The sequence below is a fragment of the Anabrus simplex genome, chromosome 9 (genome assembly GCF_040414725.1).
Source record: "Anabrus simplex isolate iqAnaSimp1 chromosome 9, ASM4041472v1, whole genome shotgun sequence".
NCBI lineage: Eukaryota > Metazoa > Arthropoda > Insecta > Orthoptera > Tettigoniidae > Anabrus > Anabrus simplex.
Window position 1 is genome coordinate 7,218,754 of NC_090273.1, and position 144,179 is coordinate 7,362,932.

A 144,179-nucleotide genomic window follows, 5' to 3' on the forward strand; every position below is an offset into this window, starting at 1 on the left:
TGTAGGGTTTCCCGGCCTGCTTCCCATACATCCTTTCTCTAGTTGTCATGTTGGTTATCCTGCGTCGCCATGTGTTGTTGAAATTTAAAATGTTTTTCTGAGTGTATCTTTGGCTGACGTTATTCTTTCAGGTTTGTTATTTTGGATTAATAAATCATTACTTGTTTTATATATACCTTGTATTATGTGCTCTTTTCTGAAAAGGTGGGGGGGTTCACTTATTATTTCTGATTTGCCAGAGTCCACCATCGTTTATTGGTCCATAGACTTTTCTAAGTATCTTCCTTTCCCATCTCCGTAGCAACTCATCACCTTGTGTCATAGTCCAAGTCTCCGCACCATACATCACCACAGCTCTCACTACCGTGCGATAAACAGTCAGCTTCAGTTTCCTACTAAGATTCCTTGCTTTAAATACCTTGCCTAAGGCAAAGTAACTCCTATTACCAGCTACTATCCTAGCATGTATTTCTTCCTTCATATCATTGTCTTCAGTTACCATGGACCCTAGATATTTAAAGCTTTTGCAGCGTTCATATTCTTTCCCATTTAAATTCACATATTTTTCTGCTTCATTATACTTTTTCCTAGACATTAGCATGTACTTAGTTTTTGACTGATCACTGATCAGTCCCATCTCAGCCCCATATTTTTCTAGTTTTCTCAACTTCTCTTTCAGCTCCAGTTTCCTCCTGGATAGCAAATCAATATCATCTGCATATGCAAGGTCTTGTGTCCCTCGATTAAACAATGTTCCACCCAGGTTGCTCCCTTGTATTATTCGCATTACCCTCTGCAAAGCAATGTTAAACAGATGGGTGGAGAGTACATCACCCTGTCGCAATCCTTGGTTAACTTCAAAAGCTTTAGGTAAAGTACCCTCAACCTTTACTTTACATACTGTTGTCGCTAGAGTCATTTGGACCAGTCTTGACAGTTTGTTAGGTATGCCTGCCTCTTTCATTGCCTTCCATAACTGATCCGTTCTGATACGATCATATGCTTGTTTAAAATCAATAAACTGCTGATGAACATCAATGTTATACTTGTAACATTTTTCAAGGATCTGTCTGATAGTAAAAATCATGTCCGTAGTAGATCTGTTAATTCTGGAGCCGCACTGGTAATCTCCTAGATATCCTTCAACATATGGTCCCAGCCTTCCAGCTATGATTTTGCTAAGATTTTATAAGCAATACATAGCAGTGCTATTCCTCTATAATTCCCACAGTCTGCTTGATCATGTGTCTTATGTATAGGGCAGAGTATTGCTATATTCCATTGCTCTGGCATTTTCTCCCTTTGCCATATCTCTACCATAATTTCATGCAAACACCTTGTTAGTTTCTCGCCTCCATATTTCATCATTTCTGCAGTAATGTTCTTCAATCCACTGTTTCTCAAATTCTCTCTTTTTCTTCCTACATTCCTTGTCCGCTACCTTTCTCTTCTCTCTCTATTCTTCTACAGTAGTTCTTGTTCTTCTTTCTTCTCTATAACATTCTCCTTCTTTCCACATTCCTTTCTTCAGTCTTCTTCCTACAATCTTCATCAAACCAGTGCTGAATCCTCGATTGTTCTTTCTGCCCAAAACAGTTTTGGCTGTTTTGTGTATTATACCTTTAACTCTTTGCCATCTTATTTCAGTACTCTCTTCTGTCCAGTCTTCCATTTCATTAAGGCTATTTGTCAAAACCATTGCAATTGCTGTGCTATATTTTCATTCTTTCTTAACTTTGCATCATCAAACCTGGTATAAGAACTTTCTTAATCTCTCTGTAGTGGCTATCCTTTGTCTGTATTTGACTCTTACCAGATAATGATCACTATCTCCATCTGCGGCTCGACAGCTATCCACTTCCAGGATATCTGAAGCATGCCTTCAATTTGGCTGTTTGTGATCCCATCAGGGGAGCACCATGTTACTCTCATATTCTTCCTTTGCATCCATGTGCTTTTAATAAGCATGTTATTACCCGTAGCAAAATCAGTCAACCTTATACCATTATTGTTTGAAACCTCATGCAAACTCTCCTTACCATCTGTTTTGCTGTAAGCAATTTCTCTTCCCACTTGGGCATTAAAGTCTCCTATAACCACTTTAACATCATGCTTTGCCACTAGTGATAATTCTTGTTCCAGTTGTTCATAAAAGATATCCTTCTCTCCTGACTCTGCATCTTCTGTTGGTGCATACATACATATGAAAGATATATTGAAGAAGTAGGCATTCTATCATTAATGGCTTAAAATTCAGTATTACACTCTTATATGCATTATCAACAAGGAACCCTGTATCTCCGTATCCTCTGTTTCCACAGCTATCGAACAAGGTGTATGTCCCAATTGCAAGTACTCCACTTCCGTTCCATTTTACCTCTTGTATTGCTACCACCATCACATTATATTTCTTCATTTCATTCTTCAGGTTCAATAATCCTCCAGGTTTATTCAGCGTTCTTACATTCCATGTCGCAAAATACCAATTCATATGCTGTTTCCGTTGCCAGCATCGTTTATCCATTGCATTCGTCCGGTTTCCTTTGTCCTTTGGTTCTGTAACGACAGTTATTTTTCCGGAGTAGGGTTGTTGACCCCACACCCAACCCCCAACTTGGAAGACCAAGGTACTGCTCTTAGTCTGGCCCATCGCCTTAGACCCGTCCCGCTTGGGCTGCCCTACCAGGTGCCGTAGCTCCCGCTGGCATAGCTCTAAGGGTAATTTGAGCACGCAAGTCTCCAAAAACACCCGGCAATGCCATATTGCCTTCGTCAAGGTGGCAGTACCTGCGGGAGGTATCAGGAACATTACAATGCTCAAAAACAAAATAGATTTTTGACAATGAACCAGCATATGACTGATTATGGACATTCTTTTTCATCAGTAGAGCAAGACATGAAAATCGTACATCAAACCAACAAAAGTAAACTCTTAAAATACAAGAACATATACGTCAAAATAGAAAAAAGAAGAAACCGCAACACTGATTACAATCTGAATGAAATATCACATAAAATCAACATTTTATTAAAAGTTGTTTTCAATTACAATTTTAAACGACACATACCATTCAGTATTGAGCTGCAACTCTCACTTCACTGCCCCATGCCTTTTCTTTTATTTACATTTACTCTCCTTAAGAATGTTCTTAATTTTTCTTTAAAAATTAATTATTACAATTCTCTCATTCTTAGGCCTTAGAATTATGAAGACTAGGCTCATTTCTACTTATAAGATGATCAGTTACCACACCTCTTTCTGTACTTGTCAGTAGTAACTAAGATCATTCTCAAAAGCAAGATAAATGGTTTCTATTTTAAAATTAGGGAGTCCAGTTGAACTGTACAAGCAGCGTTTTTACTATTTATTCATACTTTTAACAGGACATGTCAAGACTATATTTTAACAAATTATGTAATTTTAATATCAACACTGAAATTCTTCAAAGGAGACTTTTTAACTTATCATGTTGCCAACCATTTTTAATATCATAATATAGATACTGAATATCAAAAGTGTAATTCTTCAGAGGAGACATTTTAACCTATCAACTTGTTAATTATTTTAATGTCTCAATTTATGCAGTGATGTTGGCTCAATAGAGCTCAAACATGCGTACAATGTTAATGTAATTTTGATCAATCTTTTAGGTTATATTATATAGTACTGAATAAGGTGGACAGTCAATACAGACCCATCAAGATGAATTTCATCTCTTGCAATTATAAAATGGTTATAAAATAACAGAAGCTGTGAGTGCAAGACTCGTTTATGATACAGGTTATATTTAATCTGTGCTTTTTCTAGTCTGCAGGGACAAAGGAAAAAACACAAAGAAGAAGAAGCAAAATTGAAGCAGAGGCACACCTCGAACCTGAGGTGGGGTGCTGACCACTCCACTGACGGTATTGTGGATACTTGCCTGCAAATTGCCAACACGTCTGCAGGCTGTTACATTTAAAGGCCCAATGGCTCAAACTGCCAGACACATATGTTCATTTTTTATGTAGATCGACCTCCCTAAGTTTGAACAGCTTCGGCTTTCCCTTGCGAGTTGAACAATTACCTAAAAAAGAAATCTATGCACTTGGTTGACATATTTTATTATGCCTTATACATTAAATACATGTTTTTGTACAAGACAAAGCTTTTCCATGAATGATGAATCTAGTTGAATGCAGCTGAGTCCATCATTACAAACAGAGATTTCTCTCTTCTTCATTCTAACTCATCAGATGGTTCTTCAGTTTGTGGTTTTACCTCATCCTCAAGATCCGATTGTCCTTCATCTGAAGTATCTGCGACTTGTGTACTTTTCAGAATGACATCCTGGAGAATCGACCGCACTTCTTCGATGTGTTCCTTGGACTTGCTACTCCTGTCAATCTGATCAAGAACTACCGAGAACTTCTCTTCCAGACCCTCATTTTCTTCTAAGGGAACATTTAGTTCATGTATGACATCGTCAAGAATGGACTTAACGTGGGTTTCCGCTTCTGTTGTTTCTAGTTCATCGACGACTCTATCAAGAAATTCAGGAACATCTGATTCTATGAATGGAATACTCTGAATGATCTGCATTATTATGTCATCTACTGGAATTATATCAGATTCCTCTTCTGTATCTTCTTGTCGTTCTTCCGTGACTCCAGGTTCAGGAAGGTATTGTTCTCCTTTGTCAGCTTCCTCTTCTTCTTTCTCTCCCTCTCCCAGTTCCTCCGTAAGTATCTCTTCTACTACGAACTCCTCTCCGAGAACCATGGTGACTGACACATTCTCCTGATCGGGACCGAGAGGTTCGAGGGTGCTACTTACCGAAGAAGACTCTTTCAGTAGTTTTGGTGGCGGTTGGGGAGTCTTACGTACGAGGGGAGGGGGGCCCTTGGTCTTCAGACTCAGTGTCTTAATCTCTTGCCTCAGGAGTAGCATCTCTTGGTGTTGGCGTTTTATACGACGCTGCAACTTATGCACCTCCTTCTCGTACTTGGAATCTGTATCGACCGTTGGCTTTGGCTAAATTCAGAGAAGAGAAAAGATTAACCACATGTTAGAAATTTAACAGTGTTGCAAGCTTTTTCTTACCTTTCTATACACATCACAATGTTTATTTTAGGTGTATGAAGAGAACAAACAAATGTCAAATAAATTCAGAAAGTAGGAAGATGATGACAGGTCAGTGTGGCAAGGGGAGATGGAATCTCTTCATCAATGCTAATTTGTCTCAGCCCGCAAAGAGCTCATTTCTTCTTCCCGCGAAGGTGCCAACTTCGAAGTGGGTTATCGGTAATCACTAAGGCTCGGAAGTTCAGGAAAAATCCTTTTTTCTTTTTTCTTCTCGAGTGTCCGAAGACGAGGCCCAAAATAACATAAGTTCGTTCTGGGTCACTGTAGGCTAGAAAATGGTGGGTTTCATTTGTCTTTTTTTGTTGCTGTTGCTTTTTTCAGTGTTTTCTGGCTTATTGCTCCTTTTGTAGGTCTTGACCTTGGCCTTAATTAAGGTACAGCCTCAGCATTTGCCTGGTGTGAAAATAGGAAACCACGCAAAACCATCTTCAGGGCTGCCGACAGTGGGGTTCGAACCTACTATCTCCCGAATACTGGATACTGGCTGCACTTAAGCGACTGCAGCTTTCGAGCTCGGTCGTCTTTTCTGTAGTAGCATATGTGAAAAGAGACAAAATGAAACTATTGCTTGAAAAAATCCAGGAGTATCACATTATGTGCAAGATAAGTGAAGTATTCTGATGTGAGTGGTTTTGGAGAGGAAGGTCATACTGGATTCAAGTATGAACCCTTAACATCTGTTGAAGTGGAGAGAAGTTTCGCAACGTGCCGTCTGATATTCGACGATCCTAAGAACGCGGAGCTGACTGTTGTGATATACCGCAAAGCCAACTGAAGTCCAGTTTCTGTAACCCTCGTGTGGTTAAGCCAAATATGATTTCAGTTATACTAATTTCAGTTTATTTCTCTGGGATGTCCACTGCGGGTTCATTGAATTCATACTAGGTGGAAAAATATATTTCATTCTAAAATCTGCAAGCACTTTTTTAACAAACATGGGACTCCTTTTTTAAATTGTGTTAATCTAAAAATATATACTGTGTGAAAGAACTAGTATTTCATTGATATGTTTTTGTACTATATGTTGCATAGCACTAGAATTTTACATTTTTAAACATTATGTTCCTTCATTAAATAAAAACTAAAATTATGAATGAATTTGGATTGCATTTCTACATCCTTTTTGCCAGTTTTAGGTCCTTTTTAGGCCATGGATAGGTCTTCAACTTCCGAGCCCTCAGTCGAGTCCAAAGCATGCTCTTCCCTTCTCGAAAATGACACCCCCTTTGCTCTTCCCGACAACAATCTATTTTAAAGCTATTACAGAATAACATTCACACACTACTCCTTAATTCAAAGATAAAACTTTATTTGTATCTTGTTTCGCAACCAGCAGCTGCTTTTCAATGTAGGTTTTCTTGAAGCATCCTCCCCCCCTGTGATGACATTTTCGTCTTCTGAACCATGTTCGATTCCAAAGTAGATGTGCCTAAATTCTGTCTCATTTTTCTATCAACTGCCAGGTACACTTAATACTGCAAACACAACATTACTGAAGGATTTATAGTGAAGAGCAGAGTAAAGGTCCTTCATTCACAATGAATTTCACAATGCTTAAGTTATGGATAGCAAAAGGAAGTGACGATTGAATAAGTATCGTTGGCAACTCATAAGTGTTGAAATGAGGAGGAATGTGCAGAAATGCTCAAAAGGCGTGAACATTTTTCTTTTTTTCTGTAGATAATTATTTTTGCATGATGATGTCACTTTTCATTTAAAGTTAAAAACTTCATGATTGTTCCGTATTGAATAGAGAAATAAGAAGATGTACAATATTATAGGGAAGGATCCACCTTTCAATACTGCGTAGTAAGTTGAACTAAAATGTAGTTACAACCTGTTTATTGGGACCGGTTTCAACACATTTCAAGTGTCATCATCAGCCAATTAGCGAAGATCTTAAAACAACTAATATATTGAACACAGGCAAAAAATTAACATTGTATCATATCGTAGCAATTCAGTTAATGTTCAAAATACAATAATCACAGTCAAGAGAGTAAACAGAACATCACTATCTTGCGCCGAAAACAAATATAGTTGAAGTTCATAAGCAGATCAAGTATGCACTTATGTAAAGTCGTTGCTAGGCAGGTCTTGTAGGCATTTGTTTCTCCGGCCGAAGAGTAAAAGGTGACGTGAATGAAGTCTTAGGAAAACAGTGTAGGATTTAATTTCGTCAAATTCAAAGTGGATATATAGGTTTAAAATAATTTAAAACGTTAAAAAAGAATAAAGCCAAATAAAAATATATTAAAAAATAGGAAGAAATAATGAAAGAAATACGAGGTTCAACTCTAAACAACTTGCCGTAGTAATTGAAAAAGAAATGATAAATAGAGAAAGGGGGTGGGGAACGTTTATTAGAGGGTGGTGATGGTGGTGGTGGTGGTGGTGGTGGTGGTGGTGGTGGTGGTGGTGGTGGTGGTGGTGGTGGTGGTTATTGTTATTAGAGGAAATACAATTGGGCAACAATCCTTTATATAACACTAATTCGAGGAAAAAAGAGAAAGAGAACCGACACTTCGAAAAATGAAGATATCGGTTAAAGGAAGAGAAGAGCCACGAAGGGCGTGAAAATGAAAGACTCTCTAGCCCTCGCAAACCTAATAGCATCGGGGTCGGAAAAGAACAAGAGTTGACCAAGGGAGGTCGGACAGGATAGATGAAAGTGAGGAGCCTGGCACAAGTAAGTGGAAGCAATGCCAGGACTCAGCTAAGGGCCCCGTCGTCGCCAACCCACGCTCCGAAGTTCAGAGCCCCTGGGGGATGGAGGGTGGGAAGGAAAGTAAAATGGAAGGGATCCAATACTTCGAAAAATGAAGATATCAGCCAAAGGAAGACAAGGGCCACGAAGGGCGTGAAAATGAAAGACTCCCTAGCCCTCGAAAACCTAAAAGCGTCGGGGTCGGAAAGGAACAAGAGTTGACCAAGGGAGGTACAGGATAGATGAAAGTGAGGTGCCTGGCACAAGTAAGTGGAAGCAATGCCAGGACTCAGCTAAGGGCCCCGTGGTCGCCAACCCACGCTCCGAAGTTCAGAGCCCATTGGGGGGGGGGGAGAACTAAGGAGGATCAGGGGGGGTGTTGCGGAAGGGGGAAGTGGCATGAGAGGGTATTGTGTAAATTGTGAAAGATTGATTCCTTATTTGTTGACTTCAGGTTATTTAAAAAGGAGATGAGAAAATCGAAAAGGGCATTGGGTTTCTCAGAAATGTCATTCAGATTAAGATTTGGATTGAAAAACTGGTCAAGGTGAACACGTTAATGCAATAAAGCACAACAGATTTTCGGCAGTGGGACAACACATACATGACACAAAACATGCTTTCACTACAATAAACCAGGATATTGAAATTCTCAGCACTCTAAATAAAGGCCCTCTCCTAGACATCACCGAAAACTGTTTTATACACCTTGACCAGTTTTTCAATCCAAATCTTAATCTGAATGATATTTCTGAGAGACCCAATGCCCTTTTCGATTTTCTCATCTCCTTTTTAAATAACCTGAAGTCAACAAATAAGGAATCAATCTTTCACAATTTACACAATACCCTCTCATGCCACTTCCCCCTTCCGCAACACCCCCCCTGATCCTCCTTAGTTCTCCCCCCTCCCCCCCCCCCAATGGGCTCTGAACTTCGGAGCGTGGGTTGGCGACCACGGGGTCCTTAGCTGAGTCCTGGCATTGCTTCCACTTACTTGTGCCAGGCACCTAACTTTCATCTATCCTGTCCGACCTCCCTTGGTCATTAAAAGAAATAAGTTTCATAATGATAGATCCGTATTGAACTGTGATTACAATAGAGTAAAATAATATATTATTATTGGTCCACCTTTTCAATACAAAATGAAAATTACATAGGGACTAGTTTCGACCTAGTAATAGGTCATCATCAGCCTGAAGTAAATTAAAGCGTAAATATCGAAGAAAAACATAAACAATGTAAACACAAGTACAGTCTTTTTAAAGGTACATACCATGTGGGAATTTGAGTAGAGATATATTAAAAAATAATAACTCTTCCAATTGACGAAGCACTGAGCGGAAGTTATGTAAAGTTCGGTGCGCCGTATATTATAAAAGACCACTGTGCACTAAATGATGTAATAAAGAAGAAGAGTAGGTTGAATGCTGGCTTCTTCTTAGCTGTTGTATATACGTCGTATTTTGTAAGGTATTGAAAGACGTCAAAATACATGGATGTTGGAAAGGCTCTTGTTCCTTTCCGACCCCGACGCTTTTAGGTTTCCGAGGGCTAGGGAGTCTTTCATTTTCACGCCCTTCGTGGCCCTTGTCTTCCTTTGGCTGATATCTTCATTTTTCAAAGTATAAGATCCCTTCCATTTTTCTTTCCTTCCCACCCTCCATCCCCCAGGGGCTCTGAACTTCGGAGCGTGGGTTGGCGACGACGGGGCCCTTAGCTGAGTCCTGGCATTGCTTCCACTTACTTGTGCCAGGCTCCTCACTTTCATCTATCCTGTCCGACCTCCCTTGGTCAACTCTTGTTCCTTTCCGACCCCGACGCTATTAGGTTTTCGAGGGCTAGGGAGTCTTTCATTTTCGCGCCCTTCGTGGCCCTTGTCTTCCTTTGGCTGATATCTTCATTTTTCAAAGTATCGGATCCCTTCCATTTTTCTTTCCTTCCCACCTTCCATCCCCCAGGGGCTCTGAACTTCGGAGCGTGGGTTGACGACCATGGGGCTCTTAGCTGAGTCCTGGCATTGCTTCCACTTACTTGTGCCAGGCTCCTCACTTTCATCTATCCTGTCCGACCTCCCTTGGTCAACTCTTGTTCTTTTCCGACCCCGATTCTATTAGGTTTGCGAGGGCTAGGAAGTCTTTCATTTTCACGCCCTTCGTGGCCCTTCTCTTCCTTTAACCGATATCTTCATTTTTCGAAGTGTCGATTCTCTTTCTCTTTTTTCCTCGAATTAGTGTTATATAAAGGATTGTTGCCCAATTGTATTTCCTCTAATAACAATAACCACCACCACCACCACCACCACCACCACCACCACCACCACCATCACCACCCTCTAATAAACGTTCCCCACCCCCTTTCTCTATTTATCATTTCTTTTTCAATTACTACGGCAAGTTGTTTAGAGTTGAACCTCGTATTTCTTTCATTATTTCTTCCTATTTTTTAATATATTTTTATTTGGCTTTATTCTTTTTTAACGTTTTAAATTATTTTAAACCTATATATCCACTTTGAATTTGACGAAATTAAATCCTACACTGTTTTCCTAAGACTTCATTCACGTCACCTTTTACTCTTCGACCGGAGAAACAAATGCCTACAAGACCTGCCTAGCAACGACTTTACATAAGTGCATACTTGATCTGCTTATGAACTACTACTATATTTGTTTTCGGCGCAAGATAGTGATGTTCTGTTTACTCTCTTGACTGTGATTATTGTATTTTGAACATTAACTGAATTGCTACGATATGATACAATGTTAATTTTTTGCCTGTGTTCAATATATTAGTTGTTTTAAGATCTTCGCTAATTGGCTGATGATGACACTTGAAATGTGTTGAAACCGGTCCCAATAAACAGGTTGTAACTACTTTTTAGTTCAACTTACTACGGAGTATTGAAAGGTGGATCCTTCCCTATAATATTTTACATCTTCTTAATGCCATTTTTCAGTAATAATTCCCCCTTCGACCGTAATGCCGTAATCGTAAGGTGAGATCTGTAATAGTTGGCACCTCTGTTCCCAACTTCATCAGGAGGGCCCATCTATTTATTGTCTCAGTTGAGGTTAAAAAGAACCACCATCACAGGCGATCTGTTGGTTGACATATGTTCAATGAATGGGGGATGTAATCGGAAATGCAAGCTTTCCTTTAAAAAATCATTACAACCATAGTTTGTGAGTTAATGCCATGACATTTTGTATGTACAGCGTGGCGCACAAAATGTCATACATCGGAAATGTTTTATAAAATGTGTAAACCTGGGCTCACAACCATGTCCTTTCGTGAACAGAAACCTTATTTCATGCATGATCCGACAGGCAGCACCAGATGTTGCGCATACGTACCGGCTGCCAGTTATACAACATGGTGGACAATGGGAGATTGACGCGTGAACAGAAGGTGAAGATAGTGTTGTTTTAAGCGGAAACAAAGAGCGTAGCTCGGACACAGGAAAGGTTCGTGTCCATTTCTGTACTCGGTGGGCTCCTTGCCGGCAGACGGTATGCAATTTGAAAGAGAAGGCAACATACTGGAGAAAACGGCCCCGCCTCAAGCCGGTCCGCTCACACAAGAATGTCGCTGCTGTGGCTCGGAGCCCCTCCAAATCCACCAGAACTGCATGTGTTCAGCTGGGCATCTCTCGTCGGTCAATTTAGAGAATACTGCAGTCTGGCCTTGACGTGTTTACATATAAAATGACAACGGGTCATAAACTAACGGCGCTCGACAAGCAACGGCGAGTACAGTTTGCTGCGTGGGCTATTGCAGAAGGTGATCCCGTATTGCACAACACATGGTTCAGTGATGAGGCACAAGTCTATTTCAATGGTGCAGTGAACAAACAGAATGTCTGGTTTTGGGCGAAAGAACGGCCTGCTATTGTGCACGAGATTGAAAGTCATGGTGAGAAAGTGTGTGTGTGTGTGCTGCAATTTCCAGTGATGGAATTATTAGGCCAAACTTTTTCAATGACACAGTCAATAGTGCGCGTTACTTGGACATGTTGACAAACAATTTCCTTGCAGAACTCTTTGCATCACGACTACCAATAGAGCTCGTCCGCACATAACAAATGTTGTTCTGGACTTCCTGAATGAACATTTCGGGCCTTGTGTGATGTCCCATCAATATTCCGAGCGGCTCAATCTGGCCACCGCGTAGCCCCGATCTCAATCCCTGCGGGGATATTTGAAAGAGACAATCTACCGCCATAAACCAGAAAATGTGCAGCAATTGCAAGCGGTCATTGTGACTTTCTTCCGAGGGTTGAGTGAGGACTTGTGTTGTAGAGCGATCACGAACGTGCGGGTTTGTCTTGAAGCTATTGTACACCGAGAAGTTGGACATATTGAACATGTCCTGCACACGTACTAACTATGCACATGCCAGTGAATGTTGTAACGCCATTTTGTATTCTATATGTTGTATATAACATTTTCTATAAACAATTTCCAGTGCATGACATTTTGTGTGCCACCCTGTAGATAGATAAATAACTGTAATAAATGAAAAAGATATGAGAAACCTAGATGTAAGGCATATACATTAATATCATAAGGCATTTAACAGTCATGCCTTTTTGCATGAAATCCAGAACAGGAATTCTAATGATGCAATTCCTTTGAAATTTTTCTGTATGAAGCTATCACTACAGTATGAATACTGAACTATAATACATTACATATGCACATTAGTGTTTTTTACTTAATTGTTTTGACTTATTGTTGCAGAAATAAGACATTTTTTCATCACATAAAACCCTATAAATAAACATGTAAATAAGTAATGATTACAATTATAGTTCTATATATATTCCACAACGTGTAATGAACACCTCCTGAAAAAATCATAGCTCTGCGATTTATAGTTTTTGAGAACAGGCCTCAGATTCTACACAAAGTGTATATTAGAGAAAAATGCATTTAAACATTTGCTTAGCATATTCAAATATGAAAAATACTTATTTGTTTTTTTAAATCACCCATATTCATCCTCCAACATTATTTTTTGCCTGGCTTCCAGCTGAAGATCAGACATCCCTTTCTCAGCTTTCCTGAACGCCTTTATGGTGAACACTCCTGAATTCACACCAAGTCTCTTCAGGACTGCAATTCTTCCATTATTTCCCTCATTGAAACACAAAACAGCATCATGGACATCAAACCCACAAAATGTTCTTTTTGAGCATCAAATGCAAACTAAATTGTTGAAACTTTCATTGTTATTTGGGTTTTGCCATGTAAGCACTTTCTCAGCAAATCAGGTTGTGCCAGGAATCCTGATGGCATGCATGACTGATTGTGAAAGTGAGTGCTTATGTTTGTGTTGTATTTACAGCACAAATAGTGCACTGGGTTTTCACAGCTCATTTCATTGCCTCTAAATTGTTAGTATTTTCTCTTATGGCTTTCCCATAATACAGTTGAAGAGAATCTATTTCTTTTAGTGTAAGTTTGCCTCTTACCCCTAAAGATTTTCCATCCTCAAGAAATTTGACCTTTCTTTTCTTTCAGTAAACAATGAAGCCTGCATGTGACCAACACATTCCAACATTTCAACTCCAGCTTCATATGGCTTGCTGTCTACAACAGTCCTGAAAGCAGATACTGTACTTTGTGTATCTCACTCCATATTGCTCTACATCTTCACTACCGCTGCAGACTCCATAGCCCACTTGAGCCAGTGTAATTTTTAGAACATGATGCTGCATGCTTTTCTTGCCACAATCTTTCATCTATTTCATTTTCACATTTCATTCTAGTTGCACAACTGTGGCAGTACATAGACATTATGTCTACATCCAGAACTTTACCAGAATCAATGTTGATTATTGATGCAACAACATATAAAGAGGTACGCCACCTTTTCATCCAAGTCCCATCTACAGAAATGCATAAATCAGTGGCATTTTCAGTACTTGTACCAGCCTGCATTTCCTTTCCAGCATCAATTTCCATCTGCCTTTCGTCTACAACTTTTTCTACCGCTTTAGCCATTGATTCTTTAGCAATGTCACAGACAGTATCTGAAAGTTCTTGCACCACACGACAGATTACCTCCCTACCTACCCTGACCTATGCTTTCCAGTCGATATGCATATCTAACATTACTTTCATAAGTACCAGAGTCAGTTTTCTTTGAAGAAAAAAATGAAAATTCATAGGCACATAACCTACAAACTAATTTGAACTATACCCACTTGTCTCTCTTCCACCATATCTAAACACTCAGTGTTTGTACATTTAGAACATGAACACTTTATAGCATAACACAAAAGTTGTAAGTCAGTAAGTCTGAATCCTGTAATTAATGCACACTTTCCTATACTCTTCTCCATAAGATCCAAGTCCGCTCCAATTTTTGATGCAGATTCTTCATTCATTCTGCTTGCTCTTCTTTCTTCGTAAAACGATTTCCATGAAATTTATGTTTCTTAAAAACACGTTTACCACCACCCATGATATACAGGGAGAATAATTTAAGTGTTCAGACTTCTGCTCGCATGCCGTGGGAAGTCCCGAGCGAGCGCCATATGGCTTCTGTCAACATTGGCGAGATAAGAAGTGTTCACTGCCAGTGCGCAGCTGCTTAGCACTCTGTCCCTCAGTTCGCTAGAAACTATTGGACTTTTAAGGTGTGTTGTGAGGTTATTATCACGATGGTTAAATACACTACACAGCAAAGAATATTTTTGGTCGAGTGTTATTTACACAAGAAGAAACCAGTTAAAAGGTGCCTTCAAAAATTCCGTAGACAATTTCCCGGTGCGACAGTACCATCAAAACGTTACATGCATCAGCTCGTTTACAAGTGGCGTTGTACTGGCTCCGTTAGCAATAAGTAAAGGAAGCGAAGGAGAACAGCTCTAACACGGGAGAGGTTACACTGATACATTTACGATCTTATCGGACTCATTCAGACCATAACATACTGCCTACAGATTTCAATGCAAGAATACGATTTTGCAATTGGCTAATGAATAGTGTCCACGACGGTATTGTGGATCCAAACTTTCTTTTTATGAGCGACAAAGCCTGGTTTCATTTGAGTGGACATGTCAATTCACAGAACAATAGAATCTGGGATACAGACAACCCGCACATTTTACAGCCGAGACCTCTGCACGATGTGAAGGTGGGTGTGTGGTGCGTTATCAGTGCCCGACGAATTATCGGTCCAATATTTTTGCAGGGCACGATTACTTCTGACCGTTATATTCACAACATTCTGGAACCATTTTTTGCTGAACTGACTGAAAAGAGAAAAGGTACGGCTATTTCCAGCAGGATAGTGCAACAGCCCATATGGCGCTTAGCTTTATGCGATGGTTACGGGAAATGTTCGATGATGATCACATCATCGGTAAAGGCTTGTGATTTTTATCTATATGGAAATCTTAAAGGAAAAGTTTTCAGGAATAATCCTCGAACTGTAGAAGAATTAAAAACTGAAATTAGGAACATTGTGCTTTCTGTCGGTGTCCATGAACTACAAAGTGTGTTTCGAAATCTCATTATAAGATGTGAAGCTTGCATTGTAGCTGAAAGAGATCACTTTCAGCATCGTTTGTAAATACTGGTGAGTTCAGATTAATTTCCTAGTTGATTTATTTACTTGTTTATTCATTTACTTATTTGTCCAGAGCATCTATGTAGCCGGTGAGTTCAGTTTAGTTTAGTTTCTATAGGCGTAATCGTGCCGCTTCTGTGAGCCGACTATGCCTGCTTGTCATGGTGGGCACTGCGCTCTGAACTTTCAAATTAATCACCCTGTATTTCTGCTCATTTACACAACTTTCTTACTATTACACACAACTTTTTCAAAATCTTCAGAAGGCCTACTAAATTCAAAACAAGTGAGTTTGACTGACACCTAGCGGATTGTGGAACTGTTAGCATAGAGGAAGAAAAATGATACCACATTCATGGAGATAACAAGAAAGAAGCAGTTATAATCACAGAAATTCCATCGAGAAGATGCCAGAAAAAGGGGTGTGGTGGTATAGGTGCAGAGTTTGACATTTAATGTTTTTTAATGGACTTCCATGGCTCCGATAACATTTATACACAATGTAAATTACACTGTGTAAATTACAAATAACGTTTCCAAAAGGTTGGTTTTTGACATAACATTCATTACAGCACCCCACACAGATATTATATCATTTAACCCCGTTTGAGGTTACATGATTGATCTTGCAGGACAATTGATCCTGAGGGGAAAAAAGGAAAGATTGTTCTATACACAGTTGATATCTATAGAATTATTCATTTGGAATTAGTAAATAGCTACTAACCTGCAGTGTCTGTAGATATCCTTCCATTTTTTACTCAGATTAGGGCCTAATTTTGTTGGTGCCAACAATGCCGTGAAAACCTCAGGTATGTAGAAAATACAAGGGGACTGTGCTATACAGAGAACTGAGGGGAAGCTAAATGCTCCCACAGCAAGTTGACAGGAGTGCCATTTTCACTGTGAATTGAACAACAGAGCACTAACATATGAACTAGAGTAGATACTCAAACAGTTGGAAACAATTTTGTACATACACCATGAAAGCAATGCAGTGACTCTTACCACTAACCTACCACTCCCCCATCCAGCACTCCATGCATGTGCCGTGCTGTTTAGGCACTGTATTCTTGAAGGAGAAAGAGCCCAGTTGGATAAAGATTGAATACGCCCATGGCACTCATCGGCGTTGCCTTACAGAACAGTAGCACAGTCGGTAGAGGTCTGCATGAGACCGTCCTGGTGTCAGTGAAAACAACGTGCTTTGCTGGCAAACAGATACCAACAAGGTGATTTGTTGTAAGAGTCTGTGCTACATATCCTGAAGGACTGTATCATAATATGTTACGAACCATTGGATGGAATTGCCGGAATGACAACAATATGATGTTGCATGAACTCACTTGGAATGCTGTGATTATGAAAGGGAGACTTTCGTACGTCAGATTATTATGCTGGATGAGACACGAGTCCAATCGTACAAACAAAAAATGAGATGTCTATCGAGCGAGTAGTGTCCTTATGAGTCCTACGATCGAGCTCGATAGCTGCAGTCGCTTAAATGCGGCCAGTATCCAGTATTCGGGAGATAGTGGGTTCGAACCCCACTGTCGGCAGCCCTGAAGATGGTTTTCCGTGGTTTCCCATTTTCACGCCAGGCAAATGCTGGGGCTGTACCATAATTAAGGCCACGGCCGCTTCCTCCCGCTCCTAGCCCTCTCCTGTCCCATCGTCGCCATAAGACCTATCCGTGTCGGTGCGACGTAAAGCAACTAGCAAAAAAAAAAAAAAAAAAAAAAAAAAAAATGAGTCCTACGAAAATCAGCAGTTTGCCAGAATCCCAGTAATGTGAAGGTGTATGACTGTGATGGTGTTATCTCAAGGAGACATGAATGTGGCGCAACAACTGGAAAGTGCTCCACCATCTCCCATAATCTCTACAGTTAAGCCCGTGAAGTTCTGATTTGTTTCCGAAAATATCCATTTCTAAACTGCTCCATTTGCAGCATTGAGAGAATAGTTGCTGGTATTCGAGGGAAAATTTCATGGTGGCAGTTTTAACAAGTATCATTCCTCTTATTTGAGAGCACCTCTCACTGCACAACAAGTTACAATTACATTTATGATTCAGAAAACGGTTTTGAAAGGAACGCCTTGTCCAAATTATCAAATGACCTATAGTCGGAAAGAAGGAAGGCTGCTCAGAGCGGCCTTTAGCCATTGGGAGAGACAGCTAAGTCAAGACAGTGGAAGGACTTCTCGCATGTCCGAACCTGCACCTGTGGTCCCTACAGGTGAACTGTCTTGACCAGTGACGAGGAGTATGACACGTAAAAGATTGTGAAAAGTGAAGATTTGTGAAGAACTATGATTTGAGTTAAATTTTTTCCAATACCGTAGCTCCATTGTGGTGACTAGCTTAACTAATTTACTAGTACAATTATTAAATATTGAAATTATGAAATATTTTACTGTATTTGAATTCAGAATCTCTGTAATTTGTTATTGTTTATACCATTATCACTGCTATGTTCAATAAAATATGACAGAGAAAGCTAAATTTGTGAAATTGTATTTTCTATCATAACGATGTTCTTCCTCTGGGCTTTTCCCCAGTTTATTGAGGTTGGTATTTCAGGTTTACAGCCAACCCTATGGTGTGTTGTGTGTAGATAGAACACAAATACTCAGTCCCTGAGCCAGAGTCCTGTAAACCAAAGGCCAGCCAAGGAGCCGGACCATTCCCAACAGTACTTCTGCTTATGATATTTTCTAAGACAATTTTCTTTTACTGGCGTTGCAACTATGATATGCTCCAGAGATGTGAAGTCGAACTATTATGAAGAAAAGAATGGCTGGAAATGAAAACTGCACAGTGAGACGCCAGGGTGACATGATTTGTTTCGTAGCTTCACATTATTTTGTATCTTTTCGCTATGACTGTAATCTCCTTGAAATAATTTCATACAAAGGTTGGCGTGTTTTTCTTCTTCTTCTGGTCCCTATCCATTCCGGATGTCGGCAACCATCTTGGCTGTGTCTTCTCTGTTGTGAGCTGCCTGGAGGAACTCTGCTGATGTCTTGAGAGTCCAGTCTCTGAGGGTTTTTTTAGCCAGGGGATTCATCTCCTGTCAATGCCTCTCCAGGATTTCTTGCTGTAGATGGTACCTGCTTCTGTTTCTCATGATGTGACCGAGGTATTGTAGCGTTCTCATTTTTACAGAGGTCAGTACTTCTTTATCTTTTCTCGTTCTTCGAAGGATCTCTGCATTTGTGACATGATCTGTCCATGACACTCGTAGCATTCTTCAGTATAGCCACATCTCAAAGGCCTCTAATATTTTGCTGAGCGACTCGTTAAAGTCCATGTTTCAACACCGTAATAGAGAACGGAAAATACATAGCAGCGAAGGAGTCTCATTTCTATAACTAGTGCTAAGTCACGGCTTTTAAAGAGTTTTCCCATTGTTGAACACAGTCCTAGCTCTTCCAATGCGGGACTTCACTTCAACTGAATTATCCCATTGATTATTATTGATGGTGCCGAGATAAGTGTATTTCCAGACTTGTTCAACAGGTTTATGGTCAATTACTAGATGACATGCAGGGATAAAGTTTTTACTTATGACTGTAACTTTGGTTTTCTTTATATTAATGTCAAGACTGTATTCATGGCTAGTGAATGCTACTCTTTCAGTGAGATATTGTAAACTTTCTAAACTATCTGCAAAACTTACAGTGTCATCTGCATATCGAATGTTGTTTATCCATTGTCCATTTAAAAGCATTCCCATTTGTATATCATCCAGTGCTTCACTGAAGATATATTCTGAATAGATGTTAAATAGCAACGGAGACATTAAACAAACCTACTGTATACCCTGTCTTCCGCATTTTTCTCTCCCAGTCTAATAGAAGCAGTGTGATTCCAGTATTTCTTAGATCCTTATCATCTAGACCAATACTTCTTAATATTTCAATCATCTTGTGATGTTTCACTCTTACAAAGGCCTTCTGATAGTCAATAAAACAGGCATAAATATCACAATTTTTGTCTCTACATCGCTGAAATAGTACTTGAATGCTAAATAGAGCTTTCCATTTGCCAACTGCATTTCAGAAACCAAACAGTGTAGGTGAAATTTGATCTTAAAAAAAATAAATTATTTAGCTAATATATTTACAACCCGTGTTTCACCTACAGGTATATCACGGGATATTTATAGTTATGATAACATATAAATAAATTATTGAAGTGAATGGAAGATCTTTTTGAGGAATTCTGTTACTTCAACAGTGTTCCAGTGGTATTTCACAATCGTTGGCAGGGGAGTTGATCATAGCGCGCTGGTCGTTCTCTTGAGTATGTGGTGCATTCAGTCAACAGGTGTCGAGCAGTCTGTGGAGATTTTTTCAGGCAGCTGCAGAGTGGTGAATCCATTATGTTCATTTTATGGAGATAGGATTTAAAGCGACCATGATTTGTAATAAACTGGGTGGTTATGAAGTTGGGCCAGATAGATGAGGACAGTCTGTGTGGTATAGTAGGAATTGATAATTTTGTATGGAAGGAATCTTCAGAGCTGGTATATATGGAGTTCCAGATTGTTGTATAGGATTCAGTTAATACTTGTTTGGCATGAATTAGAGGTGGTGATTTGTAGTCTATTGTAGATTTATAGCTGGCAGCAATCTTGGCAAGATAGTCAGCTCTCTCGTTCCCCCGAAGTCCTGTGTGTCCTTTAATCCAGTGAAGAGTAATTTTGTTTGTTTTGTTGAGGGTAATAAGTTTGTCTCTGATTTGAGTGGTGAGAGGACGGGTAGTCTTCTTATTAGTTAGGCAAAAATTGCAGCTTTTGAATCAACATGAATAGCATAAGTTGAAGTACAGTTTTTATGTAGTTCTATCCATTCCACAGCTATGATGATGCCTAATAGTTCGGCTTGGAATACCGAGCAATTGATATCTAACCTTTTTATTCCAATGAACATTTCCTTCAAGTTTTTCTCGACTACAATTTCTGCAGGTTATAAATTTCATTTTTGTCCGTATTGAAGATCTACTTGTGATAAAATTTCTTATAATTTTGTTAAATACCACCTATTCAATACAATAATAATACTGTAGGGACCCCCTATCCTCCACCTGGGGACTCGCTCTGTAAGGGTCAGGTTCCCCTGGTTACTTATTGGAAGTTAACCCCACCCACAAAGGCTGAGGTTATTTGCAGAGGTCAGCCACTTCACATTGTCCTCATTAAAAAGTTTAAAAAATTCTGCATTGATGTTGTCTGGGCCTGAGGCTTTGCCTTCTTTAATTACCTTTATTGCTGTTCGTACTTCCTCTACTAGAATACTTGGTTCTGATTCACAGTTTAGCTGTGGAGGCTCTGGTCAGTTGTCCAGAAACAGTTGATCTATATATCCCTTCCATGTATGTTTGATTTCTTCTAAGCCGACTATGACTTTTCCTTCACTGTATATCAGCTTGTTTGCCGTTCTTGTTTTGAATTTTCCTGTCAGCTCCCTAACTTTATGATGAATGATGAAACCGTCATGTTTTAGTTTATTTATTTAATCGTATGGTGATTTTATACAATATATACACACAAGGTAAAATCAAACTTTAAAGTCCATCCTTCTCAGCCATTCAGATAAATCAGGTGTGAGAGCGAACAAATCGTCAGGAGTGCCAGGGTACGAATGAAGAGGACAGCGTTGGACCAGGTGCTCAATCGTCTGTTCTGCTAGATAACAATCGCACATTGGTGAACTGATCCAACCCCACTTGTACCTGAAATAATTGCAACAACCATGCCCAGTCCTTAACCTGTTGATACGGCACCAGAGGTTTCTCGGTAGGTCAAAACCGTTTAGCTTCTTTGAGGGCTCAAGATGGTGGGCACTTGTTCCCAATGTTTTTGTTGACCACTCATGCTTCCAGCTTTCAGTTAGGTCAAATCCATCTGCAATGAGTTGCCCTGCAGTGACACTTGCTGGTCTTCTTGATTGAGGTCGCTGCTGTGACGGATGGCAGAATTCATGTTGGAGTGGCAAAGAGGGTGATGCAAAGATTTTCTTAGCTTCCCTTAGTAGAGCTTGCTTCCGTCTTAAGTGAGGTGGAGGGATGTGACACAGCACAGGTAACCAGTGACATGGAGTTGATTTGATGTTTTAGTTGTAACGCTTCTATTTCAGCACATTTTCCCTGCATTTCGTGTTCTTTAGCATCTCTTATTTTATTCCTGATATCTTTATTAATGTTTTTATATTCATCAGTGTTACGATTTGCTATCCTCCTCCTCTCCATTAATTTAAGGATCTCATCAGTCATCCAGGTCTTATTTTTGACAAAATTTGTTTGCAAATGTTTATCTTTAATTAATTCCATTGTGTATTTTAATTTTTCAATTTTCACTTCAGTGCACGAATTATTAGGTACAGTGCTTAGTATGTTATTGAGTTGTAGTTCCACTTGATCTCTTGTGGAGGGTTGTTTAAGTTTTCGTAAATCATATTTTGTAATCACTTTCTTTAAAGTTTTCTTCAACCTAATTTTAAAAACACCAACTAAAGGATTATGGTCTGAGTAAATATCAGTGCCAGGGTATGTTTTCACTGAAGTACAACTGTTCCTGTATGTTTGGTTTACCAGGATGTAGTCAATCTGGTTTCTAACGATATATTCAGGACTCTCAGTGACTTCCAGGTATACAGATGTCTGGGTGGAAGGGTAAATAATGTATTTGTTATCACAAATCCATGTTCTCCAACAAATGTACTAAGCTGTTCAGCAGCTAAACAAAAATCACTTGATGATTTCAACACTTTTGATGTCTTTGCTTCACTATAGCAGTGACCTTCTAGGAAGATAGACTCATTTCATGGAATAAGGTGGATGATACTATGGATTAAATTTTTAAGTGGATAAAATATATTTCTTTTCCACCTAAGAAAAAAATCAGGACTTTCTGGACAACCAAGAAGATGTGTAGCAATATTGAAATGAATGAAATTTCGATTAATGGTGTACTTCCTCTTAAAACAATAAGCACCACCACTTATTAGTGTAGCAGGCTAGAGGAGCAGCTACAGTGAGTCTTAAGTCATGGTGGGGTCTCAGACTTTCACAATATTTACATGCCGTGCAGTTGGGAGATATTGGGTTCGAATCCCACCGTCGGGAGCCCTGAAGATGGTTTCCATTTTCACACCCGGCAAATGCTGTGTCTGTACCTTTATTAAGGCCACAGCCATTTCTTTCCCAATCCTAACCCTTTCTCATCCTTGTGTTGCTGAAAACGTTTGATGTGTTAGTGCGACGTTAAACCACTAGTAAAATAGAAACAAAGGACAGTACGTACACTGCATTGAAGAGTATGTCAAAAGACGTCCAGGTAATCACAGGATCACATTATCTTCTCCAATAAACTTTACGTCTGATGTGTCTCAGGGTAACGTTATTGGGCCAATTCTTTTCATGCCTGATTCGATAAAATCGGAAGTGCACCCCTTTGCTGAGGATTGAGTCATGTATCGGGAGATTCTCCAATATGGATCAGTGTGCTGGGATCCATACAGGGTAGGTTTAATAAATCCCCTTGAAAAAGTTCAAACAAGAGCGATGCATTTAGGATCTCAGGGAAGGGGCGGGGAGGCGGGGGGGGGGGGGGGGGCAGTTTTGAACAAAGGTGTGGTTGAGAAGATTTATTTCAGTGAGAGTATTAAGATATTTACATATAATATACGGACACTGGCACAAGCAGGAAAAGTTAATAATGCAATCCAGGAAATGAAAAGAATGGGGATTAAGATCATGGGAGTGAGTGAAATGCGATGGTCGGGATCAGGTTATTGTCACATTGATAAAACCGAATGTATTATTCCGGAACACCTGGTGTGGGGCTTATAGTATCTAAATCAGTTGCAGTGTTTGTTACTAATTTTGTTGCAATCTCAGAGAGACTCATGTAGTTAAAATAAATGCCAGACCTGTACAAGAGAATATCATCCAGGTGTATGCTCCAACTACAGATGAGAGTGACAATGAAGTAGCAGAAGTGTACTCCCAGATTGGGATTCTTCTTCTTCTACTGCTTTTTCCCACACCTGTGGGGTCACGAGTGCAAACTGTGTCGCACATGTGGATTACGGCCGGATGTCCTTCCTGATGCCAACCTTATATAGAAGGATGTAATCACTATTGCATGTTTCTGTGGTGGTTGGTAGTGTAGCGTGTTGTCTGAATATGAAGAGGAAAGTGTTGGAACAAACACAAACACCCAGTCCCTGAGCCAGAAGAATTAATCAAACACGATTAAAATCGCCGACCCTGCCGGGAATCGAACCCGGGACCCCTCTGAACCGAAAGCATCGACGTTGACCATTCAGCCAATGAGTCGGACACTCCCAGATTGGGGATGTCTTGAAAAAATTATCAAAACGTGATCTCACAATCATAATGGGGGATTTCAATGCCAAATTGGGAGAGGTTCTGAAGGAGACTTCATAGGCCCATATGGTCTTGGTGAAAGAAATGAGAATAGGAGGAATACCATTAATTGGGAAAGTCTTGAATCTAGAAGAACTAGAACACGCCTGTGTAGTCTTTATAAGAGCTACACGAGAAGGACTGCCTGGAGTAGTATTAGGAATAGGTTGGAACCTCCTTCGTACTTATTGAGAAATGATCATAAGCATAAAATTAGGACCAGAAACCAGCACGCGGACATGGGCAAGTTTTCCTTTGTAAGCAGGACCATACGGGATTGAAATAAATTACCTGCAGCAGTCTCTGATAGATTCCCTTCGGGTATCAAAATATTTAAGAAGATCATTAGTTTTAGAGTAAAGTGAAAAGTAAAAGTTTTAAATGACAGACACTGAATTTATGATTTTCTGCTGGATTTAGAACGTTAAACTAGTAGTATTTCTTGTAATATTTTCATTCCATGGAAATGCTTGTAGTAAGAGTAGTAATAGTTGTTGTTGGGTAATTATGTTTTAAGTTTAATTTATTATCACACTACTGTAAGTGACCATTCCCACCAGGATATTTCCCAATTGCGTTGTATTTGTTAATAATAATAAAAATAACAACAACAATAATATTAGCCATACTGTAAATTACATTCTGGTTTTGGACTTTTGGATTATGCTAACCCTGATGTAAACACAGGGTGGCTTGAAAAACCTCTTGGGCTGATGACCTTAGATGTTAGGCCCCTTTAAACAAAAAGCATCATCATCATCAAGAAAAACCTCTTTGCCTGCCACCAGTAATTATGTTCATGCATGAACATCATTACGTCTGAATGGCGACTTTGTGTGAAGGAGTTCTTCAACAGAGGAGAGTAAAACATATTTTCGAGTTAAGACATACCTGAGTTCGTGCCAGGACATTCTCGGCGCATTCCGCTCTCAGGTTCATTTCTTCCAGCACAGAGAGGCAGTACAGCTTATCTGTGTTCTCTTGTAACAATCGAGATAAGTTATCTCGATGAATTCTTTTCTCAATCTGAAAATAATGAGTAAAACTCACTTTACAATATCTTTTTATATAAAAAATTAGAAAGTAGTAATTTTTCTTTCTATATTTCTTCAAACAGCTTGTGTCTAAATGAGATTGTCCACAGAAAGGGTATGGGTAGTTGTGTTTGTTTTGAATTCAAGTCACATTTATAGAAACAAGCCTGCCTGATGGCCAAGACACCGTGGTTACCATCAGAATGTTGGCTGTAACAGTACGACCTCCTTCAGTTACTGCCACCTTGATGATGTCGGGTGTTCATATGACCCAAGCTGGATGGATCTAAGGCAATGAGCCAGACCAAGAGCAGTACTCTGCTCCTACTGGTTGAGATCAGATCAGCAACCCTACCCCAGAAAAAAAAAAAAAAAAAAACACACTATTTACGGAACCAAAGGACAAAGGAAACCGAATGGATGTAAGGGGTAAGGGATGAGCGACTCGGGCAATGGAAATGGCTCACGAGTTGGTATTTCATGACATGGAATGTAAGAAGGTTGACTAAACCAAGAGGATTACTGAATCCTAAGAAGGAAGTACAAGTGCGATACAAGAGGTAAAATTGAATGGAAGTGGAATACTTGCAACTGGGACACATACATTGTTCTATAGCTGTGGAAACAGAGGATACGGAGGTACAGGGTTCCTTGTTGATAGTTCGTACAAGAATGTCACATTGAACTATAAGCCCGTTAATAACAGAATTTGTGTTCTACTAGTGAAAGCCCGCTTCTTGAGTATATCTTTCATATGTATGTAAGCACCATCAGAAGATGCAGAGTCAGCAGAAAAAGATATCTTTTATGAACAGGTGGAATAAGAATAAGAATTATGGAAGACTTTAATGCCCAAGTGGGAAAAGAAATTGCTTACAGGAAAACAGTTGGTAAGGTGAGTTTGCATGAAGGTATTAGGTTGATTGATTTCACTACAGGCAATAATATCCTTATTCAAAGCAAAGTAACATGGCACTCTCCTGACAGGATCACAAAAACCAAATTTATCATGTGTTTATAGATAGACAACATGCTTCAGATGTGCTGGAAGTGGACAGCTGTTGAGGCGCAGACTGAGGTAGTGAGCATTACCTGGAAAGAGTCAAATACAGACGAAGGATAGCCAACTACGGAGAGATTAAGAGAACTGTTAAATGCAGATGTGATGAAAGGATGAAAATTAGCACAGCAATATTCAACGGTATATTAATCAATTTACCCTTATTTAAAGTTTGCATTTTCATCAATCTCAATATAAATGTTTTCTAAAATATTAATCAATCTACCCTTATATAAAGTTTGCAAAATGGTTAAGCCCCTTTCTATTGTCGTAAAACTATGATTATATTCAGTTCCCTAATTTTAATGTGAATCCTGTTTAATCAACTTACTAAAAACAGTGTATAAACCAAATGCTCCTCGAATGATCTTGAAGCGATCTCCAGGTCATCAATGTAAGTAATAACATAATCACTAGTCTCAGGTCCTAAGGCAATATCCAATGCTCTAATTAACCCAGATGACGAAGTCTTGGTATCAGAGGGCATGCGGCAGAACTGATAAAATCTCCCACGATACAAAGAGGCAGAAAGTGGCCTGTCTTCTTTTCTTAATGGGACTTGCCAGAAGCTTGAACTCAGATCCACTATAGTCAGCCACAGCCTCCCCTGCAACCTCTGCACAAGCTCCTCTGTGATCTCAGGTCTTTCATGATTTGCTGCCGTTCTTTTGTTTATTTGCCTGGTGTCTAGACAGATGTGTACCGAACCATCCTTCTTCCCTATCACAGCAGGAAGATTTTAATACTGGCTCACTGACTTCTCGATGATGCCATCTGCCAGCATTTCCTGGATTAAATCATCTACTACTTTATCACGTGCCTGAGGTATCGGATAACAATAACTGGTAAAACCCGACCCTTCTGCAGTGTCGAAACTGTGTGCATACGAATTAGTCGTGCCTGGTTTATCAGAGAATACATTCAAACATTTCATTAAAACTTCATACAACTTCTCCTTTTGGTCACTCTCCGGACCAGTCCTATCAACAGTCTCCCTTATCTCTACTTTCTTATCTTCTTTCCCGTTGCAGTTTGTGATGTTTACAACCTCTTTTGCTTCTTCTTAATGCTCTACAAAATTCTCCTCTGGAAACTGGATATGACATGTCTTGCACAAAAACACAGAATAGACCAGCTTGACAGGCTTCTCACTACCTGTAGACCATTAAATTACATGACCATTAACATAGTCTAATTTACAACACCTCTCATTAAAAAATCTGACCCTAAAATCATGGGATAAATCAGATTTGGTACCACTAAACAGGTGTGCTCCATGATTACTCTCCCCCCCAATAACTATCCGATCCATTATTTGACTTCTAATCCTTTGAGACATATTACCAACTGCAGACATAACAACTTCATTGGATACAGAAATTTGATCAATTTTACCCCTTTTTGTCTTAATATGTTCATAACGTTTCAAACTTATGCAAGAACGTTTACTTCCAAAATCTAGTAATTCCCTTAAATCTCTCTCTCAACTTCTGTTCAACAATAGGACTAATTAAAATTTCTCCGACATGGGCCTACATCATAACTCCCTACACTCTTCATAACATAAGTAACAACAATCAGTGTGCGACCCTTCACACATGTTCCTGATGGTGCGACCCTCCTCTACCTGGGTTCTGACCATCCTGGAACCTGTTTCCAACTTCCCTATAATTTTCTACCCGCTCAACATGATTCCTGTTTTCTGGTTGTCTCTTATCACTCCCTCCCCTATTGTTTAATCCTCTTGGCTGATCAACATTCCTGTTTTGGAAACCCCTATTGTTCCTTCCCGGCTCATACTCCCTTCTCTGAAAACTCTGATTATTTTGCCTGCGGTACCTAAAATTTTCTCTTTACCCCTAGAGTCTCCCACGATCCTCCCTGTTATATTGCGGTGTGCACAGAATCTTTCCAGCAATTGCTCCAACCCTTTAGCAGTTTCGACATGCTGCTAACCTCAGTGTCTCTAGAAAGTGATCTAATAATCTTCTCACTTCATTCTTCTCTGATGAGTCTTGTGTCAACAACACATGCTCCAGAAAATATTGTGTCATTTTGACACCTCCTTGAGCCCTATATTATTCAAAATTAATTTTATCTTTGGTAATGCCTTGTATATCGCTGTTCCAATATTTAGCGAGAAAAGCTTCTCAAATTCCCTTAAACAAGTAATATCCTCCCTATAAAGATCATGCCACAGCTTGGCTTCTCCCATTAAGGCACTGGGTATCTTGGCCTCCCAAACCTTTCTCATATCTTTGTTTAATCACCGTAAGGAACTCGACTACATCAAACGACTTGTTGATAAATTTAGGAAGTTTAATTTCTCTCACCAGTTCTATTTGTCGAGCCTGCTCCATGACATTAAACACACCTGACTTTAATTTATTCACTTCCATTTCCAGCTTAAAAGTTCTTTCCCTAATTTCACAATCAACACAAGTTTTGATGCCTTATCTATATTGGACTAACATTCTCTACTTCCTCTTCAATTAACCTTTGTTAGTTCAACTTTCTCATTTCTCATCAGTGTACCATGATTATTCAACTGAGTAGTTTGGAATTCTCCTTTCTTCTCTAAGACTTCCTATCTCACTCTCATTTCACTAACTTCCCTTCAGTAGCAACCTTGTGATACTTCAATTCCTGACTCAAACAAGAAATCTTTCTTCTATTTTCTTAGTTAACAACTCCCCCAAATTTTGTACCTCCTTCTGCTGACTCAATTTTTTTTACTTAATTCCTTCACTTCATTACTAATCTCCACTAATCCAGTACCGTATTACTATTCTGCCCACTTATTTGAGCCATACGATGCATTAAGAGTCTCATAAAATCATTATTACCCCTCCATACTACTACGATCTTCATCACTACTCTTTCCCTTATCTTTCCTCACTACAATCTCATGTTCAGTTCCAGGAGAAAAGTTATCAGACTGACTACTACTTCCTTTCTCTCTCTCCATCCCTGAAAAATGCTTATATGTAGACATCATTGCTATTTGTTTGAGTTCTAATGGAGCAGCTTGGTTTCTATTGAGCAGGAAAAACTCCTCTATACCTTGGTTGAAGTTTGGTAAGGTGTTGATAATAAATGTATTATGAGGAGTGTGAAATGAGAATAGAAGAAAAAGAGAGAGAAAGGAATTTGTTGAGTTGAAGAAACCTTGTTATAGTGTTGGGGATATTAGAATGTTTCAATTACTCACCTCCCCGCTGATCGTGTTCACTCTTGTTACGCATGTGCTGTCTGCTAACTGAGTGTTCGCATCAAGCAGCTGATCCATGGGAAGGGAAATTAGGAGTGGTGTTGTGGTAAACAGAACTTGTAATTAGTGGGGTGTCTGTGTACTGTATTTTTTTAGTGTGTGTTTTAGTGGCATTTCTTCATGAATCTAAGTTTGAAATTTCATCTAGGAGCATATTTATGTTTTCTGTAATCTCATTAATGTTGAAATTAGGGTTTTGTTGTGATCTATTTCTATGTAAATTAATTTGAAGATGTTCACCAGATTCCTCAAATGATTCACTCTGTACATGTGCGTTTAAGCTATTACTGCCACTACTTCCACTCACAGACATTATTCTCCTTTGTATTGTATTTGAATGGAGTTTTTAAAAGTACCGTAGGTCTTTATATGAAGATAATGTTTAAATTCAAGAAATATTCGTTTTTAGAAATAACTGGAATAATTTGCCAAGGGAGATGTTAGATAAATTTTCAACTTCTTCAAAATCATTTCAAAAAAGACTACGTAAATAACTGATAGGGAATCTGTCACCAATGCAGATCAGTGGTGAAAGATTCATGTAGCACAGACTAAAAATACGTGGCCTAGGCAATCAGTAGCCCTGTTTGGCATTTGCTGGACAGTTGTGAGCAGATCTTTAGGAAATGAACATCGTAAAATCATAAAGGAGAACTCCTTAACAGACATTAGCCTTCACATAGCTACTTATGAGGTAACCTTTAAAACCCAGGGAGGTAGTGTGCATGTTGCAGTGTGACAATGACTAAAAAAGACAATTAAATGAAAAACAAGAGAATAAGTGAGTACAGATGAAACAAAAATAGGCCTAATACTAAACTTCTTTCACTCATGGAGACGGTGTTCACAGTCCACGTCAGTACGACAAACATTCTCCACCTCGAGCCTTTCTTTGTGTTGAACAGGTTGTATTCACAGGATAGTACATTATTAATTTATGACTTCAGTGATCGATGTATTAAATCAATGGTAGAAGCTTATCAAACAGTATGCCCAGCAGTGTGTCTGTAATACAATGAGACTGGTGATGGCATTTCAAATACTTCTTGTAAGTTAATCAACAGAATGCATTTGAACTAAATTTTAGCAAATAACATTCCAGCTTAATGAGACATTTCCTGACCCATGTTTGTACAACATTTTTGTCTCCTTCAGAAATTTTACCATGTATTTTTAAAATGCTCTGTATATTTTTAGAGGTTACACTTTATTCACATAATTAAATATGGTCTAGAGACCTGTACCATTTCAGGAAGTGATAGCAGTAGACTGGAAGGTGTAGGACAACAGTTCAGAAAACACGACAGGACAGGATTAGGAATGATAAAATTCTTGAAGATGCAAAGATAAAGGAATCTCTCTTCAAACGTATTGAAGATCAAGTCTACAATGGTTCAGCCATATCACACGAATATCACCTGATAAAATAGCAGGAGTATGGCTGGAGAGAGATGTGGGGGGCACCAGACCAAGGAAAAGACCTAGAAGAAGATGGTTCAATAAAGTTAAACAAAGCACTAGAGTGTACAATGGTTGACTTGAGATGGTCCACAATGACACTGATGATGAATGAATATCCTGTTATTTGTTAAGATGGAGGCCATGTTTTTTAGTGTTAATTTAGTTAATGTAGGTAATCTTAAAGTTTTTCAGTATGTATTCCTTTTTGTTTTCAAGTATCTTCTAGTCTTTCATATGTTGTGTGTGATAGTCTGGAAATGCTAAAGGTTATATCAGACATCAACTGTTCATTTTCACACAACTCCTCTTACCTCACTCAGAATTCTACATTAAATTTCTTCTTATGTAAAAATAACAACAGTCAAACATTAATTTAATAAAAATATGGGTACGAACAACATAAATTGTTTTAATTATAGGCTATTGATGAGCTATATTCAGTGAAGTTCCTCTTAACACTAGAAATGATGGCCATTTTCCCTGAAGTGACAGATGTTTTCTAGCTATGTTACAAAAACTTTTAGATGTGAAAACCAAAGGTAATTATAATGAATTTTATCATTTTACTCAGAATATAACAAGTAATCTACCTGTGAATCAAAACGTGACTTGTGTTTATATCGCAAGGATAGCGTTCAAGAGAACTGATTAAAAAAAAAAATTCTCTCCAAACTTTAACTTGAAAATCCACAGAAAAAAAAAACACAACTAGAACAGTAATTTCAATATATACAAAAAGTACACAATTTTATACTAAATTTGTAAAATAAGTGCAAGTTTTGGATTATTTGAACTCTATAATTTTTGACTAAATAAAAGCACAGCCATTGTCTAGCAACTCTGAAAAACTAAATAAAAACAATTACCTCCAACTTCTTCAGTTCCTGCTCATAATTATGGCCTTCCACATGAGCTTTTGTTCTCACTTTCTCTAGGGCACTCACAAGCAGCGCTGTATGACCAAGTTCTACGGGGAATACAGCGCCAACTGTTGCAATCATTTTCTCCTGCAGCTGCTGTTTCCTCTTCAATAGTTCACGCTCCAGCTTACGGTTCTCTCTCCTCATTTCCTCTAAATCCTCTTTATCTTCTCTGCAAATTGAAAAACATATCTAGTGAATCATATCTAAACTGTTGTGCCAAAAGTAATGGGATAGCAGTGTGTAAATGTACCATGATCTACCTATGTCAGTTGTGGTATGACATCTCGAGATCTATGCTATTCACGGCAAGGCAATGTGAATGGCACGATAGTGGCAGATTTGCACTAAAGATCCTGCACTTACAAATAGCAGGAAGCAGTGGCTCAACATCTTTCTGCAAATGCTTCGACCACATGTTCCTCCCATTGGTGGGGCAAGAAGAGGGCCTACACCGTTGCATCTCTACTGCACAGGGGGCACACACTGTATTTTGGTCTGCTGGGGACTAGCTGAGATGTGTCCTACCGAGCATATTGAAATATCCTTTTCGCTGAGAGTTTAGGCTGTTGGTTGGTTCTTACATCTGCTGATAACTATCGAAATATTCACAAAACATGGAACTACATGTAGTGTTCTCCTCAGAAATGTTTGTCAGCTGGGTGGCAGGAATGAGCAGCCGGGCGGGGAATACTACATTAAAAAAAAACAATATGACATAATTTATTCCCCTCAGGGCATTAGCAGTAATATCGGACAGGTAATTAACTGCAAAACTGAACTATTTTAGTGTTATTATCACAAACCAAACATAAGAGTATTCTGAACTTCTAGTATTCTACTGCTCGTTCATAACATGTAACACCGGAGCTTACCACTCAGTTGCTGTGGAGTGCCATGAGGGTTTGAAACGTTCTGCAGAATCAAGCGATCGCAAGCAATTCCGCGCTAATCCAGACACCGGTCGCGCATGACACTACGTGATAATCGAAATAAAGATTTCAACTCCGATGAAATTGATGCAGTTATGCTGACAATAATGAAGATTTATCATTTAAATAAGCACTTCTACAGTATTTTCATTTTAATCTGGAGCACCCACTGACTCAAATATGTATTAATATTATATAACTACCACATATCTAGGTTATGTTAGCTGGGTGGTCTGTAAAAACGGCAGGGTGGTGCGCCCATTAAAATGGTCCTCGGGAGAACACTGAACACTATGGCGGACTTCATGCACTGCTTTGCTCTTAAAAGAAAAGTTAGTTGCCTGTGCTGGATCAGTTGGCTTGGCAGGGTTGTGTTTAATACACATTCCATATAATCAGAATTCTTGTACATTTTTAGTCTGTTTCAAGGTTTTTTAACAGGTAAGTTCTAAAATGTTAATAAAGTCCTAATAGCCTACTGAGTATATAGTAATGGGTTTTTGCCATAACCTTATTTTTTAAGTTATTAAGATGCCAAACTTAAAAGTAAACAAATGTTTTATTTTGTTGTTCATGGTTTGCCAAATGTTAATTGTTACAGGTTATAATCATAGGGATATAGAGATTAATGTCTCTATGGAGTTGAGGCTGCAGTACACTTACTTTTACATATTCCATAAAAGAATTAGCAGATACTAAGAGGAAATATTGACAATATAATGTCGAATGTCTGAATTATGGATGTGTACTGGCACCTACATACAAGCAGCTACCAGTGTACTTGATAGGTGAAAGAGTCTTTTTTTATGAGACTATCAAGCCTTGTAGAATAACTGAACATTTGAGAAAGGCACATTCTGACAAGAAGAACATGGATTTAAGTTTCTTTAAATATCTCTGAAATAAATTTGAGAAGCAGCCCACTGTTCAAATGAATAGATGCAATAATCAACCTTTGCAATACAATATATATATATATATACAGACTAGGATATAAACTAGTAGTACATGTTTCATCCTTTCATTAATAAGTGTATTGACAAGGCAGATTCAAATATAACTATTTTAAATAGTTCTGTAATACATTTCAGACTAGTCAATACAGATCAATCATCCATATTAACCTATCCTGGTTAAGTTTATCAACAGTAAAACATACATACATACATACATACATACGAGGGCCACCCGGAAAGTAGTACCCGTTAGCGCCGCATGAAGCGCTGATGACTCGGGTAGCCTGCTAGGCAAGGTCATACTGCGTCAGTGGCTTGTCTGCCTGCTCTGTGCGAGGTTGCGTGATGCCTGTGTTGTGTCTGTGATTGTTTAAAATGTTTAAACAAACAGAGAACCCCACCAGTTGTGAAGTGAGGGCCGTGATTAAATTTCTTAATGTACAAAACGTTTGATCTTGTGATATTCATCGCCAATTAATGGAGGTGTATGGAGACACTGTGATGGACGAGTCGTCTGTTCGGCGCTGGTGTCGCAACTTCAACCTGGGGAGGAGCGTTCAGGGAGACCATCTGTCATTACAGACCAACTGCTGAGCGCAGTAGACGAATGCATGAGGAACGATCGGCGCGTCGCAATTGATGAACTCTGTGAACATTTTCCTAATGTGTCTCGAACAATTGTTCATGAAATTGTCAAAGACCATCTGTATTATTCAAAAATCTGTGCAAGGTGGGTCCCTTGCATGCTTACAGAGGAGCATAAAACCAAGCGTATGGCTGCAGCACTGATGTTTCTGGGACGTTATTCCGATGAAGGAGACTCTTTCCTGGCTCGCATCATTACTGGGGATGAAACATGGGTTTGTTATGCATCACCTGAGAGTAAATGACAGTCAATGGAGTGGCATCATGCTCATTCACCAATCAAACCAAAAAAATTCAAGACAGTTCTGTCCACCAGGAAACTCATGGCAACCATTTTCTGGGATCGCCGAGGTGTACTGCTCATTGATTTTATGTCCCGTGGAGACACAATTAATGCTAATGCGTATTGTAAAACATGGCAGTACAAAATCGACGGTGAGGTCTATTGTCTACAGGCGTCATTCTCCTTCATGACAATGCCAGGCCTCATGCAGCTGCAATAACACAACAACTTTTGCAGCAATTCAAGTGGGAAACCTTCGACCATCCCCCGTATAGCCCGGAGTTGGCCCCTTCGGATTTTCATCTCTTTATGAAGCTTAAAGACTTTTGGCGGGAAAAAGATTTGACAGTGATGAAGAACTTAAACGAGCTGTGACTACGTATCTCAATACACTGGCGGCGGAGGACTATGATGCTGGAATACAAAAACTCGTCTCACGTTATGACAAATGCCTAAATTTGCTTGGAGGTTATGTGGAGAAGTAGTGTAAAGTATGCTCTTTCCAATAAAAATGTGTATATTTGTTAATATTTACTCCTGTGTCTTTATTGCACAAATGGGTACCACTTTCCGGATGGCCTTCGTACATACATACATTATCATTAAAGACTGTTATGCCTTTCAGCAATCAGTCTGCAAGCCTCTGTGAATTTACTAAACAAGTGATTACTTTCATTTTTACTGTATTGAAGTTCAATTATTAAATGTTAAACAATTAATTTATTGAAACCACCTATTCAATACTAGTAAAGTCGGGACTATAACATTGTCATTATATCAAGTTTAAGTATGGTACATGTTTCACCTCTCATTGCAGTCTACCGCCTTACTGACTATCAGCAGCAGAAGTTAAACATAGGCAAGAAAATTAAAGGCAACAGCAAAAATAACTCATTACCATCAAACACTTACCGCTACCTTAGTTAAAACAATCAGTTACCCAGAGACCATGAACCAAAATAATTGTTGATACGGCAGTAAATTTCTAGTCTACAATAAAGAGAACAAGTTTTACATAATGAACATAACTTACGTATTTATTTATTTTCTTAAAAAAAGGAATTAAGCCATCATTATCAGGGAAAACGTCCAAAAAAGAAAAAACCCACCCAAACTGGGTTACAGAATTAAATGTAGAGATAAAACCTTAATGTACCGTCCGGATGGAGAAATAAAATTAAATGATACATTTGCATAACTTCTAAACAACCAAACTTCGTGTGAAATTTTTAACATGTTTCATGCATCGCGTCTTCCAGAAATATTTTCTTTTCACAATATTTATTTAACTTGCTAACATTTTCATTACTCAGAAAACACCTAGATCGATCACCACGGAGATTTCGCACGGCCCCCAGTACTTGCCTCGCGGATGAGAAAATAGCAGACATAAACCGGCAGAAGGCCAGAAAAATATAAGAAAGAAGAGGTATGGGGATAAATAAAATTACATTTCAGCAAGGATAACTAAATGAAAAATCCCAAAGAAGCGGAACAATATCCGCACACATCTTTAAAAGAATCTCAACGCCACCAAACAACATCAAACAATCACCATCACAACCGCGACCAGTTATCACGGTGACGTAAAAACGCCAGGAGACCTTGGCAACCCCAAAACATGAACCAAAACAACACTGGTCCAACAAGAAAAATATGAAGGTTAAAAGGAAAAACTACAAATACACGGTCAAAATTAAATAAGCAGAAACAGAGGTAAACAAGAAATTAAAACGAATCAAAAGACTGGCACCCAAGTGAAATCTCGCGTAGTTTTAAAATTATACACAGAGTAGTTTCATAGTTACTCAATAGGATTACTAAATAAATTGTTTTTAATTAAGCACACTTTTTTTTAACCAAACGGCTTGGATGTAAAACTAGGTACAACTTGGAAACCCAACTTAGAGAAACCTAAGGTAACTAAAAAAAACAGGACGACATAATAAATCCGAGACCCACGACGATACTCAAGATGAAAGATTTTCAACTCATATTTCTTCATGCAACAGGAAGCAGATCCAAGACAGAAATGAAGAAGAGACTTACTTGTATTGTTGGAGTTTGCAGAAGTATGGTAGTATCCATTACTCATGTAAATGAAATACACTTGAAGTTACCCGAGTTCGATAAGACAGCACTAAAGACTAAATCCTTATGCAGATACACTGTTATCCAGTATCCATGTGGTAAATCGGAAAGCGATCCAGAAGTGAAGATGAAACACGTCTTGCCTCCATCGTACTCCAGCGATTACTCAAGCATGGCATCTCAGGCCAACACCACCAACGAACGGAAGGGTGAGAGACTCTCCCTCAAGATGACACTACAACTAAGGGCACGGAATCGTACCAGACCAAGTTTAAGGATTCCAAGAGAAAATATTAATGCAATATAATCTCATAGTTACAATGACGAAGATGGTATCAAATAAATAATGTGAGCAAAGCCACGTAGAAGGTACTAGTTGAATACAAGGCGGAAATAATTTCCGAATGACACCAATTTCTATAGCACAAATGCAGTTTCGAAATATGGTTGGGGAGAGCTAAAAACTCGTCACCAACGTGACAGCAGGCATCGTCAGCCAAGAATTCTAACTCCAAGTCAAAGCTCTTGAGTGGAAGCTAACTAGAATTATTCTAAAACATTATTTTTTATAACAATTTGCACTGGAGTACAATAACATTAGGTCATATTGGAGGGAACAAGCTGTTCTTGTTTAAAAGTTCAAATGTGACATCCAACGTAAGTTCACATCCAATGGAAATAATATTAACTGTCAACTCTCATGTGCCGATAATGAGAACAGCGTGATATGAGTGGGATTTAAAACATCTGTACATTTTTACAGTCTATTAGGAGATTAACTTGTACTAGAACTATTCTTAAAAACTATTTTTTTAAACACAATTTACACTAATATATACAACATATGGTAGAATTTGGAAATGAACTTGCTGATCCCATCGTAAAAGCTTCAATGGGACGTCCTAATCATGTCCACGTCGTATGGGGATAGTACAAAATATCAACACACATAATGCCGATGCTGGAATGGCAATTGTAGTCTATTGGATCATAATATTTAAACATTTCTTTTTACATTAGTGGGAGATCACACACATTTAGCTTATATGATTTTGGGTGGCTTAAATGTTCTATAGTAACATCACTTCCTTGAAGAATGAGAATCGCTATTAAAGTGGAGTGCCGGTTGGATGGCAAGAATGCTGGTAGAGAGCTTGATTGAGTTTCATTAAATAACGGATTATTTCATCACCATATGAACAAGCTGTATGTTGTTTATGTTGTCAAGCTTTTGAAGCCTGAAGAGGAGTTCAACTGGATTCTGGACGTAAGTGTGCGTCTAGTGAACATGTTGAAATCTGTGGAATAGAATGAAAAAGTGTGTGAGTGCTATATTAGGATGGTTTATTAGTGGATTTAATATTCTTGACACTTACCCTTTAGACGTTAGGAGGAAGTCCGGTTGTGTAGCTTGTGTGAGGTGGTCTGAACAGTCGCTTTATCTCTGCTTCTTGTATTGTAGGGGTGTGTCATCGTTGGCCGGTAGTGTGTTGGGAGGAGTGGGTTGGGCGGGGCGTTAAGATCGCTATTGGTGCAAGTGGGGGAAGGGGTGTGGCTGGGCGAGGGGGCAATGGCTGCTGTTGATATATGGGTATTAGCATTGGATTTATAGTTGAAGATTTAAAAAAAAATTATTACTGTTTATTTTAAGAGATGACAATAAGTTAGGAATTTGTTCTACGATGTCATTTAGATTTTTATTTTTATTGAAGTGTTGGTATAAAAAGATGTAGGCATTTTCAAATTCAGTCATTAGACTACCTTTATTAATGATCTTTAAGATTTGAAGGTCCTGGTCTATGGTAGTGAAGTTATGCCCAGTTTCTTTCATATGAATACTAATAGCGGAGTGTTTGTTGTGCTTAAATGCGTTGTAATCCTCTAAATATCTTGTATGAAAACTGCGTCCAGTTTGTTTGTCCGACATAAGAAAATTCACATTGGGCGCATTTGAGTCTATAAATTCCTGAATTGGAGTATCAGTCGTGTGTTGAATTTACTGTATGGGAGTTACAGAATATATTTCTATTAGTATTACGGGTTTTGGATGCAATATTGATGTCCTGTTTCTTGATTGGGTTGGTGATCTGATATATAGCCAAATTTGTGAAGGTATAAGTAGCAAAACTTTTTTTTTTTTTTTTTTTAGGTCTTTTCAGGGGTTAGGTTAGTAGCAGTTTTTAATTTAATTTTGTTCATAATTTTATTAACCGTGTTTGGTTTGTAGCTGTTAAGTTCTTTAATATATTGTAGTTCTTTTTTTCGGTTGTCACTGGAAAGGGGAATTTTGAACGCTCTATGGATTAACCTGTAGAAGGTTGCTAATTTGTGAGAATGCGGGTGCATAGATTCATTTCTTATAGTCAGAGGGGCAAAAGTGGGTTTTCTATAGATTTGAAATTTGAAATTTAGATGACTTTTAGATGAATCTATTTATGGTTACATCTAGGTAATTTAAAGAGTTGTTGGTTTCATCTTCCTTTGTGAAGGTAATGTTATTGCTGAGTCCATTAAGAAATTCTAAAATGTTGTTGCTGTTGTTATGCCGTTTATCAATGATGGCAAACGTGTCATCTACGAATCTTATCCAAAGGTGGAGACCGTTGATTTTGTTTACAATTTTGTTAGCTTCTAGATTATCCATGACCGAGCTCGATAGCTGCAGTCGCTTAAGTGCGGCCAGTATCCAGTATTCGGGAGATAGTAGGTTCGAACCCCACTGTCGGCAGCCCTGAAAATGGTTTTCCGTGGTTTCCCATTTTCACACCAGGCAAATGCTGGGGCTGTACCTTAATTAAGGCCATGGCCGCTTCCTTCCCACTCCTAGCCCTTTCCTGTCCCATCGTCGCCGTAAGACCTATCTGTGTCGGTGCGACGTAAAACAACTAGCAAAAAAAAAAAAAAAACATCCATGAAAATGTTAGCTAGAATGTCCGAGATGGGATCTCCCATTGCTAGTCCTTTTTGATGGTAGATTTTGTTGTTGAAAGTGTTGAAAGTTGTTGTTCAAAACAAAGCTCTGTGATTGAATAAAGTCATTTATTTCAAATTTGCTTAAATTGCTGTGTTTGGAAAGGTTCCTTTGATAATATTTATAGTATAATTTATAGGGATGCTGGAGTACATATTAGTGATGTCATATGAGACCATTATATGGTTAGGTTGTAGTTTAAATTGTGTTAATGTTTTGCAGAAGTCATTGGAATTTTTTATGTATGCTTCATTGTTAAATTTGAAGTGTTTGTTAAGAAAATAGTGTAAAAATCTTGAGACTTTATATGTGGGACTGTTTCTGCTGTTTATAATAGGGTGCACTGGAATTTCTTTTTTATGGATTTTAGGTAATGCTCTTGCAGTTGGCAGTTTTGGATTCATGATAGTAAGTTTTTGATGTTCTTGCTCTTGCAAAAGAAAGTATCAATTTTTCAACAAAACCTTTCATTCATGTTGAATTTTTGGTGTGGGGTCTTTGTTTACTATAGTGTAGGTATTATCGGAAAAGGAAAGTTCTGTTTTATTGACATAACCGGCCTTGTTTAATAAAACAGTTGTGGATCCTTTATCAGCTTTTGTAACAATTATATCGTTGTTCCTAATCTTGTTTTATAAGTTGATTATTTGTTTTTTTAAATCTGGTTGTGGGTTACTTTTCAATTCATTGACTAAAGAGGGAAGTTTCTTTTTAATTTCAAATCTAACTTTTTTTTTTTTTTTTTTGCCTCAGTAGCGAGTTCATTAATTTTAGATTCGATTTCGGCAGCTGTGGTGATAAGCTCGGCTGCTTTGTTGGGATTCGGCCAGTTGAATTTCATGCCCTTTTTAAGAAGATCCAATTCTTTGTCTGAGAAATAAGTTTTTGATTAGTTTATAGTTTTAGGGGTGTTGTCTAGTAGCGAAGTATGTGTGTTCATTTTTTGGGAGGTTTGGTTAATTTCTGTTTAGTTTCTTTTGAAGTAGCTAGTTTTTGTCTAGTGTTTCTTGTGTTTTGTTTAAAACATCTAACACCTTGTTGTTCACGAATCTTAGATATGAATCCCATTCTAATGGGTGCATGCTATGGGCGACTTTTAGATGAATTTTGTATAGTTGTAGGTTCAAGAGCGATTTCTTTTTATAAAGAGACTTGATCTCGCTCTTTAACCGGATTTCATTAATCTTTTGTTGAGTATTGTTGATTTTTGAAAAGGGAATGTTTTTTCTTTGTAAGTGTTTTAGAAATTTAGGTACTAATCCACTCTTCAAGCATTCTTTCAAGAAGTTAATGTCTCTTGAGATTTTGCTAACTCTGATTTTGAGATTCAGGTATCTATTGGATTTAGCCTGGTTGGCTACTCGATTACAAGTGATTACTTTCATTTTGACCGTATTGAAATTCAATTATTAAATGTTAAACAATTAATGTATTGAAACCACCTATTCAATACTAGTAAGGTCTTTAGGACTATAACATTGTTTCTTTTTAATTTCAAATCTAATGTCGTTATGTTTGTCGGTAGCGGGTTTATTAATGTTAGATTCAATTTCGGCAGCTGTGGTGATAAGAACGTCCGCTTTGTTGGGATTCGGCCAGTTGAATTTCATGCCCTTCTTAAGAAGATTCAATTCTTTGTCTGAGAAACAAGTTTTTGATAAGTTTATAGTTTTAGGGGTGTTGTCTAGTAGCCAAGTATGTGTGTTCCATACCTGCCAACTTTCCCGATTTAGACGGGAGACTCCCGATTTTCGACAGTTTTTCCCGCCTACTGATTATTCTATTATTTCTCCCGATTTTAGCTTTTTTGGTGAACTTTAAACATTTGTTTTCAAATCCTGCAATTTCAGATTTTTACGCAAGTGACCGGAAGTCCTCGACTCATTGGCCACTTTCAAATGAAATATCGACGTTTATCAATTCGAGAAATGCGCGCGAATGTGCAATGTTTATTGATACCTGTATATCGCGACGCGTATATCGATTGTCATCTCTCGTTCTCGCGTGCTATGTTTGTGTTCGTTCACATCAGTCTAGTCGATTCTAGAGACTAGTCATTAGATTTGGAGTCCTTTTAAGTAATTTAGTGGCAGAATTTCAAAGATAGCAACTAGTGACTTTTCTAGAGATTTTAGGAGCCATTTGGAGACAATTCTGGCGAATTTTAATTTATTACTTGATAAAAATAACATTGCGCTCGCATAATCACGCGGGCGCGTAATGCAATATATTAATGAATTTGCTAAGTAATGGCATCTGTGTGCATGTCTGACTCACACGTGTGGAGCATGAATTCATACTGTTTTCAGAAGACTTATCAGATACGATTATCTCACATACTTCCTGTAAGGGAATAGAGAAGTGCAATTTTTAAGCCTTGTAGCCTCGTATAGAAACCGTCGTGTTTTGAGACAATAAGTGTTATAATAGAGTCTACCACAGTACTTCTGTATTGCGCAAGACATGTAGAATAATCATTTTTGACCAGTTGTATCTCCTGATTCCTCCCGATTTTTCCTGATTTTCGAATCTAAATCTCCTGATTTTTGGTTTTGTAAAGTTGGCAGGTATGGTGTTCATTTTTTTTTGAGGTTTGGATGATTGTATAATGACGATGTTATAGTCCTAAAGACTTAACTAGTATTGAATAGGTGCTTTCAATAAATTAATTGTTTAACATTTAATAATTGAATTTCAATACGGTCAAAATGAAAGTAATCACTTGTAACTGTAGGCCTTCACATTTAGATTTCTTCTGACTTTATGTGATTAGGGGGTCGAATGTACAGTGGGTCCTCCTTCCTCTTTCATAAATCCCTATTGCCTTGTTCTTCAAATAATTGTTCCTTCATGATTTTTTTCTCATTTCGATGGTCATGTTCACAATTTTTCTTATTGATATGGGGTGAAGACCATGAGGTTTATCACCTTAAAACATTCATGACAAAAACCAACACCAACATCAATTAACACGATTGAACGATATTTCCATGTGTGTGAAGCTTAACGTTGATATGGGCTAAGCAACACATGTCTAAATTCATGAATATCTCTGTTATACCTGGTATGGTAAAACTCTATAAGACAAATTATCTGAAATTATATTCTCTATAATTTTTGTTATGTAGTATTCATCACTAAGCCCACTAATAACATATATATTTGAGAATTAAATTTAAAGACTTCCCCTAAACTAACATTTTACCCAGACTGTAGTGCCTTATTCTCTGACGAAACATACCAGGATTTTTAAATCCTGTTCACCCATTTTCTTGTGGCTCAGTGCTGTTATAGACTAATCAACAAACTTTGTTATTATAGCCGATGTGGTAAAACTGTGTAAGACGTAAATGATTGGCAATTGTATTCTCTATAACTTTTTTATGTAGTATTTATCTATAGGACCACTAATAACACAGATATTTGTGAATAGAATTTTAGGCCTTCCCCTAAACTACCATTTCACTCAACATGGATAAAACTATTTATAACCTAAAGTGTAGTGCTTTATTCTCCAACTAAATACTGATCTTCATTTAATTCTGTTTAGCCATGATGCGCATATATACACACAAACATAGAAGATGGAAAATTAATTGCATTTTCTTCATACTCTGGACTTGACTGATACAATTCTGAGCAATGTACAGACAATATGTATGTTTTCAGAACAAAAGTGTATTTAAATATGGTGGCTGTCAGCTAACATTGCATTTCACAGAGTGACAGTTTTCAGTCTTCAATTACACTTTAATTAGAATATTTTAGACATCTAATGCACAGTGAAGAGTAGTATTGCATTCTGCAGTGAGTAATGCGAGAGAAGATCTTTTGGGAGAAGAGGTCACAACATCATCAGCACATTTTTTTGGTTGGGTAACCGAAATACGATGGACTGCAATTGGTAATTTCAAATGAGAACACGTAATATATTACTCAGGACATGAGGAACAGAAAGAGCGTGGTGTCATTAGTGCCCCAACAGCTGAGCTGAAGATGATAATGTTGATGTATTTTATGAAGCAGCTCTGTTACCTGTGATTGGAGATTGGAATGCCAAAGTTGGGAAAGGTAAAGAGGGAAGTGTTGTGGGGTCTCTATAGCTTAGGTGATCAAAACGAAGCTGGAGAGCGGCTTATCAGCTTATGTGAATCGAATAACCTTTTCACTGTCAACACTTTTTTAAGCAACCAAACCGTCACCTGTGCACCTGGACGTCACCTGATGGGAAATACAGGAATCAGACTGATTACATAATTGGGTCTAGAACGTGGCAAAGTTTCTTTTCAGCAACAAAAACTTGGCCAGGTGCGGACTGTGGATCAACTCATGAATTGCTGATGTATAAGTTACACATCAAACTTAACGCCTGAGATACAACTTTGAAAACCTTCCCACACTATTTAAAACAACTATAAAGAATTGTTTTGAGATCTTAAATCTCCTTGATTGGGAACCAGAGGAACTTTGGTGTGAAGTTAAAGACATTGTTCATAATGAATGTAACAAAAAATTGGTGGGGGTTGAGAAACAAAGAACATCACATTAGATGAAAACAGAAACTATAAAAACAGTGAAGAGAAGGGAGGAAGCCAAAATTCTGAAGGATAGGGAATTCATGGCTGCTGAATAGAGATTACCAGAGAAATGATTCCAAAGATAAGCAGCAGTACTATAACAACATCTGTACTGACTTGAAAGAGGAAAACAAAAAGAAGGTAACAAGAGAAAGGTTTTCCAACATATATCCACCTTAAGAAAGAAATTTTAACCAAGAATTAGAATGGTTAAGGATGCTAATGGAAAAAACGATCATTGATGGTGAAGGGATCAAACAGAGATGGAAAGAGTATACAGAGGACTTATATAATCAAGAGATAAAAACTGACAACTCATTGAAAGAGAACAACTTTGATCTGGAACCTCTTGTGTTAGAAGATAAAGTCAGAATAGCCCAACAAAAGGTCTCAGGAATAGATGGAATTGTAGCTGAAATATGGCAAAGCAACAGAAGAAACATCATTACAGATTATGAATCTCATTGTTGAATCCGTATTGACAGTTGAACTTCTTACAAAACTGTACAAAAACTGTTTTAGTCCTAGTCAATACTATATATTTTTCACGTCCGATTACGACTAACTTTCGTAATAGTCCAATTAAGACGAACTTAGTATAGTATAGTATTGACTAGGAGGATCAAAACAATTTTTGTACAATTCTGTAAGAAGAAGAATTACCAGTTAAAATTTTAACTGTAATATATTAACAGATTTGGGAAAACCTCAACTTGGACCACAGATTGGAAATGAAATGAAATGGCGCATGGCTTTTAGTGCCAGGAGTGTCCGGGGACATGTTCCGCTTGCCAGGTGCAGGTCTATTGATTTGACTCCCATAGGCGACCTGCGCGTCGTGATGAGGATGAAATACTGATCAAGACGACTCATACATCCAGCCCTCAACCCAGCAAAATTAACGAATGATCGTTAAAATTCCCTACCCTGCTGGAAATGGAACCCAGGACCCCTGTGACCAAAGGCCAGCATGCTAACTATTTAGTCATGGAGCTGGACAGATTGGAAATGATCCATTTTCATTGCCATACCCCCCAAAAAAGGGAAGTCTGTGGGACTGCTCCAACTATCACACAGTATCTCTGATACCACATGCCAGCAAGGTGATGTTGAAAATCATACAATAAAAATTAGAACCATATATGGAGCGTGAAATGTCTGTTACTCAAGCTGGTTTTACAAGAGGTAGACTACAGACATCATTAGTGATATACACTGGATGATGAAAATAGCAAAGGAATACCAGAAGGAACTGTACATGTGCTTTATAGATTTCAGGAAGGCTTTTGATAGTATAAGTCACGAGAAGATGTGGAATGTATGCAGACTCGCGGCAAGAAGCCAACGTTAAAACTGAGTATGGTGAAAAAGAATGGTTCCTTATTAGAAAAAAGCGTAAGACAATGCTGTATAGTTTCTCATTACTGGTTCAATCTGTACGCTGAGTACATCGTGAGGAAATCTGGATTGGATTGGATTGGTGGACTGAATATAAACAAGTTAAGGTATGCACTTTGGTTGCTGAAAGAGCTCGAGGACAGAGAACATGGGCCTGTACCTGAAGGTTTACCATCAAACATTAAGATAAATAATGAAAGAGATGAATAGTTTCTATTTGTTGGGGTCAACCATTGGTAAAAGTGGCTCAAACAGTCCAAAAATTTGGCAAAGACTTGCCCTTGGAAGAGCGGCATTCAAAGATCTTCAAGTGTTCAGATGTACCTCTGCATACTAAAGTCAGAATGGAAAGGCATATTTCCCATAGCTACATATAGTTGTGAAAAATGGACCATAAGGAAGCATATTCATGGATTTGAGCTCTGCTTTTGGAGAAGGATAGTGTGTATCCCTTGGACAGCCAAGAAGACAAACACAATGGTCATTCATCTGTCTCTCGAACATTCATTACAAGATTACAACCGTCACATTATAATACTGATATTAGCTTTACGTCCCACTAACTACTTTTTTTTACGGGTTTTTGCAGATGCCAAAGTGCTGGAATTCAGTCCCGCAGGAAGGTGGAGGACTGATAGACTCGATCAAATCCAACATGAATATGAAGTATATGGTTGAAGACCAAAACAGCTGGAGGCAGTCATCATCATCTAACCTTCGTCAGTTCGAGTTGATATCCGTGGTGCTCTTCAAAACGGCCTCAACACAGTCAGATAGCCAACATCTGGACCAGAAACAGCATTGAAAGAAGAGTTACACTTATTTCATTTATAATTACTTGAGAACTAGAAGGAAGATAGGAAAAAGTATATTAGTAGTATGGCACTAATCACCTCCAAATCTTTGAGAGGAAGATTTTCAAAAGCCCACCTCGATAAGTCGTTCTTGCAGGTACCAGAGTATTTATTATTAAGGAAAGAGCGCACAAAAGTCCATACATTTATTATACAATGATCGAATAGATACAAAATACATTATTCTTTGCTATATTCGTTTAGATATAGTGATATCGCTCACACACTTTGTTGCATAAGCAGTCCTCACTTGGGTCATGGAACTGTTTTCATGCATAATTTATGATGAAATCTGTGTACAGATAGTTTCGTGATGGCACTTCGCAACACCTGGTTTGGTCCACTCCATCTTTGGTCTAGCATTACCTCTGCTATGAAAAATTCCGGCCATATTTCTTGTTTTTGTCTTCTTTTCCTAAGGACTTCTTCTGCTTGTGGCGTAGTTGGTAGCTATAGGACGTACCTCAAATCCTTTATGAAAAAGCGTTCTTTTGCAAGCACATGTGCTAGTCTTGACGGTGCTTTTTTGCTATCCCCAGTATTCTTTTCAGGAATCTGACTTTCAGTCTTTCTAGGGTTTCTAAGTCGGTCATTGTAAGGTGGTTCCAAATGATCTGAATACCATAGGTAAGGGTAGGGAGAATTTTGCTGCGGAAGAGTAGCAATGCTGTTTCTAGCGAGATCATGGTGCGGTTTTCCATGTTGTAGATCCCTCGTATAGCTGCTGCCGTTCTTTCTCGGATGTGTATTCTGTAAGAGGTTCCATTAGATTGAAGAGTGATGGGGATGTATCGAAAATTACCAACTCTTTTCAAGGTCTGTCCTGAAAATGTGATTGTGTCTTCTGCCGCAACTCTTCCTCCTTTTCAAAATGTTATGTAAACAGTTTTGTCTTTATTTAACTGTAGGTCATTTTCGTCAGCGCAGATCTGTAACTTGTCCATTGCTTCCTGGAGGACCTCCCTGTTTCTAGAGCCTATTATCATGTCATCAGCATAGGCCTATAACACAACTGGAGAGTTCTGTATTATCTTTGCTACATCTGCTGTGGTGATATTGAATAAGATTAGGCTTATTGGATCACCCTAGAGAACTCCATTTGTCTGTGTGATGGGGGACAAGATTGTTACACCGTCTTCGATTTCAACGAAGTTGAATGCTAGCAAATTATTTACTGCAGTGACCAGAGGGTTATTTTGTCCAATCTTATGTTCTAGCTTCTTTATTAACTTGACTATGTTTAGGAAGTCGAAGGCTTTTGTATAATCAATGAAGACAACATGGAATTTTCCTCTTCTGTGTCTTAATGCCTCGTGTATGTCGTTTAGTAGATTTGCGATTGTGTGCAGGGTCCCTCTACCTTTTCTGAATCCAAATTGCTCTTCTGCAATGTGGATTTCAGTTTCCCTCTCAATTAGCCGGTTGAGAATTCTTGTATAAATCTTGGAGTTGCTCTCTAACACTATTCCTTTGTATGAGTTTTCATAATCGGTTTCTCCTTTTCCTTTATAGAGGATTTTCATACGTGATTGCCCCCAACTATCTGGGATAAAGTCGGTTGCAAGGCATCTATTGAAGAGCTTTGTCCATATGGGACCTAGTATTTCTAAGGAGTCTTGTAGATTTTCAGTATATATCCCATTGGGTCCTGCTGTCCTGCAACCTTCTACTTTTTCATGGTAAATACAGTCTCTTTTACTTCTGTAAGGGTTATTGCAGATATTGTTGTATTGTTCTGTTCTCTGATGTCGAGAGCCTGGGGTTTGTTTTCTTTGTTGGGAATTGTTGTGAAGTGGTTTTCCCAAGATTCAATGGTTATATGATTTGATTGATTTTGGTTTTTTTTCTTCAAGGCGATGTAGGGGTCTTTCAGAGCTTCCTTAGCTTACATCTTTGTGTGATCTTCAATATATGCTGATTTCATGAGAGCTAACAGATGCTTGTAGAGTTTTCTTTGATGGGCATACATTTGAAAGTTTGATTTGTTCGTTTGTTGTCTGGTTGAGCGCAGTAGTTGAAGTGTTTTCCTTTGTTCTTCGTAACACTTGTGACCAAACCAAATTTTGGACGTCCGTTCTGTTTTGGGTATCATGATGTTTCTAATGTAGTGGTTGATAATTTCTAGAGCAGAATCTGTTTGCCCTGCTTCAGTGAGCTGTGATGCTATTTCTACCTTCGTTTGGTTTGCCTGTAGTTTATCGACGTCTAGTTGTCTTGATCCTGTTTGTGATTGTTTTTCCTTGTGTTGGCAGTTCTTTCTTATTCAGAAAGTCGCTTAGATTGGTAAATGTTTCTTGAATACTGAAATGTTTTGTCGTTTTGCTACTTGGTGATCCATAAAGGTGATACCTTTGCCTTTGTAGAAGATGAGATCGATAGTGCTTGTGATACCTTTGCCTTGGTAGAAGATGAGATCGATAGTGCTTATTCCATTCAGTGCGATGTAAGTAGTTTCCTCTTTTTTATTGATCAAATTGTATCCTTCCACTGCTAAGATTTCCAAGAAGAGATCCGTTTTGCTGTTCGGTTTGTTGAGCCTGCAGTTCAGGTCGCCGGTCATTATAACGTTTTCTTCCCTTGCTATACATGTTATTGCGCTAATGACTTGTTCTACCCCGTCATTCACTGTTTTTGCAGGGCTGATATAAATTCCTGTGATTGATAAGTTTGCTGTTTCCACAACAGTTGTATTTTCTTCAATGTTGACTTCTTTGATTACTCCTATTTTATTATCACAGAAGCAGGATACGCTCCTTCTGGTCTTCCCCGGCCCTTTTGGGTTGCGAGTGCATGTTTGCTGTAGTAGTGAGGTATGTCTAAATTTTCTGTGATCATTGTTTCTGTGGTAATTATTGCATTGAGTCCGTTCCATAAGTCATCAGGTATTGTTTCAATTAGTTTTCGTAAGCCTTCTACGTTCCATAGCATGACGTTTATTTCAAGTAGACTCATGTTCTTAGCCTTTGCTGGTTCATCTTATGTACTGATCGACATGTCAAAGGAAAATTGAACCTTCTATTACTCCTTTTGGCCAGGAAACCTGGTGATTTTACTTTGTTGAGTTCTCCCAAGGAGAGGCCAAGTTTAAACGACTTATTTATCCCTTTGGTTTCTGGCATTTCACATTGAATGTCGTTAATAGTCCCATTTTTCCTCAGAAAGTTTACGAGAGTTTCTTCTTCCGCGCCGTGGTGAATGCTTCCTACATATAGCCATGCTTGTCCTGATTTTAAATTGAAGTCCTGATCCCTATGATGACTGATCCATTTCTTCATTGTCTAGTTCCTTCTCTTTGGTGTTTGTCTTTAGGTATTTCAGTTCTTTCAGATTCCTTAATTTGTATTGGGTTCTGAATGACTGTTGGATGTGTGCTCGTTATGTCTTTGCTTGTTCTTGAAGTTTGAGAGACTGCTCTGGCATAGTTTAGTTGTTTCCTGTTGCTTTCGAAATAGTCCACTAGTTGGAGTTGTGCTTCTAGGACGAGTGCCATGTTACCCATCTCGTCGATCTTTTCCTTCAGCTCCTCACACGACGTCTTATTTTCTGAGATAGCTTCTTTTATTTCTTTGTTAGTTTCCCTTTCCTGCGGTGAGGTGAGTAATAGTTTACATTTCTCACATAGCCAGAGGAGTTTGCAGTTTTTCCGTTTTAAAATATCAAATTCTCCCATTGTCAATCCAGCACAGTCCTTGTGGTGCCGTCACACTGAATTGATATTTAATCGTGTCTGACTTCTTGGTCATAGGCACCCCAGAATAAAGCTTGGTGTGTCTGTCATGTTTCACTTCGTGTCTGTCTTTTGTTTTTCAAGATGTCTTCCTCTTATGTCTGAGACGCTACTGTTTTCCTCTAATATAGAGCAGTCTACAATAAGTTTCCTTGTGGATATTATTTCTACATGTTCTTCGTATGATTTAAGTGTCTGTATTAAGTTTCTAAGTAATTTTATCTGTGTATTATGTCTTCCGTCTGGTCAAACTTCACAGCTCTCTGACTTACAACTTCATATCACTTCCACAGAACTTATATCTATACCAGGTACCAGAGTTATTAACAACTCATCAAGTTATAATGTAGCAAAAGTTGTGGCAGAAATTTGAATTTTTAAATGTGATTTGTTACCTTTTTTGCTAGTGGTTCAAGGTTGCACAAACACATCCAAGGATCGGGAAGGTTGTGGCCATGGCCTAAATTAAGGTATAGCCCCAGCATTTGCCTGGCAGTGGGATTTGAACCACAATCTCCCAAATGCAATGATTTGTTACTATTTGCATCCCTGTTAATGAACCAGACAGATAGATGGGATTGTGCCAAAATTTAGCCTTACTTTATGTGAAAAGGTGATCAAAGCTTGGTAGTTGACAAATAGATAGTTTCTTAGATATGAACCTATGAAGTGGGCCTTAAAACATGTAGGTTTCATGTCCATGTACCCCTAAGTGATGCTAAATGGAATTGGGAATTAAATATGATAGGACAGGAATGAACAAGTGAAGAGACAAATCAGAGGATCATAAAGGTAGTAACGGATATGATGAAAATAAAGTCTGCCTACTGGATGTAATCATTACCACATCAAGTCTGACCCTTTAGTTAGCCGGTTCGAATTCTGTTGGCGGAGAAAAATTTCACCATCAGAATGTTGTCTGGCAAGATAAGAGAGATGGTGGTATACAATTCCTAATCACTAGATTGCACGCAAAAAGCCTGGGTTCAATTTCAAATCTCTCTCCAGAGCTTGTATGATGCTGTTGATGGTCGGATGGAGACATCACTTGGTGTTATTTGACAGGGGTAAGCTATGGACCCTCAGCCTGTGACATAGAACATGCATTCATAACACTGGACATAGAAACACATGTTGTATCCGTCATTGGACCATGGCTATAAATCTTGTTGGTGGCTGCACAGAAGGGCAATAAGCCAGGACATGCAGGGTCTCCCAGAACCTCTCCTCCTCACCATCCTTCTTTGTATTAGGAGGCTGTAGGTTTCTGGTGCCTCATGATATTGCTTCTTCATCTTGACGGCTGTACAGATTGTACCGGGAGGTACACCTCAACTCCGCACATTTAAAAGAAGCGCCTTAAGGAATTCTATCTATCAAACAAAACGTGAAACAGCTACTGCACGAAGTTGGGGCATTAATCAGAAGATGTCACTCATAAATAACAGTGTAATGTGTTATTTTAGAGTTTCCTAAACTGACTGGATATATTTGTTTGGTTTTGGTGTACAGCAAGTAGTCTGAACTTTTCTCCATAGATGTCCTTACAAAAAACTGAGGTAATGCACTCTGGTGAAAGGTGGAAGAATGAATGATTTAAAGAAGTTTTTGTTTATAGGTTTTCGTAACTAAATCAACTTTCATTATTTTGATATTTCAAGGTTTGCAACTCTTCCTTCTAATCCCACCAGCTTTTGAATCTGGCCAATTAGAAATTTAATAAATTCATAAACATAAGAGGACAAGCTCTCTCGTATGTTATGAAGAAAGAAGACACGATACGAGACCAGTATAAGCTGCTCAGAGGGCAGACTTGTCTCCGACTGGCAAGACCTTGTTCTTAAGGTTATACAAACATCATTCACTGCTCAGAGCTCTTATAGCAATGTCCCGTTTGCTGCTCTCCATAGTATAAATACCCCAGGAGTGGGGCTGTTGGATCTCCTGCAGGTTATAAGAGACAATCTTGATTATCCGCAGGGTTCCCCCGGACAGATACCCACTTTAAAAGTGACGACACCAGAGCCTCTGTGCATGTGCTGTGCTGCAAGCTGTGAGCACCAGGAAAGCACACAGTGTTGTCCGGGTCTTCAAGAGGGGTGGGTTGGTTGGCTGGTAACCTGTGACCAGCTTTGTGAAAGAAGAGGTGACACTTTCTGCAGACTCTTCCCATCATTTAGCAAGACAGGAACATGTGGCATAACCAGAGGCTGAGTTATATGCTGGGGCTGGAAAATGTTCTCCTATCTCCCATACTGTCCAGACTACAGCCCCTTGTGAATTCGATTTGATTTCTAAGATGAATAAACCGCTTTGGGACTATTGTAGACATTTATACTATCAAGACACTGTAATGAATATACTATGGCTTCTGGCAACAGGTTGTACACTGTACAAATATTGACCACTTCCAAAGTACAATCCATCGCAAAAAATGTAGATGAAGAATATTCTCATTAATGAGAGCAAGTCTGCAGCACTTGTCGTCAGTAACATATCAGAACTGAACCCTTAATGAGACGATACTTAATTTCAGGTGGTTTTATCCCAAGTCAGTCTGGTGGTATTTGATGGTGCATATATACGTCAGCCTCGTGAGAGTAGATTTACTGGCATGTAATAGAACTTCTGCGGGACGAAATTCCAGCACCGTTCCTTCTCCAAAAACCATTTAAAAAATAGTTAACAGGATGTAAAACACTGACTTTACAGAGAACGGTTTGTTAGATTTCATCACTTAAAAAAAGACTGGCTAAACAACTGATCCATGAGGCACATTACCTGTACTTTTCTTCTTCCTCTTCAATGTGTTTTCTGATCACATCTTCTCTCTGCCGTAGTTCCCACAGCTGCTTTGAGCTGACAAGCACACCCTCGTCTATGTCGAGAGTCTCATCGGGTCGAGGTATCACTTCCGTCTTTGAATCCTTGCTCTTCTTCTCTTCACCTTCTTCCTCTGCCTGTTCATCTGCCCATTCCTCTATCTTTTCTTCTACTTTTTTCTCCTTAATGATCAGCTGCTCCTCCTCGTCCTCAACCTTCTCCTCCTCCTCCACAATTTCATCTTGTTCTTCCTCCTCCACCTGGAGGAGGTCGACGTCTAGAAAGGGTCCGCACTCTGCCCATTGGAAGTTGTCGTTGTACACCCTAGCATCAAACTGCTCCAGTGTCAGAGGGACCACGGACTCCACGTTGTCCAAAGATGACCTCTTTGACCTCTGGAATATGAAATAAGAATTTCCATGTACATGCAACACTTCAGTACTTACCCCACGCAGATATTTTTCGTGCACTGTTACATAATGTATCATCTTTGATGTAGTTTCCACCTTTCAATACATTTTTATTATTATTATTCTACAGTTACACAGAACTAGCACTTAGCTTAACATATATTTTAGGACATGTTTCGTTTCACCTGCGGCATATCTCCAGCTAAAAAATGCATTAAAAATTTACACAGACAACCAAAATGCATTGCAGCAATTTGAGATCGTTCAAAGTTGTTGAACACTGATAAAATGTTTGTTTATAGATAAAAAATTCATTGTAACAACTTTATCCTTAAAAATATATTATACACGGATAAAATGCTTGGTTGTGTCTTAACGTCTTCTTCTTCTTTCTTGTGTAAAACAAACTGTTACAGTCTTTAGTACTGCGCGGTGATATGATTAAGATATTCAGATTAATTGGACGCTTATATGTAGACTTAACTGCTATTTGTTTGAGTTCTAATGGAGCAGCTTGGTTTCTATTGAGCAGGGGAACTCATCTATACCTTGGTTGAAGTTTGGTAAAGTGTTGATAATAAATGTATTATGAGGAGTGTGAAATGAGAATAGAAGGAAAAGAGAGAGAAAGGAATTTGTTGAGTTGAAGAAACCTTGTTATAGTGTTGGGAATATTAGAATGTTTCAATTACTCACCTCCCTGCTGGTCCCGTTGGCTCTTTTTACGTGTGTACTGTCTGCTAACTGAGTGTTTGCATCAAGCAGCTGATCCATGGGAAGGGAAAGTAGGAGTGGTGTTGTGGTAAATGGAACTTGTAATTAGTGGGGTGTCTGTGTACTGTATTTTATTGGTGTGTGTTTTAGTGGAATTTCCTCATGAATCTAAGTTTCAAATTTCATCTAGGAGCATATTTATGTTTTCAGTAATCTCATTAATGTTGAAATTAGGAATTTGTTGTGATCCATTTCTATGTAAATTAATGCAAGGATGTTCATCAGATTTCATTCATTTAAGGTGTCGGACAAACAGGAAGAAACTTTTTAATATGATATCCAGAGCATATTAAAGCAGGAAAACAAAATCAATATTCAGCCATGAGTTTACATAACGATAGAATCAAACCACAAATTCACCACAAAAGACAAGGATCTAACAATTTTACACACAAAGAAATGCCACTTGGTTCATGCGTTCATAAACGTACCATTTGTTGATAACTTTCGCTGTTTTCGGTACCTTTCCCATTTCTCTAAATTTATGTTACATGCTGTTCTTACCTTATTTACTTTTTTCGATCTGGCTACATTTCGTTAATTGATTATAAGTTTCCTTCGACGTGCACTCATGTTACAAGCTTAACGAACTCTGTTCGTATATTTTCTTTCACTTTTGCGCTGCCCTACGTCATTCCTTCTTGGGTTTTTGATTGGTTGCAGCATTTTAACATGACTGTTTACGTCACTGGCAACTTTTCTTTTGATTGGTACCGAAAGTGTATCCTTCCGCGCTTTCTTGTCCTTTCATTGGTTCCTTTCGTTATTTGTATTTTGTACTGATTATATTTATTAATTGTAAACTTTTAAAGATATTCTTTCTGGGTTCCCTTTTTCTTACTATTTAGTTACTTTTTGTTAAGTTTTCCATGCACAGTTTGTAAATTACTTATGTTAGTTTTGCAGTACTATGTTGCGTCGCATCTGGAATTTTCCTTGGTGCTATTTTAAGCGACATGCCTGCCTGTATACTTCGCCTTATCATTCCGGATTTGGCCGGAATCGCCACTGGTGTTCTGCAGCAGCTACTATGCTGTATTTCTAAGAAACATATTTACTTCGCATATGGACTAGCTACTTTTCTTCAGCGTGTCTTCCTTGCTGCAGTCAATTCGAGGTCATTTACCTCGCTTTCTTGCACAGGTCTGGTTCGCTCCAAGTATGACTGCCAGCCTGCTAACCGCACTGACGTGGCCCTGTCGGCCTCGTACCTTACATTTGAACATGAAAACAACACCAGCTTAGGGTCTGGTTCTTGCTCCAGGATCTACTGAATTATTTTCATGACTGTTTTAGCTCATTGTGTCCATAGACACATTTTATCCAAATGTCGGCTGGATCGTCTACGAATTTATTAACTGCGGCTCTTAAATGATTAATGGAGTTACTGAACTAAAGGTCCTTTTTTTTCTTCTTTGAACTCGCTACTCCCCGGCGGAGGATTGTGTGCCAAAATTCAATTCCAGAACTGTCCTGCTACAGTGTAAATTTCTCATCAAAATTTCCTACATTTAACTTTGTTATTTTGATAGCTTTAATCATATTTGTTACCGTATTTTTGTGGTAGGTAGAGGTGAAAGAAGGTGCGGGGGTGAACAGGTCTCAAGCTACGAAATTAAAGTTAATTTAAAATTTAACAAGGTTATATTTTCTTTCCAAAATTCAGAAAAAACACGAATGGCAGGTACAGAGTAGCAAGGTAACAAATTACAAGTACAGTATTCACAAGATTTGGGCTTCGAGCCCCTAACTCACAATTCTTGGGCAATTAGCCCAACTTTACCCCAAAACAAGTTTCAACAGAGGGGCAGAAAACCCCATTCATGCCCAGGAGCACTTGCTCCAAATTACACAGTAAGGCCTCCTTGAGGCGCGCAGAAAACAAAATTTTCAAGAAAGAGCAACTTGCTCTCAAAATTTAAGCCTGTCAAAGGCCACACCAAATTCCACCTTCAAGCTGTCCTCTAAGGACATATACACAGGGGTAAAATACCCAACCTACTGAGGTCTATTAAGTGAGAAAAAGGTTAATTACATGACCTCTAAAATAACAATTTGAGAGGAGGCGATCTGCACTCCTAATACATTTTGTTTAAAACCTAATCTGGCTCTAGGCCGCTAATGCAAGGGCTAATCCCATACTACGGAGGTGACTTTAGAAAAGAACAATTTACATTACATTAAGGAAGAATCGGTTGTGAGAAATAAGTTCACCTCAAAACAATATGAGTGGGAGCTCGAGAGGGTTAAGCACTCTCTATCCCAATACGTAGCTTAAAAGAGAATAGATACTAAGAGTCTTTACATTTTAGGGAAAGGTTACATGGTGAAAAAGCTTCGGACCCGCCCCGAGAGTTAAACTGCTGAGCTAGCAAGAAAAGAAGTTATTATACGGCCATTACCTGGTTGTTGAACTGCTGTCCGAAGAAAGAGGCGCTTCCCGCCCCCTGCTATGTACTTTACACACTGAAAGACGGTAGAGAAGTGGCGCAGAGACCCTAAAATCAGCAGTTTATATACTCTCGCGGAAAGTTCGAGGCGTTTCAGGAAAGAAAACACCCGCCCACAATCATTTATTGGTTAGGGTTAAGCAGCATATCCAATTTGAAGAAGAAACCCCTTATTGGTCGTAAATTAATTAAAGAAATTCGGGATTGGCTAAATTCAAAACAAGGGGAAAGAAAGGGGAATACAGCCAACTTAAACAATACCAGAAAGAAATTTAACAAGAAACAAACTTTTGAAATAAAAATTTCTCCAAAAAACAGTTCTTTCACCTTGCACTAGGGTGCACTATTGTAGTTCTTCAGTAGTGTCCTCTAGAAGAGAAGGTTCACACTTCTTACTACAGGTAAAACAAAAATACATCGAAAACGACCCAGTTCAGAAACTTCAAAATTTCCAAGTAGTGACATCTTCTGAGAAACTTGAAAATTAACACCATAAATAAAGTTCAGACTTCCTCCAGTAGGGGAGTTTCAACTGGCGCAAAATTTGAATTAGCGGCGTGGAGGTGTACCGCCCGGTACAATATTAATTGCTCATAATTATTCAACTTAATCGGTCTGGTTTTTTAACCAGCCTTCAAGGTAATTTAAGCATTCAGATATTGTACTCTGATTTTCACAGCTATCGTAAGACAACAGTCTTACTTATTTACTTTTTATTCGCACAGCCGGTGGCAATCTTTCGCTCAAGGCCAAGTGTTGAAATATAATGTTACAATGTTAATTATTGTTAAAATTTTCTTAATTATTGTTGTTATTTCTATATCATTTATATAATAAATTTGTAACTGCTGATCTCCTTTCTTATTTCCCGAGAAACCTTGGATACCCCTTCCGGCTTTTCCACTGTTTTGTCCATTTTGGTGCCGAAACCCGGGATCATCAGATTTTTCTTTTTCCCTATTTTGTACTAATTTTGATTCCTTACTGTTTCAGAAGATTCTTTTAAAGTCACTTTCCACAGTTCCTGATGCAGCCTGCAGTTGCCCCAGTTAATCCGGATGCCAGCATGCCGCCCGAGGACAAGCTGATACGAGCTCGCGCTGCCTACAAGGGACAGTTAAGCCTGTTTCGTAAGTTCCTTTCCAGTTGGGAAGACGAAACTTGCAATGTTGACAATCTTGTCCAAAGGTTGAAAAATTATGAAGTGGCGTATAGTCGTTATGATGAAGCCCAAACGAATTTAGAAATTCAATGCCCGGAGCAGTCTGTAGATCGGGAGGAGGTTGAGAATCTTTATTATGAAGGGCACGCTCAAGCGGTTCAAATCATTAGACGGCTTACTCATTCCTTGAAGCAGGAAGAGTTTTCAAATTCCACACCCCGTTCAGGATTGCTAAAAACTCCTGACAGTTCTGCTCAAGTTTCTTTGCCTAAGATTCAGCTTCCGCAATTTTGCGGTAATGAAGACAAATGGGATTCCTTTTTTGAATTATTTGACTCTTTAGTTAATCAAAATGAGACACTTCCTGATATTCAAAAATTTCATTACCTTCGTTCTTCGGTACAAGGTTCCGCGTTGAAACTCATTGAGTCTCTTTCGCTTAGAGGTGATAATTACAAAGTTGCTCTAGGGTTATTGAAGGAACGTTATGCGAACCCCCGTCTGAGGATACATTGACATATGCAAGCCCTATTTAATTTACCTGCTACTAGAGTAGATAAGGTTCAAACATTCAGAGCATTATTGGATGTTGTCGAGTTGCACGTTAAGGCTCTGGCGATTTTGAATCAACCGGTTGAACACTGGGATACGTTTTTAGTGTATTTGATCTCTTCCAAATTTGATCAGGATACTTTAAAAATCTGGGAAAATGAAATTTCCAATTCTCAAACCATTACTTATAAAACTATAATTCAATTTTTAAGGCAGAGATGTCAGATTCTTTCAGCTGTTGATTTTCAAATGAATGGCCAGCCTGTAAAATTGACGAGCAAAATTTCGCCGCCGTCAAAGGTTTCCAAATTCAAATCATTTTCAAAACCTCAGGTGTTGAATGTTCAGACCGAGCTCTCGAAATGTGGATGTGGTTCAGAGAGACATTTGTTGTATTTGTGCCTTAAATTTAAATCGATGTCCATAGATGACAGGAGGTTATTTCTTCAAGCGAATAAGCGTTGCTTTAATTGTCTATCCAGCAATCATTTGCTAAACAAATGCAACTCTACTAATTCTTGTAAACATTGTGGCTCTAAACATCACTCTTTAATACATCGCCACAACAAAACAAGAGCTAATACTTCATTGACGGACTCTGCTCAAGATAGTATTCCATCTGCTAGTGCACAAACTTTTACTCAGGGTTCATCCTCTTTGAGAGGTTCCGAAGTATTGCTTTCCACAGCTGTTGTACAAATAAAGGATTCGGGAGGTCAATGGAACTCGGTTCGATGTCTGTTGGATAATGCCGCCACACACGATTTTATTAGTGAAAATCTGATAGAGTGGCTGGGATTACAAAAAATTCCTACTGATGTGGAAGTTACAGGCATAAATAACAACAGAACATCTTCCACTAGTTTTGTGAGGATCTGTATTAGGGCTTACTGTTTAATTTGAATTGTTTAACTATGAAAGTTATCAGTAGTAACACACCTTTGATATTAAGGACTGGGCCATTCCCCCTCAAGTTAAATTAGCAGACCCTAACTTCTTTCAGAGTGCACCTATAGATCTTTTATTGAGTGCTGATATTTTTTGGCAAGTATTATTACCTGAGAAGGTACAAATTATGCCTAATGTGTTTGCCCGTAAAACTAAACTGGGTTGGATTCTTACTGGGCGTCTTCCTAAGAATTCTATGACTATTAAACCCCAATGTCATTTTGTTTCCGCTCAGGATCAATTCAATTTGGAAAGGTTTTGGAAATTGGAAGAATGTTCTTCAGATAGCCTTCAAATCTCTGAGCAGGAGCAAGTTTGTGAAGAACTTTATAAACAAACTACTTTTCGTAATTGTGATGGTAGATTTGTGGTTCATCTTCCTCGTGTCTCCAATCCCCCTGCCTTAATTAATACTAAGCCTCGTGCTCTTAAGGCCTTGATCGCTATTGAATCAAAATTTAAGAATGATCCCTCTCTCAAACTTCAATATACTCAATTTATGGAAGAGTATGAAGCTTTAGATCACATGGAAGTTGTAAGGAAAATTGAAGACACTAGCGTTGTAGATTCTGTCTATCTTAATCATCATCCTGTTTGGAAGAGTGAAAATGAAAAATCTAAGAAAATTCGAGTTTTTAATGGTTCAGCCCTGGATGATCAAGGAATTTCTTTGAATGATACTCTTTTGTCTGGTCCCTCTATTCAAGTTGATTTATCTATTATCTTGTTGAATTTTAGATTATTTCCTGTCGCGGTGATGGCCGACATTCAGCAGATGTATAGACAAATTCTGATTGACCCCGCTCAATGTGACCTGCAAAGGATTCTCTGGCGTGATGATCCTAAGAAGCCGCTAAAGGTCTTCAGGTTAAAAACCCTAACTTATGGATTAAAACCCTCTGCTTTTTTGGCGATCAGGACTCTTCACCATCTTGCCGAATTGGATGGTCATCTCTTTCCTCCTGAGGTAAGCCAGGCGCTAACTACGTCCTTTTACGTGGACGATTTCTTGTCTTCTTTTCCTTCAATCTGAGAAGCTACCCAGGTTGCTAAGGGTTTGGTTCAATTACTTGAAGGTGGTGGATTCGTATTACACAAGTGGTGTTCCAATCACGACAAATTTTTAAATGTCTTTAAGAATAGAGATCTGATTAATAGTTGCGTAGAATTGTTTAAGGAAGAAACTACTATCAAAGCTCTCGGTGTATATTGGAGTCCTAAACAGGACATATTTACTTATAAATTGACACTCTCCGCAGAGTCACCTACCACTAAACGTCAAATCCTTTCAGAAATTGCAAAAATCTTTGACCCTTTGCAATACTTAGCTCCTATTATTGTCTTAGCTAAACTTTTTATGCAGGAGTTGTGGACATTGAAAACTACTTGGGATGACATTGTTCCCTCTAGTTTTCTTCAAAAATGGATTAAATATAGAGAGAGCCTTCATGAACTTTCTAATATTCTCATACCTAGAGTTCTCATTAAGCATCCCCCTGCTGATATTTTGGAACTTCATTTGTTTTCTGACAGTTCTGAAAAGGCGTACGGGTGCTGTGCGTACCTTGTCTCTAGAAACGAACCATTGTTTTCCAATCTTGTATCTTCGAAATCCAAGGTAGCTCCTTTGAAGGTCGTTTCATTGCCTCGGTTAGAGCTTTGTGCTGCCCTACTCGCTGTAGAATTGTCTGTTAAACTACTTCAGAATTTAAAGGTCCACATTTCTCAAACATTTTTCTGGACTGACTCGACTATAGTTTTGTCTTGGTTTGCTAAGCCTTCATATCATTGGCAGTCTTTCGTGTCCCACAGAGTTGCTAAAATTCAGGAACGAACTTCAGTGGACTCCCGGCGTTACGTTCCCACTTGTGAGAATCCTGCTGATGTGATTTCTAGAGGTTGTAGTCCTAAGCGTTTAGCTAACCTTGCTTTATATTGGCATGGTCCTACTTGGCTTATTCAATCTACCTCTTCATGGCCTAGCCATCCTAATTTAGAGTCTATTGAGCAAATTGAAGCTCGCAGGACTTTGATTTCTGCGCATGTTGCTATTGCTACCTATCCATTGCTTCACAAATTTTCCACTTTTCGGGTAAGAGTTATGGCTTATGTTCTAAGATGGAAATTTTTTGTGTTAGATCAACCTTTAAGGCCTCGAGAATTTCTAACTGCTTTGGAATTGAGAACAGCTACTAATAAAATCTTGTTTTTAGTGCAACAAGAAGTATTCTTGGAGGAGTTTCGATCGCTTAGTAAGGGCATTCCCTTGAAAAAGGGTAGTAAACTTTTGGCGTTGCCTCCTTATCTTGATCACGATAATCTTTTACGAGTAGGTGGTCGCTTGTCTTCTTCCATTTTATCAGAGGATAAGAAGCATCCCATCATCTTACCCTCTAAACATCATGTTACTAAGTTGATTATAAGACAATTTCATTATCAGCATTTGCATGCCGGTGCTCGTACCTTGCTGTATCTTATTCGTGAACATTACTGGATCATTAACGGGATTCATGAGGTTAATTCTGTCATACGTAAGTGTGTAAGATGTTTTCGTGCCAATCCCATCCCTTCATCTCAGCTTATGAGTGATCTACCATCATTTAGATCTCAACCTTGTCGCCCTTTTGAGTATACCGGTGTGGATTATGCAGGACCATTTTCTTATAAAACCAATCCTCTAAGGCCTTCTTCTAAGACTTTAGGTAAGGCTTATGTTGTTTTGTTCGTTTGCATGGTTACTGGAGCTATTCATCTTGAACTTGTTACCAATGCTTCTACTTCCTATTTCTTAGCTGCTTTCTCTCGATTCTCTTCTCGTAGAGGGCTGCCCTCAGAAGTTTTTTCTGACAATGCTAAAACATTTTGTGGAGCTTCTGAAGAATTAAGGCGAGCTATTGCTTCCTCTTCAGCTCAGCAGGAAATTCAAAATTTTGCCTACTTAAAAGGATTTAAGTGGAATTTTATTCCCCCATATGGACCCCATCACGGAGGCCGATGGGAATCCTGTGTTAAGCTTCTTAAGCATCATTTAAAGAGAACTTTGAATTCATCTTTTCTTTCTTACGAAGAATTTAATTCGCTACTTGTTTTGATTGAAGGTGTGATAAATTCTAGACCACTCTCCCCTTTGTCTCAAGACCCCCAGGATCTTCTTCCCCTTACCCGTTCACATTTTTTGATAGGACAATCCATGGTCTCCTCCGGCGCTGCTCCGGAGACTTGATTTACCTTTACCAATTTTGTGGAGGAAGGTAGAGGCTGCTCGTGACAGATTCTGGCAACGCTGGCGCCTGGAATACCTGGGGCGGCTTCAGGTAAGGAGTAAATGGAAATTTGAGCAACCCAATACAAAGAAAGGCGACTTGGTTCTTTTGCGGGATCCAAGTCCTCCTTTAGTATGGCCATTGGGCAGAATTGTTCAAGTTTTTTCTGGACAGGATAAAAGGATTAGGGTGGTAAAGATCCGCACTAGTAATGGATTCTTTGTTAGGCCCATTACGTCAGTATGCCTTCTACCTCTCGATAGTTCTTGACAAGTTTGTAATCTTGTTATTGTAAGCCCCGAAAGAATATTTTTTCTTTTTCTTTTCTTGCCCTCCCCCCAGTATGGTTCATGCGTTCATGAACGTACCATTTGTTGATAACTTTCGCTGTTTTCGGTACCTTTCCCATTTCTCTAAATTTATGTTACATAAGGTTAAGTAACCTTATTTACTTTTTTCGATCTGGCTACATTTCGTTAATTGATTATAAGTTTCCTTCGACATGCACTCATGTTACAAGCTTAACGAACTCTGTTCGTATATTTTCTTTCACTTTTGCGCTGCCCTACGTCATTCCTTCTTGGGTTTTTGATTGGTTGCAGCATTTTAACATGACTGTTTACGTCACTGGCAACTTTTCTTTTGATTGGTACCGAAAGTGTATCCCCGCGCTTTCTTGTCCTTTCATTGGTTCCTTTCGTTATTTGTATTTTGTACTGATTATATTTATTAATTGTAAACTTTTAAAGATATTCTTTCTGGGTTCCCTTTTTCTTACTATTTAGTTACTTTTTGTTAAGTTTTCCATGCACAGTTTGTAAATTACTTATGTTAGTTTTGCAGTACTATGTTGCGTCGCATCTGGAATTTTCCTTGGTGCTATTTTAAGCGACATGCCTGCCTGTATACTTCGCCTTATCATTCCGGATTTGGCCGGAATCGCCACTGGTGTTCTGCAGCAGCTACTATGCTGTATTTCTAAGAAACATATTTACTTCGCATATGGACTAGCTACTTTTCTTCAGCGTGTCTTCCTTGCTGCAGTCAATTCGAGGTCATTTACCTCGCTTTCTTGCACAGGTCTGGTTCGCTCCAAGTATGACTGCCAGCCTGCTAACCGCACTGACGTGGCCCTGTCGGCCTCGTACCTTACATTTGAACATGAAAACAACACCAGCTTAGGGCCTGGTTCTTGCTCCAGGATCTACTGAATTATTTTCATGACTGTTTTAGCTCATTGTGTCCATAGACACATTTTATCCAGATGTCGGCTGGATCGTCTACGAATTTATTAACTGCGGCTCTTAAATGATTAATGGAGTTACTGAACTAAAGGTCCTTTTTTTTTCTTCTTTGAACTCACTACTCCCCGGCGGAGAACTGTGTGCCAAAATTCAATTCCAGAACTGTCCTGCTACAGTGTAAATTTCTCATCAAAATTTCCTACATTTAACTTTGTTATTTTGATAGCTTTAATCTTATTAATTGCTCATAATTATTCATCTTAATCGGTCTGGTTTTTTAACCAACTTTCAAGGTAATTTAAGCATTCAGATATTGTACTCTGATTTTCACAGCTATCGTAAGACAACAGTCTTACTTATTTACTTTTTATTCGCATAGCCGGTGGCAATATTTCGCTCAAGGCCAAGTGTTGAAATATAATGTTACAATGTTAATTATTGTTAAAATTTTCTTAATTATTGTTGTTATTTCTATATCATTTATATAATAAATTTGTAACTGCTGATCTCCTTTCTTATTTCCCGAGAAACCTTGGATACCCCTTCCGGCTTTTCCACTGTTTTCTCCACCACTAAAAAAGACATCAAAATTTACGCAAACTCCTCACTAATTACAAGTTCAGTTCCCCAGAACTCCACACCTACTTTCCCTTTCCACCAATCAGCTGCTTGATGTGAACACTCAGCAGACAGTTCACACGTAAAAAGAGCCAACGGGACCAGCAGGGAGGTGAGTAATTGAAACATTCTAATATTCCCAACACTATAACAAGGTTTCTTCAACTCAACAAATTCCTTTCTCTCTCTTTTCCTTCTATTCTCATTTCACACTCATAATACATTTATTATCAACACTTTACCAAACTTCAACCAAGGTATAGGTGAGTTCCCCTGCTCAATAGAATTCAAGCTGCTCCATTGGAAGTCAAACAAACAGTAATAAGGTCTACAAATAAGCATCCAATTAATCTGAACATCTTAATCATATCACCGCGCAGTGCTATAACACTCTGTTTTCTACAAGAAAGAAGAAGAAGATAAGACATAACCAAACATTTTATCAGTGTATAATGCATTTTTAAGGATTTTAAGTTGTTACAATGCATTTTTGATGGAAACAAACATTTTATCAGTGTTCAACATACTTCGAAGGATCCCAAATTGCTGCAATGCATTTTGGTTGCCTGTGTAGTTTTTTAATGCATTTTTTAGCTGAGATGTCACAGGTGAGATGAAACATGTCCTGAAATAAGTGCTAATTCTATGTAACTGTAGAATAATAATAATAATAATGTATTGAAAGGTGGGAACTACCTCTAAATGAAAGTTGAATCAAAGTCAATATGGACCACCATAATGAATTTTAATTGTATCATATGACTGTTAACAGAACATTTCACTTGGCATGACCTAAAACTCATCACTTATTAGATCAGTGTACAACAGCCTTGTTATTGCCTTTGAGCTGTTGCCGTGTCAAGAAAAGAAGGTGAAATTCTTTACGTTTTACAGAGAACTTTGCTGCACACAAGGAAGACTTCCCTAATAATGACAGTTCTCTCGTTTGTCCACTGTGCGCTAGACTTCTGAGTGGGAAATGATGTTTCTTGTTCAATATTAAACAGCAAGGTCATCAGACAAATTAAAGACAAATGTGGTAGTAGAAATAAATGAAATGAAATAAAGTGCAACGAATGACTAACAGGATAGAATATAATAGAGGTGATGATGGCAAGTGTGTACCAGAAGAAAATAAAACGAGAAAAATGAGGGTGAGTCACGCAGATTCGGAAGGGGGGCAGAAGGGCATATTACAATGAGGTCAAACACACGAGAGTGGAAAGAAGTAAGAATAATACAGTAACACAGCCTAGAGTGATGAGGAGAGTAACACCAAAACGAAATAACAATAGCAAACCGAAGGGAAGGGAACTATTTACGTAAATCCTTAATGGCTGGCAACTACGTGTTACTTAATTGAAATTATTATGATTTTTACGTATTCCCCCAGCCTCCCGTATAATCCTGGACCGGTAGTGTCTAGTGCGAGTAAGAGCTTGAACATCTTGGAACACGACATCATGACCCGTCGATAGGGCACGCTCAGCCGTTGCTGACAGACGGATATTTTGTCGGTGTTCCTCCGTATGAGTACCACTGGACTGGCACGTTTGGCCAATACCTTGTCACAAGTACAGGAAATTTTGTACACTCCAGGTGTAATAGTGCTTTTACATAAATTAAGAGCAGTTTTCTTTTTATGATGCAGATTTTGAAATGTTTGTCCTGAATGAGGAAGTTCTTAATTCGAATATAATTAGTTCATTATTAGACATTATGAATTTTCCAGCTAACTCATTCTTGGTTGCGGGGTTTAACCCAGTTGGTGCCAAGATGCACGGCTAGAGCATACCGTGGAGACTATCTATCTATTCAAGTTTTCATTCCTCCCCTGAAGTGGGAGGCAGGCCACCTACTTTCTGGCCAAAAGGATTGTGGAGGGGGTTAATGCTAGATGTGGGAGAGGGTAAATAGAGGTGATAAGACTGGTAGATGGGATTGTGGGTGTCTTGGGGTATATATCTTTTGTTGTCTTCTACCATTTACATTTCAACACAACAATACAATACTACAGGCTTAACAGCAGAACCAAGGAAACTTTGCTATTTTCTGCAGAATATCTAAATAACTAGACCTAGTAAGCTTTTTGTCACATAATTGTATACAAATATGAAATTACTGTTATTAGGAAGGAATGATTGCTGCACGGTATGATAACCAAAAGTGAGACCTGTGGAATATGTCTCTTTCACAGAAATGTGTACTATGTGGTGTAAAATATTATTGTAGAATATTTTATTTATAATCCTTTTATCTATCAAAATTTGGAAATGTAACTACTAAATTGTAAAGGGTTATTATCGTTGAGCGATATTTTGTAATGTTTTGGAAATTTTCATGACGCGGACTTTCGGAACGGTGCGTGTCTGCCCCTCTCGATTCTAGAACCGTGTTTTTACTAATTTTGGAAGATGGAAAGTTTGCGATTAGGGTCAGGTGATGTTCTGGAATATTGTGAAAACATCGCGACTTGGTAAGGGGTTTTGATTGGTGGATCTGTGTGATGAGAGGGAAACTTCTGTGGTCTGATTGGTTACTCGACGATCGTACCGGGGCCAGCTTTGCCTTCGTAAGAGAGGGAAACAAGATTTCGTGGTCTTTTCGTTTCTCGTCAGTCCAGCGATCGGACGCAATTCGGGGATCCTCCCACCCAGGATGGCGTGCCTTGGGATAAGCACTGTTGGTTTCATTTCCATCTTAATTTATATTTAATGTTTGCTTGTATTTTCACATAGGAGTTTACCCCTACTCGCCCAGACTCGCCACTCAATTATTAAGATGCCTTAGCTTTCTAGCTGGGCCCGCCCATTTGATTTTGGAGGCATTTCCCTTTTCTTTTGGTTTTGTAAACAGTGTAATTAGTAGATTAATTTTATTTCCCTTGGGGTTTGCCTCCAGTAACTTTGTATCACTTGATGCACGCTAGTTTTTCCTCTGCCCCGCATCAGAAGTGTTTTTGGTGTGGGAGCAAATTGAACTGGCTTCTGTATCAAGTTTAAGTATTTCTGATTTCCTCTTGTTTCCATTATGTGGTGCGAATGTCTGAAAGCGCGTTAACTTTCACTTAATATTGTATTAGTATCATGTGGTTCGTATTAGCCTTGAACGTTGTATTCTGGAAGTTGCATTATATTAAAGTATCTTTGGTTAGCCTCTTTGACTTAAAAGGAAAGCCCTTGGCAATTTACATCTAATTTTGTTGTTTTGAGATATCATACCTGGATTTTGAATTGATGGATTTTGTTTTGAATTTTCTTTGTAATGTTTATTTTGGAAAATAGTATTGCAGATCAAGGGATCACCATTGATTTTTTGAGAAACCTGCAACCTAAATATCCCAATGGACCTGGTAGGGTTCCCATACCTGCTCCACATAGTCATCACGTTGCCCAACCTGATGTTCATTTGTTGATATTTGATGGACTTCATCGGATGTTTTGTGCTAAAGGTGTTAAAATGCCATGTAATTTAAGTTTTTCTGTGTCGTATAACCACTGGAAAACGGTTACATATTGGTAGCCACGAACCTACTACGCTGGCGTAGCAGAGGGAGAGGTGATACTCCCAGGTGGTGGATAGGGGGTCCTAACCGGCTTGCCGGCGGACTTGATGGAAATAAAATACCTCTCGCGGACCAAACACACAACCTCCCTGTGGGTGGGGGCTCAGACGAAGAATACACCCACGGTATCCCCTGCCTGTCGTAAGAGGCGATTAAAAGGGGCGACGAAGGGATGATTTTATTAGAACTATGAAACTACTTGTGATATTTACCACCACGCGGGGAACACCATGGGTCGCTTTTACTTGCGCGTAGTACCACTGTGTTAGGTACCAAATAGGTTTTTGATTAGTAGCAATAGAGTACGTTGCTGGCTTCTACAGTATCTGTGATTCATACCCCTATATGCGCAACACCATGAGATTAGCGACACCATGGTTCTGCCTTGCCTACATTTAGTACCCACTATGCGAGGAACACCATGGGATAGCGCAGGTCCCTGTGGTTAATCTATTTATGTGAGGAATGCCATAGGTTTGCTTTGCCAGTATAGGTCTGCGTTGCCTGTAAATAACACCGTAGTGTGCGAAACACCATAGGTCTGTGTTACATGTGCGAATTTCATTACCTGTGACTAGTACCATAATGTGTGGAATACCGCAAGTCTACGCTACTTTTGATTAGTACCGCAGCATGACAAATACCATGGTTCTACTTTCCTAGCGATAAGTACCATTATGAGGGTCCGCTGACTTGAATTTTGGACCCCTTTTGACTAAAAGCATCATTGATTCAGTATTATGCTATAGACGTAGTCCCATGGTCAGTACTACTATTATTTCACATCAGTTTCTGTGAATGCGAGACATTGCGTGTCGGATCAACTGATTGTTTTAAATTCATATCTATCCATTCATTATTCGTCCTCATGTTTTGAATTCTGGTCAATGGAGGATTTTGGACTTTTAATTTGTCATTCCATTTTGTCTCATACCATTAGGGGCCAATGACCTAGATGTTAGACCTCTTTAAACAACAATCATCATCATCATCATCATCATCATCATCATCATCATCATCATCATCATGATATTGGTAGCAGAGTGTGGTTGATTGCAGACGAAAGTAACATGAACGGTGATAGTCGTAACTAACCTAAAAATGCTTAATGTCTAAAATTCATAAACTGCCTTGAAATTTAGTTTCAGTCTGTCAGGATGGCTTGTGCTGTTCTTAACCCTTTCCGTATGAGAAAGGTAGAATTAATTTATGACCTTCAAATCTGTAAACTGAATTCCACAGGCAATGTCAGAGATGACATGGCCCTATTGAAATAGTCCCTTAAATTGCCGGTAACCTTCCTGCATAAATGCAGATGAATTGTGTGAGTCTTTGGTACTGGTTAAAGATAAATTGTCAGAATTTAATGCCATTCTTGCATCTTTCTGTTCTTCTGAGCCCTCGCATGGCCAATTAACACAGGTTAAAGCACAGCTACAACATTATCTGGACCGGATTCAGGATTTGTTGTCTCTTAAATTGCCAGCAGATAAGCGGCAGGATTGTGAATCCTTATTAGTACAATTTTCAAGGATATTTGACAAAGTCGTAGGCTTGCTTGAAGGGAATGAGTTGCCTAATGCAAGTTCTGAGGTTCAAATGTCTACCCCTTCCGAATCGTGTGAAAGTGTTAACTCTGGTTCTGTATCTGTAGCTTTTCAAGCGTGTACTGTGGTCACTAGTGCTAGTGTTATTCAGGAGTCAGATGTAGGTAATGTTCACCTGGGATCTTCTTCTGCTTTGTTTTCAAGAGCTATGGCACCTGTAAGTAATTCATATAATGTATCTTCTTCACATGTCGGTATCTCTACTGATTTTCCTGGGGCACCTGGTAATTCTACTGTGGCTCAGCGTCAGCCTTCTGTTGCTACACAACCTGTTTCTTATGCGATGGTGCAAAACCAACCCCCTGTTCTAGTGCCACCTGTATCAAGTGCTCTTTTAGATTGTATAACTCGTACACAAGTGGTTAATGCTCCAGTGGTCTCTCAAATTTGTGAGAATGTTTCGCAGATGAGTATATCCGCACCTGTCACATTGCAGTCTAACGGTAGTCCTAACCTCACTTTTCGCAAGGGCTCTCGAATCAAGGTTACTATGACACTGTATCTCCTCAGTACCAATCTAGTCCTTCCCAGGTACCTCCTACACCTGCTTCCTCCCAGATTTTTTCCAACTTACCTCACCCGTTGACTACTGTATTTAAGGGAGTCTCTAAATTTACGACTAACTATTGACGAGGTTATTTCTTTCCTTCGGTTTTTAATCGAGTTTAACATTCAGGCTATTGTGTACAATCTCAGTAGGGATCACGTGTTTCAAATCTTGTATTCACACGTATCTGGAGCTTTCTGAGCATATCGTTAGAGCCATTACGGAAAGATGGACGGTAGATCAGTTTTATCCATATGTACTCGAATTTATCATTCCTTCTCTTGCCTTGTCCCCCTGTGGGTGGGGGCGGTAGAATAACACCCACGGTATCCCCTGCCTGTCGTAAGAGGCGACTAAAAGAGGGCCCAGGGGCTCTGAACTTTGGAGCGTGGGTTGGCGACCACGGGGTCCTCAGCTGAGTCCTGGCATTGCTTCCACTTACTTGTGCCAGGCTTCTCACTTCCATCTATCCTATCTGACCTCACTTGGTCAACTCTTGTTCTTTTCCGAACCTGATACTATTAGGTTTGCGAGGGCTAGGGAGTCTTTAATTTTCACGCCCTTCGTGGCCCTTGTCTTTCTTTGACCGATATCTTCATTTTTCGAAGTGTCGGATCCCTTCCATTTTTCCCTCTGATTAGTGTTATATAGAGGATGGTTGCCTAGTTGTACTTCCTCTTAAAACAATAATCATCACCACCACCACCATCTCTTGCCTTGACTTCGTTAGTGCAGAAGCACTATTCGAGAGTGCAGCATTTGAACGAGTTGTTGTCTGAGTATATTCAGGACATTAAGCTCTATGCTAGAATCTTTATGCTCAACTATTCTGAGTCTCATATGGTTTCCAGCATTGTTGAAGGTCTTGCCCCTAATTATCAGTCATATTTCGCTCTTTCACTGCGACCAGCAACTTTCGCTCAGTTGGAAGCCGTCACTGTTTCTGCCGAAGGTGTTTGATATGCCGACCAGCTACGTGTTGTATTAGCCCCTTCTCGTATGAGCATGTCTTCTCCTCGGGTTACTAAAACCGCCCCTTCACCTTCTTCAAAGCCACGTAATCCTATAGCATGCTTTAATTGTGGTTCCAGTGAACATTTCCAGAGGAATTGTCCTGAGATTGGGCCCTGAGGCAATTCAAGACCGGATGTGGGTAGTCTCTCTTCCACCAATAATTCTTGCCAATACTGTAGGTCAAATAGGCATTCTCTGGACAGTGCCCATGTAATTCTTCAGGCTATGGACCTCCAGGCCATAGTAATCCTGAAAGACTAACCATCAGTTCTTGTTGTCTGTCATAGTTGTACGTTAAAGGATGATTTACCTATTCCTGAGGCTGATAATTGGTCCCATCAGTGTCAGTTTCCTGCAATTTTGTGGCATTTCTGCTATCCCTCCTCGTAAGTTACCTTACTTATGCTTAGAGGTAAATAATGAACCTGTCTGTGCATTGGTAGTTTCAGGAAATAGCATCGCATTGATGAGTGAGAACTGGTATAACTCAACAAAAAGTGTTTGCAAGTTACCTCCATTAGAATCCGTTTTGTTTAACCTGCCATACTGCTAATTCTAACTCACTGAATATTGTAGGATCCCTAGATGTCAAGATAAGAGTCCGTGATTTCACATGGAAAATGCCAGTACTAGTGGTGAAACATTTATCTTTCCTTTCATTTTGGGTGCAAATTTTATTGCCAAAACTGGCATGATTTTGGACCTGCAGTTCAACAGATTCCATTTTAAATTTTTGCAAGATCATTTGAGCTGTGTGATTGTTGCCCTATTCTGCCTTGTCATGTTAATGCTGTTCTTGAAGATTCGGGTGAACCCAAAGCTTTTGATTTTGATCATTTGCCTAATGATCAGGCCAATCAACTTAGGAATCTCTGCGATAAATTTCCTGATGTCTTTACCGACAAGTTATGTGTAACTAATGTTTTGGGGTACAAAAATGAAGTCACTGATAACATACCTGTTCGCTCTCCTCCGTATCGGCTGTTGCCTCCCAAAATGAAAGCCCTTAAGGCCATTATCGACCAAATGCTTGCTGATGGTGTAATACGTCCTTCTAAATCTGCTTATTCTTCTCCCATGTTTCTTGTCCTTACACCACACGGTGGTTATACTGCTGTTGTTGACTATCGGATGTTGAACAAGAGAGTTGTCCTTCAATCTGTTCCCCTTCCTGATTTGCACTCCTGTTTTTTCTTGGTTTGCTAATGCCAAAATTTTTACCACTTTTGATTTGAACAGGCATATTATCAGATACCTCTTGCTGAGGAATCCAAGCACCACACAGCTTTTGCCACTGATTGGAATGCCTATGAATTTGAACGTGTCCCGTTTGTATTAAGTACAGGCATGGGTGTCCTTATTCGGTTACTGGATAATGTTTTGTCATACATTAAATTCAAGTTTGTGTACAGCGAGGTCTTCGAAAGACTGTGTAAAGCAGGTCTAACCCTGAAGGCTAGTAAAGTTACTTTTGCACAACTCCAGATGTCCTTCTTAGGGCATATTGTGTCGGAGAAGTGTGTCTCTATGGATCAGTCTCGTACTGCCGTCATCCCAAATTATCCTTCACCTAAAGACATCAAGGCTGTAGCCAGATTTATTGGCATGGTTAATTTCTTCCGTAAATTAATCCCCAATTTTGCTGAACGGGCAGCTCCATTAAATACCTTGAGAAGAAAGGATACTAAATTTGTGTGAGGTGAAGCCTTTTATGACTTGAAATCCGCTTTATGTAAAGCTCCTGTACTGGCTATCCCAGACTTTTTCAAACATTTCATCCTTGGAACTGATGCCTCTTCCACAGGTATATCTGGTGTTCTCCTTCAGGAATTTGAAGAAGGGCGTCGTCCCATTTCTTATGCTTCTCATGCTCTGAATCCTGCTGAATGAAACTATTCCATTTATGAATTGGAAGCCTTAGCTGTTATCTTTTCCTTAGAATGGTTCATATGTACATAAATAAAACATTGATGTATACCAACTATATATAGTACAATTTGGTACAGGTTGCCACATTTTAGCAATAGGCTACATCAGTTCTACAGCTGGAAGAGATTGTTCTTGACAACATAATCAATAAGAGGTTAGCTATTTTTGCTGGCTTGTTGAAGAGAAGAACTTAGTCAGCTTTCTGCTACGTAATGTTCAACATATCAATGGCTTACTTCTAAAACCTTGTATGTCCCAATGTTCTTCCTACCCATTATATTCCTTAAGAATGGTCACACCTCCCAGCCACATATTTATATGCAGTCCATCAGAATAATTTTTGTTGTGTACATGTGTAAAGGAAAATGGACTTTATCGTATTGTAGAAATGTAGTTTGCATGGTGAATTGACACACTCCTACAGTATAATGTATTTAAAAAATGAACACAGTGAAAATTGTTCTAATGGGCTGCTGGGAGGCATGACCAGTCTTAAGGAAGAGCATTGGGCGATACGAGGTTTTAGAAGTATGTAAAGATTCTTGAAACATATAACAACTGAAATGTAAAGACATTGATCTATGTTAACTATACCAGGCGGCTCGCGAGCGCCGTACTTTCTACTCGCATGCACTACTGATGCATGGGATGCCTAACGACTTGTGAACGTGATGTATTGTGGGTGTTGTGAAACAAATAGCAGTCATTTTGCTGCACATGTTCCATAACAGGGTGCATTTGCATATACGCCAAAGGTGCAGAAAAGAAAATTTAAGAACTTATTAATTTATACACGTGTAGACATTCCACTCTATAATAGAGTTGTTTGTATGAAACAAAAACGAATACTGTTCAGCAAAATACGTGTGTAGAAGGCAGACGTCTGTTTGGAGCTTCGGCCGCATTCTCACCAGATTCTCCACAGATTAAAATAGTGTCTGTGTATTCGTCGTTACTGAACACATTAGCCATTGCCTATTGGCAGACAGCAAATATAGTCCTGCTGAACACTAGTACATACAGCAGCTTAGTACTATGTGGTCGTAAACGAGGTTTACTAATCCAAGGGGTTGCATTAGACAGGTAGTGTTGAGGAACATGTTGTGGGCGAGCGTCCAGTTGTTATCTCTTCATATTCTGACGTAACCTGCCTGCTGGCACTAGTGCCCCTGTGGAAATCAGTTAGTAGACATCCCATTCATCATTTGTGCATGCGGGACATTTATAAGTAGGAGTATGGCGTTTGCAAGCCGCCTGGTATACAGAGTACTGCCATCAGTTCCATCAGTAAAATCTAAACACGCTGTAATATGGTAATTGAGAATAAAGAAGTATGGCAACACTGTATGTCATCATCCACAAGGTCACCTTCACAACTCCGTAGTAACTGGCTTGCAGTGTGCCAACAGCAGGCAGCAGTGAAAGATGGATTGGGGAGTGTATGAGAATTGTATTGCTGTATTGGCGTTGTTTCATTGTGGAAAACGAGCTTAAGAAATTTTTTCTACACTGAAACCTCTCGTATCAATGAATGATTTGTGTTTCGGACAATAGCACGGTTTAAACAAATGGCTGCAACTGTTGATCATGTCAGATCACACTGTCTTATGTGTGTACGCAGAAAAGAAGTTGTGAATGCTGTTCGTGCAAGGATTTGACACAATCCTTTGCATAAACAAACCCTTTTGTCTCATGAAATGAATATATCTTCACGAAGTATGTCACCTATTTTGAAGGGTGATTTATGTGGTGGTGCATATAAAAGATATGCATGGCATTTACTAACTGAAAAATTAAAGGAGATATGCCGGGTTCAATCCCAGGCTTTTTTTAACGACGTATGGGGAGAGCCAGTATCCTGATATCCTATTCACAGATGAAAAAATATTCACCGTGGAAGAGTTGTTTAACAAGCAAAACGCCAGGCTGAGTGGCTCAGACGGTTGAGACGCAGGCCTCCTGACCCCAAATTGGCAGGTTCGATCCTGGCTCAGTCTGGTAGTATTTGAAGGTGCTCAAATACATCAGCCTTGTGTCGGTAGATTTACTGGCACATAAAAGAACTCCTGCATGACTAAATTCCGGCACCTCGGTGTCTCCAAAAACTGAAAATGTAGTTAGTGGGACGTAAAGACAATAACATTTTTTTTATTAATGACCGTCTGTATGCACAGTCCTCCAATGAAGCAAGAGAGGAAGTTCCATGTGTGCAGCGCAGACATCACCCTGCTTCTGTCTGCGGTGGGTGGTTTCCTGGCGGGGAGCATCGGAGGTGCATTTTTGCGAAGGTGGTGTAAAGACTTCTTGCAGCTGTCTACCAGACAATGTTGGAAGAGGTGATACCACGTATCAATCTGAAGCAGGATAGCGTTCCTGCACACAAAGCAAACACGACGCCGCAGTGGTCGGCAACCAATGTCCCATGGTTCATTGCTGCTGCTGACTGGCCTAGTGGAAATCTGGATTATTCTCTGTGGGAGAAACTCGAGGTGGTAGCATGTCAAACTTCCAATGGACACGATTCGTGCAGCTATTGATGAGTGGCCTCAACATCTTTGCCACTGTGTTGCCGCACATGGTGATCATTTCGAATAAGAGTATGTTCATTCTGTAACATTTTTTATATTTTTTCAGAATGTATGTATATAAATGGGTTTGCATAGTTTTGTTTAGAAATGCATTGGAAGTACTGACCGAACTTATGGCAGTACTGTGTACAATACAATTTTAAGACTATATACATATGTACTGAATGACACGTTTTAGCAAGAAGCTGGATTTGTCTCTCTGGCTGGAACACATTGTGGGTTCAAATGCTTGCTAAGTGTGGCTTTCATGGTCAATGGTGAGGTGGTTGATGTTGTGTCTAGGAACCGTAATGGTCTTTGGTATGATATAGAGGTGGGAGACAGATAGCAATGTGAACCAGGCAACGTTCCATGAATAGAAGAGGCTGATAGAGAGTGGGAAGGGAATGGGCGACGGCTGCCCAGGCAGGTGACAGCGGGTCTGATAAAGGTTTTATAGATGAGAGGGAGGAGTTTGGTGTTGAGACCCTAGCTGATGCCGGCCAGTCGGCGGAGCATCTGGGACCTGCCGGCAACTTTGGATTTGACATTAAGGAAGTGAGGACGAAAGGACAGGTGTTGGTCGATGGTGATCCCTAGACATTTCAAAGTAGGTTGGTGATGAGGGGGGGTGGGGGTCTTATGTATTTTGAGGCAAAGGTGTTCGGGATTTTGAGCGGCGGAGAGGCGTCCACGATGGGGTCGGAGTAAGGTAGATTGGGTTTTGGAGGGATTGATATGCAAATGCCAACGCTTACACAAAGAGGTAAACAATTTCAGGTAGGGGTGAAGGATTCGGTTCATAGCTTAGACTGATGGGAGGGGGACAAGGACTGCTGTATCATTGGCGAATTGGACTGGGGAAGGTGGTTGGGGGATATCGGCTACAAAGAGAATGAAGAGCCTTGAGAAACTTTTAAGGATATCGGGAAGAGTTGAGAGAACTGCTCTTGGATGGATATGTAGGTGGTTCTGTTGTGCAGGTAAGAGGCAAACAATTGGATGAAGGAGTTGGGAAAGGTGAAGAGATGAAGCTTATGAATTAGGGCAGGATGCCAAACGGAATTGAAAGCTTTATTAAAATCAAAGGTAACGAGAAGGCTGGGGGGAGGGGGGGGGGGGGGGGCTAAGTTGAAATTATCAGCAATAAACTGGGTGGAGGAGCTAGAGTGAAGTGGAAAGTTCAGGAACCATGGAGGCCACTGTGTAGGCCACTTGGAGCCACCGGCAGTGCCAACGCACTATGAGAGACTTTGTCTCATTTACAAAAACTGATGCCTGCTAGGCCATCAGATGATATTGATTCCCACAGGGAATCTAAAATATTTGTCCAGAATGAGTAAATTCATAATTCCTTTTTTTGGAATTCGCAGTTTTAGTGATGGTGCCAAACATAGTTTTCATATTGTGCTTGTGGAGGACTTGGGCAATTCGGTCTGTGGTATGTACATATGTATGTTCAGTCCTCAGCCTGAAGGCTGGTTGAATCCTCAACAGCTCCGCCATCAGCTGTCATAGATGGTCTAGGCATCACTGAAGAGGTGTACTAGGGAAATGAGGAGTGAGGTAGTTTCCCATTGCTTTCCTCACTGAGTCAGAAGTTGCTATTACATATCAGTCTGCCAAGCCCACTGAAATGCATGCACCAACCGACCCTATGAACAACATTTTCACACCATTCATAGCAGGGACTGCCTGCACAAGGTGTCGTAGGTACGACGCTGTAATTGCTGTAAAACCTTCAATTAGTATGTTTAATATATTTTAATTATAGTTTATATAAGACTAAATTATCTTTTATTAAATGATAAATATGATTAATATATGATTTCCTTGTAAATATGTAGTATAAAATTGTATAACCTCAAATACGTATTGTTTAACCTCAAAATCTAGAGAGTCGAAAGCGGTAGAAAATTCCATAATGTTCGTATGTTAGACTTATTGTACTATAATTTGGTATATATGAAGGGTTCTGGAAACTTACTGTAAGGTTTTATTATCCAGAGACATGTAGAGACATTACGAATGTTGTAGATATTTCCATGTACATTTTTAAATATTGAAGGAAAGCTCGAGTACCCATTTGACTAGCTGGTTGATCGATGTTTCGAGTGTCTTTCATTAGAGTGTTGTAGGAACTCTTCCAGAAGTCGATCATTCTAGATAGTTGATCGAATAGTATAAATATTGAGCTGTCAAGTCAGTGAAACAGTTAGAGTATTGGACTCGAGTGAGTGAGGCGGGGAATTCAAGAGAGTGCGCGAGTCAGTTGATATCTGTACTGGTCAGAATCAACTTCAGGGTACTCCGCTATTGAGTGTTGTATATAGTGTCATCTGTGACTGTGTATAATCGTGTGTTGTGATGTACAGTGTAAATAAAGTAATTTATATAAGGAAGTGAACGTGTTCTCGTGTGATATTTATTTACGTCAAATAAAATCGCAACATAGAACGATAAAGGAAAGGCATTACTAACATCGCTCATACCTCAGTCACTTTCATATTGTCAAAGCCAATGATAAGACAGACAGATAAATGAAAGTAACAAAACTGCTCTAGTCCATACCAGAAGACATAGTGCACTGTAAACACTAGGTCCTGCCAGCAAAGGCAGATAAAAGGGAGGTTTCTTCATTCTGTGAGCTTTGCTTAGCTGTCCCTCTGGGATATGGGGCTCTATAAATCTGTACATCGTTTTAACCATTGCCCTTGAACATGATTTTGAGTGTGTCCATATCCTGCTGGATAGCTGAAGGCTCACAAATTCGTGTCATCAGAATGCCCTGTTTTTGTGCCGGATGGCGGTGAGAATCTGCATGTGGATCGTGATTTGGATGTGTAGGCTTATGATAGACGGTTGGAGCTGTCCGGTCTCTAACATCCTGGATTTTCTTCTGAAGATACAGAGCAAGAATCTCACCTGGTTTTCTTGACACGGCTTCTTATCATGTCTGTAGTGAACTTGACTTCAATGACCCGCCCTTTAAAACAACATTCATCATCATCATCATCATCATTATCATCGTTCCAGCAACTTGAGTGCAGTCCACTCACAATTGTTGGTCCATTACATCATGACAATTCACACGTAGCTTTTTGTGTCTCAGAAAATTTGTTTCTTCTAAACATTACAAGCTCTTCCTGTGCCACTCTGGATCCTGTTTGCTGCCGTTCTCCTCACATGACCGTACTACTCCAAGTTGCTGCCTTATATCTTCATATTTGTCTTCTGTAGGTGAAAATGAGTCACCTGGAGATGATTGTTGGCTGGTTTGATCAATGTTGCTGCTTACATAAGGCAGTGGAAACGTTTCATCCCAAAGCATTAAAGGAATGAAGCGAGACAGTAAAACTGTTGCTATTGACTGAGGATACAAGTTAAAGTTGCTTCATCAATTTCAACTCTCTGTTGATGATCAGTCTACCTCTGCTGTATTATGACACTAAGGCATTTGTTGTTTGGTTGTTCCTCTTAATTACCTGATCTATGAGACAACTCCAAACCAACTACTGTAGATCACATAGCTCTTGGTTGCTCTTCTGGCACATTCCCATATATGCAGGGTGTACATACAAAAAATGTTATCACCGTCGGACAGGAGACATTACAGGAAGCGATAATGACGGAAGAATCGGAAATAATCTGTCAGGTGAAATGCACATTGCCAAAACCAATGAAACAAACGAAGGAGGTGTAATAATGATTTTAATGTTGGACAACTAGGCAAAACATCAATAGCTGTTCAAAATGTCTACCATACACTTCAAGGCATCTCCTTGCATTACCAATATCATGTTGGGTTGCCACATGCAGGTGAGCGACCTCCCTATAAACCAGGTCCTTGAGGTGACTCCAAATCTTTCATGTAAGATGTCGTGGGGTCCATTTAGAGGCATTTAAGTGATATTCAGTTGTAGATGGTGCCTAAAAATACATGTCATTCCTTGCCTTATTCGCCTTGGGATAGAGGGTTGGTTTGTGACTTGTTTGCCCTGTGGTTATTGTATACCTGCATGATATATGGTCATATGCTTTTTCCATGTCCAGAAATACAGCTTCTCTCCCAGAACTAACCAAAGATCATCCTTGTTGCTAGACCTACCTTCCTCCAGTTTAGGTACATCTTTAACCCATGAGAGAGAAGGGTTTTACCTCTGTCAGGTCAGTTTTGCTCGTTGCTTCCGGAAAGTGAAGGGTCATCATTCAAGGGGTTTAATATTGCATCAAAGTGCATTCTGAACTTCTGTAAGATCTCTACCTCAGACTGTACAAGAACAAAACATTGCTGCACTATCAACATTAGCCACGTCATTTCCAGTTAATTTTCCAGGAGAAGGAAAAGACGTTCTTAGTTAGCTGTTGGTAGTTGTGTTTGTGTCTTTATTTGTTTACATATTTTAGGCCCACATTGGCGTACTTAATCCATATACATCTAAGTCTACAAGGAATTAACTGGAAATTCAGCTTTCATCATCTTCCTCCTCTTCAGTCTTTCTGAACTGGCTGCCCTTTCTTCATCAGATATGACGTATTGTTTTTAATTCAAGTCTTATATGTTTGTTCTTCAGAATCCTTTTCTTTTTGCAATACTCAACTTTTCTAAATCATCTAGGACCTTTTTGAACCAATTATTTTTTGTCATACTTTTCCAAAAGTAATTAAATAGTTGTTTCAGTAGCATGGTTTCATCTAATCTTGATATATAACATAAAAAGGCAATTCTTCTTTTTCTCATTGTGTATATTATTGACTCACTTTTCTGGTATACCACTGCTTTAATTTAAACAAGATCTGTAAATAACATTTTCCTTATGTTCATTTTTATAAAAACAGGAATATCATTGGGTACTTGGGAAACATGCACGTTAATTTCCTAATTTGCCAGCAAAATGTGTACTAACATTTTTAATTCGCCAAAATCCTTCAACATAATTTGATACAAGTAACAATGTTTAGAATTTATAAGAAATCATCTTGCAATTCAAAGCATGTACTACCATCATATTACCTAACAAGACATTTAAATATTCACAGAACAATAAAAAAGGAACCCTGAATGTTTTGTTACATCCAAATGTAATGAATTACAAAGAACACAGCAAATAGCAATGAAACTAGTGCATTACACACTCATAATATAATGTTTTCTGCCAGAAGTTTCAGTTACAATCTGCCAAAGGAATGCAGCATCGTAATTACTGATGCTTAATAACATCATATACAATGCACTACGCCCATCCAAGATGAACCCCGACTCATCCAGACTGCCGTAAAACACATGGTACTCGTAATGAATAGCTTTGGACCTTGCAGACTAATTTTGCCTAATTCATTATATATGGGTGGCTATGCTTGCTGCTGTAGTGTGAGCAGACACTCGTAGACAACCAGAGATGGGGTTCGCATTCCTATTGTTAGTTAAATACAATGTGAACTTGTACGTTGCAGTCAGTGTAACAATGAGCAGTTTCGGACACGGTAATAGAGTTTCAGAAGTCCTTCACCCACCATGAAGTCCTCTTTTTGCAGGCTCTCCTCCTTAAATGTTAAATGTTTTGCGCTGATCTATGGATACTTACTTCTGGTCCAGTCATCATCATCATAATCATCATCATATTCTCATTTCCAGCTGACACCGGGTGGGAGCAAATATGGTTCCTCTCCACTTTGTTCTGTCGTTCCACCATCCTTCTTCTGACACGATATTCCAATCCATGTTTCGTTTTCTAATGCTACTCTTCACCAACTCCATCCACCGCATTCTTGGTCTTCCTCGTCCTCTCTTCCCTGTCGTCCGTCCTTCCAGTGCTTGTCTTGGTAGTCTTACTTCATTCATCTGGTCCAGTATCTCACAAAGTTTCTTTCCACTCAGCTGTTTCCAAATTCATAGCACTATTCCTTACAGATCACGTGCATGTGATTTAAAGATCTAAATCCAGATCCCTCCACATAAGGTTGGCACTAGGAAGGGCATCTGGCCCATGTGCGACCCCATCGAGGTGTAGAAGAAGAAAACTGGTTGTTGGACTGCATCTTGTATCCATCAAACATGAACAAGTTAGAACCAGGAACATCTCCTTACCAACGTTAACCACGAGATTCTATGCACTCGACTGTACATGCCAACAATTGGACACCAGTGGAAACTGAACCCACAACCTCTTCAACCATTACAGACTCTTTGAGGAGAACTGAAAAATGACAAATACTCGTTTATAGGAAGAGGAGTTAGGGTTTTGGCATAATATACAAAGGGAGATGCTTGATAAATTTCCAACATGTTTGATATCGTATAACAATTGAGGCTTTCACGACCAGCGTTACAAATCACGTCAGTGTTTTCCGGGCTTGTAGGCCGTAGTCCCGACGTTTCACTGAAGGCTGCATTCGGCATCATCAAGTGTTCCGACTGACTTAAATAGCAGCGGAGCTCACAGTGGAATGAAGTGGTGTAATTCCATGTCATTATATAGTGCAGGCTACGGTACGCTGCTCACTTATTGGTCCACCATGCTGGATGTGCGATCGCTGATTGGCCGTTCTTCGGCCAGTGATTGAAGCATTAAGAAGCCTGAGGAACGTTGATCTGCCTTAGGGGTCAAAGGTAACTGATCACCTGTTGCTTTTTCTGGTCTGCCATGGCCATCGTGTCCTCCAGGATTTAAGGTTTTCAGGTCTGGAAACCATGCTTTGTTTATCCATTCAGATTCTTCCTTATGGTTGAAGCTGTTGGCGTGCTTCAGGATTTCAATGGCTTCCATTTGTAGCCAGGCGTGGTACAATACAGTAGTTGACAATACCTATTTTGGTGTCGCTGTACTGTATGTCATGGCCTGCTAGCAGCGAGTGTTCAGCGAATGATGACTGTTTGTCCCCACCGGCTTTGTCTGTTATGCCGTTAGTCGTATGGCGATGCTACATTCTGTAGTGCCTATGTACACCTGGCCGCAGCTGCACGAGATCTTGTAGACACCTGCTATGGAGAGAGGATGGCACTTGTCTTTAGTAGACCTTGGTAGTTCCTGGATTTTCTTCGTTGGCCTATGTAAATGTTTTACCCTGTGGGACTCCAGTAGCCTCCCTATTCTGTCAGTTGTCTTCCCAATATACACCAAAAAGGCTTTAGCTGCCGGCCACTCCTCTTCTTTCTCCTTGGTTGTTGGACATCTGGAATGGAGTTCTCGTAGATATCTTTATGGCTGTACCTGTTAGCGAATAGCGCCATATTGAGGTGGCTGAGCTCCTCATTTATGTGCTGAGGTTGACAAATTCTCCTTGCATAGTCAGCTACCATCTTAATCACTCCATATTTTTGTCGTGAGTGGCGGTTGGACCTCTTCCGAAGATAGCATTCTGTGTAGTTCGGCTTGCAGTACACTGTGTGTCCCACATTTAAATCGGCCATCTTCATTACCAGAACATCGATTCTTCAGCTTTTCTATGAATTGGCCAGAATCTCTGACGTACAACTGTGTGCCAGCGATGCGAGGTTGTAGTTCGGTGATCCAATAGCACTCACAATGGGCCGCAGAGGTACATTGTCCTTGTGAATCTTGGGTGAAGTTCTCTTAGGTTGCACACATGTTGGACATTATAGACTGAGCAATCCACGCCAGCCTAACACCATTATAAGTAACATTGGATTGAATTAGTATATAATCAAGTTTTAAAGTGTAACAATCATGTCAAGGACATTTTTATAAGATGTATAGTATGTGTAAGCATACCTTTTTAGACAGAGCAATTCATGTTAGCTGGATGTTTTTATAAGATGTATAGCATGTGTAAGCATACCTTTTTAGACAGAGCAATTCATGTTAGCTGGATGTTTTTATAAGATGTATAGCATGTGTGTAGCGAAAACAATCATGTACCACATTTACTTCGTACCAATCCTCACGTACGGTTTAGACATGTACCCTACTAAACAAAGACTTCTGTAGAATCCAAGCAACTGAAATAAGATTCATTAGAACGATGAACCAAACAACCAAAAAGGACAAGATCTGAAATGAAGTGAATAGGAAAGTAGCTGGTATTGAGGTTCCTATTATCAGTTTATAAAGAAACGCAGACTTCAGTGGTATGGGCACATAATGAGAATGAACAGGGAAAGACCTGCCAGAAAATATTTCAACCTTAATCTCGTAGGAAGAAGACCACAGGGAAGACCAAGAAAACGTTGGATAGTGCACCCTGGTGGGGGTATGATAAGCGTCATGCAATTGAAACTATGAGGAATTAATGAGGAATATATATTTCATTTTCAGAATAAATAGTATCTTACTGTACGGACAGTAAGAACAGGCCAGGCCGAGATGGCAGGTTTCACCATACCACAGACTCTTGTCTCCAGTGAGATTAACAAACACAATGGGGGGACAGAATTAGGTTTCTCAGAATTTGTAACAACAAGGAAAGAGAGAGCCTAACTTGTTGCCAAAGTTTTCCTAGCCCGGGGCAGTCTTGGTAGTAGCAACAGCGCAGGGAGCCGTGTGCAAAATTCTGAGAAATGATGGCGAGGTATCTCCATGTAACTAGCCGGAGTGGGACACGGGGTTGGCACTAGAAGAAAAAAATATGAGCCTTCCCGGTCACGTGGTCAAGGTGGACCAATGGAAAAATTCACTTGACCAAAGCAAGGCGACAACTTCGTATTGTAAGAAGCACTAGTGAGGCTAACTCCGTGGATTAAACTTATAGAAAAAAGTGAAGTATCGAGTCAGAATAAAGTGGAATTTAGGAACCTTACTATACCATAAAACTGATATAAAGTTAATAATTGCGGGAGATTGCATGGTGTAATTCTGAGAATTCATGGACGCTATTCGTTGATTGGCTGAAGGCAAAGGACGCCACAATAGAGCGCGAAACCCCGAGCCGGGTTACGGCAGCTAAATTCGCGAATATATCCATTACCAGCGAACGATGATAGTTGAGAATTGGTATAGAGCATTTGAGAACATAATTACATCATTGGATCATATATTTAAGCCACCGGCCAAACCGCAAACTGTCGTATGAAGATATCGGGACTGTGCGTTCCAAGATGACCTCCGTTGAACTCGGAAGAGAGGGGATACAAGTATAAATATGAGGTCGTACACTAGGACGAGAGTACTTCTGACAAAGTGTTCGGGCGGATACCACGCCCGTGGTACGTGACTACCTTTGACAAAGTGTTCGAGCCGTGACTACGCCAGGGGTGCGAGTGTGTACTTACTCAAAGTAGAGTTCGAAGTATTATATTGTTACATAGTACAGTGATTCATGACGTGATGTAGCTCATATTACAGTATGGAGCAAGTCTACTAGTATGAAGTATTTTAAATAGACAGGACTCAGTAAAGCATAACTTACGGAGTGTGAGATTCTACCAACATATTAGGAAGTGCGTTACATGAGAACGGTCACGAGTGTTTATGTCACCTAGTAAACAGTCGATTCTAAACTGATACCTGGTCAGCTACACGAACGTGAGACGGGAAATTCAAGTGCGTGCACGGGCCGTTGTAAAGGGGATCCCGAGGTATCCCATGTTCCTAGTGTCCGGGAAAGGAATGAAGAATGTAAACTTACATTAAGTGGGCTAGATACAAGGCCGAGAGTGTAAAATTTGTGAATAGAATTTAGGGTGGAAATTATTCCAAAGTGCAACAGTTAATTTATTTGTTTTTATTCAGAATGTGTAAAGTTGGAAAGGGTCAAGGATTAATTCTTCAAGCTGGCATGAATACCAGCGGGATGCATTGCTAAAAACCGGAGGGGCTATGGCTTCTCGTCCGGTTTTAGCAGACTACAATGGCAGAGTTGAGTACCTTTTAATGTATTAATAGATAGCTATCGTTAGGGGGAGGAAATCATATTTTATCATGGTAACTTGATTGTGAAACGAGCCGTTACGGCTCGTATAAATTCAAAGATAGATAGACAAAGGGACAAATTAATATGTAGATTAGATCAAGCACTCATCATAAATTTGATTATTAAATAGAGTATAGTAGGGTTGAGTTGTTCAGTCAAGTGCTTGAGTTGTGTGCCATGATTATGGAGCACGTTTCACATAAAGATAATGTAAATATTCATTTAGAAGTGCTTCCAAAGTGGGTTTCCGTTATCGGAACTTTGATAGATATTAAGGCATGTTGTTAAGATAATCCAGAGGTAGGATTGCCAAGTGATTAAATTGTTGTGGGACGGAATGAAGTCCATTGATATGTGTGTAAATATCGCGAAGTTCGCCAGTGGACAAAATAATAATAGTCTGTACAAGTGTCGAAGTAGGACATTAGAATTTGGTAATGTGTAAAGGCGTGTTTAATAATAATCTTTGAGAATAAAGGCACGGGCCTAGTTGGATAGTATGATTGCAAATTAAAGTAATTTAAATGTGGAGATCACCTGTGCCGTGAATAATTATAATTTGTGCAGTGAATCCGGTTTTAACACTAAATGTTTGATTTAACGTTTTTTTTTTTGGACTCCATAATAATCATAAATAATTTTGGTAGAAACGAGGTAGGCACTGTTATAATATGGTCACGCTATGTTTGAGATCCAGAGGGATTTGAGCCAAAGGTTGAGATTTGGAGTTTTGTGGGACAGAAATCCGGCCCCGAAATGAAAGTGAATTGTACTGGTGTTGATGAAGAAATAGATGGATCTTAAGGCCCACATAGAGGTTGTATTTATATACCGGTGTATTGAGTGGAAGAATAGAGTCCACACACCGAGGTTAATTTGTGAAAATGTTTTGAAGAGTTCCAATGGATAAATGGACTTCAAAATGGAAAAAGGAAGGAATAATTTAACACTTGCAGAGATTGGAGGTATTTGCCCAACTGCGAGATGTTATGGGATTTGAGAATTGTCTTAGGAGCATATGGCCTCCATGAATTAACGGCAGTACGAAAATAAGGTGGCGGATTCGAACACTATTATGTCCTGACCGATGTTAATTCGGATCTTGGTGATTTCTGTTTGGGAGAGAACGTATGTGACCAAATTATAAAGATGGGGAATAAAAATAAAGATTCTCGAAAGAAGTAATAATAATAATAATATTCCAAGTAAATCATATCTGGATTGATTAGTGCCAAAATAAATAGGAATTGTAAAAGGGGTTATGCGTTAAACATATTAAGAGTGGACTACGTGTAACAGGCGAAATTATATTTTTTTAATAATAATAATAATAAAAATAAAAATAAGTACTTTTTATTTTTGGAAGAATTTACTTTTTTTTTAAATTTGAACATAATTATGATGTTGGGAGTTGAAATGAACAATTTGAGATTTTTAACTAATAATAATAATAAGAAGGAGAATATTTGAAGAAGGAGAAGAAGAATAATCGACGAAGGTACTTTTATTTATTTCAAATGAAAATAAAATAAAATCGCGAAAAGTTGAAATATTAGTCCGAGGATGATTACGGGTTACGATAATCATGATCTCCACCGATAATAATAATAATAATAATAATAATAATAATAATAATAATAATAATAATAATAATATTTAATAAAATATTTTTTATTTTATTTATTTATATTTTCTTATTATTTCGGATGATGATGATGGATGATACTAGGGAAGTCAGCTGGCGAATTAACGGAATAATGTCAATTGGTTGTAAATAATAAGTTAAGTTAATATGTGTAAATGAAGGCAAATCCATACATCTGGACCATTAGGTTAGAGTCCCTTTGTCGTATTCCTTCAACTAACGATTAGCATATCTTGGTTAGGAACCCGGGGAGAGTTTGTAGTTTCCCGGGTTGGTCTCATCTCAATTAAAGTAGAGGCGATAACATGGTCCATGTGATCGCGCCTACTTAGCCAACAGGTTCTTGGTCCATGATCAAATATGGTCATGGTGTTAACGAAGGTAAATCTGATACCTTCAGATATCAACGGTTCTACCACCAAAATGGAAGGGTGGTCAAAAGTGACAAATATTATGTAATCAATTTTCAGGAATAATTTGCCAAATTACCGGCAAATCAAGGGTCAACAGATTTTGATTGTGTGTAAAATTTCATTTGATTACTTAAATAAAATGCTCCTTTAGCATTTGCAAGGAAACAGCTCCAGGTTCTTGTTCTTGTAGAATAGTAAACCCTTGGTGACCGTTTAAATATCCGTCCCCATTCCTAGGACGGAGCCTTCATAAATTCCCTTTGATCTGAATATATATAATTTGTGTGTTTCATGATGAGCCTTAAAGTTAGAGATTAGAGTGTCCCGTTCAACCCTGTTGTACTGATTGGATGGCGCCCTTACATTTAGTTTGAGATCTTATATCTCAAAACATTATATTTTATTGAGTAGTAGTTGCGATGGATTCGGACCGTAACACTCCCTGAGATAAATGCTGGTTGGGACTCAGGCTTTGAGCGGGTACAATAGAGACTGTAAGATCAGATGTGGAGGAGAGAGGATACAAATGGGAGGATGTACTGGATCAGAAGATGTATGAAGACAGAAGGAGATGGCGAGTGCTTGTACACCACACCCGGGAAACTGGAGTTGGGAAATGATGATGATGATGATGATGATGATGATGATGTATAGCATCACTTTTTAGACAGAGCAATTCATCTTAGCCTAACTGTTTTAAGCATTTTATCAAAAACAAAGCCTAGGATCCTAGCAATTTTGATCTTAGATATTAGGAACAGCAGCTGAAGATGCCTAAAAAAATAGGCAAAACATGCCTCCCTCAAGACACAGTAATGATATAACATTATTTATGTAAATTAGTAAAAAACATATAATGTATTGAAAAGGTGGACCCTGAAGAAACATTCTTTCAGAAAGGTATACAATATGTTGTTCAATACAGACCTAACAATGAGATTTATAACCCACGACAATGCGGAACGCATTGGGACCATCACATGTTCCTGGACCACGGCCTACAAGCCCGGAAAACACTGACATGATTTGTTTGATATCATTTAAGAAAGGATTAGGTAAAGAAATGACAGGGGATCTGCCTGGTGACTGACTGACTGACAGGGATAATGCATTGCACTGCCATTCTAGTGTTCTGGGGTTAAGCGAGCAACAAAGCAAAATTTTGTGAGTTAAGTAGAAAGATATTGATATACAGGGTGGAAATCCCTTTACCTCTGCTTTCGCTATGTTTTCCTGAGCTTCTTTCAGATTTTCATCTGTTTTCCTTTTTTCCTTATCCACCTCCTCAAAGGCTAGCATAAGTGCGCCAATCTCTCCCTTCTGTATGGCCACCTTCTCTTCAATCTCAGCTCTGAAAGAGATTCACTTTTGAAGTTAATAATATGTACATAATTCTGAGAATAAGTTAGTAAAAGGAGAGAGAGAGAGAGAAAATGCTTTTTACCTTTTGTCTCTGAGTGTAAAAGCAAGTTGATAAATTTCTTTGCTTAGTCCTTCAGGACAGACTTTTGGATCCAGCTTCATTCGTCTCTGTCGAAGAGTTTCTTCATCTTCACCTTCTGTGGAACTTCCAGTTGATGTTGAATCACCTTCATCAGATTCTGATGAAAAGAGAACAAAAATGTTTTTAACCCAGTAAGTGTTGTGTGTTAGAGTTCACAAACCACACTGACACTAGGTGCAGGAGTGAGGGGAAACACAACCCTCCAAGATGGAAATCTTAGAACTCAAAAACCAAAAGACATAATTTAATGCCATTTTCTTAGGGCAACTTAACAAGACTTCAGGTCATAATGTAGTACCACAGGGTCTGATGACCCATTTCTCTGTGCCAATGTTGGGGATCACTTTCTACTAGCACCAAAAGATATTCACAGATACTTCATAATAATTCCTAGTCTGCAGCATCCTTATCTTATATCTAATGTACAGAAATATAGGAACACAATGTGGGAAGAAGAGAACATCTTCAATCAGATAGGCTCTCGGTTCTTCTCATCCCACAACAAGCTTATTTGTGCTTTTTACTCCCAAGCCTTCCGTGTCCAACATTTTGTAACACAGATCACGCAAAACAAATCACGCTGCTTTGCTTAGGGTCTTCTCCAGTTCTCAAATAAGTAATCCTGATGAGTGTCCCATACACTGGAACCATGCCATACTCTAATTTGTCTTAACAGTGACTTGTACCATTTTCCACCGATCATAATTACTTTTTTTAAATTTCCTCATGCCTCTCTTATCAACCATATGGTACTGCTTAATAATGTTACTTTTACAATCTTTCTTTCTATCACATTTATTCTAACTATGACTAGAATACTTTCCACTAGTTGGTTCTATCACTTTCTGATTCATTTGTCCTTCCCAACTTAGTTACCATTTGTTGGTCATGCTTTCTGTCATTTGCGTTACCTTCCGAAGTAACATTTTGTAAATTAAGTTCACCCGCTGCAGTCACGTTACTTTCTGTGTTGTCCCCCACGTAATCGATTATCTTATCAAATAATTCTGTATCAGCATCTCCCCTTCCAGGTCTGTATACCCCAAAAACATCAAGTTGCTTTGTCTTTAGATATGAACCTTACACCTAGGTTGTCATGTTCTTCATAATTAATTTTTTCATAGCTTACAAATTTTTCTTTCACCAGTATGAATAATTCCCCTCCTTTTGATTCTATCCAGTCTGTACGAGAAACACTCCAGTTCCGGGAGAAAATTTCTGCATCCACAATACCACTTCTCAGCCATTGCAATATCTGGTAAATATATACTGTCTATTAAATGACTTAATTCTGTTCCTTTCTTTACAATGCTTCTACAGTTTAAATTTATTTTATTTTATAGGAAATGTAATTCTGCTAAATGAATTTATTCACACTTTAAATCTTCTTTAAAATGTTGTAAACTACGACCTCATGGGTAGAAATTAGTAAGATACCTTTCTTTTTAACTTCTGCTACTTCTTCAATTCTTCTAAATATTTTCATTAGGTAATCTGCAAACTTGTTGTTGCTAATTGTTGCAGTGAACAGATCCACAATGGCTTTGTCTTCTTCCAACAATTTGTCCACAATTTTCTGATGCTTGTCAATTACACTCTGAGCCCGATTCACCTGCAAGTACAATATGAAGATCACTTACGAATGTAGCTACATAATGGGATGAACACGACGACAGGTCAGGCTCTCTCAGGGTGAGCATCAACACTCGGGGAGGGGCCATCTTAACACAGGAAAAACACCTTGTTGGGGCTGTGAAAAAAAACTTGTAGAAGAATTCGGATTGATGAAGAGAGGGCCAGTGGGCAGTCAGAGTACGAACTTGTTGTTTTGTATTTTCATGTTACTCCTTGTCTCTTTTTCTACTGCTCCTTCTTCTGATCCTGAACTGTCGTTGTGTTTATCAAACTTAGTTGAGTGACATGACATTTCCAAAAAATTAAGTAAATTGGATATTTTGATTTAAATCAGATTTTTCACCTACCAGTGTCTGTAACAGTTAAAGCTATTAGCTGCTGTCCTCAGAGGCATGGGTTCTATTCCTGGTACTGCCAGAGAGGGCTGGTAGGTGGTTAAAATGGTACATGCAGCTCACCTACATTGGGGTTGTGCCTGAAAATAGCTGCATCACCTTGAGCAATATGATGACATGAGTTATTACTTACCGGTAAATTTCCTTCTTTCATGTATTTTACAGGATTCACATGCTTGTATTTTTTTATGTGCTTTTACTTATCAATTTTACTTCATGTACTAATTTTGAAAGTACATGTAAATTGACAATACCAATAATTTGTTTATATCAATCAATAATACTAATATTTGTATGGTATAAGGCCATTCTAAGTTGAACATAACATGGGCCAGAGTGACAGAGTGGCTATGTTCAGGAAAGGAACCAGTCCCACAGGCTGTATTTTGGAACTCATGCTGAGGTTTAAGGGTGAAGACCTTAACGGCAGTTGCGGTGGTTAACGTATCCACACAGATGCACACAAGATGCTGTCAATTAAATTCACATATATATACAAATTAACACACACAGAACCTTAATCACAGTATCACAAAACAAAAACACTTCACTTGTATATCAACAAAGCTGCCATCTTTAAACAGTTGACAACTGACACCGAATACCACCAAGGTTACACTTGGAAACACAGTTGAAAACAGATGACTACCGATCAATTCAACATGGAGACTGCCTGGCTCGGCATGTCAGCCACGTGCTACAGTAACTCTCTTCCAATAACTTCAACCCACAACTAACTAAAAACTCGTCCAACAACTGTCACTCACTTCACCGTCAGGATTGTTTCTTTATATATATGCTGACCAGTTTTCCAGAGAGATACATTACAAAAAGACTACCTTCTTGAATATTCTAGAGTGCGTAACACATGGATTACAGTGCATAGAATATTCTCAAACGTACTAGTGCCTTATTACCATTCTGGAAGTTACAGTGTGTTTCACAATTATGGATTACAAATTATACAGGTAAGAATAAATTAATTTACAGGTATTTACATTAACGGAACTGATATCAATGTCTATGTACAGCACATGATTTATAACCTCACACAAATTACGATCATTCACTACGTAAATAGTAATAACACTAATAATTTCATGGCATAACCTCACACACAATATGATCATTCAGCTACGTAAATAGTAAGAACACTGATACTAAATGGATGTACACTTCATAGCTATACATACAAGTAATAATAATAATAATAATAATAATAATAATAATAATAATAATAATAATACCGAGCTCGATAGCTGCAGTCGCTTAAGTGCGGCCAGTATCAAGTATTCGGGAGATAGTAGGTTCGAACCCCACTGTCGGCAGCCCTGAAAATGGTTTTCCGTGGTTTCCCATTTTCACACCAGGCAAATGCTGGGGCTGTACCTTAATTAAGGCCACGGCCGCATCCTTCCCACTCCTAGCCCTTTCCTGTCCCATCGTCGCAGTAAGACCTATCTGTGTCGGTGCGACGTAAAACAACTAGCAAAAAAAAAAAAAAAAAAAAAAAAAAAAAAATAATAATAATAATAATAATTTGAGCTCGATACTTGTATCAGTTACCCATGGGTGAGAGAGCATTGTTTTCAAGTTATACCTATTATCACACTTGCGACAGTATCCCCCCTATAACTTGAAACAATTTCCACACACACTGTCACACTCTTCGACTTTGCCTTTGTCCTCACTATTTAACCACCCACAGGCTATCTCACTCACACAGCCTTCTTGTTGGTACTGTCGAAGTCCACGGATCGCAGCCCGGCGGTTCCATCAGGGACCACTACCTTCCCATGGTGGGTCCGCAGGGTCTGGTCGACGGTGTCTTTGTTCCTGGTGATGTTGATCCACAGGTCCTTGCGTGGCATTCGAAGCTCCGCTGGCTTTCCTCTCGTTCGTACCTTGGTGTTCTGTCAGGTGGCACCCTCGTTTGGTGGTTGTCGGTTCGGACCCCATTGGTTCTCCATCACCTAGAGGGGTCCCACTGGCTGTGTCGTTGCCATCGCTGCCTCCATCTCCCGGGGCATCGTCCGAGCCTCCCCATAGTTCTGCTTCACGTTGAATATCCTTCCTGGACAGTTCACGGTGCAGTGGAGCTTACTGTGGCTGTTGAGCACCTTGCTCTTGCTGTCGTGCTGGTACAGCTCATTCACCGTTGTGTTGTTTGGTCTCGGCGTTCCCTTGGCGCGCTGCGCCCCCTCCCGCGGCTAGACTCGGCAGTCGGCTCCTGGCTGGTGGACACCATCCCACCCGCCGAATTCTCCCACAGCTTCCTCGCAGATTAAACATGACTGCGAGCTGTGTCGTACTTCCATCTCCTGCCCTTCAAGTCCAGCGATCAGGTATTCAGTTCCCTCTTCTGACGTCGATCCGGTCTTGAACTGGGCCCCGATTTTCTTCTTGAGTTTTCCGAACTGGGCCCCGATGTCCTCCTCAAGTTTTCCCAACTGGGTCCCGATGTTCTTCTTGAGTTTTCTAAACTGGGCCTCGATGTTTTTCTCGAGTTCTCCATACTGGGCTTCGATGTTCTTCTCGAGTTTTCCAAATTGGGCCTCGATGTTCTTGGCCTGGGCCTGAATGAAGGAAGTTAACTGTTTGAGCATCACCACGGTCCACTGGTTCTTCATTTTTGAGTCCAATAGATTCACCAAAGTCCTGTCCACGGTCGCCAGTTGACAAAGCCACACAGACGCACACAAGATGCTGTCAGTTGGTATAATGAATTTTATTCAGATATATAGACAAATTAACACACACATAACCTTAATCATACTATCACAAAACAAAAACACTTCACTTGTAGAATATCAACAAAGCTGCCATCTTTAAAAACAACTGCCAACAGAGCACATAGAGGTTACAACCTTGGAACACAAATAAAACAGTTGAGTGCATACAAGCATGTCACTTGATGGACTTTGGTATGGCAGAACTGGCGGAGGAGGCAACCTATTGTTCAAGGTTAATATGAACGAAGGTCATGACGGTTTCAAGTGTTTGTCACAGTAACCCAACAGTATCTGTACCACATGTTTGTGGTAGCCGATCTATTTCCTTCCAGGGCTCACAACCTTGATTGTATCTTGTTAGTTCAAAATTGGGCTAGCATGGCAGCAAAACCGATACAGAAATGTAGCCCAGGTGGTAACCAATTCACCCTCAGAAATGAGGTCGGTAGGCCATTGGATTCTGGGGAGCCTACACTATCATGCTCATGTTATCGGAGACCCTGGATATACACTTCCATCGTAGAATATAATGCCCCAACATCAGCTATTTTGGGACCATTAACATCAACTCCATGTTGAAACATCACAGACACCCTTGACAAGCAGATCACAGCCCTCCAAGAGACTACAGTAGATATGTAGACGAAGATGCCTTCGAATCAGTAGGATATGTGTGGAATATTCAAATGCAAAATGGGCACAAAAAATGTTGTGAAATCGGTGCTTGAACAAGCTTCATCATCAACAAGAAAGTACCGTACTTGGTTCTATTGTGGACTTAACTTCCCACAATGGGCGAACATCAACCCTAACATTTCGAAGCTCCAACAAGAAGTACACTATGGTTAATGCTCATGCACCAACTAACTATACTACCAACATGACTGATCAAGATGCTGTGGATGAATTTTGGGATGGCCTCTATAGTCAGATGTATAATATACTATCTCATCACACAATAATCCTCTGAGGAGATTTCAGTGTACAAATTGGTATTGAAAACAAAACATTGCAGTAAAAGTGGGATTACAAATTATGTAAATTTGAAAAGACAGAAATTATGCCAACCTTTGAGGTGGACACCTCTGGCATTCAACTAAGCGATAACAAACAAATTAAGGTTGTAAAAAAGTTGAAGTATCTTGGGGAAATTATAACTTTGGAACCTAATGGAGCAAGTCTCAATAGAATACAGAACAACAAAACTGAGACAAGCATAACGAGTAACTTGGTCAACATATAAGAAGAAATCTCTCTCGATAAACGCCAAATTTAAACATTATGGTTCATTAGTTAAACCTGAAGTAATCGGGAGATCGTGGGTTCGAGCCCCACTGTCGGCAGCCCTAAAGATGGTTTTCTGTGGTTTCCCATTTTCACACCAGGCAAATACCGGGGCTGTACCTTAATTAAGGCCACGGCCGCTTCCTTCCGCTTCCTAGGCCGTTCCTATCCCATCGTTGCCATAAGACGTATCTGTGTCGGTGCGACGAAAAACAAATAGCAAAAAAAAAAAGTTAAACCTGAAGCAACTTATGCAAGTGAAACTCTGTTTAAGTTGATACCAAACCAACAACGGATAAAATCCAAAAAATAGACAGAACTTTATTTGGTATAAATCACAATCGTATTATTTGTGAGGATATGTCATGAAACATCTGCTGTATATATTAATTATGAGTTTATTTAATGTAAGAACATGTAATTAATAGTACATAATTTATTATTACCTGTATATATGATGTAAAAATTCACTGCAATATTGTGCAACACACTGTAATATCCAGAATAACATATCATTGGCACTAGAGAGTTATAGAAAATGATTTTCGTTGTAAATAGATTATTGGAGATTTTGAAATTACGAGAAAATATGTTGTGTCATATTCTTCTAGAAGCCTGGCCAGGCAACGTATAGAAAGAGGCAGTCTTGGGAGTAGAGTTGAGTTTTTTTAACGAAACTTGTGTGGAAGTCGTGTTAGACAAGTGTTTGAAGTCAAGTATGTGAATTTTTTAGGAAGAACACGGGAACCCACCTCATTACCTTTCCCAAGTCAACCCAATGGCTTTGCCCAATTCTAAATGTTCGTACCTACTATTAAATATAATTCCGAAGTTTCAAGTCCCCCAATCGGATCTCCGGGGGAGACAGGGTTGAGAGAAGCCTCTAATCAAAGGTGTTTGCTTCGCAGAGAGATGATATGTGGAACCTGGAATGTGAGGGGTTTACTACAGACTGGCAAACTATCAATTGTTGAGAGAGAAATGACACTATATGGCGTGAAGATCTTGAGACTGTGTGAGACACACTGGAAAGGTGCTGGGCATTTCACCACTACCAATGGTAACACGGTATATTTCTCCGGACATAATCATCGAAGTCAAAATGGTGTAGCAGTCATCGTTCCACAGAAGTTATGTAGCGCAGTCATTGGATACTATCCAGTTAATGATAGAATTATTTCCATCAAGATAAATTCAACACCTTGTAAATTAAATATTGTACAGGTGTATGCACCAACATCTGCTAAAGCTGAAGCCGTAGAAATGCACTCCATCCAGGACTTTATGTTAGAGGACCGTGACATCAGAAATCTGTGTTTGTCTTTACTGGGCACTAAGTGCAATTTAATGCCTTGACCTGCAGATGTGGACACTGATGTGAAGTGCATGGCTTTACAATGCTTTTCCTTGTCTGATTGTTATTGGGCATCATGAAAATGTTGAGTGGCCCACAAGAAGTCCCGATTTCTTTCTCTGGAGATACCTTAAAGAGAAATTGCTTGATTTTAACATGTTGGAAGCCGTTATTAGGGGAAGAAACTTCCCATGTGTTGGAATGGGTTGTGGGGAACATTCAAACACACCTGAAAAAATGTGTCATGTCGAAATCTGAAATGGTAAGAACAATAGAACATTCTACAAGTGAAATAAAGTCTTTAAGATAATTAGTGATCCATGTTTAGACTTAATTTTATACTGTTAATTAGAAGCTTCCATGGTTCAGGTGGCGGCACGCTGGGTTGTGTGGTTCAAATCCCCGTCCCTCCATGCGAGATTTGTGCTGGACAAAGCGGGGGCGGGACAGGCTTTTCTCCGCGTACTCCCATTTTCCCTGTCTTTCATTCCACCAACACTCTCCACTATCATTTCATTTCATCTGTCGGTCAATAATCATTGCCGCAGAGGAGCGTGACAGGCTTCGGCAGACGGCACAATTCCTATCCTCGCCGCAAGATGTGGGCTTGTGGGCTATCTCACTTGATGCCTTAAATGGCCACTTTACCCAGTCAATAGCTAGGCCAGCTCCGCTCCCCTTAAAATCACTAAACCCTGATTATCATCATCCTCAAAATAATAAGATCACTTTTTGAACTAGAAGCATGGATGTCAAGCATTTGCTGAACTCATTTACATCCAATGCTATAGGCTCCATATCATTAGAGCCATACTGCTAATACTCAATCACATCTTGAACCACTGTTTAACCAATGGGATATTTCCCGAAATTTGGAAAGATGCGTTGGTAAGGTTTATAATGAAAAACTCTTTGTTAAATTCTCCATCAGACTATTGGCTAATATCCATTCTTTCTCCTCTTCAAAAGTACTTAAATGACTGCTTCACTTACAAGTTGTGGAATGTCTGACCAAAAAAAAAAAAAAAAAAAAAAAAATGAAGAGCCTTTCCAACATCCATGTATTTTGACGTCTTTCAATACCTTACAAAATACGACGTAATCTTCTTCGAATATACAACAGCTAAGAAGAAGCCAGCATTCAACCTACTCTTCTTCTTTATTACATCATTTAGTGCACAGTGGTGTTTTATAATATACGGCGCACCGAACTTTACATAACTTCCGCTCAGTGCTTCGTCAATTGGAAGAGTTATTATTTTTAATATATCTATACTCAAATTCCCACATGGTATGTACCTTTAAAAAGACTGTGCTTGTGTTTACATTGTTTATGTTTTTCTTCGATATTTACGCTTTAATTTACTTCAGGCTGATGATGACCTATTACTAGGTCGAAACTAGTCCCTATGTAATTTTCATTTTGTATTGAAAAGGTGGACCAATAATAATATATTATTTTACTCTATTGCAAGAACTCACTCCTCGATCCCTTTCAGTCGGGCATTAGGAGAGGACATGCAGCACTGCAAGTCATCCCTCAGATACTTCAAAATCATAATATTTATACAACAAAGCACAGTTTTTCAGCTTTTGTCTCACTAGCTGCCAGCAAAAAGTGACAATGGGCGATATAGTTCTGAAAGGTGGAATAAGGTTCATGGTATCCCACAGGGTTTGTTTTAGGTTCACACTAATTTTGATCAGTAACACTGATATTGGTGAAACATTCAAATTTATTAAGTACCATCATTAAGCAAATGATCTACATATATCACCACTTCTATCCCAGTGGCATATGCAAATAATAATAATAATAATAATAATAATAATAATAATAATAATAATAATAATAATAATAATAATAATAATAATAATAATAATAACAACAACAACAACGCTAAACTGCGTCCACAAAGCGAGTGATAAGTTGTCTTCCTCTACCAAGTGCCAACGGCCTCTTCGGAGGGCGGATGAGCGGGTAGAGGTTCAGGGCACTCTCTTGCCCTAGGGGTGGGAAACTGCCCCTAAAGACGGAAGAGCCACTAGATGGTGAACGGCATAGGATAATAATAAATCCAGTAGCGTCTGTTCACCTATTTGGTGCAGCAACTGGTCAGCGTCTATACTCCGAGTCGGAGCGGCTGCCTCAGAAAACCTTCAGGAACTCACCCACCTGACTGTACTCCGATCCCTTGGGATCAACCCAATCGCTTGAGAACAAGCACACCATGATTCGTGCAAGTAAGAACATTACTCCAGGTGGTAACCAATCCATCCGCCAACTGAAAACGAAGGCGGCAACTGGCCACTCGGATTCTGGAGGAGCCGGGCTGACACCAAAGAGAGAGTCGGAGCTCTCTGGCAAACTTCCCACTAAAACGCCGTTCTACATCGGCACGCTAAACATAACCACACTCCTACATGTAGACAAACTTCTCAGATTAAAATCAGAATTAGATCAGCAAAAAATCCAGCTACTCGCCGTACAAGAGACCAGACTCACTGAGTCGGAGACATCAGAATATGGTAACTACCGCATTTTCAAGAGCAAAACTACACGAACAGTAGGAAAAGCCACACCAATGTTAGGTATGGGCCTTTTTCATGCACAAGAAGATTGTGAACTCCATAGAAGAGATCACACCCATAAACAACAGACTAATGACCTTGCGACTTCACTGTGCAAATCGCCACTACACCTTTGTAAATGCCCACACACCCACCAATGACTGCAAACATCAGAAACATAGAGAAAACTTCTGGAACACACTTGAAACCACACTCATCAAAATACCTGAAAAAGACACAATCATTCTCCTTGGCGATTTCAACGGTAAAATTGGTAAAGAAAAATGCTACAGAAAAACCGCAGAAAGATTCTCAGCACACGAAAAGACCAACAAAAATGGCAAACGCCTCATCGAGCTCTGTCAACAACACGACCTGAAAATCATGTCAACATCCCTATGGAAAAACCCCAATAAGCTCTTCACATGGGAATCATCCAACACCTGCTGTGGCAACACCAGATCGATCATGTCACCATCTACTTCCCAGCACAAAAAGAAGTACACAATGTTCAAGTCCGCAGAGGAGCCAACATTGACTCAGACCATCATCTAACGAGAAACAAAGTAAAATTTACCCCAAAACGCTTCTACCAGAAATCCAAGGCAAACAAAAAATTGGACACAACACAAATAAAAACATCAAATCTCAGGGAAACGTGGGAAAAAATCCCAGCCAAAACTTGGAACGAATTCCACGACAAAATCATGAAGAGAGCATCAGAGCAAATCCCACTACAGAAAAAGAGCAGACACCCGTTTTGGAACACCGAATGTGACCAAGCCATATTGAATAGAAAGAACGCATACCAGAAGTTCATCAGCAACCGTACACCTGAAAATGAAGAAAAATTTTGCAAAGTCTGCAGACAGACCTCTAAACTCATCAGACAAACCAACAGGAAATACCTGGAGGACCAACTGACGTCGGCCGAACAGGACTTCCGCAACTACAACACCAGAGATTTTTACAGCATCTTCCGCAACAGATTAAATGGGTACACGCCCAAGACCCTCTGCTTCAGAAAACAAAACGGAAAATTGGCATTCACAGATGACGAAAACACCAAGGAACTCGCGAGATACTTCGAGTCACTACTTAACTGCCCAGAACCAACGGAAAGGTTTCTACTTAAACCCCACCCGAACCCAAACCCAGACTCATCCCCACTTACACAAGAGGAAATACACCGACACATACGACTGAAAAACAACAAGGCATCCGGAGACAACGGCATCGCAGTAGAGCTTCTTAAACATCTAGGAAAGAATTCTCTCCAAGAACTCACACAAATCATACAAGATATTTGGACAACGGAATAACTACCAGAAAATTGGACAAACGCCCTCCTCGTTCTACTTCACAAAAAAGGTGACCGAACAGACGTGAACGATTACAGGGGAATTTCCCTGGTGCAAGTCACATACAAAATCCCCTCCGCAGTCCTCCTCCAAAGAACACTGGAACAACTAGAACCACTCATAGGCGAATACCGAGCGGGCTTCAGGCCCCACAGATCCTGTGCGGAATAGATACTCAACCTGAAAACCATCTTGAAACTATGACACACAAGAAAACAACCCACAATCTGCACCTTCATGGACTTCCAGAAAGCATACGACTCCATTGACCGGCAATCCCTCTTCCAAACACTGAGTGAATACGGACTGGACAAGACTCAAAAAATCATAAGACTAACTCTTACCAACACAACCGCCCAAGTAAAATTCATGGAAAATATATCTGAAAAATTTCAGATAAAAACCGGTGTCTGACAAGGAGATGGACTTTCCCCTCTACTCTAACATAGCCCTGGACAAAATCATGAGAGAATGGTAACAAGCTCTGTTAAGACCACTCTACTACATCTTACCTTCTGCCTTCTGTCGCATTCTACCGTCCATCTGCTTGCTCGCCCAGCTGTTCACTGACTGGCCTGTTCTTCGGCACTGTTGCTGCTCCCTCGTTGTGACGTCACACCTACGTATTTTTCATCGAGTAACTTCTCGAATCTCTTCAGCACGTATATAAGCAAGCTATTCCTTAGTTTCCCCGGTCAGACATTGAGTTGGAAAACAACACGAGTGGAGAGAGCGGAACTGTTCGCTAGCGGCTGGCCCTTTGCGACGTTTTACCTACTTTTCATTTGTGAATAGCTGCATTGTTTATCAACAGACTGGGTGACCAAATGTTACAACTTTTTATATCTTTCGTGGTTTATATCAAGATTTGAACTTTGAATGTTAAATTATTTGGTGGCTTCATGGTCTCCATTCTAACTGAGTCCTTCAGACTGATACCTTTATCTATCTCATACACCAAAATAAACTGTGCTTGGACAAGTGATAGAAGTGTTGCCACATCCTGGACTTTTTCTACAGGCCCAAGTGGTCGCTTACATTGCCAACGTGATAGCGTTTAAGCAGCCTGGAAGGATTCCCCCCCTCCTTTTCCTTTTTTCTTCCCTTCTCACTCAGTTTTCTTTTTCTTTCCCTTTTTTCTTTTCCGGTATTGAGTGGTAAAAATTTTGCCTCCCGACGTGCTTTAATTCTCTTGCCCTCTTTTGGGTTTCAAATGAAGATTGTAAGGGTGGCCTTAAATCATTATTTTCAGATATACTAATGTACCCCCCCCCCCCCCTTTTAATTCTTAACCAATGTGTTTTTTTTTTTTTTTTAAATGGTAGTAGTAAATTTAAATAGGTGCTAATTCTGGTTTTTTTTCTGTCGAACTCTGGTCTTGGGCTTTTCTTGAAAATCATAATCGTTATTCCCAAGAATTCTTAATTATTATTCATATTGATTGTATTTTGGTTGTCAAAGGGGCTGAGCCCTTGCTAAATGTTTGTAATTCACATTCTTTGTTTGTTATACACTGCCTATTCTAGTCATTTGGAGTTTAAATACAATTTGTTTTAAATCAATTCACTTTTCTTACATTTGGTTCGTTGTACGTTCTCTCTCACTCTTTACCTTTTCCTTCTCTTTTTTTTTTTTTTTTGAACATTGTACTTACCACGGACAGCCCTCTCGGTTAGCCCGCCGTGGCGTCCACTGGCTCTGCTGATTGATGAATAATAAGTCTGATATACTAGATTTGACCCAACGAGGCATCAAGCGCATGCCTTTCCATGGTCCGACAAGTCACCACCAGTGAAATAACATTTGCTTGCTTCTAGCGTTATGGTGTCCTAATGATTACCATTTGACGATCTTTGATGTTGTGGGTCGACCATCCTATCATTATCTATGCCAAGATTTTCGTCCTTATAGCCATTTGTATGAACATAATATTTATTAGCACCCCACATTGACAAATACGCCACAAATGGTAGCAGACAATATTTTCTATTAATTATTCGCCCTGTTTTTCTTTTACTTATCGTTATGGCATGTTTTTCGGTTAACTTTCCTCTGGGTGACAGTTCTAATTCTTCACCACTTCCTTCATATCGTAATTTGTCCTTACCCAACCCTCCTGTCGGGGACTTGATTTCTTTCTCTCCTTCTTCTGATTCATTAATGCATTCTTCTGATGACATAAAATCTCCTCCAGTCCTTGCTCAACATGCAATGTTTCCGTCTCCACCATCCCATTTTTCTTCCTCCCCTCACCTTACTTCTGTTGACAGTGCACTTAATATTCAGATAGTTAAGCAGTCATTGCTTCTTGTACCTCAGCTACAGGCTACTGATCCTCGCAGCTTGACCATTTGGCTTTTCTCTGTGAGAAAATTTTTAAATATTACACTTGCTTCCTTCCCTCAATTAATCGGTCTTTTGTCGGCTAAAACTACTGGTTTCTTTTCAAAATTTTGGCTTGATAATATGTCTAATTTCTCTTCATGGTTTCACTTACGGACTATAATACACAATTATTTTTTGCCATATGAGATTCGTTATAAATTAAGTACTGAGTTTGTCCGTCGCCACCAACTACCTACTGAATCTACTCATGACTATCTTGATTCTATTACCACCTACAGTGATGTATTGAACATTGCTTATAATACTTCTGAATTAATTTCAATTGTCCGTTTTTATGCTGCTCCTTCCTTTCGTCAGCTCCTTGATGCACTTAACCCCCCCACTACCATGCTTCAGTTATATAATTTGGCTCAGTCTCATGTCATTAATTCTTTAGGAGATCTTTCATATTATTCATCTATTCCCCCACCTGGTATCGTACCCCCTCCCTTACCTATTTCCTTACCTTCGCCTTCCGTCTCCCCTTCTCCATCAACAAATCGTTCAACTATAACATGCTTTCGTGATAAAGGTCAGGGACATATTTCTAAGTATTGTACTGCCTCACTTTCGGGAAACGCCTTCCACCCACGTCGTTACGCAGTAGTTGTATTATTGGGGAAAACCTGCCTTCATCTACTTTTTCTCCAGCTGAAAATGTTCCTCAATTTTCTTCCAGTATACATAATGCTTCTTTTCTTCCATGTACTTCTCATGTGTTGATAACTGTGAATAATTTGCCATCGGTTGCTCTTTTAGATTCAGGTGCTGCCGTATCCCTTATTAGTTTACCATTTTTTGAATCATTAAAAGCTAATTTTCCTCATTTGCAGTATACTCCATCTTCTCGGCAATGTATTTCCGCATCAAACCAACCCCTTCATGTCCTTGGCACTATATCTTTAAACATTAAAATGCAATATTTTACCTGGCCTTTTACTTTTCTTGTGGTTGAACATTTATCGTCTCCTCTCATTTTAGGTTTTGATTTTTTTTTTCACACTGGTCTCATTCTTGATTCAGTTCACTCCCAGGTTTCTTTTCATTTTTCATCTAAATGTGTTCCGTTGATAAACCTCTTTGATTATCCCTTTTACCATCAGTCTTCCTCCCTCACAATTAATTCCCTTTATTCTGATCAGGTACAGTCTCTGCTCCAGGAATTTTCTGATGTGATCACCCCTAACTTAGGGACTGTTAAGAACTTCACTGCCCATATCGATCTGACTGACACTACTCCGGTTCGTTCTTCTCCGTATTTTCTCAGCCCTCCTAGGATGAAGATTCTTAATGAATTAATTGATAAGATGCTTCGTGATGGCACTATCGTTCCTTCATCCTCCAATTATGCTTCTCCTGCCTTCATTGTTAATAAACCTGATGGCTCCTTTCGATTTATTGTCGATTATAGGAAATTGAACTCCCGTATATTGTATGATGCCTATCCGATGCCCAAATTACAATCCGCTTTTCAACATTTTTCTAATTCTCATTATTTTACTATTTTTGATTTCAATTCCGCTTACAATCAGATTCCCCTTGATGACATTAGCTCTCGCTACACTGCGTTCATTACGCCTAATGGTTTATATCAGTTCAAAAAAGTTCCTTTTGGTTTAAATCTTGGATATCAGATCATGCAGCGTTTTGTTGATTCTTTATTTTCCGATCTTAAGTACAAATATTTATTTCCTTTTATTGACGATATCCTTGTTTATTCTTCTGATTTTGAATCTCACCTACTGCATGTCCGTGAAGTTTTTACACGTCTTCGTTCCGTTGGCTTGACTGTTAACCCTTCCAAGGTTCTTGTCGCTCAAACATCTATCAAATTTCTTGGTCATATCCTTAGTTCACAGGGTGTCGCTGTTGATCCTGACCGTGTTTCCGCCATTCATAAAATTCCCCCTCCTCAGAATTTGAAACAATTGCGCTACTTTTTAGGTATGGTGGGCTTTTATGCCATATACATTCCTAATTTCTCTCAAATTTCGGAACCTTTAAATCTCCTTAAAAGAAAAGGCATTAAATTTCACTGGACTAATTCTCAACAACTTGCTTTTGATACCTTAAAATCAAAACTTTCTCATGCCCCTCTCTTGCAAATTCCCGATTTTTCCCTCCCCTTTGAACTCTCAACTGATGCCTCTGACGTCGCTCTTGGTGCTGTCTTACAACAAACTTGTAATGGCTAAACCTTACCCATTGTCTATTTTAGTCGTCTTTTATCTCCTGTAGAACGAAAATATTCTGTCTATGAAAGAGAAGCTCTGGGGCTTCTTCTGGCTATTGAACATTTTGCCGAATACTTGGACCATCGGGAATTTGTAGTAAATACCGACAATCAAGCACTATCCTGGTTGCTTCATAATGCTCCTAAAATAGGCCGTACTGGTCGGTGGTTCCTTCGGTTATCTCGCTTTAAATTTTCGCTCAAGTATGTATCGGGTTTCCATAATTCAGTTGCTGATGCTTTATCCCGTCCTTTTGAAGATAATCAATCCCATGAACCTGAAATTGATTCTTTGCCTGTTAATGCTATTACTTCTATTTCCTCCCTTAACAATTTTCCTCTTTCCTTTCAGTCCTGTGTAGACCATCAGAAACAAGATCCGTATTGCCAACAGCTGATTCATGACCTTTCTCTTCCAAATTACTCTGGTCCTTTTCGTTTGCAGAATCATCTCCTCATTTTTAAACCTACTCCACGTGCTATTTCTCTCCTCGTTCTTCCTTCAAATTTACGTCCTAAGATTTTTCAGTATTTTCATGGTTCCCCTGTTGGGGGCCACTTTGGAATGGCCAAAACTTATGCTCGTCTTGCCTCTTTATTTTTTTGGCCACAGATGAGAAAAGATATATTCATGGGTTCGTTTATGTGATTCTTGTCAAAAACATAAGCCACTCAACCACCAACCCTATGGTACTTATGCTGCTTCCCCTGCTACTCATTCCGCTGAGAAATTCTGTATTGACATTGTTGGCCCATTAGTTGAATCTTCAAAAGCAAATGCTTATATATTCACTTTGCTCGACGGTTTTTCAAAGTTTCTTATTTTTCGTCCGTTATGAAATATTTCTTCCCAAATAATTATTAATTTATTATCCACTCAGATTTTTCCTATCATTGGTCTTCCTAAAGTATAAATTTCCGATAATGCCTCTATTTTTACTTGTAAAGCTTTTTATAATTTTTGTTTCTCTCACGGTATCAAGAAATTTTTTACCTCCCCATATCATCCTCAGGGTAACATTGTAGAACGTTACCATCGAAATCTTGAAACCTTTCTTTCTATTTTTCATTCTACTGACCATAAGTCTTGGGATTCTGAACTCCCCCATTTTGTTTTGGCATTAAATGCTACTATTAACTCTTCTACCTCTTTTACTCCTGCCAAGTTGTTTCTTGGCAGAGAGTTACACACACCCCTTTCTTTATCTTGGAATTTACCCTCATTATTGAATACCCCCTCTCATCTTCTCACTGATACTCAACTGAATCACGCCCTTCAACAACTTCTTCACGCCAGAGATCTTCACCGTAAGGCTTGCAATTCTCGAGTCTGTCCTCCATCTTGTCAAGTTTCTGATTTTGTATTATTAAAGAATCACCCCATCAGTTCTACTTCTCAAAATTTATCTGCAAAGCTCTCCCCTTGCTGGATTGGCCCTTTCCGTATCCTCTCCTTTCCCTCTCCGACCACTGCCCTCCTCCAATCCCTTGACACTCCTACTGATGTTAAAAAGGCTCATTTTTCTCAGATGAAGAAATTTTTTCCTTGTGTTCCTGAGGGCCAGAGATAGGGATTTCTTCCAGGCTGCCTTTGTTGTTCCTTTTGGTTAGGTTATTTATCTTCTTTCATTTGTCCATTTTGAGTTTTATATACTTGTATTTTTTTCTTTTCCTTTTGCTCACTCCGTTCTGCTCTCTCCACTCACCCTCGCCCTATGTCTGACTCTCCCATATATAAATTTTGGGGGTTTTATATCCCATTTTTGATTTCTAATATGGGAAACTTTACTTTAAATTACATATCTCTTTCATGCTCTGTGGGATACCTACTTCCCACTAATGCTTTTGCAAGATTAAACCCACTGGGATGTATAATTCCCACTAAGAGTATGTGCTGCCATCTAGCGAAGAGTCCAAGAAATGAGAAAAAAATTATAGCAATGAAGTTCTTTGATCCGTGTGTCTGTCAAACATGGATATCTGACCAAGAAGGCTGTGAATTGATGTAAACAGAGCTGAAAGTGTGCAAAATTGAAGATTTTTCTTTCTAACTTCTGATATCCAAGTGCAGGTATGTTTTATTCAATTTTTATGTATTGTTAGTTTATCTTCAAATGTGCTACCATCATATTAGGTCATAAATAATGAATATCTATAGAATTATAGCCCATTTAGTTAGTGGGAAATATATTACCATTAGTCTGCTCATATGCCATGAGCACGCATTACCCGATTTTTATTACAACCATATATACGTTTTAATTTCTATAAAATATCACATTTTTCTCTCAAGCATATATACTTAGTCACCTCAAGTATCAAACTATGTGGATCATTTATTATTATGCCAATATATTTTCCTTTATCAAAACTTTTGTATGCCGAATATGTAATCTTTTTTCAGATGGCTCGGAAAGGGTTGTCAGATCGACAGTTACTGGATACTTTGTATTCTCTTCCTGATGGTGATGACGATGCTGAGGAGCAATAGGATGAAGGTGTAGTGGCATAGATGGCCAATCTGTTTGAATTCTACTTGATGTTACTTGAGGAAGCCATTGATGAATCCACAGCTGGTTTTGGAGGGGAGACTGAACAAACTTGGAGTCATTGATCAGCTGACATTTAGGAAAGGATTAGCTCTAAAGCTAATTGATGGCTACATTCAAGAAAGCGGAGAGGTATAATGGCATTCAAGGTAGAAAGATGAGGTGTTATTGGAGTACCTGATGACATCTGTCTGTCACAAGTAGGTATTCATACGCCAGCATAGGGCAGAGGCTGGTGTAGATGCAGGCAATATAGTACGAAAATGAGGAGAAACGCTCAAAGATTATCTGTTTGGCTTGTCAAGTACCACTTTGTGCAGTCCTTTGGTTTGCTCAATTTCATGAGCAGTAAACTACCTACTAAACCAAAACATTCGGACTATCAGTATGCAGCACTATAAACATTACAGTGGTGGGTGAAAATTGATCACGATCAGTGTGTAAAGTTGTTGCTCTTTCTTTGGAAATGTATTGGTTTTATGTTTAAGAATACATGTAAATATATTACTGCGTTATTATTGTTTATTTCTGAGCATCTCCATACCATAATTATCAATTTGAAATGCTAATGTAATCACAGCATTATAGCACAGAGGAGACCACTGGGACGTATACTTCCCACTATTTTTTTTTTTTCAGTAATGAGTCATGGAAAAAATATAGACAATGTCCTGGTCCATTATATGGTTCAATTTATTGATGTTTAGCAGCAAATTTCACTGAAAATATTAACAGAAATAATTTAGTCACGAAAGGGATATATTGTCCTAAAACATATCTCTTTATTGCATCTCTCTATATATATATTAAGGCCACTCCTTTTTTATTAATGTATATATGTATATTTTTGTAATTCTCCCTTTCAATCCATATCACTTTTCTCTTCCTTTTTCTTTATACCCCTTTTTTTCCCCTCTTTATCTCTCTATCCCATCCCATCCCTTTTTTCCTTTCTTCTCTTTTTCCTTTTTTTATTTCGCTGCTTATGCCTGTTTGGTTTTTGCTTTCTGTTTCTGCTTCATCGTTCTACGAGTTCCGGCTATGGTACCTTCTTTGGTCAACATGGGAATTTCTTCTACTCCTCTGGATCATCGTCGTCATCTCCCCCATCCTTCGGATTCGCCGAGTGGTGGGAATATGTTACGACCGCTCTACTACATCTTACCTTCTGCCTTCTGTCACATTCTACCGTCCATCTGCTTGCTCGCCCAGCTGTTCACTGACTGGCCTGTTCTTCGGCACTGTTGTTGCTCCCTCGTTGTAACATCACACCTACGTATTTATCATCGAGTAACTTCTCGAATCTCTTCACCACGTATATAAGCAAGCTATTCCTTAGTTTCCCCGGTCAGACATTAAGTTGGAAAACAACACGAGTGGAGAGAGCGGAACTGTTCGCTAGCGGGTGGCCCGTTGCGACGTTTTACCTACTTTTCATTTGTGAATAGCTGCATTGTTTATCAACAGACTGGGTGACCAAATGTTACAACTTTTTATATCTTTCGTGGTTTATATCAAGATTTGAACTTTGAATGTTAAATTATTTGGTGGCTTCATGGTCTCCATTCTAACTGAGTCCTTCAGACTGATACCTTTATATATCTCATACACCAAAATAAACTGTGCTTGGACAAGTGATAGAAGTGTTGCCACATCCTGGACTTTTTCTACAGGCCCAAGTGGTCGCTTACATTGCCAACGTGATAGCGTTTAAGCAGCCTGGAAGGATTCCCCCCCTCCTTTTCCTCTTTTCTTCCCTTCTCACTCAGTTTTCTTTTTCTTTCCCTTTTTTCTTTTCCGGTATTGAGTGGTAAAAATTTTGCCTCCCGACGTGCTTTAATTCTCTTGCCCTCTTTTGGGTTTCAAATGAAGATTGTAAGGGTGGCCTTAAATCATTATTTTCAGATATACTAATGTACCCCCCCCCCCTTTAATTCTTAACCAATGTGTTGTTTTTTTTTTTTTTTTAAAGGGTAGTAGTATATTTAAATAGGTGCTAATTCTGTTTGTTTTTTTCTGTCGAACTCTGGTCTTGGGCTTTTCTTGAAAATCATAATTGTTATTCCCAAGAATTCTTAATTATTATTCATATTGATTGTATTTTGGTTGTCAAAGGGGCTGAGCCCTTGCTAAATGTTTGTAATTCCCATTCTTTGTTTGTTATACACTGCCTATTCTAGTCATTTGAAGTTTAAATACAATTTGTTTTAAATCAATTCACTTTTCTTACATTTGGTTCGTTGTACGTTCTCTCTCACTCTTTACCTTTTCCTTCTCTCTTTTTTTTTTGAACATTGTACTTACCACGGACAGCCCTCTCGGTTAGCCCGCCGTGGCATCCACTGGCTCTGCTGATTGATGAATAATAAGTCTGATATACTAGGTTTGACCCAACGAGGCATCAAGCGCATGCCTTTCCATGGTCCGACAAGTCACCACCAGTGAAATAACATTTGCTTGCTTCTAGCGTTATGGTGTCCTAATGATTACCGTTTGACGATCTTTGATGTTGTGGGTCGACCATCCTATCATTATCTATGCCAAGATTTTCGTCCTTATAGCCATTTGTATGAACATAATATTTATTAGCACCCCACATTGACAAATACGCCACAGCTCTAAAAGCTCAAGGAAATTGGCAACCATTAAGTATGACAAGAAAACATGTAAAAATCTCCTGTCTCGCTTTCGCAGATGATCTCACGATCCTTGCAACAAACGAACAACAGGCAATCAGTCAAATCGAAACCCTCAAGAAATGCTCAGAAAAATTCGGCCTACAAATCTCCTTCTCAAAAACCAAGGTCATGTGCAACCACTGCAGCCTCCAGAATTTGAAAACTAAATTTGGCACAATCGAAAAAGTAACTGAGTTCTGATATCTCGGAGAAAGTATAGTACCAACAGGAAAAGAACAGAAGGCTCTTGAGGTCCGCATCCAGAAAATGAAGAGAGCCCTCGGCCGAACGCAAAACATTTACAACAAAAAATGCCTTTCAATCTTCACCAAAATTTGACATTACAATACTGTGATCAAACCTGAAATACTATACGCGAGTGAAACACTGGATCTCCACAGGAAAACAGTACTCGAAGACATCCTGAAAGAGGAACGTAAAATCATCAGAAAAATTCTCGGCCCAAAACTGACTGACGAAGGATATAGACTGCAATCTCGTACAAAAACCGAGGAGCTCTCAAACCTTGCGGCCGACATCAGAAAAAGACGCCTGAAATTTTACGGACACATCAAACGCCTTCCAGAAAACAGACTGACAGGAGTCTTACTTGAGGAAACAGAAAACATCAAAACAAGTAGGTGGACAACGGAAATCCGCCAAGACCTGGAAAAATCAGGAATCAAAGTGGCCGACATCGCTGACTGAACCTGCTACAGAACGAAAATCAACAAGTGGGAAGTAGAGTCAGAGAGAAACCACAAAAAGAAGACAGGAGCTAAGTGGACAGAAGAACGAAGAACCACGATGAGAGAAAAATTGAAGGCTGCCTGGCAAAGAAGGAAATGCACAACTTCTAAGTGAGCTTTGTGTGATCAGTTTTCTGGTCTTTTTTGCATCTACTAACAATAATAATAATAATAATAATAATAATAATAATAATAATAATAATAATAATAATAATAATAATAATAATAATAATAATAATAATAATATGGCCGCAGCTATCATGTGCAGACTTTTTAATTTATTATTATTATTATTATTATTATTATTATTATTATTATTATTATTATTATTATTATTATTATTATTATTATTATTATTATTGACATATGTACAGCCATTGAGCAAATGAACTCGACCTCCAACAACTCAGTGACTATGCTGTTAAAATGTTTATTACTAAACCAATAAATCACAGTCTATAATTAATGGCACCACCAAGATACTTGAATTTACTAAAACGCAGCTACTTGCTTCCACTTACACTACCTAACTTAGGGGTTGTCGTGAGTGAGATGTCAAATTCAATTGAACACGTGACAAGCACCTGTAATCTCTCTATCCATTGAAACACTACTCGACTTTCTTTCCAATACATGTTGTTCGCTTCCTGATCTCACCTATCATTGACTACTGTGACACTGTAGTAATAAGTAGAGCCTGGATTTCCATGCAAATGCATGTTTTTCAATAAGCTGGTTACAGTTCTCAAACTTTGCAAATATTCGTTTTATGGCTTAACGATTCCGAATAACCGTTCTTTTCCCCTGCATGTTTGCATGTTTTGGCCTTTTTAGGAGAAAATTCATGCAAAATGCATATTTCTAAGATTTTGGATTTAATAGTGAATATTTGGACGTTTAATATTGTAAAACATCATTTGTTTTCTGACTTTGGCACATATTTAATGTTAACTTGCACGATAGTGCCTTTTATGAATGTTGGTTTGCAGAAATTGGGACCATTTTTCCACGTTATACAGTAACTTATGTCTATTACTGAGAGACGCAGAGAATGTATTCCTGGCATCCGAAGTTAGTATATACGGTAGAGGCCCCGTAATCCAATTAATCAAGAACTTTCTTATCTGTTGCTTGAGCAAACATAGAAGTAAGATGGAAGGCTCCACGTTGATCTCTGTAATTCTTAGGAATAAGGTGTCCCAGTTATATATTGAATCGTAAATTGTGCATTACTCATTGACGGCTAACTTTATCGTCTATGTTAGACAAACAAAACAAAACTTGTATTGCACTTCTGTGACGCCGTGTTACTGAGATAGCAGCTTACAAAACTTCCAAACCTCTCACTTCTGAGCGGTCTGAACGAACGAATAAGCGAGCTGGGAAGGAGAACGGAACGCAGGAATGTTGCAACACCATGCAATGCTCCTCCCTCCAGCCGTAACAGGCAGAATGCTACTTTCAATATCACTGGTATAGAGATAGGTTGAACAAAGTGGTCCATTGAAATCCTTTTTTTGAATTTGTCAAGCTTATAAGAGACGTATTGTGGTGTAAATGCAAACGATGTACAATTTGACCTCACTTTGTCCCAAATGTCTTCATTTAAGTACACATCTGTCACTTTTTATGACACTGAATGATTACTTTCCATGCTTAAGAATGTGCTGCTGCTGCTGCTGCTCGCTGGGCCGAGTGGCTCAGATGGTTGAGGCGCTGGCCTTCTGACCCCAACATGGCAGGTTCGATCCTGGCTCAGTCCGGTGGTATTTGAAGGTGCTGAAATACGTCAGACTCGTGTCAGTAGATTTACTGGCACGTAAAAAAACTCATGCGGGACAAAATTCCGGCACCTGTGCGTCTCCGAAAACCGTAAAAGAGCAGTTAGTGGGGCGTAAAGCAAATAACATTAAATTTATTATTAAGATTGTGCTGATGGATAAATGGATGAGCATAAATCAAGACAATTTGGAGAAATTATGGTAGCTGTTGAACAAAGTTTCAAAAGGAACTGAAATTTGATAGTGCATATTTTCAGTTTATTGTGCATGTTTTGCCATATGACAGTGCATGAATGAGGGCGTATTTTGAGATTTGATAGCGCATGGAAATCCGGGCTGTAGTAATAAGAAACTGTTCTAGATCAGATTTTTATTTTGAATCTACATTATGATGGTTGCATAACATCTTATTATAGGAAACTGCAAGACCATCGTAAATTGCACTAATGAACCCTTCTCTACAGAATACTCACTTCAGATAAACCAAATTACTGTACCGTTCTTCGCACTTTAAATTCCTCTCATCAAATCGCGACCACAGTACACGATCCGGTTCCTCTCCTTAGTATGTACAACCACTCGTTTGTAATCTCTGCTGCCTCCGTACTAACATTAGGGACATGGCTTTAACCCTCTGAGCGCCAACGTCCTTTTGAAAGCCCATTTGGTTTCCATCTGAAAACTGCCAACGTCCTTTCAAAAGGACGTTCAGTATTTATTTTTTATTATTAAAAGTAACAGTCATTTCCTTTTAGGATTTCCCAATATAGTTAATTAAAGACTTACTATTTTTGCAATAAACAGCCTCTTTTTTTTTTCAAGGCCATTATTTCAGTACATCAGTCCAATCAGCAGGCATATTTATTGGTGCGCTTTACTTGGCGCAGCAACAACACTAGCAGTCTTGCTGTGTACCTGGTCCGCTCTGTGTCTAGTTGCTCTCGATCTTTTACTTGTTCATTTATTACTGTGAAAGTGATTATATATCCATTCTCCTTGACAAAACATAAGTGTGTTTGAGAGGTCTTGGAAAATGTACTTGTACTGAATTTGATTATTATTATTATTATTATTATTATTATTATTATTATTATTATTATTATTATTATTATTATTTTATGTAAGTGTTATGTAAAAGAAGTTTGTACTGTATTTCAGTAGTATTGACATAAACCAAACGAGTGTTATTAGACTTGTATTTTTGGATCATTTGGATATGTAATCTAATTATTTTTTATTTTAGGTACAAAATTAATGAAATTTTCAATATAGCTTCATAATAGGTTGTACTATTCAATAAATGTTTGCAATATATAAACAATTTTTTGTTCTACCTAAATTTTTATTGCTAAACTTTGGTTTTATTTTTAATTAATATTTTTGGGTGGCTGCCAAATATTTACTAATGGTCATAAATGAACTGAGTAAGGCTTTAGTTGTATAGGCAAACAATTTAGCAAAATAATAATGAAAATTTCAAGTTTCTACCTACAGTAACAGCTGAACTGTGAGTGATCAAACAAAAGCTTGCAAAAAACGGAATCTAGCCTTGGCGCTCAGTGGTAGGAAAACCGTAATAGCACGCGGCACTCAAAAGGTTAAGGTGGATTGCTGATTCATCAAACAGACTTTTGCGATGAAGGGTCATATATTGTTGTACTTAGTTTATACTTGAAGAACTCTTTCTCAAAACTTACTAAGTCAAGTGACTTAGATTGCTTTTGGAAAAAGCTAAAACATAAAAAACTTCAAAATAGGTTTTTAGTTTGTTAACATTGTTATAAATATTACTTTGAAACTGTTTGTTATAATGAAGCAATATTGCCTAAGTAGGCTTCAGTTAAAAAAACACATTTCCTGAAAAATCAATACTTTTGACTTAGTGAGTTTCAGAACAAGCACTCTGTTATGTATAACAGTATGTACTATTGCAATTGGCCAAATATTATTCATCATAATAACATTATCATTAAATATTATATAAAGCAAAGCAAAGTCATCTCCATAAAGACCATGAAGGCCCTTGGAGGGGTGGATGGTAAAGGCTTCCACTATCCATAACATCGGCACTTCATGGGGCAGAGTGATTAGCCTTACGCTCAGCCGCCTTTGTCCTCAGGAATTAACCTGATACCCATTTTTGGTGTAGGCTGAGTGAACCTGAGGGCCATGTTCAGCTCCAGAAATGGAAGTATTGTTTCTTAACTGTTTCTACTTCCTGACAGGGAATCAAACCAGTGTCATTCCATGACAACTGAGCACGTCTTTACCACCCTAGCCAGGCAGCCCCTATTATGAGGGTTGTAACTTTAATAGTGGCAACACTGCTGTAGAGACGCCAGGCAAAGGATCCTGATAATGTTGCTGATATCTACTAGTGATGGGACATTCGATTCATTTTACTGAATCGATTCATTTGATTCCGTTCACGTTGCTGAATCGATACAGTGATCCAATTCACGGCACATTAGAGTCACCGCTCCTACTGCATCTGTGTAGTACGTAATGGTAAGACAGCAGCAACAGCATTCAGTGCTCGCAGCTGCCATCTGGTCTTCATACTATGAACTCCTTTCTTAGAAAGAAAAATGCTAGTCACTAATACATCGAAGGTTTCTGGTGACACAGGATAGGAAAGGTCCTGGATTAGGAAGGTAGCAGCCATGGTATCAATTAAGGTACAGTCCCAGGATTTCCTGGTGTAAAAATGGGGAAACTACGGAAAACCATCTTGACATGCCCCCTCCACAAGTGATATTAAAATGGTGTCCGGCTAGTGACACCGTGGGGTGAGCGTATCACTACAAGGAAACAACAAACTCAAAATGCAACAAAACACAAAATAAAATTAAAATAAATGTGGAAGAGTGAATATATAGCACCAGGGACCCATTTCCCAAGGAACAAAGGGCGGGATCAACAAGGGGAACCAGAACAAGCATCTACAAGAAAACTAGTACACCCTTTTCAAAAAACAATACTATAATTAATTCAAACATACTACAAACTATTGCAAGCTTTAGCACCAAATAACTGGATGAAAAGAATTAAATTTGCCTAGTTAAAAAAAATATCTTAAGTTTCAAGTGAATGAAAATAAATACATAGGGCTAAGTCATATCTATAATTTTTTTTAAAAATAATTTTGGTAAATTTTTGCTTTGTAAATAAGAAAAATATAATTTATAAATACTAAGGTGAGGTTTTTTAACAATAAATATACTATCTCTTAATATGAGTAAATAAGTAAATAAATAACTAATTTAAGTAAATAGTACGAAATCTACGAAAACATTAAAATTTTCTAGAATGAAATACTAACCCAAGCGACCTAACTGATAAAGGAGCTCCTTAAATAAATCTAAATATCATTTTACCTGATATCTACATTTAAAATAAATTAATTTTCTGAGGACCATTATTAGTGGAAGGTTCACAACACCGAACGCATAGTAGAAAATGCTAAATGCAAAATGCGTCGCCCGAATCAATCACAAGAACATCCCCGACGAAAAATATCAGTCACATAGCATATCCCAGAAATAGAACCAAATAACGTAGAAAAATTTGGCATCACCAACATAAAACCACAAACCGAAGGAAACGAAAAGTCATCGTTCATCTGTCGTACACTTCGAGAGAGAACCGGTCAGGTAATACCAAAGTTAGTAATCACTAGAGCCCGGATTTCCATGTACTATCAAGACTCGAAATATGCATGTATTCATGCAACGTCAAATGACGAAACATGCACAATCAAGTGGAAAATATGCACTATCAAAATTTAGTTCCACATTGTTATATTTTCACTTCCATTTGAAACATTGTACAACAACTAATTTCTCCATATTTTCTTCATTTAAGTTCATTCGTTTATCTGACAGAACATTGCTGAACACGGGAAAATGATCTTTCTACGTCGCAAGAAGTGACAGGTTCATACATAAATGAAGACGTTTAGGACGAAGTATATCTGGTTATCTCTTTTTTTTTTTTTTCTTTACGTCACACCGACACAGATAGGTCTTATGGCGACGATGGGAGAGGAAAGGGCTGGGAGTGGGAAGGAAGCGGCCGTGGCCTTAATTAAGGTACAGCCCCAGCATTTGCCTGGTTTGAAAATGGGAAACCATGGAAAACCATTTTCAGGGCTGCTGACAGTGGGGTTCGAACCTACTATCTCCCGAATACTGGATACTGGCCGCACTTAAACGACTGCACCTATCGAGCTTGGTGGTTATCTCTTTTCGAAAATTAACTAAAAATTTCCTTACCTCAATCCATTTAGACACGAGGTCTCTTCATATACTTTTAATAGGTGGCATTTCTGGCTCCATGGCTATATGGTTAGCGTGCTGTCCTTTGGCCACAAGGGTCCCGGGTTTGATTCCCGGCAGGGTCGGGAATTTTAACCATAATTGGTTAAATTTGCTGGCACGGGGGCTGGGTGTATGTGTCGTCTTCATCATCATTTCATCCTCATCACGACGTGCAGGTCGTCTAAAGGAGTCAAATCAAAAGACCTGCATCTGATGAGCCGAACTTGTCCTCGGACACTCCCGGCACTAAAAGCCATATGCCATTTCATTTCAATAGGTGGCATTACACCAACACTTCACAGCACAGTCCAACACTAAATTGCAATTTGAAGCGTGTAAGCGTACTGTTTTTTAACTCCCTTCTTTTCTCAATTATTTTGATCTCAGACATGTGAACAGTGAGAGTTCGGAGTTCGGGGTAGATAATTCCAGGGAAAGAAAACAGAATGCAGTGCAAAACCAAGGTTTGTAAGCTGCTATCTTAGAAACGCGGCGTTACAGAAGTATGATTGAAGTTTTGATATCTTCGTCTAACATAGACGAAAAAAGGAATAACATTTATTAACCCCAAATTTACGGTTAGTTTTTACTAGGACACCTTATTTCTAAGGATTAGAGAGGTCGACGGGGGGCCTTCCCGCTTATGTCAATGTTTATTCAAGCAACAGAAAAGAACGTGCTTAGCTAACTGGATTATGGCACCTCTATGCATCTAACTTTGGTTGTGAAGTAATATACCAAGAATACATTTTCTCTCTCAGTAATAAACAAATAACGTGGATGTATGGTCCTAAATTCTGCAAATCCATGTTCAGAAAAAGGCACTATCATGCAAATTAACATAATATATGCGTCAAAGTCAGAAGAAAAGTCATATAATACAATATAAATGTCAAATTATTCGCTACTAAATCCAAAATCTTCAAAATATGCATTATGCATGAATTTTCTCCCATAAAGGCTAAAACATGCAAACATGCACGGAAAAAGTACGGTTGTTTGGAATTGGTTAGTCATAAAACGAATATTTGCAAAGTTTCAGAAGTGTAACCAGCTTATTTAGGAACATGCATTTGCATGGAAATCCGGGCTCTAGTAATCACATACTCAAATACACACTCTCATAAGAGAGCAATAACAATAGGTCCTAACACAACGGCATTCAGAAGCAGACTCCCATGCGATAAGATAGTAATAACAACAATAATACAATGGTAACGTAACGACCGGACAAAGATAAGAACAGATAACCAACAATGATAACAGACACAGATTGAGGAGATAAGGCGACACAACAAAGCAAGAATGATGAACGTATTAAGCCTTCCATTAACAATGTCCTTACATACTGCAGAAACACTACTCGTAAATGAATAATAAGGAAATTGGTGTCACCAAATAGCCCAAAATATACTTATCTACCTTAACTTACACTATAATAATAATTATTATTATTAGGGAAAATTAGTGCCAATAGAGCTTGCTCCCTTACAGAGGAGAAACGAACCCGTAATAACACAAAGAAAATAAATAGAACAAGAAGTCACAATAAAACATAACATCGCATACCGGCAGAATTTACAAGCACGGGCAGCAATAATTCAAATGAAAACACAAGCGTGAAGGGAACGTCGCGAGAACCACACAAAAAATTTAGCAGAAATAAAATAAATAATATGCAAAATAAAATGGACAAGACCCAAATGCACCAAAGGTATAATGGACATCACAATGCACATACTACGGCTTCAAAATACAAGTGCACATGACGAAAAGAACAGACATAATTTACGCCTGGCAAAAATAAGAACTTGCAACTACGAGGCGCCTACAAAATTTTGCAAAACATATCCACAAATAAATAAGATGTAGTACTTACATGAATGACGAACACAATTACCTACTAATCCAAAAATGAATGGTGCACCGAGCAAGTACTATGTCACACGACCTTAAACACTACATCTTTTACAACAAATTAAATATAACTACATTTTTATATGTATAATTAATCCCTGAAAAGGGATGTACTACTACACTTTATCTGATTCCTGTAGCAACGAAATACATCTTGCAATATACCGTCGACATTACAAGGCGTCTTACTCCAGTAAGTTCAAATAGCAGACAAGCAGACAGTCGTTTTCGGAGCGTTTGGCGCACAGCGGTCAGTTCAGAGAGTCAGGCGCTATCTGTCTAACAGCGTTCAAACTCACCACAAATTCCACAGCACGCCGATAGGTAGCGTTAACGTACACTTATCAGGCAGTTGAATGCACTACGTTCCAACCTAGGAGTGTCAAATGTGCCGTGCCAGTGGCCCAACAACACATACCAAAGGTCCAGATATATTATACAGGAATACGAACACGTACACCGACAGATTTCAAGTTCATTTATTAATTGTAATGCCACAATCTTAACGGCTGCTGATGGTTGGATTCGAACCCACCATCCCCCGAATGCAAGCGCACAGTTACGCGATACTAACCGCACGTCCAACTTGCTAAGTCAGTTTTGAAAATATGTACTTTTTCTATCAGCAGAGGATTTTTTAAAATCGTCATATTTTGTATTGGCTACCCGAGATGTACAGTAGCCCACTAGTTTTCTGATTCAACATACTGTTGGTTAAGTTATTGCATCAGTCGGCTCACTTACTGTCCACATATTATTGAAGTCTTGTGCAGCGATGTGACATACGAACTGAGACAATACTGAGCCGTTCTTCCCAATATAAAAGAGGTACTTTTGAGTGGTCATGAGCATGACTCACGGTCATAGGGCAGGCTAGAGTCGAGTTTAATTAATTGTCAAATGTCAACTAAGTTATAATACTAAGATTCATTAAACTAATAAATAGTATAACCTAATAGCCTACCTACTTTCTAGCTACTTTAGAATATATTTTGACTACCTTTTTAACACTGAAAATAAATCCTTCTATTATTTAAACCTCCCTGTAAGAAGAGGACAGTGAATGCAAGTGGGTATTATTTTCAAATGAGCTGAGCTCGGGAGTCCATTTAGCGTACGATTCTTTCAATGTGCCATGGCTTTGTATGTATTGCTTCAGAGGAAGCCCGGCTCTCCGCCAGTGTCCACTGTCCAGTGTGCCGATAAGGAGCCATGTGTATCTTGTGTCTCACTGAGCCGTGCTCATTCACGATTCTTTTGGTGTGCCATGGCTCACTGTATGTCTCGTTGCAGCGGAAGCTCGGCTCTCCGCCAGTGTCCAGTGTGGCGACAAGGAGCCGTGTGTATCTTGTGTCTCACTGAGCCGTGCTCATTCACGATTCTTTCAGTGAACCATGGCTCACTATATGTCTCGCTGCAGCGGAAGCTCGGGTCTCTGCCAGTGTCCAGTGAGCTGATAAGGAGCCGTGTGCATCTTGTGTCCCACTGAGCCGCGCTCGTTCACGATTCTTTCAGTGTGCTATGGCTCACTGTATGTCTCGCTGCAGCGGAAGCTCGGCTCTCCGCCAGTGTCCAGTGTGGCGACAAGGAGCCGTGTGTACCTTGTGTTTCACTGAGCTGCGCTCGTTCACGATTCTTTCAGTGCGCTATGGCTCACTGTATGTCTCGCTGCAGCGGAAGCTCGGGTCTCTGCCAGTGTCCAGTGAGCCGATAAGGAGCCGTGTGCATCTTGTGTCCCACTGAGCCGCGCTCGTTCACGATTCTTTCAGTGCGATATGGCTCACTGTATGTCTCGCTGCAGCGGAAGCTCGGCTCTCCGTCAACGTCCAGTGAGTGCGCCACTCAGCACTGTCCGCTAGGAGTAAGCTGAATCGTGTGGCGTGAGGTCGCCGTTCCTGTGAATCGATTCACTCGGACACTTGAATGAATCGATACACTGCTTCGAATCATGCATTCACTAGCCAACACTAATATCTGCGAACAAAGCCTCGTGTTAGCTGGCAGTCTAAGCTAGTGTTGTCACAATATTTTCGACACAGGAACAACGGAGTTGGATAAAGGTTGAACATGCCAGAGGTCGCACAACACAACAGTGTCATCAAGGTCTTGCGAGGACCTGCATTGCCTTACAGAACAGTGGCACAGTGGGATGCCAAAATGTGGCGAACATGCGTCGGCCAGGTCATCCTAGAGTCAGTGAAGAAGAAGTGCACGTTACTGGAGAGCTGGCCCGGGGCACCAGATTAGCAAATATGACGATGGGTTCCATGTGATTTGGTGGAAATGCAGAAATGGTTACTATATGATGCAGCTCGTAACCACTTGGAGCACTACGAGCACAAAGGAGAACCTTTGTGGTATCATTATGCTGGATGAGGCATGGGCCAAATCGCACGAGCCACAACTCAAATGTCAATCGAACGAACGGCATCATTATGAGTCACCACGAAGATCGAAAGTTCATCAGAACCCCAGCAATGTACGACTGTGATGCAAACCATCACTGTGCAGTATTACTGTTCATTTTTGGAACACAAGCTGCGACCAGCTTCGAGAAAGAAGAGGCAACACTTTCTGCAGAACCCATCCATCCTTTTGCACGACAACGCCCGGCCACGTATAGTGCAAGCTGTAGCTGATTTGTTTGGTCGATGGGGCTGGGAATTGCTGTACCATCCACCATATTCTCCAGACTTAACCCCTTGTGACTTTGGTTTGATTCCTAGGATGAAGAAATCACTTGGTGGCATTCGCTTCAGAACTGTTCCAGAGATTCGTCACGCAGTAGACCGTTTCGTTTGAACTATTAACACAACAGGGCTGCTAACGGTATCCTACAACCTGCACATTGCACAGTGCCAGTGACTACTTTAAAGGACAGTAACATGTATCATGTAACATGTATCTCTTTTGTATCAGTTGTAATTAAATAGTTGCCACTATTAAAGTTCCAACCTTCATATATATATAGTCACTATCACTATCAGCCATATTCAATCGTTTTTACGATGTGGCCTCTTTAAGTCCAAAGCAAGGTAGGTTTTCATGAGGTCTCTCCATCTGGGACGGTCTTGAGCGATCTTCTGCCAATTGATCCCAGTAATCTTCCGGATGTCTTTATCCCATCTGTCCGGTGGTCTTCCCCTTGGTCTGAGATGATCTTTCGGACACCACTCAAGCACAAGCTTTGTCCACCTACCATCAGTTCTCCGAGCAACATGGCCTGCCCACTGCCATTTTAGGGTAAATACCCTTTCTAAAATGTCATTGACCTTTGTGACTGACCTGATGTAATCTGCTCTCTTCCTGTCTTTCTTCGTCAAGCCTAGCATGAACCGTTCCATAGCTCTTTGGGTTGTTCTGAGTTTTTGCTTAACAAACTCGCTCAATGTCCAGGTTTCACAACTGTAAGTCAGTACGGGGAGAACACTCTGGTCAAAGACTACCTTCTTTAGGTGGGGTGGCATGTTGGATTTGAAGACTGAAGAATTTCTTCCGTAGGCTTGCCATCCTAGTTTGATACGTCGGAAGATTTCCGGTCTTAAGTCCCCTTTCATGTTTACAAGTTGCCCAAGATAGACAAATTCATTGACCTGTTGTAATGTGGTGTTTCCCACATGCAGCTTTCCTCTGGGGCCCATTTGTTAAGCATTACTTTGGTTTTAGAAAGGTTCATGGATAGTCCCACTTTTTGACAGGCTGAGACAAGATCATTTATTAGAGTTTGTAGTTCATCGATGTCGTTAGATAATAACTATGTATTAGAACTAGTTTCAGAGTAATTATTATTATTACTACTACTTACATTTTTACCATTCTTATGATTACTGTAAGTCGTTGTATTGTTTATTTTGTAGCATTTTAATCAAATCATAAAACAGTGGTTAAGTTTTAGAAACTTCACCACAATAAAGATGGTACTGGTATATCTATCTACTAATATCGAGAAGGTCCACACTCTTGTAGGCATTTTAGATCTATGCCAACACATACCCAGGCTGCTTCTCATATGGAATACAAACACCCATGTACAGACCCTACAGATTTGCCTCTTCCACCATCTATGCTGCACTGAAGACCATCTTCTCAGCCACAGATTCTGTTGAAGTTTTGACTCATAACCCTGATCTGGGACCCGTACCAGATGCTGCACTCCGGAACAGGGTGTCTGAGACTTGCGTGGGCAGAGCTGCCGCACATCCTGCAATAGAACGGTCCCTACCCACGAGCAAAATGAAGTTTCTGAAAAGTGTGCTGGGAAAATCAAGAAGGGATCGCTCAAGAAATACGAAGGTAAGCCTGAGGTTCAGAATAAAGGATAGAGAAGTCACATTTGACATTGTTTGGGCACTTGCAGAGAGAACGCCAAGACAAGGGAAAAGGCACGAGACCCCAGGGAAAATGTTTAAATCAGGTCTGGGAAGCAGAGTGAAAGTTGTTTGGAATGGAGTGATTGATGTACAACCTGACCCAAAGTTAATGAAGAAGGATATAAGAAAACAGATCTCATCCTTCCGGTGTGTAATAGACCATACCTTTTTCATTACTTCTTGCCATTCTTCCAGTGTTTGTTTCAGACTCGCATTAAGTCCAATTTCTCCTTTCTCAAAGGTTTTCAAAATACTGATCTGCTTGATGATCTGCGTACGCCGTAGTTCCAGCAGAAGCAGCTTCACACTCACGTCGTGACTGTTCCAAATGAACGTTTCCATCTCGTCATCAAATATCTTGAACTGAAGATTAATTTCTTTGATGCAAGATGACTGCTCTACCCTCCTCCTGTCACAAAGAACAAACACAAAATAAGAACAAAAAATATTCATTTTAACCCTCGAATGCCCAAATTTTTTGAAATGTTCAATTTTTCTTAATAAACATTCTTAGGACAGGGTATTATTCAAGGAAGTTCCATTCTTTTGAAGCAAAGATGTTTAGTTTTGGAAATATAGGGTGTTGCATATATGCAATGCTAGGCGCTTAAGTGGTAGTCTGCAAGGTACCAACAGATATGTTGTTTTCTTCGAGAAAATAATGAAAATAAGAGGACAATGAGCATGGAGAAGAAGATATAAGTTATTGTTCAGTTTATTATTTACTACGAGACAAAATAAGAAAGTTTATATACAATAAGACATTATTTACAGTACCTATTATATACTGTATATATATATGGTAATCAAAATAAATATATTTATTGGAAAATTATATTGAAAACTGACAAGGTATTCAGAGTAATTCAGTTTACTGGTGTGATCATTTGCTGTGGGTTTCTCTGAAGACTCAGTGATCTGTAAGTCCCTTTGTGTGGAACGGAATGAAGCAACTTATGCAGAGCCCAATGTCACACTTTACACACGCTATACTTCGCAAAGTCACTATCAGGAAAGATACCGGAAGGTGGTGAAAAGTCTCTTACAATCCAGTTTCGTGTAACATGAGATATGAATGGATTTCGATTAGAAACACAATAAGCAGCTGCAGAAGCAGTATCATTAGGCGGAACAATATCACACTCATCATTGCAACCTTCTTTCTTGGTTGGAAAGAACAACTTGAGCTCCCGCAGCAAGCTGCCTATGACTCAGGTCGTCCTCATCTGCTGAATCTTCATCTGAAAGCGGTGTAGGCTCTGGAGGTTCTATATAAATAGTATCTACTCCTTCAATTTGCTTCTCTACCTCCTCGAAAATTTCTGCTAATGTCAAGCCCCTGAAATAAATGTGAATCGAATTAATGGCGCTATTCAACTATGATTTCCTCCTATATATACGAGATAAAATTCCCTACCACCACTTATAATAATAATAATAATAATAATAATAATAATAATAATAATAATAATAATAATAATAATAATAATAATAATAATAATAATAATAATAATAATCATCATCATCATCACAAAACTGGTATATGAGTTTGAATTGCATGCACAGTAACAAAGGGTTGTTACATCAATAAAAAACCCTTCAATACCAACTTGGTACATAAGGAAGTGATTTGACAATGGATCCGCCAAGCATTGCGAATGTGCAATGCCGGGAAAATGTGGATCTCACTTGCTCACGAGTTATTAATTGTAAAAGGAATCGTGCTACATTCAAACTCTGATGAATTTACTTCCTGGATTTCCTAAAAGAGGTTAATTATTTCTAAATCATAAAATTATATGGCGAATCTTACCTCTTACGGTATGCCATTGTGATAGCTGGAACACACGGCGAACTTCAAATGTACACCTCGTCAACAATAAAGTGGTGACTATTGATTAACCGACTCGTAACAAAGCACAACACTTCCCTTTACCAAATACGCGCGCAATTTTGCAGCAGCTGCCGAGCGATGTGTGGCAAATAGCGAGTCACTTGCTCGAAACCACTAAGACTTTGTATTTGCACGGTATTTCAACAGGAGCAAGGTTGGGACTGCAAGGAGGATGGCTGAACAGCACCTTCCCTGGCAACAAACATTTTCACATCAACGACGAAGTGAATATGACAATTCAGAAATGGTTTTCCCTTCAGTTGGCAGACTTCTATGACAAGGTTATACAAAGCATAGGAAGCTCACTGAGTATAACCTAGAGATACGGAAAGCATGGAAATAACATGGAAAAGTAGCTGAAGGTTTGTAGAATGGAATTTAAAAAAGAAACCAATGATATGTAGTACTTATTTTAATTGGCAAATGGTCCTTAATTGAAAAGTAATCCTTGTACAATAGATCATTCCATACATCTCCACACAAGCCGTAATGATTATAAAGAGGGGTGAGTAATGTTGTCACAAAGCCAAGGCAGAATGGTCAGTGCTTAGAGGGAACTGCTGACTGTACAGGTATTTGTGAAAGTGTTAGAGGTCAACCAGTAATTTATCTCGGCCTTCCATAACATCTTACTGTAGTACATCCTGCATCTGTGACAGTACCCCAACAATCACCACATTGGTGGCTTGAGATAACCCATTACAGCTGCTGGGTGCATGAACTCCTTTAGTGACTTGAATATGAGCTGTGTGAGTGTCTTGGAAATGTTGTAGTAGGTACACAGGCCCCGTGGGGGTTTTCTTACCTGTTCCCCTATCGGGCGCGTCCCACGTGGCGGATAGGGGGGCCCCTCTGGACTTGTCTGGAGGGTCTGAGGGAAATAAAATACCCTCTCATGGAACAAAAACAGGTATTGCTAGAAAACATCTTGAGGGATTGTGATTGTTACTAGCCCAAGTCAAGGTTTGGAAGTGGAGGCCTCGCCCACACATGCTAGAGAGGCACCCATGGTTCCTCCACATGGGTGATATGGTGGTTCAGGTGAAGTGGGGCTGGTGATTGAGATGAAGGCTCACTGCAGGGTGCTGGAACCAACTCATCACTTTGCTCTATGTAGCCTGGGCGAGCCGCGGGTTGGGAAAGGGGCGATCCCAACCTAGCGGGAAAGTCATGGCTGTGGACTCAGTCATGATAATGCCAAGTGGAGACCACGTGAGTAGGCCTACTGAAGAGGGAACAAACCTGCCTAGATTCGGGCCAGGGGCGGACCACTCGATGGACGACTGAGGGGTGTGGTCTCTGCTACGGAGAGCCTGAGTTGCAGGAGGACAGTGTCTGGCTGTGTGCCTCACCACGGATTGATTGAAATATGGATGCTTATAAAGAACCAATTTCAAAAACTTCAACATCAAGGGAAGCCATGGAGGCTCCAGTAGAGCAGACTCGGGAGCAAGCTCAAGATGAAAAATGGAGACAGAAGTCCCAATTGGACAGGCTGTCACTGACTTAAGGAAGAGAGCGAGGAAGGAAGCCAAAATAGTGGCTGAAACTTGGATGGAGAAGAAGCCAAGGAACAGGGATCGGCGAGAGGCTATCCCTCCAACAACGCCCAAAAGGCCAAGGTCAGGGGATAACACGTCATCAAGTTCAGCTACAAAACCGCTCGCCAAGAAACAGAAAGAAGAGACAGTCATGCCCTTTTAGGAAAGACTAACTTCAATCAAGGCAGCAATTATACCTAAAACCTTTCCAGACAGGAAACTGAAGGAGGAAGACGTGAAGGAACTTACATTTGCTCTGATAGCACAAATGAGACCGCTGTCGAACGGATGCCTTCCAGGCTTCCTCGAGTCTCCAAGGCTGGCGAGTGGAGCAGTGGTACTGATCTGTGCAAATCCAGAAACTGAAAGCTGGCTGGAACAGACAGTGGCCAATTGCAACCATTGGAAAGGGGAGAATTTGGAGGTGGCAGAAGCCGAGAAGGTGCTGAATACTACAAAGGTCATCACCAAGTTTCCTCCTCCATTTGACAAGATGAAGGTTGATGATGTGCTTGTCAGGATACAACAGCATGACACCAAACTTCTGACAAAAGAGTGGAGAGTGCTGAATGCAACAACTACTGATGACACAGGAAGGACAATTGTTTTGGCCCTTAACAAAAGAGATTTTGAAGAGCTCAAGAAGAGAGGTCGTAAGGCCAAGCTTGGACTTGGACAGATCAAATTTCAAGTAATTAAGGGAAAAACAAAACCTAGCATTGGCAAGGACGGTACTGAAAGTTCTACAGGCCAAAACCTACAACATAAAAAAATCAACTGTGGCCAGTTTCGTCGGGAAGTTCAAGTCTGAGGCTATTGATGTGGCTCTTGTACAAGAGCCATGGGTAGTTAAGGGCAGAGTAACAGGACAGGCAGAATCTGGAGGTAAGCTAATATCATCATCATCATCCTAAACCATCTCCAGTTTCCCGGGTGTGGTATATGAGCCTCCTCCATCTCATCCTGTCCTTGTACCATTCTTCCTCCACCAACTTGTCCCAATTATGACCTCTCAGCAGTACATCGCTCTTAACTAAATCTATCCATTTCCTTCGTGACCTTCCCACGGGTCGTCTTCCTTCTACCTTTCTGTCAAATTCCTTCCTTGCAGTTCTGTTTACTGGCATCCTCTTCATGTGACCAAACCACTTCAGTCTTGATATCTGAATCTTATTGAGGAGAGAATCATCTATTCCTACTTCTTCTCTAATTTTCTCATTCCTAATCTTGTCTTTCCTGGTTTTCTGGATCATAGTGCATAGGAATTTCATTTCAGCTGCCTGAAGTTTGGAATTATCTCTATTGGTCAGAGTTGTGGTTTCGAGACTGTATGTAAGAATTGGTGTATAATAGGACTTGTACAATGTCATTTTTGTTTTCATGGGTATTTGCTCATCCCACAGCAGGTGTCTTACCTGGTGGTAAAATTGTGTTGCCTTATTGATTCGATTGTTCACCTCATGTTTTGCTAGGTTGTCATTTGATATAACGCTACCCAAGTATTTGAAAACTGGAACGCTGTCCAGTTGAGCTTCATTTAACATGACTATTGGTTCTGCTCCTTCCCCATACACTTTCATCACCACCGTCTTGGTCTTGCTGATGTTTAAACCATATTTCTTAAACTCCTCATTCCAGCTTTGTATTCTCTCTCCCAATTCCTCTTCTGAGTCACTCCAGATCGCAACATCATCTGCAAATGTGAAGGCTTTGATATCTCCATGTTCTTTCCTTTTAATAGATTTCATTACTACATCCATTACAATAATAAATTGAAGTGGTGACAATGACCTGCCCTGCTGCACTCCTCTCTTTGTTTCAAACCAGTCCGACAAACCACATCCTACTTGAATACAGCTTCTGTTCCCACTATACAACATTTTCACTTTGTCTATGAGGCTGTCTCGCACTTGAAGTTCTTTCATGAATTGCCAAATTCTTTCCCTTGGTACACTATCGTATGCTTTCTCAATGTCCAAAAATATTAGAAATAAAGGCTTGTTCTTCTCCCAGTATTTTTCCATTAGCATCCTAATTGCAAATATAAGGTCTGTAGTTGACCTTCCTGGTCTGAAACCATACTGCTCTTCTTCCAAAATTGGTTCAACAATATCTCTGATTCTGGTCTCTATTATTTTTTCCAATATTTTCAGGACATGAGACAGTAGTGTGATACCACGGTAATTAGTACATTTTCGTCGGCTTCCTTTCTTGAACAGAGGTACAATGATGCCCATCTTCCAGTCTTCAGGAATAGTATTTTCCTCCCATATCTTGTTGAGCAGTCTGTAGAGCCATTGGATTCCTGGAACTCCCGCTGCTTTCAGCATATCTGCACTTAGTTCATCTACGCCCACTGCCTTTCCTTTCTTCATGCTCTTGAGCGCATTTTCAACCTCAAGCCATGTAATTGGTGGTTCAGTTGTGGTTCCTCGACTTGACTCTCCTCTATCCGTTGTTATGTTTTCTGTATCTCCATTCAGCAGCTTTTCGAAATAGATCTTGAGTTCTTGTTTAATTTCTCCCTCTTCTTGTGCCAGAGTTCCATCATCACGTTCTATTGCTTTTATGGTCTCTTGATCCCTTCGCTTGTTTTTCACTACTCTGTATAGCAATTTCATATTTCCTCTACTGTCCTCTTCCAGTTTGTCTGCAAACTCATTCCATTTCTTCTCTTTTTCTTCCCTTACAATGTTCTTTACAGCAAGTTTCTTGTTCCTGTATACTCCTTGAAGTCTTTGTATTTCTTGTTCATTTCGTTCTTGTCCCTGTTTTTGTTTTTCCTTGTCCAGTGCCTTCTTTATTTGGTTTCTTTCTTTCACCACTGTTTTTACTCTATCATTCCACCATGGTGTCTCCTTTTTTCTTTTGATAGAACTTGTAACTCCACATAGGTTTTTGGCTTCTTCCACAAAGGTGTCTTTGAAGGCCTTCCATTCTTCATTAACGCTGGTTACTTCACACTTCGGCAAACTCTGTTGAATCCTTAGTTTGTATTCTTCCTTTATTTGGACTTCTTGCAACTTCCAAGTTTTAATCCTTGGTTTTTTCGTTATAAGTTTCTGCGTTTCATTTGTCTTATGTTTGAAGTCTACTACCAACAATCTGTGGTCACTGTCCATGCTTTCACTAGGGATGACCTTTACATCTGTGATGTACCTGCCACCATCTTTATTTGTGATTACGTAGTCAATCAATGTTCTATACTGGCCATCCCAACTGTACCTTGTTATTCTGTGACTGTCTCTTTTTTTGAAGAATGTATTTTTGATTATAAGATCATTTCTTCTGCACAGATCTAATAGTTGTTCTCCTTCTGGGTTCCTTTGTCCAAATCCATGTGGACCAATGATGTTCTCGTACCCAAGTCTGTCTACCCCAACTTGCGCATTTAGATCTCCAATAATAATATTTTCCTCATTAACTGTATCTTCCAGGTCTTGCCGAAATTTCTCTTTGTCTTCCTCACTGCAGCCTGTCTGTGGGGCATACACTTGTATGATGGTGTACTTAGTGTTCTCCAGTTTCATGGACATTTTAATGATTCTATCACTTTTGCAGATAACTTCAGCTGTAGCATCAGTCCTTTCGTTAATTAAGAATCCAACACCATTTTTCGCTACCTTCTCCTGTCCACTCCAGTATAATTTATAACCTCCACGAAGTGTCTTACTTCCAATCCCTTTCCATTTAGTCTCACTTAATCCCAATATTGTAATTTTTCTTCTATCCATCATGTCTAGGAGTTCTTCTAACTTTCCAGTTAATGATAGAATGTTCATAGTTCCAATTCGGTATTTGGGTCTTTTTTTTATTTGGGGTTTCCTTTCAGAACATTGTATATCATCAGCCTTACGGTCATCATACTTTACAATTGTCTTAGAGGACGTGTCAGTACGGTCTATAATATTCTTTCCGAGGCTCTTTTTCTTATTGAAAGCAACTGTACTCAATACTCTCCTGCTGACTTGCTAGGCCTAACGCATAAGAGGATTTTCTTTCAGGGTTTACTCCCTGCTAATGTATGATACTATATCGAATATGCCTAGAACATGTTTACTTGTGAGCAGAAAACTAAAATGCCTTCTGTTGCAGGAACATTGTTCAAAGGACTTAGTGGCGGCCAAGATAAAACTTGGAAATTGGGAAGGTCCCAGCAAAATAACCATAGGCTCTGCATACCTCCCATATGACTCAACTAATCTGCTCCCATCAGAAGAAGTTGAGAACCTAATTTGCAATGCAAAGACGAAAGGCGAACACCTAGTCCTTGGAGCAGATGCAAATTCACACCACACGGCATGGGGCAACACGAACTGCAATGCAAGAGGTGAGTCTTTACTAGAGTTTATTATTGGAACTGAGTTGACGATACTAAACCTAGGAAACAAACCTACATTTATAAATAAAAATCGTAGGGAGGTAATAGACATTACACTAAGCACTACGCATATTGCAAACTTTATTAAAGACTGGAAGGTGCTGGAGCAGTGGTTCCCAACCTTTGCCAGCCGACGCCCCCCTTTTCAGATACGGGTGGTCATCGCGCCCCCCCCCCCCCCTCCCAACCCCGTCGCTTCTATAACCTCTCCGATAAAATGACGTGGAGGATATAGACCTAACCTAATGACACTACATAATGAACTATTCCATTATTCATTTATGAAAAAATAATATGAAGTATGCGCTTTAAATCTATGACTACTAACTTCATTTTAGCACAATACAAATAACACAGTTTTACAATAAATCCTTAAATCAGTCAACAAATGTCAGTGAGAGGCTTGACACTGTTTTCCCTTGGTAAGATTGGGTAGTTTGGTTTGATATTTGAGAGAGCACAGCGGGGATCACTTGCAACATCAAGCCGACAGCACTGCTTTGTTTTTATGACACTCAGCGTTGAAAATCCTGACTCGCATAAATATTCGTTGAAAATGGGACAGTGACACGCAATGCTACTTTGGCTATTTCAAGATACACTGCAAGAAAGTTTACCCAAAAGTCGCCCAGTTCTAATATTTTGTAATCATCTTTTAGCTGTGAATCACATTTCAAATCTATGGCTTTTTCTTGAAGTTGTGCTGGCAGTGCCACAATGTCAATGGCAAACGGATTTCTTGTTAACATCCAGGGCCATTCATATGACGAGATATCAGAAAGTAGAAATTGAATTCTTGTGCCAGGGAATCCAAATGTGACTGAATTTGCACCTTAAGTTTATTGCGATCACGTTCATTTTCCGGCAAAATTTCATTAAAGTGGTGAAAGGATGAGAAGATGTTCAACTGAAGCCGGCGTTTCCATAACTGTATTTTTTCCAGGAAAGCTCTGTCATCAAAAGGAAGCATAATATTGGAGTTTTTGCCTTGGAGCTTTAAGTTCAAACTGTTCAAAGCTTCAAAAAAATCGCAAAGGTATGCCAATGAGACGATAAAATTGGCATCAGTAAACGCTTCATACAGACCGTTCTTACTTTCACCAAGAAGAAAAATTTCAACTTCAGACTTTAATTCAAACAGCCGAGCTAACATGTTCCCTTTTGATAGCCAGCGAACCTCTATGTGGGAAAGGAGAGTTTTGTGATCGGCTTGAAGGTCAACACAAAGGGCTTCAAACAATATTATCTGTAAAGAACTTGCCTTCACAGAGTTCACAATTCTTATAGCGACTTTTAGAGTGTTATTAAAATCTTGGGGCAAAGTTTTGGCCCCCAAAGCCTGCCTGTGAATTATACGGTGGGTTCCCATGATGTTTGGATTTTTATCTTTGGCCAGTTTGAGAAACCCAGAACGTGACCCAATCATAGCAGATGCACCATCCATATATACATCCACTACATTTTCCCAAGAAAGTCCATGTTCTTGGAAAAAACTATCAATGGGCAGAAAACACATCACAAGCTTTCGAAGTTGTTTTCAAACATTGGGAGAACAACACTTCTTCTCTTAAAATTCCACTGTCGACAAATCGACAGTATACAATCAGTTGACAACAATGGGCCACATCGATTGTTACATCACACTGAATTGAAAACACTGGAGATGCTTTCACCTTCTCCAAAATTCGCATTTTAATGTCTTCTGACAGTTCTTGAAGTCTGCACTTCGCTGTGTTATCAGAAAGAGAAATTTTAGACAATTTCTACCGACTCCCTTCACCCAAAACTATATTTGCGGCTAATAATATACATGGCTTTACTAATGTTTCCCCGATTGTGTGTGCTTTTTTGTCTTTTGCAATCAGAAGAGCTAGCCCATATGATGCTTCCACTGCTTTCTCATTTTCTTGGTTAAAAGTACCCAATGAATCTAATTTCATTCAGAGTTTAGTTGCAAAAAATTATGTGGGTTTGAGTTTTAAGCCTGAATGATTCGTGTTTAAATGTCTCTCCAAATGCACAGGCCTCATAGAATCGTTACTCAGAACACAGTGGAATATCATGCATTGAGGCTGTTGTATTCCGTTCTGTTCAACGACTGTGAAGCCATAATTAATATAGTCATCATTGCACAGTCTCTTCTTGGACATCGTTATCAATTTTTTTTAAAGTCACAATATTAAATAACACAATTCACACAGTCGCACGGTTACAGCGAAGCATACACAACACTCACGATAAACAACTTGACAGACACGTCTACTGCGAAAGTATACGAGGCACAGAATCAACAGTCAAAGGGCCTGGCCACTGAGCGTCAATCGGCGATGTGTTGTCATGGCCATTATTGCACCATTTCTGATAGGACAGTTGTACAATGTAACTCTCGCCAATTTCACTGCAAGGGAAGAATAAGAATGTGTAGGGGTGTAAACAGAGCATTCAAGGATGAGCTACCAAAAAAACAAGTCTATATGCCGCAGAGTGAGAGGGAAGGAGGAACTTCCACTTCATTTGTTGCTTCTGAAACTCCGATATTCTTTGTTCTTCAGAGTTAATGTCGACTCCTGACTGTAGTAACTTATTGCCAGTAAAGTTCTTTGGTGAGACAATGTCACTGTTTCATTAATTGCTGTGGTTGAATATTAATTAGTTGTGGCCCAAAATACCAGTAGGCCTACATAGAATTTCACGCTAGCAGTGAAAGCCTAACATGTTATATTTAAAAAAAATTATTATAATTTAGCCTTCCTGTTGTTCTCGCTACTAGATCAATTTGATATAATACCGACATCTATACGAGTACCTCCTTCATGTAATATATGTTGTTTATCAAAAAACCTTGTACAGTATGTAATAATAACACTGTAAAATGAAAGCAACTACTACATCGTTGATGAGTTGAAATATGTCGCGTATGGTCATAGTTTACTTTCACGCAAGTAGGTCCACAAAGTATGCAATTAAACGTGCGTTGAGTGCTCTTGTTCCCGCACCTGCTCTCAGGCTTCATTTCGCTCCTCACAACACACCAAATTTCTTACTTCACCTCGAACCTCGCGGTTCCCCAGAGGTTTGTGCCGACAGTTGGCAACTACCACTGCTTTTGAACGATTGACTTGACGCGACATCACTTGGAGAGATTCAAAAAACGTTTATTACCCAAAATTGTAATATTCGAGTTTTAAAAATATGAATTACCGGGCGAGTTGGCCGTGCGCGTAGAGGCGCGCGGCTGTGAGCTTGCATCCGGGAGATAGTAGGTTCGAATCCCACTATCGGCAGCCCTGAAGATGGTTTTCCGTGGTTTCCCATTTTTACACCAGGCAAATGCTGGGGCTGTACCTTAATTAAGGCCACGGCCGCTTCCTTCCAACTCCTAGGCCTTTCCTATCCCATCGTCGCCATAAGACCTATCTGTGTCGGTGCGACGTTAAGCCAGTAGCAAAAAAAAGAAAATATGAATTCGGAAATCACTTCACACCCCCCCTGATAAAGCCCCACGCCCCCCAGGTTGGGAACCCCTGTGCTGGAGGAACCATCATTGGCAGACCACCAGCACATCCAGTTTGCAATAGATGCGAGACTATGTGGGACTGAGATGTACAGAGACCCAAAAAGAACTAACTGGGATAGATACAGAGAAGTTCTAGGGAAGGCTATACAAAAAATTTCAACTAAAGTGAGAGGACAGAAAGAATTGGATGAGGTGGTGGAACTATTAGAAGAGCCCATTATAGACTCATTCCATGACAACTGTCCTCTCAAAGAAAAGAAAAACTCCAAAAAATTAAGGTGGCAGAACAAAAAACTAGTCAAAATGAAAAAAGAGGTTAGGATGTTGTATAGAATATCATCTAGAAATGGTATGTGGACATATATCATAGGAAACTCACTGAGTATAACCTAGAGATACGGAAAGCAAAAAGATAATTTTGGAGACTGTTCTATGAAAAAGTGGAATCACACAATGAAACAGCAAGGCTCCAGAAGGTTCTGAAAGCAACCCATATAAATCAAGTGAGGACAGTGGAGAAACCAGATGGGTTATTTACTCAGGCGGTGAAGGACACATTGGAGATGCTAATGGCGTGTCACTTTCCTGAGGATGAGGAGATGACAGAAGAAGAAACAGTTGGAACAGAGACCGGAGCTCGAAGAGCAGACTGGAACTGTGCCAACAGAATAATAAACCACAACCATGTAAAATGGGCAATCGACATGTTTTACCCTATAAAGGATCCGGGGCCAGATAAGATATTTCCGATACTCCTACGGGAAGGATGGGAGATACTCGTCAATGCCCTGCTGGACCTCTTCAGAGACAGTCTAGCTTTAGGGTACATGCCGAAAACATGGTCTGAAGCTAAAGCAATATTCATACCTAAACCTGGAAGGGCAAACTATGCCCAAGCCAAAGCATACAGACCATTATGTTTAACCTCCTTCATGCTGAAAGCATTGGAGAAAATTCTGGATAAATATATCAGAAGAACGGTGCAACTGAACTCAACATTACATGAAAATCAGTTTGCATATAGATCTGGCAGATCCACTGAAGTAGCACTCCACCAGTTGGTTTTTAAACTAGAGAAAAGCCTAGAATATAAAGAAATTGCACTGACGACATTTCTAGATATAGAAGGAGCCTTCAGCAATACAACCTATGAATCTATGATCAAAGCATTGGAAAAGAGCAAGGTGAGTAAAACCGTCATCAAATGGATTAAATCCATGTTAGAAGGTAGGAAGATAAAAGCAACCCTGTTTAAAGAAATGCTAACGGTTAGGGCCACCCAAGGCTGTACTCAGGGAGGAGTTCTTTCGCCTCTGCTGTGGAACCTCGTGGTGAACAAAATCATAGCTATGCTCAACGAACAGGGTTTCTATCCACAAGGATACGCAGATGACCTAGTGATTGTGGTACGAGGTAAAGTGATGAGTGTGATCCAGGACCTCATGCAAAGATTACTCAACCTTGTGGAGAACTGGTGTCGGGAAGAACAACTATCAGTCAACCCAAACAAGATAACTCTGGTCCCTTTTACAAGAAGGAGAAAATTAAAGGGAAAGAGATCAATGAAGCTCTTTGGGCAAGATATATATATGGAAGAACAGGCACTGCACCTAGGTGTAGTGTTAGATAAAAATCTAACCTGGAATCCACATATAGAAAGGAACATAACCCGGGCCAAGAACTTGCTGTATGCATGTAAAAGTGCCACTGGGAAGACATGGGGCCAGGACTATCAATGGTAATGTGGATATATACAATGATCATTCGACCGTTGATGGCCTATGCTGCAATCATCTGGTGGCACAAAGTAAGTTAAGGAAAAGTCAGCAGTAGATTGAATAGCCTACAGAGAATGGCATACATAGCCATAACTGGGGCTGTGAGAACTATGCCAACAGAAGCCTTGAATACTTTACTAGACCTCCCATCACTATGCAATTTCATAAAAGGACAGGCTAGAATGAGTTCATATACGTTGGACAATCAGAGTGCCGGAATGCACAAAGACCCAATCTACGACACTGTAACATTAACAGAGTAATAACAGAGGAAGTTCTACACATGCCTCCTGATCATATGATACCAAAGTACAACTTTGAAAAACCGTTTGAGACCCAGATAATAAAAAAAGAAGCCTGGGATATCAACAAAGGGAATACTGAAAAAGAAGATATAGTGTGGTGGACTGATGGTTCAAAGACTGTGGATGGCAGAGGAGGAGGGATCAATGGGAGAAGACCCGAGAAATCAATCCAGACGAGCCTGAGCAGACACACTACAGTCTTTCAAGCTGAAATGATAGCTATCACAAAATGCCTTGAGGAAAATCTGAAAATGAACTAGAGAAATAAGAACATTTTCATTTTTACAGACTGCCAAGCGGCCATTAAGGCAATAGAGGCAGTCCAGATAATATACAGATCTGTCTGGTTTTGTCACTCACTTCTCCTGAAGCTCTCAAAATAATATGGCTACCAGGGCATACAGATATAGAAGGAATTGTAAAGGCAGATAAACCTGCTAGGAAAGGGGCAGAAACACATTTTGTAGGCCCAGAACCTGAATGCAGGATTTCCTATGGACAAGCCCAATACTACATAGGAAAATGGGTACAAAAGAAACAAATGGAAAACTGGAAAAATACTCCAGGATGCAGGCTTGGAGTGGAACTGATAAAAGGACCAAACAAGAAGCATACTAAAGAACTGTTGAAACTCAGCAGAGAAAATATAAGGTGGGTAGTAGGACTGTTGACAGGACACTGCCATCTGCTAAAACAGCTACATAGAATTGGAGTAATAAGAGACAACATATGTAGGAAATGCAATGAAGCAGAGGAGTCAGCTGAACACATACTTTTCGAAAGTGAGGCGCTGTAGAATCAGACTCTCCGTTCTAGGACTACCAGGTAAAGAGAGAGAAAAAATCCAAGAAGACGTAACAAGAACAACCTGCAGCTTTCTGAAGGGAGCAGGTATATCTAGGTGGGAATGAAGGCAAAACATGTTAGCAAAAGATCTTAGAGGTTGATGCTAATTAGGAACTAATATTTAGAGGCCCCATGAAGAAAAGCAGAAGAAGAGGAAGAAGAAGAAGTACACAGGTCAAGAAAACTCCAACTGCCGCATGTCTTCTGGCATAAGCTTTTCTTGGTTGGTGTTCTTTTTTTGCTATGGGCTTTACGTCGCACCGACACAGATAGGTCTTATGGCGACGATGGGATAGGAAAGGCCTAGGAGTTGGAAGGAAGCGGCCGTGGCCTTAATTAAGGTACAGCCCCAGCATTTGCCTGGTGTGAAAATGGGAAACCACGGAAAACCATTTTCAGGGCTGCCGATAGTGGGATTCGAACCTACTATCTCCCGGATGCAAGCTCACAGCCGCGCGCCTCTACGCGCACGGCCAACTCGCCCGGTGGTTGGTGTTCTAGTCCCTCGACTGAGAACTCTTGGACTCTGGATAAGATGTCTAATACATCATCCACATGGGGTAATGGAAAGCAGTCCTTCTTGGTGTGTCACCCTGACACAGAAGCAGAGATCACACATACTACTTAACCAATATGGTTAAGATAAACTCAAAATATGCGAGCCATGCTAGAACATTGGGAAACAGAATTAAGAACTTGAGAATCAAACTTGCCAAAATTCCGAACGACCTGAGTTTTCTTAAAAATTATTTAATAATAACGTTACTCCAAACATTTAAAGTCATTAGAAAAAATAGGATTCTATGGGATTGTGAAAGGAAGACTCAGAATAAAATTAACCAAAAATATTAAGTATTGACTAGGCTGATGGTATGAGTATTATAATAAGAGTGTAGTCAGTACAGACCAGCTATAAATATTGAACGGATATGGTTAAGGTAAAAAAACTCGCAGGAGCAGAGCTTGCAATTCTTCTTCTTATCCTTCACCAATACTACAGGGAATTACCATAAACTGTTGGAATGTTGGAGCACTCCACACTGCTTCTGTTCAATATTTTATTTCCTAAGCAAGATGCATCTGATGGGGTGGAGGTTGTTGCCAGTGTTAATGTGATGGAACACCATGTCAGTCCTCCCCTTATCATGAACATGCCCTGAAACTTCATGATCAGCCTCTTGAGCTCCTTGTAATGGTCTGCCTCTGCCTGTGGAGCTTGTCGTCCACCTCTCTAGTCTAGTACCACGCAATCAATCAGTTCACAAGTTTTTAGCTTGTTTATGCCGGGTATCCGTTGGTCCTGCGATGTCGCATTCAGAATCTATACCAGCATAAGAGCGCCGGCCAGGTAAATTCTACGTTTGGTTGCTGTCGATCCGGGTTGCTTTGTTCCCCTCTCCTCCTCAAGAGACCCCTCCAGTCGTGCCGTCACCACCTCACCACGCCGACTCACGTCAATGGTCGCTTTGTAAGCGCGGAGCACATGGAGTCCATAGATCACGTCGCTGATGTCCACAATGAAGACCCAAACATTTAAACATCTCTGTTCCAACATCATATCCAGTAACCCCTCCTTCAGGGAAGGAACGGTGTCTCCTGAAGTCATCCATAACAGGTAAGGGCAGTTTAGCTCCCTCTCTATCTGTTCCTTTGTGGTGAGTGGCCTAGCAACAGCGAGCGTCACCCCCATTTCTAACGTGACGTGGCACAGGTTGTCGGCAATCGGACTGTTGTCGTTCCACTCAATATCTACGTTCAGTGTGAAACAAGGGGATAGTAATGATGGCACCAATGAGCCCCTTTTCTTGTTGTTTTATTGTTCTTCTTGTTTCCCTCGAAGAAGGGGTACCTCCTGCCGAAACTATATCTTCAGATGTCCACACTCTCCACATTGCAGGCAGATGATTCATGTGGAGCCTTGGTATCCTGGCGGTGTCAGGAGTTGCTTCAGTGGTCTTGAGCTATCTCCAGATCTCTTTGTCCCGGATGGCTCATACCCAGTGACATCAAAGTTGCTGCTTCTATCCTCAGGATGATGCTAAGAGCCTCGTCCCACCGAGCACAGCCCGTCGACGAAGGTATAGGCAGCTGCCAGTTGTTCTACATCTGCTGCACTGATCCACACACGTCCTGTGTCCTGTTCTCGGTAAGTGGCTGCCAGCTGGTGGTCCCCATAGTGTCCCTTGAGTGCCCTCGTAGTCTCTTTGTACACAGTGCACAGTCAGACGCTGTGCTGCATCTTTGTTGCTCGTCCGTGTATGCCGGTGATGAGTTCTGTGGTCCTTTACCTTGGCAACTGCCCGGTATGGTTGGTCACGGTTTCAAACAAAATTCTGAACATCCCGTCAAAGCATAGTGGTTTCAATTTTGCGATGTTGGTACTGGCTTTTACGATACTACTAACTGACTGAAACTTGAAACACCTCATTTTTCTGCCTCTGGTGTTAGGTCATGGTCTGATTTCTAGGGCCTTAATTCTTTCCTGTAGATCATTCATCTCTTGTTGCAAGTTTCAAAGACAACTTTCAATTTGAGGTATTGCCTCTTGCCTCACTACTCGAAAACTAGACTCTTTAACCTGAGGTGGTGGTGGTGGTGATTGTCTTAAGAGGAAATGCAATAGTGCAACCACCCTCTATTAATACTTATTAGAGGGAAAGAATGGAAGGAGTCTGACACTTCAAAACATGAAAGTATCAGCCAAAGAAAGACTATGGCCACAAAGGGTGTGAAAATGAAAGACTCCCTAAGTCTCAAAAAGCTAATACTGTCAGGGTTGGAAAAGCACAAAAGTTGACCAAGTGAGGTTGGATTGGATAGGTGAAAGTGAGGAGCCTTGCACAAGTAAGTGGAAGCAATGTCAGGACTCAGCTAAGGGCTCTGTGGTCCCCAATCCACACTCCGAGTTTAAGAGTCCCTGGGGCCCCTTACGACAGGCTAGGGGATACTGAGGGTTTCAACCTGAGGTACTGCCTTCAACTGTTTATTAACAGTTCCATTAACTTCTCAAGTACAGTTCTCCAAAATATGAGGTATTGACTCGCAACTGTTCATCGAATATTGTCTCAAATTTTGAACATTGGACTCATTCTGGTTTTCTGTAATTTTACTTATGTTTTTTTTTTTTTTCAAAATGGCGCCCGGTAATGACGACGTAGTGTTTTATTCTCCGAGTAAATTAACCGTAAAATGTGACGAAAAGTGCGGAAAATGTCGAAAATTAGTGAAAAATGGAATGTTGTGTGATTCATGTGATCGATGGTGGCATTATAAGTGCGGAAATTGCCCTAGAGACGTAAAAACTAATGAAAATGTTGACTGGATTTGTGAGCAGTGTGTTCGGAATGTTGTTGTTGGGGACGGCGTTGACGAAGCACCGAAAACAGTCGATGAGGAATATAAAAGTGCATTAGAAATTATAAACATTCTAAAAAAGGACAATGAGACTCTTAAAGTTGAAAATCAAGAATTAAAAGAAAGACTGCGATCGCTAGAATTTGGGACTGACCATTCTTCGAGTGATATACCGGTACAAGTAACAAACTCGAGCACGTGGTGTCAAGTAGTTCGTGGATGGCCGGCTAAGAAGAAATCTACAACTGAATTTCCGGAAATAAACATTAGAAATAGGTTTTCTGCCCTAAATAATCTAATCATGGAAGAAAGTGATCGCGCGCGTGAAACCAAATCATCGCGATCCGTTGCCGTGCCGAGTTTAAAATTTAGGCCTAGAATTCAGATTCAAGACCCAGTTAGGCCTAAATCAGCGAAGGTAGCTGTGTTTGGTGATAGCCAAGGAAGGGGAATTGCGGGAGTTATTAACGACGAGAATATAGCAGCAACCGGAGAAATATATCCAGGAGCTTCTATCAGCAGTGTTGTGGAAAACGTAGAAGCAGCAACTAGGAACTTCGGGAGCGGCGATGCAGTGCTTATCATCGGTGGGACGAACGACGTAGCTCGCGACGACGCCAAGAATGTAAGATCACAACTTAAACATACACTAGGGAAGCTGACCCACACTAACGTCTTTGTAGTGAACGTGCCCCACAGGCATGATTTGAGTAGAGACTCGTGTGTGAACATTGAAGTGGACAAGGTCAATACAGATATTGTTAAAATTTGTAAACATTTTCGGAATACTCAGGTTATTGAATGCAGCAGTTTTGAGAGATACTGTTATACAAAACATGGCCTCCATCTAAACAATTCAGGTAAACGAAAGATAGCAAATATTGTTCTAGATTTTATTAATCTTAAGATATGTACTGTAAAACAGGCAACTCCCTTGAGTTATAATACTGACCAGGAAAACTAGTAGAAAGAGCCAGCTGTACTTCAAGCTGGCTCAGTCAACTAGAAAAAGAAACTCAGGATAGTAAGGAATTTCAAGTTACCCAATTGCAACAGTCAAGTTTTAGGGAGGAAGGGGGTCTGAGATTGCTCTTGGTAAACTGTCAAAGTGTAGTAAATAAACAATTAAAATTCGGTACATTGATGGAATCTTATGAGACTGATGTGGTGATAGGAGTGGAATCGTGGTTGAAAGAAGGGGTGGGTAATAGAGAAGTATTTCCAGAAGGGTACACAGTCTATCGTAGAGACCGAGGAGATAAAAAGGGAGGGGGGGTGTTTATTCTGGTGAAGGAAAATTACTGTTCACATGAATGGTTTACCGATGAAAGGGATGAAATATTAGGGATAAAATTAGTTTGTGATAATATGAAGGAGGTGGGAATTATAGGAACATACAGGCCTGGAAGAGAGGAAAGAGACATGGAAATCTTTGAAAAAATAATAGATTATACTCATAAAAACAATAATAATGATATGGTAATAAATGGGGGAGATCTAAATTTGCCTGAAGTTGAATGGAAAGGAGCTGCAAGTGAAGCCCATGAACAGAAACTGGCAAATAAGTTAATTTGGGAGGGAGGATTTACACAAGTAGTACAAGAACCGACTCGTCTCAATAACTTACTAGATGTATTCTTGGTTAAACCATGGGAAATTGTTGATAAAACTGAGGTAATTGAAGGAATAGGAGACCATAAGGCTGTAATAATGGATGTAGGACTCGTACCAAAAAGGCTTAATAAGAGGGTTACACAAGACAAGAAATTGTACAGAAATACTAAAGTTGATGAATTTGGGACTTACCTTAAATCACAATTAAGTTGTTGGATAAGTGAAGGGAGTAACGTGGATACACTTTGGGCTAAATTTAAAGGAATTATTTGGGAAGGAGAGAAGAGATTTGTACCTGTTAAGAAGGGTAAAATGACCTCAGACCCTGTTTATTATACAAGGGAAATAAGAAAATTAAAAAGAAAATGTAGAATAGTAAACAGGAAAATCAAAGAGGGTAGGGAGAGTAGAGAAACTAGAAAACAGCTAATGAGTGAACTGAATAGAGTGAAAAAGGAAGCAAAAGAGAATTATATGAATGGCATACTTCAAGAGGGTAATGGCCACAAAGGGAAATGGAAAAAGCTGTATTCATATATCAGGAATCAAAAAGGAAAAGGAGTCCAAATTCCTACAATGGTGGGAGAAGGGGGTGAACACTATTTAACAGATACTGAGAAAGCAAACCTATTTAGTAGGGAATTTAGAGATTCAGTAGATGATTGTCAAGAGTTGGAAACCGAAACAGAAGATAGAGAGGGAGAGAGACAGAGGGAAACAAGAAGCTTCTCATTCACAAACGAAGATATTTTCAGAGAAATCCAACTGCTTCAGCAAGGAAAAGCTGCAGGAAGTGATCAAATTACTGGGGAGGTATTAAAGACAATGGGGTGGTACATAGTGCCTTATTTAAAATTTCTCTTTGACTATGTCATAAATAATAGTGTAATACCAAAGGAATGGAAGGAATCTATAATAATACCAATTTATAAAGGAAAGGGTGATAAAAGGAAACCAGAGAACTACAGACCAATCAGCCTGACCAGTATAGTTTGTAAAATTCTGGAGAGTTTAATATCGAAGTACATCAGAGGGATATGTGATGATAAAAATTGGTTCATGAGGAGCCAGTATGGATTTAGAAAGAAATTTTCTTGTGAGGCACAACTGGTGGGATCTCAGCAGGACATATCAGATCAGTTGGATTCAGGAGGTCAGTTAGATTGCATAGCCATAGATCTTTCCAAAGCCTTTGATAGAGTGGAACATGGAATATTATTAAAGAAAATGGAGGGAATAGGATTGGACGTAAGGGTTACACGTTGGATAAAAGCATTTCTAAATTCAAGGGTTCAGAAAGTCAAAGTAGGAAATAATGTATCGCAGGAAGAGAAAGTTTGGAAGGGAATTGCACAGGGTAGTATAATCGGTCCGTTACTTTTCTTAATATACGCAAATGATTTAGGGAACAATATAACATCAAAAATAAGATTGTATGCAGATGACATAATTGTTTATAGAGAAATAAACAACATTGAGGATTGTTCAGAATTACAAAGGGACCTTGAAAGTATCCAACAATGGGTTGAAGAAAATAATATGAAGGTTAATGGAGGCAAATCAACTGTTACAACTTTTACAAACAGGAGCTTTAAAACTGAATTTGAATATACTTTGGATGAGGTAGTTATCCCAAAAGATGGCAAGTGCAAATACTTAGGTGTGAGATTTGAAAGTAATTTGCACTGGAAGGGTCATATTGATGA

The 144,179-nt window shown here is 39.5% G+C and overlaps 1 protein-coding gene across 4 annotated transcripts; it reads right to left on the reverse strand.

Moving 5' to 3' along the window:
* Positions 1 to 3,085: 3,085 nt before the first annotated feature.
* LOC136880806 (golgin subfamily A member 6-like protein 22) lies at positions 3,086 to 91,623 on the reverse strand. 4 transcript variants are annotated; one of them, XM_067153340.2, is made up of 8 exons: positions 91,094 to 91,623; positions 90,368 to 90,542; positions 88,871 to 89,027; positions 88,639 to 88,777; positions 52,807 to 53,243; positions 31,538 to 31,763; positions 24,737 to 24,871; positions 3,086 to 5,014 (listed from the first exon to the last, which is right to left on the reverse strand). In XM_067153340.2, the coding sequence occupies exons 1-8, from the start codon at positions 91,112 to 91,114 to the stop codon at positions 4,220 to 4,222; spliced, it is 2,085 nt and encodes a 694-aa protein (XP_067009441.2). In that variant the 5' UTR covers positions 91,115 to 91,623; the 3' UTR covers positions 3,086 to 4,219. The 4 variants fall into 4 exon arrangements, with proteins under 4 accessions (XP_067009441.2, XP_067009443.2, XP_067009442.2 ...); XM_067153342.2 differs by having other exon boundaries at positions 91,477 to 91,622; XM_067153341.2 differs by having other exon boundaries at positions 91,380 to 91,622.
* Between the last annotated feature and the right edge of the window lie 52,556 nt (positions 91,624 to 144,179).

What these genes read in the sequence shown, in the direction of transcription:
- LOC136880806 (XM_067153340.2), bottom strand. Translation starts at nt 91,114, where the DNA reads ATGAAAGAAGGAAATTTACCG. An exon ending in TGAAAGAAGGAAATTTACCG is followed by an intron (nt 90,543 to 91,093) that starts GTAAGTAATAAC and finishes TTGTACTTGCAG; the next exon opens with GTGAATCGGGCTCAGAGTGT. An exon ending in AAAACATAGCGAAAGCAGAG is followed by an intron (nt 53,244 to 88,638) that starts GTAAAGGGATTT and finishes TTCATATTCCAG; the next exon opens with AGGTCAAAGAGGTCATCTTT.